At 41.3% G+C, this 101,255-nt stretch overlaps 2 protein-coding genes and 1 long non-coding RNA gene across 4 annotated transcripts in view; 2 read left to right on the forward strand and 1 right to left on the reverse strand.

Annotated features, from left to right (window-relative positions):
• Window positions 1-1,793, forward strand: part of LOC137676682 (uncharacterized) — a 5,836-nt gene extending 4,043 nt beyond the window's left edge. Inside the window, exon 3 of the long non-coding RNA XR_011050117.1 lies at window positions 619-1,793. This is a non-coding gene — a long non-coding RNA (uncharacterized lncRNA). The remainder of the gene's footprint in view (window positions 1-618) is intronic.
• A 23,903-nt stretch (window positions 1,794-25,696) lies between these two features.
• Window positions 25,697-100,670, forward strand: LOC137675944 (acyl-coenzyme A synthetase ACSM4, mitochondrial-like). Of its 2 annotated transcripts, XM_068422294.1 has the most exons (17): window positions 25,697-25,765; window positions 46,794-46,863; window positions 59,500-59,536; window positions 61,166-61,239; window positions 89,597-89,861; window positions 90,113-90,323; window positions 91,641-91,848; window positions 92,715-92,858; window positions 93,735-93,891; window positions 94,779-94,858; window positions 95,836-95,959; window positions 96,746-96,826; window positions 96,976-97,077; window positions 98,570-98,697; window positions 98,806-98,905; window positions 99,517-99,636; window positions 100,258-100,670. In XM_068422294.1, the coding sequence occupies exons 5-17, from the start codon at window positions 89,661-89,663 to the stop codon at window positions 100,342-100,344; spliced, it is 1,743 nt and encodes a 580-aa protein (XP_068278395.1). In that variant the 5' UTR covers window positions 25,697-25,765; window positions 46,794-46,863; window positions 59,500-59,536; window positions 61,166-61,239; window positions 89,597-89,660; the 3' UTR covers window positions 100,345-100,670. The 2 variants fall into 2 exon arrangements, with proteins under 2 accessions (XP_068278395.1, XP_068278397.1); XM_068422296.1 differs by lacking the exons at window positions 46,794-46,863; window positions 59,500-59,536 and having other exon boundaries at window positions 25,714-25,765.
• Window positions 60,738-86,274, reverse strand: PDILT (protein disulfide isomerase like, testis expressed). The gene is made up of 10 exons (XM_068422973.1): window positions 86,076-86,274; window positions 77,955-78,161; window positions 74,861-74,994; window positions 72,453-72,590; window positions 70,506-70,631; window positions 69,312-69,509; window positions 67,874-67,994; window positions 66,313-66,494; window positions 62,485-62,571; window positions 60,738-60,809 (listed from the first exon to the last, which is right to left on the reverse strand). The coding sequence occupies exons 1-10, from the start codon at window positions 86,272-86,274 to the stop codon at window positions 60,738-60,740; spliced, it is 1,464 nt and encodes a 487-aa protein (XP_068279074.1).
• Window positions 100,671-101,255: the final 585 nt, after the last annotated feature.

The raw sequence follows: 101,255 nt of genomic DNA on the forward strand, positions 1-101,255 counted from the left end.
GAGAGAATCAGCAAGTCCCTGGTTCAGTAGTGAAAGGAGTTTTGTTCCTCTGCAAGGGTTAGCTCTGACTAATATGTGTTTTGTTGTTGAGCTCACACCTGCAAATGGGAGAGCTTAGGTGAGGGGAAAAAGGGAACAACAAGTATCTAAGAAACTGCTGCAGTAGAGGATGAGACAAAAATTCATCCAGAAGCTACTGGGAAGCAGACTGAAACCTAGTCACCAGTGTGTAGGTGGTTGGATGGCTGCTGGGAAGACAGGCATTCGCTTAGGCTGGCTACAGCAGTCATGATCTTTTGTTCTATGTTGTTTCCACTATTGCATTTAAACTAGGTTGTTGTTCTTTTTAATTCTGTTTTGAGTCCTCTAAAATGTCAAATGTCATGGTTCCAAATGGGAAAATGCTAGGGAGGACAAACCCAACCTGACATATCTGTGTAGCTGAGACCAGGGTAGCAAGAGTCACGGGTAAAGGGTAATGGAGAGATTGGAGAAGGGAAGGGTATTGCTATCCTCGAAATGTAGACTATGAGTGTCTTTTTTAGAGAGTATTTTAGGACTTGTTCTAGTTGAGGGTTCTGTTCTTTGATATCTGTGTATGTTACCATCTCTTCGTAGAGCTGTATGCCCGATGATCCCTTCATCAACATCAAGGCATGCCCTACAGTAGATTTGTGATCCCAGTGAAATGAGTGGAAGGCAACCTAACCTACTCACCTCTCTCCTTGTGGATCATTTTAAGTTAAATTCTGATAAGCCCCCTTCTCAATGCTACCTGATGGCTCTGAAATCTGAACTCTTTGGTCAGATTCAATGTAGGTGTAGAAGTCTACATCTTCTCACTGCTTCTTTTATGTTTCTCTGCAATTAGCTTCTCCCCAGCATCCCTATAGGGCAGACAGGTCTTAGTTTACCTTGATCAGGAATATTTTATGTTCTCAATTAAGCCTTTGGTGCGGTGAAAAGTTTGTATCCTGTTTTGGAGTATAGTGGATAGACTGTGCAGTAGTCTATTGAAGGAAGAGGAATTTGTGTCTTTCATTAACTTCACCACTGGAGTGTTACCTTCACTACTTAATGTCTGAAGCCAGATACAGCACAGTTCCCTGTCTCCTGAACTCAGCTGCCTTCTATCTAGCCTGTTGCTGTATCACTTGCTTTTACCCCAGTAGACAGCATTGAGTAACAGTTAGTGTGCACAGGCACGCGGATCGCTGACTGTGCTAGGCTGGTGTAGGAGGGATTAGTGGGCTGTGTTTACGCTGTTGCACTTGCTGGGTTTTGGATGGCTGTGAACCTCCAGCATGTGGGGAGCATCACTTCAGCACTGCAAGCTGTCCCCAGGAGGCTGTGCGATATCACAGCTATCTCCTGGCCCCACGGGAGGGGACTATGTACTGCTCTGTATCTTTGACCCAAAGGATTGCTTCGATATGTATTCTGGGAGTATGAACGAGATTCAAATCCACAAAGTAAGTCTTAATACGTACTGAAGGAGTCCCTCTCCCCTGAGAAAAGCCCTAGTGATGAGCAGAAGGAAGAAGTAACTTCACCATCAGCCTTCTGGAGAGGAGCATTTTGTACTTCTCGGATATCAGTCTAATACATATGACAAGCACGAGGAGACTGTGCTGCTGAGACTAGAGAATCTTTTAACTCTGGGCTTCCTGATCAAGGACAGAAGAAATACAGATCAATACTAAGATGTGAAGTACAAGATTTGAATGAGTACCACTAACACGGAAATGAAACCTAATGAAGCAGGGAGCAATATATACCTTCAAATAAATAAAAGACAGTGCGTTTCAACAAAAAGTGTCATTCTGATATCTGATTGTATTTATTTTTTCAAATCATGTTTAAAGAATGCAAACAAACCCGAGACAGAATAGCTGAAGGATTCTCAAATGGAATAAGGAGTGCTGCAGATGTGTCTTGTAGTTGCTGTTATGTATTCAGCTTGGGTTTCCATGCATTGAGACATATGTATAAAGATCTGAAAGGGCTGCAGTAACATCTGGATGGTGTTTTGGAGGCATAATGTGCTGGAAAATAATGTTATTGAAAATGAGGAATGATGCTCTGCATATTTTTTCCCTGTGATTTTACTCTAGCAGTTGTTTTCAGACAGTGTTAAAACGAAGATGCCTGATTAATGATCCATCCAGGCACTTGTATCAGATTTGCAGTGGGGTTCTCAAGGGCAAAATTCATTAATAACTGATACTTGTTGTATAAAGTTTCTTAAACTAAAGTCTGACTGACCTGGTGGAATCCTAAATCCTGAGCAAGAGTAGTGCTATTCTTCAAAGAGATTTTATAGCCTTGATGATATATTGCTAGCTGTAAGGGAGACTTTCAAAACTAGAAAAATCTGAGAAGCACAAAAAAGTGGAAGCACCCACTTTATGTAAAGCTGTCCAGTACTAATGAGAAGATGACAAGATCAGTCATCACTAGCCCAGTGTTTGGAAATATAAGCTGGGGATTCCAATGAGCACCTATCCTGACTTCTATAGCCAGTGTTCCAGTGGTAGAAACCAGTACTTTCCACTGCAGCCAGTGGAGTTGTACCAGTTTACAGTAGGTGAGAGCTGGGTCCTGTACTTCAGCAGACTGTAAATGTCAGATCTTACTTGCAGAAACAGAAAATACAGAGCACTGTTGTGATGTGCTGCATGATCTTTAGCCCATAATCTACTTCATCAAGCAGAAATAATAGAAACGGGCTAATTCTGACACCTTCACTGTTCCTTTCTTGGGGAAAGTGTTGACTTTCTCAGAGATCCCTGTACTAATGAATTTTTAGCAATATGACTAAAGAGGAAAAAGCAAATGACAGCAACTTTGTTATTTGCACACGTTTTCCCATCACATAACATGAAGCTAATCCCAGCTATTCGTATAAAGGTACAATCTTGTCTCCAAATACTTCACCGCATCATTTTATTAGCATTCTGCTGAGACATGTTTCCTATGTAATCCAGGGCTACTTTATACTTACTGACAGTGGAAGGGCTTTAAAAAAAACCAACCAAACAAACAAACAAAAAAAAAACACCAAACAAAAAAACCCCACAACTAGATACAAGAACAATACCATAATCTATTTAGAAAGCAGTGAGTTAAATCAAGTCTTGAATAAAATAAAGGAAGCTCCACAGGCTCAGGTTAATTTCTTCTGTATGTATTTTCTTCTATTCATTATACTGCTGCAATACAAAGGCCAAAATTCCTCTCTCTTATAGATAAGATAGACCTTGACTCTGACATAATTATTTTTCTGCACTAGCTCAAACTCCAGCCAAGAGCCAAACACCACAGCTGAGATCCTCCAGACAGAGCTTTGAAGAGATTTTTTTTTTTTTCTTAATTTTTATTTACTCTCCTTGAAGACACTGACATTGAGGCAAAGGGAAGAGCTGCTCTTTCAGATACTGCAAAGTGTGGGCGTAGCCGGTGCAGTGAACATGCAAAACTTTTCATGACACGTCTTTGGTCTATGGAGGGAGCTGTGCCAGCAGTATTCGCAGGGAGCTTTGGTTAAGACAAACCTACAAAAATCACCTTAACTGATGGTGCTGTGACTGAGCTTTTAAAGGGGAAGAAGGGGGTGGAGAGCTTCCCAGGATGAAGGAACAGGCTGGTGCTTTAGGAGGAACATCCCTAGTTTTCTTGTGACCCAAACAGTCCCCCAAGAAACTCGTATTTTTAAGAAGTGGTATATATTCCATCCTAGAGGTCCTATCGAAGTGTTTCTAAATATGGGTGTTGAGGTTGCATATTCTGATTCGAATGCAGAAGCAGATACAATCAGTGGAAAGTCGGGGTGTACGTCATTAGAGAGACAATCAGGGAGATTTTATGCAAACACAATTAGGGCTTGCATGACTCAGTCGCTGGTGCTCTTGCTCTCTCCTTCCCACGTTTATTCAGAACCCCCTTTTAGCGCAGCTGAGCACATACCAGATACTGAGGCATGCAAACATTGACTTTGTTTGTATAAAGTCACTTTTTGGCAAATTGGCTTCATAAGCTGTGATCATGCATTGATAGTGTTGATGTGTGCAGTCAAGCTAATCCCAAAATATAGAGACAATCCATTTTGCATTAAAAGATTGCTGAGAGAGCTGACATTGTTACGGGTAAGCACAGGGACATTTCATTAAGAAGGCTTAGATTTTGTTGAAGTTATAAAATGCTGATGTAGCTGCTCCGAAACTGATAGTAATGAATGATTTCTAATATTAGTTTCAGGACTACAGCACGTTACGGAGAGAGAAACATTTTTGGCATGTACCCAGGCAGCATTTAAGAGTGGAGACTTTCTGGAAAGGCAAATGGCTAAAGAGAAAGATCAAGAATGGCTCTAATTTGGTAACAAATTGCTGTGCTTAATGGTTTCTTAAAGTGTATTGTTGATCCATGGTACATTTCTGCTCCAATGGCACTGCTGCCATGCCGTAGCTCGGGAGAAGCAGCAGTGCCGTGTCTGTGTGACTTGGCAATATCCCTTCCCACCTTCATTGCATCTCCAGGTGCAAGTGGCACACATAGCCCTTTTGCAGCAGTAGAAGTTTAGTTTAGGTGTTGCCCTGCTGCATGGACATCCATGTCCTTCCTGTACCACAGGGGATGCCTTCTGGAGACCTTGCCTCTCATCTCTGTTCCCTGTTGCTGTGCTGTTTGCTGCCCTGGTGCATGTATGGATGTCAGGAGAAGAGCTGGGGGAGCCTCCATGCTCCTGGTGCTCCTCGGCTGTGTTACTCAGGAGCTCGGCTGGCTTTGTGGGCAGGGAGGAACTTCTGCTCAGAGCATGGTGTAGCCAGGATTATCATATTAATCCTGTGCAAAATGAAGCCTTAAGTTCCTTCAGGAAGCATCGATGTAGATGAGCAAGTCTTTACGGTTTCAATATATATCATTCATGATTCTTCCAGATACTTATCTTCCTTGTAGATAAATAGGTTTTGTCTTGAGCTGTTTTTATTGCCTGGTGGGTGTTTGGGTTGCTGTGTATTGACTCTGTGAACCAGGAGACTGGAAAATCCTTATAATTCTGAAGAGGAGGACAGGACAAGAGAAAACATTGATCTTTCTGATTCTCCTGCTAAAATCCTACAGTCCTGGAAAAAGGTTATCAGCCTGAGCTCAGCAGGAGCACTTCAGTTGTTTTTGGTACTTCTAGGGGGTCAGAGTTGCACCAGTATTTCATTCCAGAGAGCAAACTGGATTTGAGAGTGTTTGTAACGTACTAATGGCAACAACAGAGGAAGCAGTGTTAGTGGGGTGTTATGGCAGGTCTTGACAGCTCTGGTTTCAGGTGCCAGATCTGCTCCTGACTCATTGTGGAGTTCTAGGCAAATTATTTACTCTCTGGGGACTTTGGGTGTGTCTTGGGAACAGTGGCTAAAATTATGTTTGCTGCTTCACATGGAGGGGTTTTCAGAAAAAAAGTGATTTTAAAGTTGTCTTCAGATAAGTTAAACATGTCACAGGAATTTGTGTCCATTGAAGTGTTAAAAACCAGCAAGTTCTGGCTCAGGTGACCTGGCCAGAGGTGTGAGAGTTTGGATGAGCGTGAGAATTTGAGTGCTTGGAAAAACACCAAAGGTACATGGGAGAGTGAGGCGAAGCAAGGGGAGCAGTGGCAAGGATGAGATAGTCTATTGGGATTCTCCTGTCGTTGTGACCTTTGGAGAACGTTAAGTGGGGAGTGGGTGTGCAAGCAGACGCCGGCGTGCCAAGCCCAACAGCTTGTGCGCTTTCTGTTCCCAGTTTGCCTTTACATCTGGGCTTAGGAAGAGCTAAGACTGGGATGTAGCATACACATCTTTGTCTGTGCCTCCTCCTAGATTACAATAGTGAGCCTACACAGAGACACCAGAGGTGATCAGACTGATCCCTCCAGAGAGCTCATGCCCAGTTTGTGTCTCGGTGCATGCTAGTATGTAAAGTGTGGCTGGTAAGTGACTCTAGGTTTGAGAGCAGGCTTAGGCTTGAGCTAAATGGCAGTGAAGTCATCTTATAGATGCTAGCAAAGGATTGGGGTACAGCTAGACGTCCATTCCTTCCTTCAGGATGTCTATATAATGTCTATAACAATATTGGATATCCAGGAGCATTTTGGAGCAAGAATCACAGCAGACTCAGCAAGGTTTCTTTGGGTTAACACGGCCCTTGTCAAATTATAAAAATGTGCTTAAAACTGAAGATGATGCTGGAGGAGGCAATGGATCAGAAAGCAGGATTTGCGTATTCTTGTGAAGTATTTTGCAAACTATTTTGCAGGGCATAGGTGGGACTGCAGAAAGCCTGGCGTAACCTCCCGTCAGGCTGGGCTCCTGGGTAACCAGGGCACTTTTGCTGTTCTGAGCATTGCAGTCTTAAATCTTCAAGTGGGAACTTTCGGTGAGGGATTATGTAAAGAGACTGCACTAGATAAAAATCAGGTTTTAAGAATATAAAATATTCTAACTTTATGTAACTACTGTTTTGAAATATGGTATTCCCTGTAAAGGAAGACTCTTAAATTGCATGTACCTAGTGGGCACACATTGAAACTCAGTTAACTTTTGCATTTTTTTTCCCAGAGTATCATTGGTATAGTGTGATATTATTTATAGAAAGTGTGCTTGAACTTAGTGTTTTTCCATTTCCAAACTCCTGGTTTTATATTCAGTAGCAGGGAAACTGCATCAAATGTATTTACAGCTCGTACAATATGAGTCTTAAAATTGTAATGCTTCAAGAAGCGAAGAGATAAGTGACATAATATGTGATGAATGAATGAATGCAGCTAGAATGGTTAAACAGCTCCATAGCAATAGGTCTTCACAGAGAGGCACAGGAACCATGTCTGAGGCAAAGCATTCATTTTTGCTGGCATTTAGATGGCAAGACTGAGACAAGACGATCAGATCATGAAATGGACTTTTTAACAGTCTGTTTCTCTAACCCTAGTTTAAGGTCAAAGAGACCTTACGTGTCTTGGCACTGACAGTGGCTGATGACGCCAGCTGAAATATCTTTTAACACTGGCAAAGTTGGTGCTGGCAGTGGCAGCTAAGGAATGGAGTAAAGTGAGGGATGAATGATAAACACTGGGGTCCTTTCCAAAGGAGGCATGAGGATATGTCCCAGGCGTTAGCATCTGTGTCTCACAAGGTGGACATAGTGTCAGAGACTACAGGGACTTCTGCGACAAACTGCAGACTTGGCAGTTGGAGACAATAAACTTGAGTACCTCGGTCAATTGTAAAATAATGGCGAGCTGCCAAAGTGTCCAGTCTAAAAAGAGCTGACGTGATTCTCAATTGCATCAATTAATATATTCTTGGTGATGGTGGGGAAATGTTTATATTATAGTATAAAAGGTTGGCACGTTCTCACTTAGCATAATCATAAATACAAGACACACTATAAATTAGCTCAAGTTTAAAAGCATCAATGTCTTAAATAAACTAAGTGTCAAGTTTTTTAGGCTCTTCAAGGACAAGGTCCATTCGCAGTCAGTGGGGTTCTGTCCAAAAACCCACAGTTCTCATTTATTACAGGACACTTCTCAGGTCCAGTGAATTAGCCTCTAATTAGAGGTCAAGCTTTTATAAACTAAACATACTTGGCAAAATTAAAAATAAAGCAACATACAGTAAGTCATCTTGAAAGACAAACTTGGAGGAAAAAATAAATGTTTCCCTATGTACAGAAAATATTACAACAATTTATCTTTTTATGTCATGGTGAACCTCTAGGAAGGATGTAAAGCAAGGAAAAATAATGGTGATGCCAGATATTAAGTTTAGAATTGTAGCTCTTCATTTATTAGACAGCAGAAATCAAAATGTTCCAAAATGTCTATTTTGTCTGGAGGCAAATGCCTTAAAACAATCCCTGTAATGGTTTATTGCACTGGTAAACATTTTGGGAAGCTCTGTATGGAGAATTTAATAAGGAAATTAGTTAAATTTTGTGTAAAGAAGTCATCATTTAATGACTCTTTAGAGACCCTACACACTGGAATTTTAATAAATACGAAAAATAGATTGTTTTAAATTTCGGCTTAACACTCAGGACCTGATTATTACCTTGCTACTAAGGAAAAGCTATGAAAACGGGAGACCTGCCTTTTCAGGTAAACAGAATAGGCCACAGAGTCCACTTTTCCTTGGCATATATTACCAGGGAGTAACACAGGATGACTGAACCCATACAGCATGTCCCAAATCTCTTACTGTTTATGTAAAACCTTTGCATGTACTGTTCATGCCTGTCAGTTTAGGATTGTTTACAACTGTATACATCTTTGAAAGTAAAAGCGAGCACAAAGCTGTATTGTCAAATTCTGCATTTGCTTGCATACAGAAACATGCCTGCATGGGAAATTCCCAGTTTTGCATATGTGTATGTGAATGCTCCTGGGTGTGAATGTCAAGTATATTAAGTAAAATATATAGACTCTTCATCTATCAGGTCAAGATGAACCAATAGTTACATGATATCACATCCAGTATGACACAGGCTGTAAAACCTCATTTACTGGGGAGGGAAATAGTTTTCTGTGCCACTTAAAAGCGCGCAGTTCGCATGCAACTAAGAACGTATTTTTGCATTCATGTTAGTACAGTTGCACTTACAAAGATCAGCTTGATGGGCTCGACTTGCGTATCTCCAGTTCTTTGCGCATCAGAACCATTACCAGTGTCAAGTCAGGAAAGTGTACTAGAGAAAATTTCCTATTCTCAGGCCCAATCATCAACTGGAGCAGATGCAACAAAAATACCGTTAAAAAGTCATTTTACATCAAGAGCTGTAAAAGAAATCTATTTACATGCAATTGCATGAATACTTCCAATCAAAAGATGAGGAGAAAGAAGAAGCCAACCAAAACTATTGTAATGGTATAATATCCCATTACCACAGTTCATGGAAATGGCATCATACACAGTATTGAAACAGAGTAAGGGCACGAGCCATTAAGCTGTATTCAGAGCTATAATTGCAACCTCCGAGTTTAAAACATATTGGGCCTTATCTCCTGCAGGTGTAAATCAGTCTTTCTGTACCGTTGTCAATGGAGCTGTACCCACTTACAGCCGCCAAGGATCTGTCTCATTAGGTTCATCTGACACGCCGTGCTGGAAACCGTGTCTTTTGCAAGCTCTACAGTTATTGCTGCCAAAAACTTTTCAACCTTGAGAGAGTGGAAGAAATGTGTGACAAAACAATTGCACTTTGGGGATAAAGCATCTCCTAAAAAAAATCTGTTTTTCTCTGTCCCGTTGCCAAATGCTTCCTCCCACATAAGCAATTGAAAAGTCTCATTTGAGCAACTTCTCATGAATAGTATAACTGTTGCAAAAAATGTATGGTCTGAAAGCCCATCATAAGTATTTAACCAATCTTTTCTCAGACCCAAGGGGAATAGCTGCCGACCTTCTCTCACAAGCAAGTTCTGGCCGAATGTAAGGTTGCTGGTAAGGCAGGCAGACACTTGGAAGATGAATTTTTGTCCTTTCTCTTCCTGCAAACACCAAGCACACCTGAGCTGTCAGACCACCTATGAGGCTGATCACCTGCCCATTCCCTTTCTGTGGTCAGTCACGGGATATTCCCAACAATCCAGATTCTTTCTCTAGGACACCAGCAGTATTTCATAAATAACAAAATACGCGTATAATTCAGACTGGTACAAAAAAGTGCCTGAGAAGTAGTGCTATCCTCATTTAGTGATCTGAGACAAGGAGACATTTAAAGCTACCAGGCCAAAAATCTCCAGGAAACATGGGGTAAGGTCAGAGTAGCAGCCGTGCCTGCTGCTCCCTAGGAAATCATGCTCTTCTATTACCTCTAGCCTAACTCAGCCAGACATCACGACGATAAAATAATCAGAGAGAAATGCAGGAGCACAACTTGATCAAGCAAGGAGCTATGCTAGGAACTTGCTGGAATCACTGAAAAACAAGAAAGGAAAAACCAAGAAGGGAACAAGTGTGATATGGGTCCAGGAGTAGCAAAGATGTTGTTGAAGGACAATGTCTCATGCACCCTGGAGGGAAAAAGTAAATAAGGACATATCATCCCAACAGTGGCATCTAATTTAGCAAAAAGGCACAGAACAGAGTTATCCCATTGCTAAACCACAGCGGTGAACAACGCTGGGTGAGAAACTCTATCAGGAGGGCTGAGTCCTGGGCACTAACATCTTCCACCCTCTTCAGAGGCGTCTGTATGTGCTGGATGTGTCTCTGGAGTTTGGGCTAATGGCTTATAGGTGGGTGGAAAGCGTTTGGAGGTGGTCACAGGTTATAAAGTTTGTCAGACCAGTGTTTCTCCGTGCTCCTGGGACAAGAGTGTCTCCCCCAAGAAGGAGCTGCACAGTCCTATGTCGGTACGGCAGAGGCTGAGTGCAATCATGTGAGGATGATGAGCATCGATAGGACTCTTGGTACTAGAGAAAAATACTATCTCTGGAAAAAGAATATGCTCTACTGTTCAAAATTTAGAGCAGCAGATAATTGATGTTTTATATTTCCTTTTAAAATTGAAGTAAAAAGTAAATTTAAACTGTTTTTGTCATCTGATGTACAGGATTTTTATGTGTTAAAGGCTCTGTTATTGTAACATTTATATAGCTGGAGAAGTCCTAATTTATCCCTATTGATTTTAACTTTGTCTTACTTTTACACTGTGGGCAAGCTTCTTCAAAAATCAATATTTTTACGTTTTGACAAATCTGCTGCAAATGCATTGTTTTACCTATCAATCCTTGACTTTTCAGTAGCAATAAAATATACACACACACACAAAGGAAAGCTAGTCAGCATAAAACCTTCCCTGTCTTACTCAACATTGCTCACAGTAAGCCTCATTGAGCATACGTGGTATATGCTGTCTGCTAAGTGATCAGGGTTTGAATTTAAGGTCTTACTCGAAGTTACAGCATTGTGGGATGTCTTATACCTCAAATTGGGTAATTCAACAACAATGCTAGGGAGAAACTTTCCAAGTGTATTAAACTTTAAAAGCACATTAGAAGTGCAGATGACCACTAGCATTCTCACTTTGCAGGCAGAGGAAAAAAAGTCTGTCAAGGTGATAGGAAGGCCATGTAGGGATTTTCTCCAAGTGAATGTGCAGCTTCTGCCTTGGGCACTGCTTGGTGGAGCACATTTGACTGTATAGGACCAAAATGCCTCCCAGTGTAAGTCCCCAAAACTGCAGTGTTGCACAGGGCGCTTGTAGACAGTCTCTAAAAGTTCTGCTTCGTTGCTTCACTGAAAGCCATTGGGTTTTGCCAGTGACTTCAACAGCTGCAAAGACAGTTCCAAAATATTTTTATACTGTATTTTTTTAAATGGGCTGCTTCCATTAAAACTTCCCTTAAGCAACATTAACTTTTGTGACCGGCAGTTAGCAGGTCATTTTGGGTCCCACTGACATTGGCAGGATTAAGCCAGGTCTTAATTTTAATAATGAGAAGCTGTCAAACAAATAATTTCTACTGCTGTTTATTCACAAATGTAAATTCCTTTAACAGTCATTGAGGTCTCTGAAGGACACCTGCTGTTGTTTAATTTCTTCCAGCAGATGCATTTATTATGATTATGTGGCTCTCAGAGTCAGCAGCACCTCCCTGTCTTTTACAGGGAGCTGAGGAGGAAGGACGATGGGCACCTCAAGTCCAGTTAAATCTGCCCAGGGGGCAAATATCCGAGAGTGCTGCACGCGATTTCTCCTTGGGATGGGTTCGCTGGCCATTTTAGGGACGGGTAGAGACCAGGAGCCACTATGGCAGCTCTCACTGATTTCAGCTGAAAAATGGCCTTTAGCTCACAGCTTTCCTCGGACACAGAAGCCCACTCCTGCATCCCACCTGGGTGAGGAGAAGGTTGAGAAAAGCCCCTGCTGCAGGCCCCGAAGGTGCTTTTGACTGGCCCTGCTCCCCTCCACACTGCAATACGCAGTGGCTGCAGCCCAGGTGCTGCTACATCCCAGCTGAGCAGGAGTGCCTCTTACCTTCAAAGCAAGGGAGAGGGTGTCCCCCTTCCTATGTTTAGCAGGAAACTGTTCTCCTAACGAAGTGTAAATGTCAGGTGAAGTCTCCCATGCCTTCCTCCCGTAGCCTGGCTGGCAGCCTTCTTGCAGGAGTGCACACAAGGAGCACGCAAAGGCAGAAACTGCCTTTCAAACAGAATGAATGCTGATGGCACATAGTGCTTATTGCTAAATCCATGCTGTGTCTGATAGCATCACACTAGATAGTTACGCTTAGTTGTCCATTATTCCTCATCCTTAACCAGCAGGAAGAAGAGTGTTCAAGAACGTCATACAGGGTAGCACAAGGTAAGGTACAGGCTTGTTATAAGGAGAGAGTGAATCAAGAGCACAAAATGAGAGGTCTGGAGCCCTGCAAAATGAGGCTCTGAAATACATATTGCTATTATTTAATGATATTATTAATCCAGCCAGACAGTTTATTGCTTCCTGCTCTTACCCCACCCTGTAAGCCATCATCCGTCTACTGCACAGAGTTGGTTGCTTTGGAAAAGTTTCTCCATCCAACAGAGAAAACAGGAAAAACAGCTAGATACTACTCTGCAGTTCCCGAAATGCCTTGCAGTGTCAGTCACTCCACTGATCTGTCCCTGGGAACTCAGGGTCTTACTCCAACTGCAGAGAATGCAGCCATGGAGCCCTTCCTCCTGGTACCTCTGGGGATAGCGCTGGCTCTGAAGTCACTGGGCTGCTAAAATACATGTATTTCCCTTTTGGTTTTGAGATGCTTTCAATGGTATAGTGACTTTCTAATAAAGATCCTGTTTTTCTTTTGAGATTACAGGCCAATGGCTCGATTTCTTGCTTGAGAAGGGGTCCCAGGGTGCCCCCAGCCCAGTTTCCAATGCTGTAATCACAGAGGTCTTGCTTTGACAAGTAAGAATGGGGAGAGCTTCCCCAATTTCTAGAGGCCAAGGACACCCCCAAGCATGAATTATGCATGAAAATCCTGCTTTGTTGTTCCTTGTTGTCATTTCTCCTAATCAGTAGCCTCCACGAGCTGGGTATCAACTGCCTCTCTGATTTAGGGGATGGGGATCAATTGTCTAACAGTGTAGTATTACCCTTTTGATAGTTACTAGTATTAGCTATATATAAAATAATAACAAGACAGTGATTAGACTGCCTTAGTGTGAGCTATTGATATCTTATTGCTTGTATCCAATCTCATTGCCCTTGTGTAGGATTTTCTGGACCCTCTTGAAAGCTGTGAACAATCCTACAGTCGCACATGAAGCTGTGAAGTGCTATACTGCTGAGACTATGCTATATATCAGATGACAAATCAAAAATGCTCGGGGCACGAGAACTTCAGTGCTGAACTATGGCATCAGGAGTTAAAATCTGGAGATAGTTAAGAAAGGCATAACTGCACTTTTGGGTTTATTTCCCACTCCAAGGACAGGATGCCATTCACACTCTTGCCCTTTTTGTTTTTAGATGCAAGCCTGAATCAAGCCAAAGAGACCTTGTTTTGCTGAGATGTTAAGCAACTTCTTTTATTTTTTAAATAAAAGGACTCAGCTAAGTAATTCTGACCATTTAATTGGAAAATACTCTGTACTGTTCTTGCTGACCCCTCTGAACAAGGCAACATTATCACCAGTAAGCAGAAAAGTCCCTGACAGAAAGCACACATTCAGAGTATCTTTAATACAGTACAAAAAAGGGGGTGGGACTGAACTTTGGGGTGCTCTTGCAGTCATGCCATCCCTTCCTCTGAAAGTGCATGGCCTCTGCCTGCTTCCAGGGAAACACCAAATTGCATTATCAGCTGCTCTGAATGCACAGAACTGGTGCAGAGACTAGAGCATTTGACAGCATCAACTGTTTGTTCTGCATTCAAGAATATCATTCTTCACAGATGTCCCTTATCTGTAATATTGTATATTTGGTCAGTACATTCAAGTAATGCACAGCAGTAGAATACCTGGGGTGGAATCCAAACCGTGAAGAACTTGGCACAGACTGAATCACAACAGAGCTATAAACAGCCCTTTTCAGCAATGCTGGACAGTAAAGCCAGAAAGAATACAATTAGCGTGATCTAAAATTCACCAGTTTCTGCTCAGTGGTTGGAGACTTACTGTATGCTTTCTTTGCGTTTGCTTGCTAACACTTTCCCCAGGACCAAAAGCTGTTTTCCTCTCCATTTAGGTCAAATGACTGTCAGTACCCGCAGCCAGCTGGGGAGGGAGAGCAGTGGTGGCACTTTGCTGGTGCCACCTGGACCTATGGCATATGGGCACCCCTCTCCCTCAGCCCTCACTGCCGCTACAGTGCTCCAGCCAGGCCAAGACCACATCAGCCAACATCCTCAATGCAAACATCGCCATTGCTTTAAAAAATGGTGCAGTACTGAAATATGCATTCCCACAGAAAAAGGTCTTGGCTTTTTTTGTCAAAATACTGATTATTGCTTTTAGGTTAACATCTTTCATGAAAAGGGTTTTAATTCCAGAATGTAGAAAACACCTTGAAGGTTGGTAGCTTTGCTTTTTGTTATTAATGTCGTACCTGATTGTTAATGCTATAGGCTCTTGCTCTTCTGTCCCCACTGGGGTACGAGGCATCACTTTGGTCGTAAATAGGAAACAACGCAGTCATTTTCTATGCATAGGGGAAGCACATTGTTCTCAGAGAGAGATGAATTATGTAGTCTAAACAGGTGACACATAGTAGATGTTGCTTTCCATAACCTGAGATGTAACCCAGCTGTGCCCTTTGCTTTTGCAGATGTCAGCTGTACCATCTGCCGATGAAAAAAGAAAAAAAAAATACATGCATCGCTGTGGAAACACTGAGCAGTTCTGTGGTCTTTTCTGCACTCTGCTCAGGCTGTGCATTTTTAAATAGCATGACCTTTATTGATTCTTACAAAAATGAACTGTGCAAGATGGAAAACCTGAAAAGTATACTGTCAGAGTTTCCTTTTAGGACAAAGAATACAATTATATTACAGAAGTGTTAAGACTAGAAGAGATGAAATCAGTTAATTTCCTCTGAAAACGTTTGGAAGAGCTTCAGAAAAATAGAATGGACAACAAGAGGAAACAGAGATCTGATCGGAGAGACAGTGGAATGGGAAAAATACTTGCTCTATTGAAGTCAGAGGTAGTTTTGGCATTGCCTTCAATGGAATGAGGATTTCATCAACTCTAATGTTTAATACACCACAGTGTTACAGCCTTGTGCCTAAGGAGGATGCTGTGTCCTGAAATCCGTCTCTTTGCCGTAGGTGTTAGCTGGCTCCTGGTAGCTAGCTGCTGTCAGGTGCTGGCTGGGAAGTGGTGCAAACAGCCAGGGACGGGGAAACCTGCATAGCAGCGTGAGCCTTACTGCCTTGCATTCCTCCTGTTTTCTGCATCCAGGCCAGCTGTTTTCTTCCTCCTCTCATGAAAGCTACAGAGATATTTTCTTTCTATACATGAGGTCCTCCACTCCGGTTTCTCCAAGCATCCCTAGGACAGCTTCTCTCAGCTGGCCCTCCTGAGGGCTAATTCCCAGACCTGCCAAATCAGCTTTTCTTCCCCTCTTTGCTCCACGTCACTGTCCCCATGCTCTTCTAACAGTGAGAACAGGCCAGAAGACATGAGCCCTTTTGCAGTCTGCATCCTTGTTCATACCTACTCCTTGCCCCAGCTGGATAGCATAAGGTCTTCAGTTGTAGTCTTTATCACTAGGCTCCAGTGAGAGACAACCCTAAGTAAAACACTGAAGCAATTGCTTTGTACTGTAAAGGACTTATCAATGGTTTTGTTTCCTCTTCTTCAATTGATCAAATTCTAGATGGCTCTAGAAGGAACACAAGTGTCGTGGTTTAGCAGATAACCAAATAGTTACAGTGTGCTGGAGAGCATGGCAAGTATTTTAACTCCGCAGTCTTGTGCTGTTCTTAGCTACTGCCAGCGTGCAGTACCAAAAAAGGTGTGTAAGTATGCAAATGAAATCACTCAAACATAACTGGAAAATGTAATTGTCCTTCCTGGGTTTCAGATTTTCTATGTCTACATTATTCTGGGTCTAATGGCAGGAAACTTTGTTTCTGCTCTTGCATAGCTTTTAGGTGCAGACTCCATTTGACTAAGTACCCAAAACTCTAGTCTTAACAAAGCAGCTTTCCTAATTCAAAGGGGATGGAAGACAAATTTAAGAAGCACCATGCTGCTTTTTGTCACTGCGAAACAGCATGTATTCTTTAAACAGCCACAAACAATGTCAGATGGCCCATGCTCCCTGAAGAAAGACAAAAACGGGAAGATTCTACTAAAAATAGGAAAACAGGGACTTGTGCTATTAGAGCATTAGTCTGGCTTGTCTGAGAGGGGCTGTCTAGCAGAGGGGCTGGCTGCTGTTATCATCAGCTTTTCCTGCAGCCTGCACATTCCTTATGGCTGACAAAGAACCGGGACAATTTCCTACGTCTGCTTAGGTGAAGGCTGTTCGTGGAAGTTATGACACTTAAATTTGTGAAGGATATTTCTGAGACTGTTTCTGGGAGATTATTTACCATAATAGTAGGTGAAACTGCAGACTTCTCCAGAAAAGAACATTTGATGTCTAACACAGACAGCTGCTGATGTAAATGTTTATGAAGAGTTTGTTAAGTATTGCCTGTATGGTAATGCAGAAATTATACTGCTAGTGAAAGATATGTTATGATATAAAAATCAGTGGATGAGGAATGGATGAGAATGGTGCCAAAACAGGACCACTGCTATGACAAATGTAGTGCCAAGCAAGTGCAGCAAGAAGAAAAATCTGTTAACTACGTATATTCACTGTTAGTAGCATATCTTGAATTTGTCATTTTAAGATGCTATTAAAATTAATGCTGTCCTGAGAGGTACTCTTGAAACTATGTATAAAATTGCCTAATTAGTTTTAAAAAAAAATTCCAATGAGATGTTAGATTTTGGGAGAGAAACAGTGAGCAGTTAAGTACGCCACCAGGCACTCATAAAATGGACTCTCCTTTGAGAAGAATGCTTTGTCTCTGATTTCTGAGAACTGCCTTGCAGCAGGAACTGAAGTAGGAATTGAAGATCACATCTGCAAATGTTTCAATTTTGAAAGGTATTCTTTTACTTATTAAAAGGGCATTTTACTGAATGGATTCATACCTCAAATCAGTGGGTTTAATTAAGCGAAATAAATTACTCTCTTGTTGAAACTCTCTTTCATTTACAGATGCAGACCCTGAAATTACTGATCACTACTTTCCATGTCCATGATTTAATCCGACAGTGAAACAGAGGGAATCCCTGATATTCACCTCTGGCAAACATTTTTCAGGTCTCTTTCTCTTTTTCCCATCCAGTCCACTGTAGGACCCAGAAACATATTTAATGACCTGGCTGTGTGTTGTGGGATCTGTAAAACAATCAGAATAGCTAAACCTTTGGTCCTACTGGTCTAACAGCTGATAGGAGAGACCAACACATTTTAGAAGGCAGAATGGTATCAGAAATGAAGGAAAAAAGCACAGGCAGGTGCAGGAGCTGGCACTGAGCATTCTGCGTGCTTAGGGAGGGAAGCGTTAGAAATGCCAGAAGACATAGGCAGAGGGATGCACGGGAGCAAACGGGGACCTCCCCAGGTCCGAGCTGTGATAACGAGGCCTTTTTCAGGTGGGGTTGTTCTCTGAGCAGCAGCAGTTAGGAGTGCTGAGAGTGGTTAGTGGTGGGGAGGGACTGAGCTGAGCATTTCTGCAACCCCCCCGGAGCCTCTGGTGTCCCTGCACCACGGTGCTCTGCACATGGATGTATATCCTCCCCACCATCAGTGGTTGTGGGTGTTCATATTTTCTGGCAGTAAGCACCACAGCAAGCCCTATAGGTATAATCTTCTCTAGCATGGCAGTACCCAAGGCAGTAAGTGAAATCACAGCCTTGTATTGATTTTATGTTCTGCTGATAATGAATTTGGGAATCCTCTGGGACTGGGTAAACAAGCTGACACAGAGCTATGGGGTAGGCTCCTGTGTTCCTTTTTCACAGCAGCTAGCCACTATTGACACACACATTTTTGTTACAATGATGTATTAAAATTCAATAAGTATGTCTCAAGTCTTACTTAAAACAAGGAGGGGGGGCGTGGGGAGGAGGGATGGGATTGGCCTGCTAATCTTAATAAAAGCAAAGCCATTTAAATGAGTAATTTTATAAAATACTGAACACTTGTGTTGAATAAGAAGTGAAGCCTGCTGCTATTAGCTTTGGCAATAACAGGCTGATTTGATTATTAAAGACACCGTGAGGGAATACCTAGCAGCAGATGCTGCCAGTGAACCACATAGACTTTGAGCAGGAGATCCTTTCAATATGTAAGTGCAGGGAAACATTTCCTTTAATTAAAAAAAAAAAAAGAAGAAGAAAACCAAATTCCCACTACTTTCAAAGCAAAACTGCTCTGCAAAAAAAAAATAATGGTACTTACCCCTGCTCTAACTATATAAATGATCTTTTTTCTGTGCTAGGAGGTATACATTGCATGGTATGAACACACCATTGCACCATCCACTGCTGGATAATGCTTAAATACATGCAGCAGAGACAGAGATACAAAGGGAGAGGGACATGCACCCAGAAACCTGGAGGCAGCTCCCAGAGTGTCAGACCCTGCCTCAAGCAGACACCATTATAGCCCTCTCCCTGGGAGTACAGGGAGACACAGAACAGGAACCCCACATGAACAGCTACAGTAATATTAGAAACCATTTGAGAACCAACTTTAATAGTTAAAATTTAATTTGGGTACTTCGGTGATTCATATATTAGTATTTCCTGATGCTTGCTTATCGAAGGCAGCGCTTGTAACATTTACAAAGCTCCCACAATCCTCAGAATTTGCTTAGACAGTGATTTTGAAGCCATGTGGTGCTAATCAATCTGTTAATGATTTTTTCTGTGCTGTAATCCATCATTTTATCACAGCACACAATTTAGCAATTTGCTTATGCTAATTACTACAACAGCCTGAGCACAGCTCCAGGCTATGGCTAGAGAAATGTTTGCCATGTTATTTACATTTCCCCTGCTTACCATGGGGAAGGCCCAGAATCCAAAAAACACCAGGAAAAATTTACTTAGATACCAAAGATACATATCGTGCAATGAGCAAGTTTCCCTTGGTGATCACTGCAAAGGAGGCTTACGAAAAGATACTCTCAACTCCAGAAGCCCACTGCGCTCCCGGGTGCAGATGTGAACATGAGACAGCCAAAAATTAGGGGTAAAAGGGGCCTCTTGCACAGCTACTTGTGCTACAGCAAATGTCTTCAGGGATCAGGGCTGTTAATCGCAAGAGCAAAGCAGTCTGAGAGACAGCAGTTTGGCAGATAGAACACCAGGTGGGCATCACATTCAGGCTTTATTTTCTGGCTTTTGTTGTATTGCCTGTTTTCAGGCTGCTTTGACTTTTCTGAGGGCAGGAAGCATTGCCAGGGTATCCTGCTCACGTGAGTGTGTTCCTGACTGAAGGTATTTTGCCAGTGCAGTCAGCAGCACATGTGTGTGTGCCCCTGCTGTGTTCTGTCCACACGTGGCTGTTCATTGGGGTAAAAAGAGCTCCTCTCCTTCCTATCTGTGCTGTAGAAATTTTATGCACCTCTTAAGCAGAAGACGGGGATTCTTAATATCTAGCCACTAGTGGCTAGATTTTGTTTAGCAAGGATTGATGGTCTGGTGTTTGTCAACATTTGAGCTGCCAGGCAGGATATGGGCACTGAGACACTTTTCTCCCTGCCATCCCTGGGGGAACCCAGCAAATATCCTCGTCGGCTTGGGAAGTGTCAGATGCTCTCCTGGATGGAGCTCTGCATCTCAAGTGAGCACTGGGCGAGTGTTTCAGAGGGCAGATGTGTCTGGAGGGCATTTGAACCTACTGCCATGCCCCTGGCCTTGATGAGAACCTGAAGGCAATGTTGAAATTGCAGCCTGTCACAGAACAATAGTTTTCAACCTCCATCATAATTGCCCTGTTAAAAGTAGCACAGAAGACTTTCCTGACAAGGCCATTACTGTTGAAAGGACAAAGGGAAAGTAGTTAGTCGGCTGTGTTCAGAACTGGGTTATCAAATTAGCTTCAGCCACTTTCAATTACAGAATCTCATGGTTTTGAAATGAGCTCTAAATGAGGGGCTATAATTCTTTGTCGGCAGTGAGCAAAAGAACATAATCATCATTATTTAACAGGGGCCTACAGTCTAGCTAGCTCCAGGATAAGTTCGTCCAAGAGAAGAAAGGATTCAATTGGCATGAGCAAGGCAAAAGTTTATCAGCTGGCCAGGCTTCAGTGCATTTCTCAGTCCTGCAGCTATGGAAGTGACCTTGGGACTCATCCAGGAGGGATTTACTCCCAAAGCCATTCTGAACCACTAGCTAATGAAACATAAATACCAGAAAAATTAGAGCAGTAGGGGTTGTCCCAGGCATGCATCATTCCACCTTGGGGCTTTGTTCTGCTGACTTCCACTCTGCCTGAAGACTGTTGTTATTACAATGGCAGTGTTAAATCACACCTGTCTGGTGGCTGTTGGGTGTTACTGCTGCTTTGTATCACAGTAAGGAGGAGAGAGAAGAGCTAGGCACATGGCAATAAAAAGAAGGTTCATTTGCAGGATCAGGCAGCCTTCTGGAACAAGCCTGTGCCTGTCCTACGCCATCTCTTCCCTGATGCAGCAGAGACAGAGTAACCTTTTGCTATGCTGTGCTGCTACAGCCACTCTGCCCCAGTCAGCCAGAGGGTCTGGGCGCAGCAGACAAGCTTGGCCGGGGACCGTTGGAACACCAGCAGTGGGTGCAAAACATCTAGAAATGCACGGGCACGATATAGGATCTGTGGGGAGCTGATGCCATGCCATTACCATCTTCACGGGACACTTCAGGAACCCATAGCTGGGTTCAAGAGAATGGCTGTCCCTTTTCAGCCTCACAGCCTCCTACCCCCGTCAGTCTGTGGTTAGGTTGCTTGGCATGGTCAATTCCTTAGAGTCAAGGCAGTGACTGAGAGCTCTGAAGCCATCTTCCAAACATGGCCCTTTAATAATATGCACAGGCAACATCAATGAAATTGTCCAGGCTTCTTGGTCTCTGAGGGAGCTGCTGATGACATCCGGATTGTTTTTCAGTGCATGGTCAAGAGCAGCTACAGTGACATAAATTGCAAGGACACCATTGTCATGCAGGCATTGGTAGGCCACCAAGGGAGATCAACAGATATATTGGCAGGCTTCATTGCACACTTCATGACATCTATGTTCTCTGTAACTCAGGCTCTGAAACCAGTTTAAACACATTAAAGAGGTTGAATTATGGTCTCTCTTCTTCTCAGTGCCTCCATCTGGGAATGAGAGACAGTGGTTCTTCTCTATATCTCAGGATGGCAGCTGCAAGGGTAAGTGTGAGAAGATGAGAAACTTCAGGGATGGAGTCACAGTAACCAGCACAGGCTTGTCTCCAGATGGAAGTCAGTAGGCAGTACCTGGTGCCATGGATGTATACACCACATGAGCTAGTCTGCACCGATTCCCTCACTGCCCATTCCTAACACAAAGTACGCATCAGGTCATCTGTCACATCTTGAAAGTAAATTCTGATCTGGCCTATCTCACATGAAGCTATGTAATTACCTAACTCTAGACTGGCACATCTACTTAAGCAGCTTACACTACCTCTGAGGTAGTGGAGAAAGAGGTGTCACTGGATTATGATGAGCTAGGGGCAGGAAAGCAAGTTTTGAGCATTGTCTGATACATTTTCAGGAAAACTTTACAGAACAGATGGAAAATCCAAAGACCATTTTTCTCCTCCTATTCATTGGATTTCAAAGGTCAAATTTACTACTGTCTAGCTGTTGATAAGTTTGGCCCAAATATATGGGGCAAAATTGTGTCTCTGCTGAAGTCAAGGGAGTTTTGCCATTTATTTCAACAGGTCATTGATTCTTTAATTTTTGTTCTGCATTTCTGAATCAACATTGCCCTCAGGCTTGGGAATGTATTTAGATTTACACACAGTCATGAATACACACATAAATGAAAGTGACAGAGAAAAGAAACCATTTCTTTTCAAGTCCCACACCTTTTATTAATTTGTTCAGTCCTTGTTCTGTACATTAATTTTGTTTTCAACAAGATTCCTATTCTATACAAGTTACAAAATGGATATCTGGGGAAAACTCATGCCGTTTCACACTAAATTGTTGTTACTGATGCTGTCAGGAATTTAGACATTGACTTTCTTGTTTTCCTTGACAATTTTGTGGGGTTTATTCTTCACCATAAATGGAGTTTCACTGACAATGCCTAATAGCTGCTGAAATTGCTTTTAAGGTTTACTTAGGAAACATCATAATATTGTATATGAAAATTAAATGGTTGTAAACAGTGGGAATATGGAGGTCAGTCAGTTGCATAGTATAAGATTGTATCATGAAAAGTTGCAAAATGTCTCCTTAATGGATGCATTGCTTGACTAAGGGTTATAGCATTTACTCTCAACTTGCTGGTCAGCATGGCAAAGAACTCTAATTTTAAAAAACTAAGGTTGACAGAAAATTAATGTTCCGATTAGTGGAAGGATCTCTTTTCTCATCAGAGAGATGGACATTGAGAAGAAGAGCATGTAGTCTGGGCACACTGTGGTAAGACTCTGTGAGGACCATCAGAAAAGGAGTTCCATTCGGGTGTTGAATGAAAAAGCAAGGCTCGGGTTCACTCCTGGGTTTGTCACCAGGGTCACGTGCTGCTTCCATGCCTTGGTTTCACTTCCATGAAATGGAGCTTGATCTTTTGCCTTCCTTGTGGGTTTTTTTCTGTGTTGGCACTTAGGTTTTAGACACTTTACAGGAAACAGAGAGTCTTGGGACTTTGATTTTGTCAGGGCCACTTAGTCCTGCTATGAATCAAAGTGTTATTAATTATAGACAGTTCTGTATACATCTGTCATGTCCCAAAGTGCTATTTGGCTCTTGGAGAACCTGTTGTCAAGACTGGTAGTGCAAGGAAGATAGTTCCAATTTTGAACTCTAAACACACTGGAGACCATTAGCAAGTCAAAACCTTCTCTCAAGAGACCTGTGAAATTCCCTGCAGTTTCTCTTTGGCTTTCAGCAAAAAGAAATCCCACTAACTCCCCTTGCCTCCACGACCACTGTACATACACGCCCTCATGCATGGAGTGAAGTACATGTGCACTCACAGTCTGTAAGAGGAATTAGCACTTCAGTGTGCAAAACAAAGAGGCAGCTGGTGTGGCTATGTTGTGTTTACACACCTCATTCACCCAAACCTGTGTTAAATGGTCTAATGAAAAAAGGTACTCTGAGGGAAAAGCCCATTTAACAGAATAACAAATCGCATTAAGCTCAGTGGAGCTGGAAATCTACTGCATAATAAATTAACTTTGAATTTGTGGCTTTGAACATAAATTTCCAGGTCTAGACTGATACATTTTTAAGCTTGCATGCAACTTGGCTAATAAGCTCAGCATTGGTTTTCTTTCAGATACATTTTGCTGATAGTTTTTCTCTCTTTCAGTTTCTGTAAGAGCAGCAGTTTTATTGCTCTGTCCTCCTGCTACAGAAGGACGAGCTGTCGTTACTCAAACTGCAGGAGCACTGGTGCATTCGCCTTCACGAGCAACGCCACAAGATGGAAGGTACCACCCAGCCTGTAAGCAAAGGACTGTCCCTGTTCCAAAGGCCTGGCAAATCTAAGGCACTCTGATACAGTCCACGTATCCGTAGATCAGAGAGGAGAACTGCTGTCTCCGAGTGACACAGTCAACTGCACACAAGCCATTTTAGCATGGGAAACAGTATGGCTACATATGTCTTGGTACAGGGCCCACAGTAATAAGCCAGGAGACATTACTGATCTGGATGTAATTCAGCACAAATGTGGCTATGCAACTTCCATGCCAGATCTCGTGTGCCCACTGCACTGTGGGAACCTACTTGTGGCCTGTCCAGTATCTCAGCTTTGGGCTCTGTCAGGCAGTTTAAGTGTATGTCATCTCCACTGTAGCATGCATCAACCCTTGTCTTGAAACAGTCTTGCTGGCATGCTACTCAAGAGATACAGAATAGTCAACACAGTAAAATCCTGGTAGAATTAATTTGAGCAACCTCCCTTTCAGTTATTGCTTCTGACTGATCACAGCAGCTACGTGGATTAAACAGTGAAGTTACCAAATCAAACTACTTGAATAAAAGCTGAATTTCCATCTTGTGAAGCCAGAATGCATCCTGCAAAGCTCTTCACTGACAAGGCAGCTCAGCCAGGTTATATAATTGGCATGCTCACAAGCTTTTCATCTTTGTCTGAGTGGTACTCGAAAGGAGTGAAGTTGTCTCCTGCCCTTGAAAATATCGATGAAACTCGAAGAGAGTGCTTACTGCTGAATGTCCCACTGATCACAAGAAGCCAAGGGCACACTGCCTCACCGCCAACAAGAAAAGAGCTTCTGGAAAGTCAACCTCCCTCCTCTTTGGAGGAAAAAAAAAAATCAGTGATTCTCGGGAGCATTTCCACCAAAATTATTTAGATCCTTTGTGTCACTAATTTCTACTGTATGTGACAGAAGAGCTCCAGATCTAATCCAGAGGCTATTTCTTTATAGTCATATTCAGGAATAGCTGAAATGCACTCTCTGCCTTTCTGTGGCAGGCTGGAGGCTTTGCCTCGCCTGTCTGGACATGCCATGCTGGTGTATCGAGCTCCTTAACATGGTATTTACAATCTCCCAAGACACAAGGTGAATTTGGGCATGTGGGCCTGCTCTGCCTGACTGTGGGAGCACATGTTGGGGCTTGTGTTTGAGCAAGCAATGAATCTGTCCTTGTGGGCTGACTGTGCACACTCTTTTGAAGGGCAACAAGGGTGCAGACAGTGAGCTAAAGTCTAACTTACAGGGGTGAATCAATTCTGATGTAACTGCATGCATGTCAGTAAAATTACACTTGGTCCACGATCTGTACATGCTGAGTACGTCACTGACTTTCTTGCTGTCTCCTAGAGAGCAACCGAGATGTTTCTGTGAGGACAACTGTCAAGGCAGAACGCCAGCATCCCCCCAGGTACATCGGAAAGGTTGGCTGGGTGGTGTTGTTAAATCCCTGCTAATATTCGGGGTCAGCAAACGCTCTGCAGAGTGCAAGTCCATAAGTAGCAGTAAGTAGGCGGAGGTGACCTCTCTGAGAGGAGCTGTAGTTGCTGGGATCTTCTCATCCTTTTGAGAAAATGACAAGTGCATCGGGGCCTGGAGTTTAGATCAGTATATACCTGTTCCTGCACCCTTTTTGGTCTGGTTTGGGGGCTAGGGCTATGCATTCAATGACAGGTAAGGGTTGGGGCTGCCTGCCGCAGCTGGGCAGCACCGGTCAGCAGTGGTGCTTAGGGACAGGTTAAAGTCAGGAACACAGAAATGAGGAAAGTGGCCAGAACTCTGGGAGTTCAGAGGATAATCGCTATTTATCAGTTTATTTTGTGGGATGGGGTTTTTTTTAACCTTTAGGACAGGCTTTTTGTTTACTTGCTCTTTTTCTCAATTCCCTTCAGCTTGTTGCTTTTTCTGGGCTTCTTGAAACCCAAAAGGTGTCAACGGGGTGAAGGAAATATCATTAAGAGGAGGATAACAGAGCCCATTAAAGGCTGAAACGGGGATGTAAAGAAAACGCCGGGAGGAGAGAAGATCTGCAATCGCTGGTAATCGCCGACGGCGACCGCTCCCAGCCGCCTGCCTCGGCGGCGGGCCGGCACCGGCCGTCGCCTCAGCGGCCGGCCCGCGGCCCGCCTCACCCCTCCTGGCCGGCGGCCGGCCGCTGAGGCGCCACGCGCGGGCTGAGGGGCGGCGGGCGGGCCGAGGCGTCACGCCGGCAGCGGTGCATGCCGGGAAGGGCCCGGCCGTAAAGGCGCTGCCCACGCTGAGGGGGGGCGGTTTGGCGGGGTGGGTCGGGGCCCCGCTGTGGGCTTCTGCCGGGTGAGGAGCAGGTGCGAGGCCTCGTGTGGAGGTGGCAGCCTGCTCCGGCTGCCGAACTGAGGGCTCGTCGGCGTGGTGGAGGTAAGGTGGTCTCACTCACATCTGTGGGCATTGGTGGTGCTGTCGTGTACCTGGCACTGCTTTACAAAAGGCAAGCGCTGTACGTGAGCACCTGCACCCTGAAACTGGCATTCAGCGCAAGTTGTTTTCCTTTTTGGCTGTTTATCTCACATGAGAGGAAAAGCCAAGTGCAATTTGCTCAACAAACTAACAAGCTTCCACTGTCACGTGCTCCCTGGAGGATTTCTGCTAGTGGTGAGATCCATATCATAATGTCCACACAATGTTTGCTGGGGACAGCCCCGTCATCATGGCTCTCCCCAGTGTGCTGGCAGCCAGGGTGCCGGTGGGGTGAGCCACATGCTGTTGTTGCACAGAGCTTGACTGTGACTGGTGGTGTGTGTCCACTTCCATCGCCCAGGCCTTCTTCGGAAGAGGTGTCTTCTTTCTTCGGAAAGGTGTCTGAAACTTCTCCCTGTTCTAATGTACATTTTCAGTGTGTTAGTGTTTGAGGGTAATGTTCAGCTCATGATTTATTTCCTGGACTTAGCTGGACTAAACCAAGAAGCTAGAGTTAGAGCAGCTTGTGGAGGAGGGGGGTGTTGCTGGTGGAGCATTTTTGCAGGTCTATATGGCAGAAAAAAGGAATTAATTATTAAATACTGTGGGGGAAAAAAAAAAAATCCATGAACAATATTTCTGCTGTGATGCAATTCAGCTTGGCCAAATAAGCTACTGAAGAGGAGAAACATGCCAAGTGATACTTTAGAGAAAGAGTGTCCCTGGGCCTGTGCCTTAGTTCATGTTGCAGATCCCAATACCACATTAGGTGAGTTGCGGTCAGAGGTGGGAAGCAGAGGAGAGTGGGACTCCAGAAGTCTGTTTTGTGAATTTTAAATGGTCATTAAATACGGAGAGTTTATCTTCTACTAGTGCTTTAGGTTTGGGATGATTCCTGAATATCAGAGCTGAGCATGAGCAGCTTCTGTACTGGAGTCACATAAACAGCTAAGACGAACTTGGGTTAACCTTCTGTATTGTCATCTTTAGCAAGAGCTAGTTCATTGTCCCAGCTAGCTTCAAAGTCACAGCAGAGCACTGATGCTTGTGAAATTTATTATTCCTAAAAATGACAGTTGCCATCACCCATAAAATTCACTGCACCCTGTTGTCTAGTGTCTCTGCACTTCTGCCACTTGGCAATTTCCACAATGCCATTTTAAATAGTAACTATTATCAATCTCCAAAGTAATTAAGATGCATTTTATTGCTTATTGAAGAAATGGAAGATTCATGGAGACTATTTCCTCTTGTGTGTGAGAGATTCACAGACTTTGATGATGGGTATTAAAATTGGAATTGAACTCATCTCTATTCTGAATGTGTAAAGCAAAGATGAGCTCTCATGGGTTGTACTTACAGCTTTAAAGTAAGAGACTCAGCAGCTCTTCATAAGTTTCATAGGAACATCAGTTGATGTTGGGTTTCTAGAAGTATAAAAGCATTGAAATGTGTGGGCATGCTTTAAGAGTTGTCGGCTCTCTGACTTTTTTTTTTATAAATAGCACACAGCATTTTTTCTGTTAAGGCAAAGTTCAAATAGAGAAAAACATCTTGCTTTCTTCAGTGTGTATTTTTGTATAGTAGCTTCTCAAAGGACAACTCCTAAAATAAAACTGTTTACAATAATCTCCTCAGATAAAAACATTTCACTTCTCAGATTGAGCATAAAATTTTCACATCTTGCACTTCAGCTCTGATGTGCCTTGCTCTCATATTTTGCCCAGAGGCTTGATTATTGTTCCATTACTAATACAAATGGAAGAGCTTTTGTTTCAATTCAAGCTCTTCAAGTGGACTGTCTTCATGTCATGAAGGTCTAGCCACTGTACTCTTTTAATCTCTAGCTATAACTTTCTTGCTTTTTCCACTTACTGTTTAAAATCTGTTTTCTGTTCAGCTTTTTATAACTTGAATGTAATGGGTATTTTTCTCTTTTCATCGTTGTTCTTTCTTGCCACCTTTCTTGCTTTGCCATACCCTTATGATGGTGTATATTGCTTGAATTCTCTGCAGTCCAGCTTGAACCCTGGAGACTGCCCAAGAGTGTTTGAAGAAAGATGTAAGAGAATAGCAGTTCCCAATACCCAAGAGGACAGCGTTATTTATAATACTGGTTAGATTTACTGCTAGGTACTACAAACTAGTGTATGCATTGAATGAGTCCAGTTCCTTCCCTGTCAACTTTGTAATTAATGTAAGCAACTGTTATCGTGGTTCATCTGCTTGTTCAGTGTTTCAGTACTGCAAGTTCATTGTGCCACAAGTTGCCCTAGTGTTCTCCTAAATAAAATGAAGAAACGTCTGTTTCCTTGCAGTGGATGCAAATGAAGAAAATGCTGCTTCTGACAGAAATTTCATAACAGTAGCAAAAATGAAATAGTGTTGTATCTCCTTTACAGTAAACTTAGACTTTCTCCTTGACATTTCTGTACAATTTTGCTGTAGCATAAAAGTACAAATTACAGCTCTGATGAACAATCATCAAGGGCATTCAGAACTCAGTGCTGTTGCAGTATCTTGTTGTTTTTACTTTGAATATAAGAGTCAGATTAACTACATTGGTATATGTCTGAGTCTACAGAAGTGAAAGTGTCATTTTCCTAATAGAGTTTTGTTCTATGACTGCATTGCTAATGGCCTGTTCACCCTGCTTCCTAGGAACGGCCTAATTAAAGGTTTGACATTGAAAAAGTGATTAAAATTTGCATGAAGATGTACTGAAGGAATTACATCTTTTTTCTGGTGAGTAATAACATGCATTTTGGTAAATATTAGAGCTCTGATCCAGCAGACTTGCTGGGCAGAAGCATCTATTCAAAGGGTGGCATTTAGTTCTCACTAATTTCTTTGAGACTTAAGCATGTGTTTAAAGTTAAGCAGATATTACAAACGATACATCCTGAATAGGGAGTGAAACAGTATTTGGCAGGATCATATCTGTAACTCTGCTTATGTATTTACTTTTGAATATACCTTTGGCAGTTTAAAGGATGGCCCTTCACAAAATTTAATGGGTGAATAACTAACATGGGGTTAGGTTCTGGGTAGCCTTACTTGTACAGAGCAGTACACGCTTCATACAGTAGCCCCACTGAAGTAATAGACTATCAAAAACATATCAGTAATGCTCTTGGAATCTGTCCCGTTAGTGGTAACTGGCTAAGAATATACATATTCCTCATGCCTAATCTGAATTCACCAAAATGTATATATAAAAGGCATTTGTTTTTGCAACAAGCAGGGAATAGGCCTTTGTATAGACACAATGGCATAATTCTTCCTCCCAATGCAACTGTATTGGCCTAAGTGAAGTTATAGTAGTCCAAATTAGTCATTGATGTATGGAATAGAAGCTGCAGAACTACTGGAGGGAACTTTCTTGCTGCCGCTACATTGTCAGAGAACGGTTTCATCTGCCTCCCCTGCCATGATATACAATGTTTTCAAAAGGATTCAAACCTGCAGGCAACTTCTGTGCTCATCTCTAGTGCTTAAAATGCAACATGTAAATCAACTAAGGGCAATTATAAGGATTGCCAGGAGCGCTGCAAGCACGTGACTGAATGCTTGTAGGCAAGAACATACTGTGTGTTGAATGTCCATGGAGTTCAATAGTGCAAGTACATCTTTCCTGCTTTAAAGCCATGTGTGTACATGTGCAAATTTCTGTATTATCTCTGCTCAGTGAGGAGGGAAGACTCGCTGGACATCACAAGCTCTGTATCAGGGCCCCTCAGGAGCAAAATAAAATAGGAAGTATCTCAGTGGGTCATACAATTCTGTGTGAATTGCTTTTTGTGTCTGTTCTTTTGAGGTACACCTGCAACACGTGGTTCTAAGTATCTGTAACAAGAGTTAATGCTCTAGCATATCAGGCTTAAGTAGAGAAGGTTCTTGTTGCTGTCTCACAAATACATTTCATGTTCTGGGGAGATGGCATATTTTGAAGACTTAAGTACCAAGTTTCTAGGAATACAAAATTCAAATGTTTGAGGAGCCACTAGCTGGATGAGGCAAGCTGCCAAAAGAAGGGCAAGGGCTCCTGTTGTTAGAGAATCAGCAAGGGAAAATCTGAGTGTACCAGAATTCTGTTGAGGATCTAAACTTCTGCTGAGTAATTCCTTGTAGAAACATAAAACCTTCTGTATGAAGATCTGACCCACTTCAAGCAGTGAAACCTTATATCAGTTTCACAAAAGGCAAGTAACCAGACTGTTAACAAGAGTCATTTGGGAATTGGGTAATTTAAGTCTCATAAACTCAGTGGGGAGAAAGCTCTCCTGAGGGAGCCAAGGGGATCTCTTGCAATTCCCTGCATTTCCTGGAAACTGTCTGTCCAGCTACTGGCCATCTTACAGTCTGGCCTCTCTATTGTCCAGTTTTACCCATAACTAACCTAAATATGCTGATCTGAACAAAAGAGAGGGCCCTGCATCAAATTAAGCACAGATCTGTACTAATTTATTCTTGTACCTGTGGCCCCAGAGGTCATTACTTCAGTTGCAGATAGCCAGAGCCATGAGAATGTTGTGTGGGTCCCTAAGCATGGTTTTTTTGTGGGTATGTGGCAGAACAGCCACGAAGTACATTTTTCACTGTAGCTATGAAGCTGCCTGTTTTATGGAGTTGATTATCCTAGGTTGCTTCTCTGCATCCATGCTGCAAAGAAATGGCCCTTAGTGGTGTTCTTCCTCCTGCAGCAGGGACCTTGCATGCCAGTGTATCTGAGCAGAAAACTGAACCTATGCATTCCTACTGGGAAGCTGTTGTACCACATGTTTATAAGCTACTCAAACAGCCTGCCCTCCTGCCTTCTACTCCCCCTTTTATGTGCTTTAAAGAAAAAAGCAAATGTGGTTTTGTTTGTTTGTTTTTTTCCCTAGGCTTTCTTTTTCTGTGGACTGGCATCAGGTTTTTTTATTTGTGCATGCAAAGTACATGGAGCAAAGTAATTCCTGAACCTAATAAGCTTTTTTCCCCAAACAAAAGATAAAAAACCAGTAAAAACTTCCCTGTGAGATTAGATTATGAGCTCACTGACTGGAGATACTCTTCTTGAACTGTTTGGATACAAAGGCATTGCCTGGTCAATGACAGGGCTTTTAGGACTGCGACAATGCAAATGAATGATGCCACAAACTTTTTTTTCCCTGTGCCCAAATAGAGGTAGCAGTATATGTGCATAGGCAGTGTGCTAGAGTGAATTAATTCAACCCTTGAAAAATCAAACAAACAAACAAAAAACCCAAACCCAAATGAAACAACAAAAAACAAACCCTGACTTCATTACACCCAGATGCAACTGAACAGGAATGCTAATTTTTTCTCAGAGGCTTATTAAACTTTGCAAAAGCATAGTATACAATAGAAGGAGGATGTGCTGTGCATATGTAATTATTGGCCTTAAATGCTCTCTCTGGGCATAGCTGAGGAAAAGGAAGAAACCTGCACAGCAGAACTACAGTGAGGTAGAAATACATAAAACAGCAACGCCTGTCCCAAAGACTCTCACAAAACTGAATATTGTGGAAAGCGTGGAGCCTTCGCAGGTTTTGGGATAAGCAGTAGTTGCAACAATCGAAGACTTGGCAAACAGGCCTTTTAGCCTGGGATGTAAATTTGTTTTAGTGGTGTATAGGCTTATGTTCTACTTGCCTGTATTCAGTAGCCATCTTTGCCTGAAAATAATGACAACTTGAAATTCGAGATGAGCTGCTTGGCTTTGGTACCTCTCTTGCATGTCACAGCACTGTTTCCCCCAGCCTGCTCCTCAGTGCTGCCGTACATCCAGTCCTCTGTGAGATGCAAGTCTAACACATGCTTTGGGTTGATGTTTGCTGGCTTAACAGTCTCCCCCGTGCTCATAGTAAATGAGCAGACATGGGACTTAGTGACAAAAGGCAACTCATCTGAAATGAATAATGGTAAATGTGTAAATAATTCACAGCCTTTATGCAGCTCTCTGCATGTCCCATACTATATATGTGTGAAACATACCATCTCCAGTAATTTCAAACATGAATATGGGGGTCAGCCTTGTTCAGTGTTATTCTATTGGGCAAATATTGTACATATTTTACCAAAAAATGGTGGTTTTAATGATGCTGCTGAGAATCCATCTCATTGCTTGTCAGGGCCCCATGTGCTATGGACTGTACAAGAGCAAACAGCTTTGCCTGGAAGAGCTTCCAGTCAAACTGTGGGTGCCAAATGGATATAGGCAATGAGAAGAAATGCTGTGGTAATAGTTACACTGGGTGCCTCAGCAGCCTACCTATTAAATGTGACTTGTAGATGTCCCAGGAAAAGAGGGATCTGAAGAAGAGCAAAGCTGATGTTTGCACATGCAAAGTCTCTTTTTGCACAGTTACTGTTATGTAGAAATGCCTGTGCAGGAGGAGGAAATGTCTCTGCTTCTCACTGATACGATATTCTCTCTGTATACCTATATATGTGTGTGTAGTTTTTTTTATTATATATACATGTTAGTGGTAGTAATTATACCGTGCAAAAGAAGAATTGTAAATAATGAAGGAAGAATGAGCTCTAGGCGACCTAATTAAAAACCTGCTCTCTTTATTAGTTAGCAAGGTAATCTAAGTCAACCTCTGGCTCTAAAGATTTTCACTGTACTGCAAAGGAAATTAATCATCTGTTAAAGAGTATTTTCTTTAACGCTTCACCTTGGCAAAAGAGTATTGGCTCGAAGTGGATTTTGGAAGAAAATGAATAGGTGCAGCTGGGATTGTTTCTTTTATTTATGTTTTTTTTAATTTGGTGGTACATTCTTTGTTAGAAAGAAACACCCTCCATATTGCTTCCTGTAGGGGTACCTGCTGGTGTGGAGCACTTCATGCTGAATAACATGCATCCGGGGCAAACTTCACATGTATGCTTTCCCTCTTGAGTCCAGTGCTTCTGATAAAACCTGCTCTCAATTTTATCTTCTCTTAACTGATGAATTGTTTTTCTGTCAGTCTAAGATACTATTACAGGTTTTAAATAGTTAATTTATACTTGTGTTTTGATAATAGCCCTGACTGGGAAATATGGGGGAAGAAGAGAGCAGTAATTTTCTAGAAATATTCATGCTTTTAAACATTCCACTGCTGAATGTAGTGGATCTTCATTAAAAGTTACTGCATGCCAACACACATGAACCAAATGGTACAGATATTGCCGTATTTGAAGTATCTGCTGCAGTGTAGCTGATGACTTGGATTTAGTAAGATCTGTCTGTTTGGGTCCTGTTTCTGTGATGAGAGGACATACAAGAAAATAAATCTTCCTTTATGACTAAGCTGACTCCTTGTGAAAACAGGCATTACTCTTTTAAAGTCTGTAGGATGTTAGTCAAGTATGCATCAGCTGTAAATTTGTCCCAGGGTGTTTTCTGTGTGTTGAAAGGGAGTCACCATTGTGATGTTTTTTTCCTTAATGTATTTACATTTTACGAAGTTTCCAGAATAATTTTTATTGGGGGAGGGGAGATTTGGAAGAGAAGGAGAAAGATAATTAGCCTTTATGTAGCAATCAGGCATGCCAGGTTCTCTTGAATTATTAAACTTAATTAGTTTCATTTATTATTCCTGCAGGCTACAAATATCTGTATTAAATGCCAATCTAAAGTGTGGTAGGTTTGATCTGGTGGGAACATGGATTTGGTAATATACTGCAATGCCACTAAACTTCTGAATAAACCCATGATTCTACTGTGTTCTCATTTTATGAATAGTGTATGTATTTTCATACAATGCTGGTAGACAATAAGAGCATCTTAAAATGTACTCAGCATTGTGTGATACATCAGTAGTCCAGTGGATGTTTCAGACTGTATTTCTGAAGTTATTTAGATCCAGATTTCACAAAAGCTTATATGTGTGCAGAACTTTATTCACTGATTGCAGATACCTGTGCAAAACCTTGCTATAGATGGCTGGCAAAACCTGGCTTCTGAAAAATGATGTTTTTCTTTGGTTTATCTTTAGTAACTTCTCAGGGTGTTGGTTATGTCTTGGTAAATAATGTAGCTATGGCCTCATGTTGAGAAAATACTTCCTCTAATTTTTATTGTACAGATGATGATTATGCCCTTCCCCATGTAATTATGCTCCTCAATCAGACTTTTTTAGCTCTGGTGGGCAAGGGATAGCCTGTACAGAGAGCAAAAGACTTGTCAGTCAATGAAATGAAGAACTTTTACCTATAAGAAGCTGGTCTTGACAAGTGGGGAGATGTCAGGTAGCAATGGAAATCAAAACCTGGCTACAGTGCATCCAGTTGTTGCCATGCTATTGATTGCCAGCTACAGATTCCTTGTACAAAGATGATCATGGGCACCAGGTCTAACATATCATCACCAGCTTGTTAGTCTGCAACTCATATGTAAGTTCAAGAGCATCCTGCCTGCTCTTGAGAGCTACTGACTCTCTGAAATGAAAGCTTTCATTTAGGCAGGATAGAACAAGGTATGGAAATAATTTGGTGTACAGTAGGAGTAGATTTGTTGTGTAGGATTTTTTTTACATACTCACTTTTTCAGAGGAGACCTTCCAGAATTCCAGGTACTTTTTGCAAGCACTGACTTCCCAGATAGCTATTTCCAGAAGACCATGAAACACCTCCAAAGTAGGAGGAGGAACAGCTAAGTACAGGAGTGCAGACTAGAAAGGCAGAACTGTATTGAAGTAGGCTGAACCTAGTGGCTTGAAAATTCATTGAAGCCTATGGTTATTTAATTTTGCAAAGAACAGAATCTCCCAGTTCAGCTGACATTTCAGTACTTTATCTTCGTTTTCTGGCTCAGGTGAGATTTTTCTAACCTTCACAATACAGTGACTTGATTCAACTTCTTACTTCTGCCCAAATCCAGATTAAAATAATCTACCTTTGTAGAGCTCTTTGGTCCATTTTACATATTAATCGATCATCATGGTTGATTAAGAAGGGAAGGATAATAAAAATTACTCTAAATTGTGGGCACGTCCCTGGCCATTTCAACTGATAATCATCTTTACTGTTAACGTCTCTTTTTGGCAAGATGACATGTACTGTATCTTTGTTGTATTCTAGTTGCAAATTAATCGGTTGCAAAATAATTAATTAGACTTTTGCATTATTAAAAGCAGTAAAGAAGCAAGAAGGCAATTCTCATACCAAAGAGTTAGTGCTAGCTAGAAGAGAATAGTCCATTTAGATGGAAAAGGATGTGGATTTTGCCAGAAATTGATGGAAAATCCAGTTGGGAAGAGGGAGAGATGCAAGGGGAAAGAAGATAATGAAATGAATGATGGAGTTTTGACACTCTCCAGTTTTTCAGCACAATTCATACCTGCAGCCCCACTCACTGAGTGATGATTTACAGTCATATCATCTGGCTTTTAAATTCTTCTCACATTCCAGGGATTTCAGTATTCCCATACGATTGCACTGCATTAGTGCTGTAATAATGTTGCAGTTTGCTGTTAATTACCCTCCTGTACTGTTTCAGTCATGATAGATTTAGTTTTAGACTGTAACTGGTCATCCTTTTTAATTATCCATTGGTGATGGTGTACATTTCCCTATTGGTTTTGTTTTCTGATCCCATATTGGAAAATGACAAAAGGTTATCAACAGGCTGCTTAGGGAGAGATTTTGTCTTTTAAGAAAACAGAGAGAGTGAAAGGATAAATGGGCAACAGCAGCATCCTAAAGCAGTAAGAGCTCTTTCTCTCCTGAGACATGGGTTTCTCTCTCCTGAGACATGGGTTCCATGTTAGAAGAAAAGGCTGTCCGACCAGGACAGAGTTTTGAAGACCAGGGCTTTGGAGAAATAATTATTTTCCAAGCTCTGCACACAAACCAAGATCTGCCCTGCCAGTATATCGTAAGTAGAGCCGATTATCCTATTGAATGTGTCTTAAATAGTTGCTGGCATTTTTAGGTCAACAAGAACCTAGTTAGCAATAATGACACTTTAAATTATCAGTCACTTACTTAGGTATTGGTACTGTGCTAACAGCACAGTTAGCATGGTGCTTTGATCTGGAGCACCAGCCTGTCTGCAGGCTCACCTATGCATTACAAAGTTGCTCATCCTTAAAGATTATATCTGTTCCTTCCTGCTCTTAAGAAATAACGACCCTCTGAAATTAAAGCTTTCATATTTATACCTTTTGGATAACTGTGTAGTCTTTGGGAACCTGGTCTTCACAAACAGTGGTTCTTGCGTGGACTATTGTAGGTCCCATATGTATAAAATATATATTGTCATGAAGGTCTGTTTAGCAATGAAAAACTATTTCCTTAAATGATCTTCTAAGCCCCATTCATACATGGATTTGTTCTGCCATCTGTTATAAGGCATGCCAGGATACTTCTGTGGCGATAAGAGAGGGGAAGAGAAGAATACGTGCAGTGTCAGAGTCCCCTTAATGACTTGAGTGGCCCAGGTGGGAGGGAGTCCTTAATACACAGCATAAAGCACGAAGATGATTTTGCAAGGGAATTGTTGATACAAGCTGTGGAGAGGAGAGATGACAGGAAAGTCTCAAGCAACAGGGAAAATTTCACAGTCAACATAGAAGGATTTGAGGAAAGTGACTTCTAATGAATCACTGAGAATTGTACTAAAAACTTATCCCAAGAACTTAGTTTGCGTCTTGACGCAACAGTAAATTCTGTTATGAAAACAGCTGCATTTAATAGTAATTATCATACTTTGATCTATTTGTGGTATGGGATACTGTAAAATACCCAGAGTCCTTCCTCAAAACTGGGCATGATACAAGTTACTGCTAACAGGCAGCTCCTGCTTTCTCTGAAGTAGTGCCAAACTCCTTAGTGCTAATGTTAGACTGATGTTAAGACTCGTGTGAAAAAGCTGCTTACAGCAGTTAACTGTGAACATCTTTAGTATTATCTTTATGTTAAAGTTAGATCACAAATGCCTGGTCCTGAATAGTTCTGAGTGCCTGTAATACAAATTGATTTAATTTAGGGTTTGATTTTTATTTCTTTATTTCCCAGTGGAAACTGGATCTGTGTGCTCAGCAGATGCTCAGCTTCTGTCAGGAACTGAACCCTAATTAATTCGTATTCCCTTTTTTGTATGTGTTCTCTGAATGTTTTTCCAGTGTGGATGAAGCTCTTGAATTTAAAAACATTTGTAAAATCGAAACATCTGAAAATGTGCTTTTTAAAATTCAGTTACTATGTGAATCAGCACTAATCTCAGAAAATAAAATTAGATTTTTCGAGAAAAATGGGTCTGCAATCATTTGCCAGATTTATGTTCCTTCACAAATCCAGACAGAAGGTCAGACATTGGTAGATTGGGTATAACACTACCCAAATCTAGTAAGGAGTATATGCAGTAAAAACACAAACTGTTGGAAGAAAATATGTTAATCTTCTGTTTTGACCTCAGATTAAAAAAATGGCTCAATTGTTTCAAACCATCAGCCAAATTTATTGGAGAAAACTAATACAGGAGACATCCTGGAATATCTCACTGTACTCTTGGGGCCAGATTCTGTCATTGAGCATAGCTGTGTCCTAGCTGTTACTCCTCTGAGATCAGTTTAGTATAAATGACTGTAAAGAGTTTTGACTGGGGGCCCAGATGCCCTTACTTAATTTGAAGTCCAAACAGAACAAACAGGCTATCCAAGCCCCCAAAGCACTCTGCAGTCAAAGTGCTCAGTGCCACATTAGTGTAGTTTTGAGGTCTTCTGTTCCTATTTTCTTAAGACACCATTCAAAAGAGTGAGGTTCTGTTTTGGATTGATCAGTGTGTCCTGGCTAGGTGAAATCCAGACTTTATAAAATATTTAGCCACAGAAAATGTAATACTTGGCACCTATTCCTAACTAAATGACACATAAAGTCAGATAAAATGCAGTTGGAAGGAGCTTGTGCTATACTTGTGAATAAAAGCATGAGTGTAGTGGGAATGAACTGAACTTGTGAAAGTAGACCCTCTTAAAAATAGTCATCGAAGTGTCAAAAAAAAAAAAAAAATCTAAGGGCTGCTGTTTTTTTGTGGACTTGATGTGCTATCCTTTACTGGGGGAAAAACAACCAAAGAGGACAGGCTGTGGGGAAAACAGGTTGGCAAAGAGGGTGATGAATCTGCTCACTGTGGTCTATTAAGGTCGTTCCTGTCTTGTTAAAGGTAATGAGCTTCTATGAGAAATGAGCAACTTCCAGAGAAGGTTTTTGGCAGGGGATAAAGAGGAGAGTCCCCAGCCTGCCCTCCTGCTGCAGAGGAGGGGGAAGTACTGAATGCTACCTACGTACTGAATTCAGAAGTCACCATTTCTTATTTGACAAAGCACATTAATACACTGCTTCATTTCAGATGATGCAAAAGGAATAATAAATGGTGGTTTCAGTCAACTGACTTGCTGGTGTGAGAGAGGAGAGTGGCTGTATTGTTCTCTAGTGCCATGCAATGATTTTCTGTGTCCCTGTAAAACAAGTACCCTATATAATCCCCCACTAGTAATTAATTTATCTTTTTCTTCATTTTAAAAGCAGTTTGAAATAGCAAGAGAAGTGTATGTTCTGGACAATATGTGATTTTAAAAAAAGTCAGACAAGAGCTTTTAACTCTGCTGTATTGGCAGTCATGTTTTGAAGAAATGCTGCTGTTTGCTGTGGATCTGTTCTTTTTTTACAGGACTTAGCAGTCAACAAATGAATTCACCTTTCTGTGGCTGGCAGTTGTGAGGCCTCTAGAAGTGAGTCTGACAGGTAGCTGCCTGCAGCTGGTACTGTTTAGGACGGGGAGGGGGAATGCCATTAGGAAAATGGCAACAAAGGGGGAGCAAAATTCCCACCTAACTTCACTCCGTGTATTCCAATCTTTGCTAAATATATTAGGTACCAGTCCTGCACTTGTGGAGGGGTTAGACTTTGCAAACAATGAGCAGATAAGTTCCTTTGACTCACAAATCCAAAGTCAAAATAAACTGTGAGCAACATTTGCAGTAGTGGTAAATATTAAATAAGATATGGGAGCATTACAATATTTAAGCTTCATGTAGACCTTCAAACTGACCTGTTAGCTTAGAAAGCTTACTTACAGCACACTTTTTGTACTGAAATAATGAAAGCAGGAAATCTTTAGTATTTCATAGGAAGCACACCTGTTTACTTACAGAGAAGGTGATTCACTCTAATGACTTCTTAGAGAAGAGGCTCTTAACAATATTTCAGTAAACTTAGTTTATTCACAACAGGCTAAGGACCTAACCTGTTTCTGATGCAAAATTAAAAGCCTGAGCTCACCCAGCAAAGAAAGATTTGATCAGTCAGTTGGAAAGATGTTCTTAAAGTTCATAATTCAATACAGTATAAGCAGGGTTGGGGACAGGGAAGCCACTTACCAAAATGTCATTGACTGCCCTAAGGATTAAAATCAGAAGAGAGGGTTTAAAGGAGTGCAGACATCAATGGACCACTGAAGAGCAGGCGTGATCCAGAGCACATCCCAATTTGTTGGTGTGGTCTGATCAGTACCAGATACTGCAGTAGTGCAGGCAATGATTTCCTCTTCCCCTTAGTTCAATGTTGGCTGACGACCTGCAGTATGGCAGTTAGTATCCAGGTGTTATCAGCAAGGTTTGCATTAATGTAGATGTTAATTTACAGGAAAAAAACAAACAGTATTTAAACTGTCCCCAATTTCCCTGAAATCAGTGGAAGTATATCCCTTAAACTAAAGGCTTAGACTAAATCCATAAAGGTACAAACAAGACAAAAATAACGCCCTCTCCCCTTACCCCTCTCCTTTCCATTTCTCCCAATGGTGTCTGAAAAGATGCTGTATGTAGCAAACATGTCTGGAAGAGGGTTCATGCTTTCTGTGTCCAGAAAACATGGAGGTGCTGGCACGTGAGGAAGATGGTGCCACAGAGCTTGCAGTGCTAGAGGTGAGGTGAGCATCCTCTGTGCCCGGGCAGGACCATGTGATGTTTTATCCATTGACAAAGTCTCAGATTCACTACAGTGACCTGTGGCTTGTGTATTGTTTTCCCAGAGCAATTCTGGGTGTGATACAAAACTTGCTGTGGACTTGGCAGTGTGGCAAAACAGCTGTCACCTGCAAGAACCTGTCAGTCCTAAATACTAGCAGTATCTTTTGAAATTGCTTTTGTAATTGCCCTGTTGTTGCATTGAACAGATGTGCAGATTAGAACTACTGAAAAGTCTCTTAAATAAGGTCAATAAATGTACAACGAAAGAAATAGGTTTAAAACCACTGGGACAATCTTTAAAAACATGACAAAATTAGTTTAGAGCCTAATTCTTCACTGGTGTAGAGCAGCAGCGTTCTACTGATTTCAATGGACCTGACCCAGTTTTTGCTCATACAAAACCAGAACTTAGTGTTTTAACGTAGCTTTGCTCTGAAGCACTCAGTAGCACATCTGTGTGAGCAGTTGCAGCGAGTGATGCAACGGAGCCGTGCTGGGGGACCATAGTTACACTGGCAGTCCAGGCTCTGCGCATTCAGGCAGGATCAGGTCTGTCTGTGTGTCTTCATGGGAGAGTTGCCTATCTGAGAATTTGGGGTGGAATTTCTGTTGCTCTGAAAAGAAATCTCTTACTTTTGAAGTAGGGAAGGAGGTGGTTAGTGAAGCACTTCTAGAAGTGAGTAAGGTTGGTTATTAGGACGATGTTCTGCCTCCACCCTGCGTGGAAATACAGTCCAGGGTAGTGGCGGTGGGAGTGAGTCAGCCGTGTTGCATCAGATCATCCAGCTGCTCGGGGAGAGTCAAAACACGTGAAAAGATTTTATATCTTGAGTTTCAGTATATGCTTGCAGCATTGCACATTTTATAGTGTTCTCCTTCCTCTAAACATATTCTCTAAAGATATTTATCTTCTACATGGGAAAATTACCACACAATCTGTTATAAGACTATACATCTTCAAAGTGTCATAGTGCAATATCTTGGGGTGTAACGTCTTTTTCGTTGGAACACCCTTTGCTATCCAAAATAGATAAGTTAGCAGCCTGACAAAGAGAAGCTTTGGGTTTTCAGTTTTATGAACTCACTGCCTGACACCTCACATGAAGCTGTTAATTTCTTTGGTCATAAAGCAAAGACTGAGGTGCAAAATGGCTTATGGGCAGATGTTGCATATGATGAAATCTTAGTTTAGGGATTCAATTCTTGGCTCAGTATTCAAGGCTTGAGTCTGATTCCTCAGATGTGGAAAATGTTCAGTGTTCTTCTCAAGACCAGTGAAAGGGAACTTTCACACTACAGAGGATGTGTTTGCTGTCTGCTTGCCCCATTCACAGTTTTGTTCTTTTGTGAACGCGTTCTTTTTTCTAATTCCTGTTCCCCTGAAATCTATAGCATGAAAATACATGACCAATTGTTTTTGATGCCTACTGTGCTCTGTAAACAGTGGTGGGAGGCAGAGTAGTTGTGACCTTTTCAGGCTGCTAAGTAACTCTGTATGTTGCAGTATCCTGGAAACTTTAAAATGCTACTTAATGTGAAGATCACAGCTCATTCACATCTCTAATGAGAGTGGGAGGTTTTCTGTCTTATTGTAATTGTTTTGGTCCTCAGCCTGCAAGTTGGGTTTACAGCATGTAGCTGAAACACAAAGGAACAGCCAGTGAAAATAAGCAGTGATCAGTGGTTCTCCTGGTAGATCTTGGCCTGTTATGAAACCACTGGACCAAAGCTCCTTCAAGTCATGCCACACTGTATTTGTGTTTTCTTGGGCTTCCCTTAGTTTGAGTGGGCTACAGCACTGCCTTTCCTTGGAGCCTCCAGCATGTTTCTGAGCCCAATGTCAATCTGTTAGCTTTTCCATGTGGAAGTGGCTCCTAGGATGAATGCCTCTTAGCCTGTAGATGTTCCTTCTCACAGCACCCATTTTCCAATCCCATTGGGTTTACAGTTCACCTCTCAAAGAGCAGAAGATGCTCAAATCATGCAGGGTTTTTAAGGTGTTATCCTAAACTCCTCTACGTGAGCAAACAAGTGGCACCCTTTGCTGTCAGTGCCTCAGCTGCAGTCTTGTCTTCTCATGAGACTTTTCTCTATGTGGAGACCAAAGGGGACATCAGACAACCAAACTCCATATTGTGTCAAAGTGCAAATTCTGTATTCGGTCCCCACTGTTCACAGGCTACATGGGCAGATCCACAGTTGGAAATCTGCCAAAAATGTACACTCAAGGTGCCCTTTGGTCTTTCAGGGGTCTGGAATTTGCTGTGCATGCAGCACCATAAATAGGGGGCTTTGGAAGGAAAAGAGGTAAAATGAAGGTGCTTTCAGAGACCCATTGCTAGGATCTGCTGTGGGCCTGGCTCAGGCATCAAACACTACTTGTACTTCTACTGACCAGGAGCTATTTGAGCACAGAAGTTGGTGATGTCTTGAGTTCAGAACCAGTTTCCCTTCCCTGCCCAGTCCTCCTTATCACTTTAAGTCTTGCATAAATGCAGTGTGCTATCAGTGTCCCAGACCAAGCAAAACCTCTGTGGGGAACTTTTGATCAGCAAGAGTGGTAGTCCCATGTCTATGGAGACATATGAATTTCTGGTTACCTTCCAGTGCATTTCTGCAAATGGCTGATACTCAGCTTCAGAGCACATAAAAAATTCAAAGAATCACTAAACGCTAAGTAAAAAAAATACAATGGAGTTCTCTGCACTCAGTGAAATTATTGAAGCAATAAAGAATAATGCTTTTGCAGATGAGGCTCCAAACCAAGCAGTGCAGAGCAAATCAATAATGTCATACTTCTTGCCAGAATCAAAATACTTGTGGAAATAGCTGTGGAGTGAAAGGGGAAGAGGTTTGTTTCAATCATTCTTGTTGTATAATGCAATATCACAGACCAAACTAACTTGCTTGCTAGGGACTTTAAGAGCTTGAAAAGCATTTAATCAGAAATGTTGTCCTGAAGGCTCGTTACAAAGGGAGTATGTGGTGGATACAGAGGCAGGCTGAACCAGCAAGGTTGCATCAGGTGCTGGACACTTTTTCTTGCACGTCCGCATGCAAAAAGCAGGTTCCTCAAGCTGCGAGCGTGACTTTTTGTTCAGAGTATCTCACTGCATGTTCAGCCTGTGACTGCCAGTGAAACAGTGGGAGAAATACCCTGTTGGGGTGCACTGGCTGGGAGGAGCTTGCTTGGTATCTTAATGTTTGTAATGCAATGTTGCACTGAAGTCCAGCTGCAACTCGTTCTCCACTCTCTGCCAGCTGTTACAGGTAAACAGTATTAGCTGGTCCTGCTCTTGGGTAATTTACAGTTTAAGCAGTTAGTGTATGCTTAGAGTAGGTGAAAGCTCTAATGAAATTAAATGACCTGCTCAGGAAACTTGTAGTGGAATTGAGACTTGAAAATAGATATCATGAATCCTAGTCCCTACCTTTATAGCCAAGCTGTCCTTTATAGACAGGACCAAGCTCATGCAGGCAAACAAACTTTGGATTAGAATTGCTCCCTGAACCTTCCTGTGATTGAGAGCACCTCAGGTTAATGTGTCCAGGGTCAGAAAAACTGTTAAAAAGTGATAATTCATGGTATAATAAACGGAGAGAAATACCGTGGCCATCCCAATAGTATTGCCCAGGGTATGGTTCAGTAGAGACCTTGCAGCTGCACAGGAGCTCTTCAGATGTAGAGCGTCAGACAATGCTCTGAATTTAAGGCTGGTTTGTTCAAATGACACCTATTTTGAATGTGTCCACGGAACCTCAATTCACCAGTTGTGAGGTAAAACTATCCTTTGTAGTTTTCCTGTTTGTTTAAAAAATTTATTTTTTTTTTTTAAAAAAAGAACATCATCATCTTTGGCTTCTACTGTGCAGAATGGTGCAACAGAAATGATTGTTTCTGTACTACATGCACTCTCTGAAGCAACCTGTATTGATCAAGAGGATGTGACAATTTCCCTATTTTTTGATGTCAATATTTTGCTGATGAAAGGGCAGCAATTCCAATTTCAGCAGCTTTCCAGGTTTTGAAATGCATGTTAATTCTGCTGTGGAGCAATATGAACCCTTTTTTAATGTGAATGTGGAATTGCCATAACTTACATTTTCAGGATGAAAGTCCAGTTTTGTTGGGACACCAAAATGTATGTGCTTTCTCGCTCGCCCTCTAACTCGCACACAAAGGTTCATGTGCGTAGGTCATTGTTCATCCCAGATATCCCTGACTTGGTCAGAACAGGGAACTGAACTGATGTCTCCTTTCATCCTACGATACAGCCATCTCTTTCTCTATACTTTTTTTTAAAAAAATTCAAACTAATTCATAGCCACAAAGTGTTTGATAAAATAGCACACTTCTACAAGATCCAATTGAACCAGAAAAGTTTTGATGACTATATTCAGACTATCTTGCAGTTCTCTTGAAGGTCATCTAAAGGCTTGAAGCACTTGGGTTTTGGAACGAAAGCTGTCGTCTTCGTTCATTTTGAGTAATAGTGGAAGGAACTAGACTTATAAATTGAGATTCAGTTCTTCCTCCTTCAGCTACTGAATCAAAAAAAGTTGTATAAAATAAGATCCATCTTCTGATTACTCAGAACAGGATTTTCAGCCTCTCATAAGGCAGGTCAAACAATGCCCAGAAAGTTTCCTCTCCTTTCCTTAGGCCATTAGAAAATTAAATTGATTGCATCATTTTCAGCATCATTTCACAACAGTCAATAGTCCATCTTCCAAATTGTATTAGTGCCTCATGCCATAATACCCATCTGGAAAAAGGAGCAGCTGCCCCTTCCTGATACACAAGGCATTTAAAATTCTCCTACAGAAAATTATTAAAACAAAACAGTAAAATGGCAGCTATTTACTGTCTCTTTTCTCCTGCAAATAGATTCTTCTGTAAGAATAAAATTATTTGCTGTTGTTCTTTTTTCTTCCCCCATCAAGTAGCCTAAATTCACCATTATGTGGAGAAGTTTAGATCAAAAGAGAATACACATAGTAACTGTGCTGTAATAGTCATAGGCACTAACTGAATAAAGCAAAGTCAAGAAGTGAGCTTGAACGCTGGGAGGAATCAATTCTGACAGCGTGCTGCTCCGTTGCACCATTGTGTCTCATTACTCGGGGGCTTATTTAAAGGTGGAAGGGGGAAGGACTGCCAGCCTGGCTGGTGTGTGCCTTGGGAATGAAGCAGGAAAGGCAGTGGGAACTGGAATATAGTTTCACGCTTCTGGAGGGTTTTTTCCCTCCCAAGCTACGGTGCATTTTTCATAACTGCTTCATGAAAAATACTCTGTCCCTGGCTGACTCCTTTACAGATGATCATCCTCCTTAACTTAGTGGTGTAAAAAAGAACTGCTTGCAGCCTCCTCAAGATTACCCTGTAAATGTATTCTGCATCAGTAATAGGGTGCAGCTGTGGTCCAGAGCAAATATTAACTTTAACCTTCCTGTCCTTGATTCCCAGGTGTGAACCAAAACAACTTCTGTGTATGTTTTTGTTGTTGGATCAGCCCGTGAGGAGAAGGCATGTCAATAGGCTTGCACCAAATGTCATCCCAGTCTCCCTTTCAGCTCACACTCAAGTGTTTTCCCAGTCTCCTGTTGTCAGCCACTGCCTGTGGCTGTAGGAGGCTGCTGCTGCTGCCACTGCCTAGGTTAAAAGGGAGAGAAAGCATGTTGTTACAGGCAGCAACAGCTCATGAGTTAATGGCTCAGTACCACTGCCCATGGGCCAGCAAAGATTGGACATCACACTCTTAAATTGAATAACTTCTGCTTTTTTCCTGAGGCCTAGAGTTCCCAGAATATTAGAGTGGGTTGAAGGCCATGAGACAGAAAGCACATCTCTCTGCTGGCCTGACCTTTGTGTTAACTGAACAGGCTGGAATCTGGACGATGGGGTGTTTCAGTTGCTCGGCCCAAACTTCTGTTCTGCATCCCTGAGAGCGTTGCTGCGGCATGTGGTGCAAACAGCTCAGAGTGAGCCCCTTTGCTGAGGCTTTTCTGCTTGGTTAAAATCAGCTGCAATCAGCAGGGCTTAATGATGTCAGGCCCAGCACCATGCTAATGCTGTTATTTTGCTTCTGATTTTGGCCCTTGGGTTGTGGCTACTTGTACAGACATCACTGCAGTGTACTTGGTTGGGGTGTAGACGTAGGTTACACAGCTCTAAGTGTAATAGAGCTGGAGATAAACTGATGCTAATACTGCTGCTGGCCCAACACTAATTTATAGTGTTTTGTTTTGGTTTGTTCTTAATCTCAGCCAATGCATCCTACCCGAAATGCATACATTTAGACAGCACAGTAACATTCCCTCCTGTGATTGCAATGTGTAAGTGAAGTCCTCGCTCCGCAGAAACTGCTGGGTATGCTGATTGAAATCCTCCTGCCAGACCATCTGGCTGCAGTCACCACGTTATTTTGATCCAGACCACTGTTAACAGGCTGGTAACAGAAAAGCCCCTTTGGGACTGAGATTTGAATAAGGAAAAGTGAAATCTTGATTTAGAAAGGTCTAGTAGTATATTAACCTGCCAGTTTAGGAGGTACCCACCCCACTGTGAATATAAACATGCTCTTGATGAGAGTGCAGGAACTGTCAGGGACCATTTTATAAGTGAAAACAGCTGCTTCTGCAAGTGCTATCATCTGTTAAATTGCAGGATTACCATTTGAGGTGATACAGGAAGAGGAGAGGAGTCTTCTGCTTGTCTAAGAAAGTCATCAGATCAGGTATGATTGGAATTATTTCTGATAAGGTTGCTTGTAACAGTTCAATCCACGTAATTTCAGGCTTTCTGGGATTAATACAGAGCCAGAAAACAGCTCTCTGGGGTCTAAGTGGGAGATGCAAAGCTAGTGATCATATCTGTTTGCCTACAGCTGCTCCACTTGTGCCCTCTCGTTTTCCCAGAGGCACATCTATGCTCATGTAGAAGCAGTGTCTCCATATTGTCTGAGACAAATCTGTCATTCCAGATTTTCCCCCACCTTAGATCAGTGGATGATGTTGCGTCCTCTCAGGAAACATCAGACTGCTTTTTCCTGCATATTTGACTAAGCGGACAGGGGCCATTCCCCTGGCTGTTTTGCACACCTACCAGCAAGTGGACTATATCAAAGGGCAGATATGGGAAATGAGAGGTTAAACATAAATCTCTTCTCCCAGAGCCTGCAGTATTCTGGTGTATAAGGTGCCTGAAAGGTACTGCGTGCCTCTGATAACAGAGCTTCTCTTGAGTACATAATGTTAATAGGGCACTTGCATCTATAGAGTTTGCTCCAAAGTTTGCAGAGACTCTGTCACAGGCTTTGCACAGTGGAGAGCAGCTGAGGGGGCAAACAAAACAGGTGGGGGGGCGTTTGCTGTACTTGTTTAAGGGACGGCTTGGAGGGGGCATCCTTTGCTCCTGGAAAACCTGGAGATCACAGCTGTGTTCACTGTCAGTGGGTGAAGCAATCAATTCAGTCCTTTAATGCTCCCCATCCCACAAGTGCAAAGTACTATATGGCTACATGTTTGGAGTGATTTGGTTTTTCCTGCCCTAGGTGAGTTGTGGGCCAGAGGCAGGCCCTGTTTGGATTGGAATAGCATAACTGTATCTGTAGGCTTCTGTCTGATGTGACCAGCAGCCTGTATGCCTCACTAGGCACTACTGATAGTGGGTTAACACCATGAGCCTCCTGCTCCTAGGCCGTTGTTTTGTATTTTAAAAGTGATCTGGGCTGTATTCTGTGTGCTGCTGAGGTGTGGTTGCGGAGGGAGTCAGGAACAAATTGGGAAGTGCAAATGACTGCAGCTGTGATGTGATGTTCTGCAAAAACTGCTGTGACCTCAACAAGGGTCTTCATGGCACACCAGGTGAATTTATCTGCTCCTCCAAAAAATAATGTGAGATTATATGTCATGCTCAGCTTCCCTAGGAAGCAGGGGGAGGGTTTATATCATATATCACTGTCAGCTGTATCGTGCTTCTCAGAAGGTGAAAGATTTGCATCTTCTTGCTGTTATTATCAGCCTTTACTTTGACATTAGAACTACATTATTTCCTCCAAAATGTATTTGTATTGACCAGCAGAGACATCTGCCATCAGCAGACCTACATATTCAAATATAATTTCTTGCATTTTGTTCCTTTACTCCAAATGACACTTCCCTCTAATAGCACTCCCACAGTCTCTTTCAGGAATTGTAACTGCTGTAGACTGCATGCCCCAGGAGGTGATCTCTGTAAATTGGCAGCTTTGCCTCTCTGTAAATCTTCTGCCAACTCGCAGAGTTCATGTGGTTCATCCTTTAGGCTAACAGCTTCTTTATATTTAAGCACACACATACACTCACCCTCGCAGTGAGTTTTTCATCTTAACACAGAAAAGCATTGCAGCCTTTTTGCTATTTCATTGTACATTTAAATAAAAATTGGTGCTCCCCTTTATCGTATAGCCACATTAGCTGGTCAGCTACTACATTTGATTTTTTGGTAACTTTAGTGGGGGAAATGGGGTTCTAATTTTGGCCATCTCTGTGCTTATGCTGGGCTCTTTAGGAACAACAGTTAATGTAAATGATAGCTGGTGTGAGTTACATATATAATCATTATTATGTTGTTAAAGATAGAGAATATGTTGTACTCAAACTACACTGTGCCATAATCGCATGTTGTGTGTAGCGTGTCTGCACATGCCACACCCTATACTGTTCTGAAAAACCTACACCAACTGAAAGAGGCAAAGCTATTACTGTTAAAGGACCATCAAAAGATGCTCTTAATTAGTCACAGACCTGTTGTATTCCTTGCTTTTAATGCAATCCTTCCGTGGCTATAAGTAATGTATTGCTCTTGCTCCTTGGAGTCAGTTTTGGCAAGAAAATACTTTACCATACAGTGCCTCCATGACATATATATGGCAAATATAGCCAGTGCTTGGGAATGTGATATTAAACATTTTGTTTCAGAAAAGAACAGGAATGTGATTTTTATAAGTTCTTCTGAAACATAATGGATTTATGGTTTCACTGCAAAACTGAGTAGTATGACTTTATACCGGAGACGTTGACCTGAACACCAATTTGAATTTCTTTGTTATTTGCTTGGCTGCTCTTTATCCTTTACCCTTTACCATAGTGTAACAGCTCCCTGGGGCCAAATGCTGTTTTAACTCTTGCCCCCCACCCCAAAGTCACAAGGGCTGCTCAGAGCTCAGGGTAGAACCAAATCTGGTCATTTTGAGTGTGATGAAAAATTCGCTTGCTTTCCCAAACCTGGAAAGCTCTCTGTCCCCCTGTTACCATGGTAACACCTCCCATCCACATTCCTGCATCACTGCTCACTATTACCTTGCTCTGCCACTGTCCTGAAGCAATCATTGTCTTTTCCTATCGCTGTGCAGAAGCAAGGAGAGAAATTATGTAGAAACTGAAGGACCAGCCGTAAGGACACAAGGGCAGGTTCATTCTGAGTATAAAACCCCCAAAGTGGTTAGCTCTGAGGACAGGCTAGTCGGAGAATGAAGAACAAATTTTTGATTGGGAAGTGCAGCTCTGGTTCTCATCAAGTAATTCATTGCATAACTTTTATATTGACAGTCACACAGATTGCTCCCTGGCATAGCTGCTTTCACTCGTGCCCCTGAAATTTGGGATTGTTGAGGAAAGTCATTGCCTGGGATTTCTCTGCCTGGGTTACGGTTGGCCACATGGCCAAGCTAAAGGTCATCTGGCAAAGGGTTTGTCACAGAAAGTGGCCTGGCTCAAGACCGTAGAAAGTATTGTGAAGGGGGTTAAGATCAAATGCCTGCACTGCCAGTTCCCAGAGGCTCTATTCCTCAAAGTGATGCCAAATAAATTTGTTGAAATAGGCTTGACCCATCTGGTTGAAGCTTCAGTTATGTAGCTGGTGATCTTTGTGAAGTCTCTACATCTTTCTACTAGAAAATGCTTGATAGCAACCAGCCTGGCAAGCTCTCCTTGTAGATACTACTTATGTCACCCAAATTAATGTATGTGTGCTAGTTCCCTGAGTGAAATAAGTTTTACAAGGGGTATGATCCTCTTCAGATAGGTCTGTACATCTGCTTTTCATGTAGCTGGCTGAAGGTGGAATGTTTTTGGTATGCTCTGAACTACATGGCCATGCAACACAAATGAGGAAGTGTGGGCCACATCTTATTTTGATGCAAAGGTTATCTCATGTAATTACAAAGTCCTATATGGTTACCTATCTTTAATTAGAAACACTGATAATTATCTATTGCAAAGTGGATAATTACAGTACTTCTAACTAAAACTCACTCGTTGATGTCTTCTAGAATGTGAATGAGGGCTGTTCTCCCACTCCTGAAACGAGCATTTTACCTGTCATGGCTTGAGACGAGGCAAGTGCTGTCATGGGATGTCCTAATCTCTCAGCTGTACTTGGTCTTTTTCCTGACAACATGGTAACTGATGTACTTGGAAAAATAACCCAGCACAGCCTGGTGTAACATATCCACAGTTCATACTGCACAATTTTAATGTAAACATCATGATCAGAAAAATTTCAGGGAACTGGTTCTATATCATATCGACAGTTTTCACTTCAGCTGGAATGTTCTCCACTGTCTGGCACTCTTCTGGGGTTCAATAAAACTGCACTGAAACTGTTCCCCCAAAGTAGAGGCTTTGTAAATCAAACGCAAATAATTCCATTGTGGAATCCAAAGACTCTTCTCAGAAATGGGATGCGGTGGCTTGCACTGATAGTTGGTCTTCTGTGTATGAGGTGTCTTAGGATATGGCTGTGTATTTAGGACTGGATGAAGGAGCAGTCAGCAGCAGAGCTTCTCCCGTCTTATAAAACTAGCTGTTTCTTTTCTTCTTCAGTTCTTCATGCTTATATATGTATCTCCTCTCATGATCTTTTCTTGGCCTGTCCTACTTGGCATTTTTAAGTTTTCTTCCTTTGGGAGTCTCATATTTAGTCAGTGGCTTGCTCTCCCACCGCTCCCACGGTATCTCTTCATTTCACAGATCTCCCTCACCTTTCTTGCACCCTGCCCTTCCCTCTGTATTTTTTTGGGAGACCAGAAGAACAGGAGAGGGAAGGAGGGATACAACACGATGAAGATAAGAGATTGTGTGATTTGTTATCTGCTTGAGTATGGTGTAGTGTATGTAGAAAAGTACTATCTGCAGAAGGAATAACATGCACAGAACACAAGTCTTTTGTGTTATCCTCTAAAAGATCCCTGCTGAGAGCCCATAAGAATGAAAGGATGGCAGAAATTTTAGTCAAATTCATTCTCATCTCTCTATAAGCAAATGGATTGATAGCATTAAGCTTTGAGAAACACCAGATTCTCTTGAACAACATGTTCATTGTGTCTTGCTCCGAAGCCGTATCCTACTCCTAATGTTACATTGAGTCTGCTAAATATAGATAATTTTTCTGATATTCAGACATGAAGAGAAGGTAATTAGTGGTGTTTGTGTACAGAAAAAGCTGATATGTACAGGGAAAACACAAACTCTGCCTCGTTTCCATGACAGAGAGTGTAAAACTGTAACATACCCTTTTTCCTTCTTGCCTCCTCAGAGAGAGGGGAAAGGAGAAGAAAACCAGCTTCTTTAGTCAAAAATATACTCAGAGAAATTGGAAGAGTTGATCCAACACAGCAACTTGAGCAACTTTTAATTGAGTACGTTTAGTAGCCGGTCATGTTCATGAGCAAATGAAAAATAGAATTAGAACAATATCAGTCAAATTAACTTTAAATAATGGTTTGATCTTCAATGTGTATCAGTCAGCTTAGCTCCATTAGTTGAAGAGCATGTGTCTGACCCTGTTGCTGTTGTCATCAAAGCTCTTCTACAATGGGAACATTAAAATCAACAAATCAATAAGATGTTAAAGAACTGGCAGCAGGAACCTGCTGCTCCTGAAAGCTCCAAAAAGTCTGGGGAAGTTTCCCATAGACAGAGAAAACCACAACTCTCACACAAACTGAACCTCAGCTTTTTGCATCTGCCTATTTATCTTGGTAAGCTAACCCTGCCCCAGCACTTCCTGATGCTCAGTGGTGCTAGATGAGTATTCTGACTATTAAAGTGAGGAGAGGTTGGCACGGAGTTGCGTATACTGGTCTGGGACCATAAATATCCTGCTCCTCTGTAGTATGTGTAAAATTTTCCCAGGAAGGAGCAGTTCGAGATTCTTATGCAGTAGCGCATCCGTATTTGTATAACAGAGGTAGCTCTGAAATGAGTAAACGAATGATCCAGTAATGTATAGACAGCTCACAAGTCAGTGGATGAAGATACATAAAGCTACCACGTACATATAAAAACGTCTTTCGGTGTGAGGGGAATCCGTGTCAGGTCTGTTGACCTGTGATAGGCAACAGGCCTCTGTTGACTGAAGACACTCTTCCATGCTTTTTCCTTGCAATTCTTTAGCTGTGGTGCAGCAGCTGTGGTGGCCAGAAAGCGAAGTGCATGAGAAAGTGTCATAGTGCAAGCCAAGGAAAATACGAACAGTGAATGTACAACAGGCTTAATAGTGTTACGTAAACGTATAAAGGTTTTATTTTTAATCAGTTCAAGCAAGCGTTAATTCAAACCCTTGTTGAGTTATGCTGATGGTAGAATGGCTGTGCGTCAGCATCCTTGACAAATGTGGAAATGCATTTGAGTGTGACGTTAAAATGACAGCGGTGGCAATGGGAAGTCCCCAACCTGATATTGAATGCAGATGGTGTTTCAACACTGTCAGTCAAACAGTTAATCAATGGGGAACAAATTCTTACTTTTTTGACCTAGCTTTGAAAAGTGCAGAGAGATCAAAATCAGCTGTTAATTTGCTTTCTGGACTTGATTTTTCTCCACCTACAAAGAGTTCATTTTGTACAGCAGTTATCTTTTGGTCACCTGTAACATACTCTGTGCTTGTGCCGGTGCATCACTGTCTCTGAAGATCACCTTTCTGTACGTGCTAGTGCATAGTCCTTCAGAGACAACAGTTCTAGCTCCAGAAAGAAAGGAGAGGATTAAGTCTTGAGTGACCCGTATGAATAGAGAGAACTGAAGGAACTAGAGCCAGGATGCTAAAGAAGTATTAGAGAAATAATGGTAATGAAGATACGGTAAAGGACTTGGCAGGTCTTGGAAGTCATCCAAAACAGGAACATCTTGGAGGAATAAGCCAGTAGGATATTAAAAAGAGCTAAAATCAAGACCATGCATACTGGCTGGTTTAGTAGGATCAGGAAGCTATCTTGGGATATTACCCTTACTGTGAATTTGTTTTGTCAGGACTGTGGTTCAGTATAGATGGCTGAACTCTAGCTTTTCTGTAAACATCACTAACCCACTTGTTGTATTTTCAGGGAGACGTTCTTTAAATTCCAGTCTGGTCTCATGATAGACATAGCAATGCTGTGTTTGCAGCTTCTCAATGCATGTTAATGTGGTAGCTCTGTTGTAGTCATGTGTTTTCACGGGAGGAGTTCAATTCAACCAATGTTAGAATCAGTTAGCATGTCCCATATAACACATTTTGATGCATTCAGTTTCAGTCAGTTGTTTCACATTTATAGAACTGGGCAAAATATTTTGATACCCTTGAAAAAGATATTGCTGTGATTTTATGCATTGACATACAGTGATATCTTTGACATAGTAAGGCTTTGGACAGAGGTCGAGATATTTTCATTTTAACTTTTTAGGTTGAACGTTTTCCTTGGTTTCAGAAATTTTCTACTTTTTTTTTCCTTGATGTTTTGTTTTGCAAAAAAATGTCTGATCTATCAGGCCAATTCGAACAGGCCAAAGTTACTCGTGTTCTGAATAGCTTGATGTCAGTGTTAATTAACTGGAAGTCCCTGGTTAATTGCATTTATTCAAAAATGCACTGGCACTTAGCTGATCTTTCTACCAGCCCTAGAGCTTGGTGAACGTGTTACATACAGGTATGAAGGATCTTCATTCAACTGTTCTCTTTCATGAGGATACGTGGGTGGGTCTGTGATCCTTAGGGTCCCCACAGGCATTGCCCATGAGGTCTTTTCTCTTCTAAATATGATGTTCTTTGGCCCTGTGGTGTTCCGTGTTCTGTCCCCGAGGTCTGCAAGTCCCCCAAGGAGCCAACACAGAGAATAAGATCTTTCAGTTTGCCAGCAGGTGGCATTAACGGAGCAGACAGAGATGTGCTGGGGACATTGCTAATGAAGAAATTGGCAGTACTGGCTTCCTGGGAAGTTTGGCTTATTCTTGTTACCTTTTTACTTGCCAGCTCATCCCCTTAGACTGTGCCTGGGCAGCTTTTCTGACACTTTTAAATCTTGTGCAGAATGATTGCCTTAAGTTCCTGTTGTTTACTATTCAGTGTGATTTTCTTAAGTCATATGGCCTTATTTCTCATCTCTGACCGTGTGATTGAAACATGTTGTCATAATAGGCTTGGATAAATTACTAGGAACAAGGTTGTAGAAGAATAAACATATTTGGAAAAGTATTTTGCATGCTCCCAATATGAGTGAGAATTTGTTCACTTCAAAACTACAGTGGCTGTCAGTTGGAAGAGAAGATGTCAGGAGGCAAAATGAAAGCATACATTTATGCAAATGGATGTTCTTTTCATGTATCACAAATTATGGTTCACTTTCACCAATGACTGTTCAAGAGAAGGCAATCTTCCTTGTCCTGTATGAAGTCCTCTGGTTGGTGAGGGAACACATCCTTCACATTTCCACATCAATGTACTCTCTGAGGAAATTGTCCAAAGAATTCTTATGCCAACCAGCATCTTAGTGCAAGGGTTTCAACTGGGAAAATACACAGATGAATTTACAGCAAAGATTGTCAATCAAGTGCATGCTAAAAAGTCTCCAGTCTCTTCTTTCAATGAGTGTTAATAAAGGATTACATGAGTAATTATTAAGGACTAGAACAAAAATAGTATAGGTTGTTAAATCCCACACTTAGCTCTTATAAAGGCTGTAATTGCCACCCATAAACCAAGTATTCCCAGAGGTACCTGATGCCATACAGCTAGTGTCAAACAGTGATACAGGTTTTTGCAACGCTCTCGGAGTCTTCCAAGCAAATGTGATTTCTGGGCAAACACCTTGGTCCATTGAAGTTACTAGACTTTGGCAAATTGATATTTGAACAAAGGATAGGGTAGAAGAGGGTGGATTTTTTTCCTGTCTCAGCAAATAGCAGTGCATTGGAGGAAAAGAGAGTGAGGCAGGCAGAGACCCATCAGTGTCAAACTAGGTAAAGGGAAACAATAGTTAACCAATACTTAGGAACCCTTTCATTCATTGCTCATCTTAAAGAACTGTTTTTCTGACAATGATAGATGATGTGACCTGGGATGTAGAGGCTGGAGGGAATGCTTTCCCAGGGTGCTGGTTTATCTCAGGAGCAATGTCTGAGTCTGTTAGCGTGCAGTGTGTGTGCTAAGAAATAACCAGCACCTGCTCAAAAATGACAAGGCCAGAGAAGGGAAATTTAGGCAGAATTCCCAAGTTATTTCAGTCTGTTAAATACATGCTTTGAAAAGCTCAAGCTTCAGCAGTGATGTTTACACATGTATGGTCCTTAGCCCCTGCTGACTAATTATGATTCTACCTATGTTGTATTTGGCAAGCAGACAGCATTTGTTCAAGGGTGCTCTTGCCAGCTGTGCTGGTGAAAGTGCTTTTCAATAAGATTCCAATTAAACACTTTATTAATATTTATTATTCACTGGTTGCAGTTGTTGGTAACATGCATTTGCCCAGGAGAGCTTGAATGAAATGCAGCAAGTTGTTACTTGCCTGGGGAGGGGGAGAAAATGATTCTTTAGTTGTGTTCACTGCATGGTGTGTAAGTGCTGATACAGATCCAGCATGTGAATGGCGAGGGTCCCTGTTCAGTAAATTCCCCACCCAGGACCCGATGTAGCGTGGCTGGCACACTCTGGTGAAAAGGCAGCCACTGCATGTTTGTTCAGCAGTGAGAGGGGTGGGTGTAGCAGGGCTGGCACAGCTTTAGTTCTGTCAATGTTTTACATAAAGCAAATATTTCCAAAGGTGATTCTCAGAAACTGGAAACCAAGGGCACGTTGGGCAATGCGTGTTCTTCTCGGTCCAGTACTGCACCATGAGAAACAGCGGCCTCCTCCGAGACTAATGAAAAAGCTGAATTTGGCTTGGCCTTTCAGTCACGGTAGTTCCCAAATGCAGTGCACCAAGTATGAAACATAAGCACTGAAATCCACCTGGAAGCCCTCTGAATTGGACGTAAACTTGAGTGAATGACTGTCAGCCTGTGTGGGACTGTTGATGCACAGACGCAATAGCGTGGCCACAAGCCCAGGTGACAGATGGCTTTAAAGTATTTCCCAAATCAGAGTTTTAAATGAACACAACCTCCTTCCTCCTGTCACAGCTGATTATACCAAGCATGGTTTTCAAACATCTGAGCTGAGTAATTTCCATCAGCTACATACACAATAGTATGTTTTTATTAAAGTGTGAATTGTTCCTTTTCATTATTATTTCTGTATAAAATCATTCTGGCCTTGGAGTGAACTCTCCTCTCTTTGCTGTCAGGAGTGAGTGTGAGAGAAGGGCAACACAGAGTTAAAGGCTTCTTAATATTTGAAGTTTGACAATTCAAGTCTTTGAATTAAATGTCTGAAATGCTGGATTTAGATACCTCTCTGGCCATGCCATCAGTCTTCAAGCATACAGCATCTGTGTTGCTTTTGATTTATACCAGTTGTGCCACTTCCGCACATCAGGGTCTTTTGAACAGCCAATGCATTTGTAGTGCATTTGTATTAATCTCTTTTAATGTGTTGTGGTTCTGTTTCCATAATTATGCTGATGCCAGCTGAGAGGAATTCCAGGGGCGTTAAGGTAGGATGAAGCTGTTGTAAAGATGAAAAGAATTATTGCATTTCTCTTTAGGATTGATTATTTTTCCTGTGCATCTGAACGTTTATGAATGTCAATTCTGAACCATGTTTTTCTTCCCCAGGATTTAAGAAAAGAGCTTAATGAGATGAATTGCTATCTGCAAGGTGTTCAAAGCTTGTGTCTGAAGGCAGAATAGACTGCCATTTATTAAAAAGTCAGCATTTCTTGGGGATGGTTCAAGTTTACCCCCATTTTTGTGTTAAACTTTGCTATGTTTCACATTTTGTTTGTGAGTTCTTTTATAAATAAGATTCCTTGCTGGGAGTGTTACTTCCACTGCTCCATATTGATAACCAAACCACCTTGACACTGCAGATTAAACCAGCTCCACAGTTGGTGCACATTGATATCTCTTTATTTAGTCCTGTCATTCTTAATTGATATGGCTTATTTATGTCCATGGGGAGATTTTTCATATGATTAAAACCCAGTGATATTGGTCCATTCAAAATACTGGTATTCATTTACTGGAACAAATTTGACTAATAAACATTGGGGTTTTTTTTTTTGCGTGGATTTAAATAACTTTTAGAATGTCTGAGCACAGTTATAATGACATACTCTTCAAAATTAAATGGATGCACTTCATGTTTAGACTAAAATAAAAAAAGTAGTGTTTGACTTAGCAAAGCTTGAGGAAGTGATTCCATTTCAGACATTTAGGGCTCAATTCTGCTTGTGACAGTTGAGGAGCCACTACAGAGAGTGTTACAAGTTTTGTTTATTAAACTGACAGAAGTTGGCACGATAGGGGAAGGAGTTGGTGGTGGGTTATCTGAAACTGGTTAAAACACACTTAAATTTTTGTTCCAGGAAAATATTCTGGAACTGACTTGACTCAGAGGGAAAATGAGACAATGTGCAAGGCCACTTGCCTGGCACATAGGGCATGTCCTGCCATGGTCGAGGGTTGGAGGAACCCAACCCAACCCAGACAGTAACGAGGCAGACTTTTGACCACAGGAAGACTTGCCTTTCAGGCAAGCTTTTACCAAATGCTTTATAAAGGAGATTTGCAACTCTTGTCATGCATCAGGGCATGGCATGTGAGTCTGCACTTGGCCCCTTGTCTTGACACAACATCTGAGAGTGGCTGGAATAGAAATGAGAACATCATTTGCCGAGATGGCACATGTTTTCATTAATATGTAATCTTGCACGTTATAATAGGAGAGATAGCAGTTTCAGGATTGAGTCTCGTATACAGTGGGTAGGCGCAGGGAAAATTAATTTTTTTTCATTATCTTGAATGGTAAACCCATCTGCCAGATACAGAGTGGTGCTGAACATAGCTTGCTCCATTTTTCTGTGAGGAAACTAATTAAAAGATTATAGCTTCTGTGTTTAATAGTTGTTCAAAATATATTGGTGGCACTGCTTGCCATTCAAATTTCATCATGTTGCAAGCAGCAAAGGGAAAGTGTGCTGACACTTCTCTCTCTTTGGGATTCAGTTCATCTCATTTGCTTTCTAATCTGATCTCCCAGGATATCAAATGAGGGCTTCTGTTTGTTAATGAATGCCCAATGTTAAATGAAAGTTAAATGAAACCCAATATCCAGCAGTGATCAGGTTTACTTTGTGCAAGGCCCTTCAGTGTCCCAGGGAGCTCGTGTTTTGATGTCCAAAGGAGAAATGACTTGTTCAGTTGTGTGTAAGCGAAACAGTTTTGGCATACTTCAGTGGCTGAATTGACAAGTCATTGTTTCTGTGTGATATATGTAAATAAAGTCCTTTTAACAAGAGCGCCGAGAAACAGTTAACTGTATCCCACGCTGTCCAGCTGCAGCGGGAGTTTCCACCCACAGCAAACTTAGGCTGATCTCTTTAAAACCAGCACCCTGTTATCTGGGATCCCATGTTTTCCTCTTACTGCTAAGACTTTGATTTGTTTTGAACTGTATTGCAGTTCTGTCAGAAATTTGCTCTGTTGTAAAAACATGAGAATTAAACTTCACTTGGCATCTTCAAAGAAGAATTTTGCTTTAAATAATGATAGCTCAGCCATGGTTCACAATTACAAGTGAAGGAGTGGGCTGCATCTCTCAGATCTACCGTCCTGACTTTTAAGCTACAGTTTCCCTATGTAGCTTTAAGCACCTTTTCCCCTTGTAGGTGATATGGCGGGGACAGGGAAGGGAGCTGCAGCTGGCAGAAACCTGAATGTGTGGAGCCCATCTGATCAGCGATCTTCACCAATTTCAGATAGTCTAAATAAACTGCTCAAGAAACTAGGTCCAAGACCTACAAAACCCAGGCAGACCACATTAGGAATGGTGATCTAGCCCTGACCATGCTTCCACAAGAATCCTCTTCCATTAAGAAGATTTAATTGCATTGCCAATGAATGTTAGCCCCAGCAGAGATTAAACTGCCTGTGAAGTACCAACATAAACTGTTTTACTTTCTGTGTCCTCTTGTTAGCTCCTCATCGATGAAGGCTGACTGATGGCCTCATGAGGTGAGTGTGTTGCATGTTGACTGCTATTTATTTGCAAGAACTGTGAAGTAGAGAAGTTAATATTTCATCTTAAATCTCTAAGTATGGGTATTTAATTACACATTGCAGCCTGGATAGCAAACAAGCCATCTGTCATGAACTGCACTTTTTAGCAAATAATTGTAAAATGTAAGAGCTCCAATACTTCAAGGTTGTCCATCTCTTGTTGACTTGCCTGACAAGTGAGAGTTAGGAGGCCTCCACTGTTCTTTCAGTGCTGTATTCTTCACTGCAGTGATTAATCCTCCTTCCATTCAAATGGGTGTTCCTTCATTTTTTAAATTTTCACCTTTTTTCCTCTGCTTACATAGGAAAGTAACTTATTAGCATTAACAAGTTGGGAGCAAAGACTTCAGAAGTCTGCTTTTGAAATGAAATATTAATAAATTATCTTCCTTCTCTAATTGTGTAAGAAAAGGTTTCAGATTTTCAGAATTATTTCTGCTTTATCTGACCCTTGCAGGAAGAAATTACTATTGTCTAGCCGTTTCACCAGCTGTACTTCCATAACATATGGGGTGGTTAGAGGACCTAATGTAACTAAACTGTGACTCATACCTGTGACTTTGTGTATTAGGTATGATATTTTTCTTACTGGAATTAAATTATATCTTGATTTCTGCATTTTCTACTGCTTGATAATAAAAAAATCACGAACTGCCCCTTAGAGCCCCTTTGGGCATAGCCCCTAACTTCAATTACTTCTTTTGAAGATCACTATAGAAATGTTCTTTGCAATGTTAGTCCCATCCTTCTGGGAGCAATTAATCTCGCTTGAAAACAATAGGGCTGTCTTAGGGTAAACTGGAGAGCAACTGGTTGCAAACGTGTTGCAGATTTTGTTCAGAAAGAATAGTTTTATATCTTGGTCAGTTTGCCATGGCACATATACCTTTCTAAACAAGAGCAGTTTTAGTGATAGAGGCATTATTTAAGCAAAATTGACAATATTTTAAGAACCCGTGACAACTGATCCCAGTAAAACTAGGAGTTAAATTGGATACAGAAGAGAGGTCACACACAATGAGCCATTGATACTGAGTTCTTTACTTTTGTTTGTTGATCCAGCTCTGTGTTCACTTGAGATGATTCATTCTTCCAGTGAGTTCCTTCCAGGAAGGATTCCCCACAATCCTCAGAATTTTGCTCTTTCTCTGTACTATTAAAGTTCTTCTTTCTCTGTTACTACAGTCTCTTTTTGGCTGAGATCCTCTTTGATTCCTCCTGAAGGATCCTTTTAAAAAGGAAATGCAAGAGCAAAGCTGCTTATTACTGATGTTCACAAAGAGAATTGCTCTAGTAATTCTTCAAAAAAATTTTTACAGTTATATGAAATGCAGATTTTCCTCTTTTCAACCAAGGAACTTGAGGGCTTGTTAATGAGGTCAGAAGTAGTGCAGCTGTTGCTAAACATGTTTTGTTTTCAAACCTGTACACTGGTTTGTGGCAAAGCTTAGATGAGGCTTTGTGTGAAGGTTTAATAAGAGCTTGGAAAACCGTGTTTGGTAAGCTGATGGGCATGACAGTCTTTCCTAGGCAATCTCAAAAGAAACTACCTTCTTATTTATCTTGTTTGTGTGTCTCCAACAGGGGACTTCACGTCAAGCACTGTACTGCAAATGGTCTAATACTGCAGCCTTCTGGGAAAATTTGGTGGGTGTCAGGTAAGGACAGTTAATGTGAACAGATGAGCAAATGCCAATTACTTACCCCTTTTGCTACACAGAGCATGTTTTTGAAAGCATGAAGAAGAGATGGCACAATATATACACAGCTCTAACATTGCATGTAAAAGACTGTGTGTAGGACTCAACTGATCTGCTTCGAACACATCACTAAAGAACATGCAACAGAGGCAGACACCAAACATAAGCTTTGGCTACTGGAAAACAGAATTGTGCAATGACTGGGCAGAACTGGATGTCTGATCCTTCATTGCAGACTTCTGTGTCCCAATATTTAGTCATCTCTCTCCATCTGTAACCACCTATTTGAGCAGTGGATTTCAAAGCCTGTGGTGGAAATATGTCTGAAAACTCAAAACTGTTTCTCCACCCACAGACAGTTTCCCTACTAGTTGAAAGGAGCATTAATGATAACTATTGCTACCCTGTGGATCTACTTCACTTCCAGGCAGAATGGGCCTGTGATTCTTATACTGTGGGGACAGTGTCTCCATCTATATGTCAGGTTTTTTCTGTTGCTTGGAGCTGTCGGTGTGGAGCTTGATCACATTGTTCACTTACAGTGTGTCTTTTTGCAGTGATGTATCTCGGATTAAATAACAAGCTGATTTGGGGCAGCTAATGCTTATCTGGTCTGATTTGCAGTGCAGGAGAAAGGGTTGAGGAATCAGACAATAATCGTAACAAGATTGCCAAGAGAGGGGACAACATCTGCTCTCAGTTGTGCCTTTACTTTGTGAAGAAGAGAAGCCTCACTAAGTGTAGAAGGATGAGATGGGCAATGGATATTTGAACCACTTCAGCTATAGATGAAACTAACTAAGCTGGGGCTTCTTTTTTTCCAGCTAAAATCCTGACAAAGTTTTGCTTACGCCTCTAAAGGTATAGGTTCCTTTCTGCCATGCAGTGCTTGCTACCAGAGTGTTAATGTAGTGACTCAGTGATAACATGAGCAGGGGGAGAAGAGGATTTTTGTGTGATGGAAACAAGGATGTGAGTGGGTATGTGCCTGCCAGGTATATGACTGCAGCTAGTGTGGTCATGCCAAGCTAGTTAGCTTGAAACCAGCTAAGAGCCAGTAAGAACGACCCAAGTGTTGACATGAGCAGTCACTGAAGCCCGTATGTGTGGCTATGCTATAGCCCGTTCAAGTATGCCTGTACAAGGTGTGAACATACCTTGGATTACATGGCAGATCAGTCAGTGTCTGGATCAAATGCCTACCTTCTCTCCTGGTTCTGCTTTTGTCTTGCTTTGTTCTTCTAAGAATTCAGAAAATGCCTCCAAGGTATGCTCCCCGGCATAGGCTACCTCCTGAAAAGAGTTTTAAGGTTAAATATTTAACTCTGTACACAAAATACTGGAAATAACAGCATAATCAGCTGGAGGATTTCAGTTCTTTAGACTGACCAAACTCTAGACTTTTAGAAGTTTAGAAAGCAAGGGCAGAGGCACAGCAGGTTCCAACGTCATCTGAAACTCAAGCGTAAAGAAGAAATAGATGTCTATAAGAAGAAAAGGATTTGTATAACAAACATAACCATTATTGTATAATACATCTGGGATCCTGCCAGCTACTGACATCAGTATCTTTATTCTGTGTTTAACAATAAACATCTGCAAGATATTTTTGAAGAACAGAGTCTTTTAAGTGTCCAGCCATGATGTTCAAAGCTGTCTGCAGATTTTGATGGAAATTCAAATTCTGAAAAAGTTTTGAAATACACAGTCCAGAAGTACCAGGTGTTCCACAGTTTCAAAGAACAGGAGGAAGATGAGCAGTGACATTATTTCTTGTACTTCACCTGAAGTTGGGGGTTTACTGAGGATTTTCTTCTGAGAAAGTTGAATGGAAGAAGCACTTTCAGTTTAGAGCTTTAAAATTCTCTGAGTAGGTCTAGGCACTGTACTGTATTTTAAACAGTAATTCCCCCCACCCCCCCAAATTTGCTCTCTGGAAGTATAAAAGGATCTTGCACAAGTTTTTTAACAAAAAGTTGTAGAAGCTCGTGTGCATGACATTGGGAATTGTCTGCTGTTACCTGAGTATATTTAGAAATAGGCAGATGCCTATTCTCACTTGGGTTAAGCTCATTCCCACTGAGACCAATAATGCTGTGTTACTTTACACTAGTTACTTTTATACCTGATCTGAATTCAAAGGACTATAAAGAAAACACCTCCATTCTCTGGTTAGTTCACTAAAAGTATACACAGGTTTGATATTTCCATTCAGTAAGGTATTGTCTTATAATAAAAAGTGTGGCAGCCTTGAAGTTATTTTTTTGTTTGCAAGCTTAAGTTTCTTGAGAAAGATGATTTGATTCCTCCAGAGGCGATCAATATTCTCAAATGAGTCTTGATTTTTATCAACCCTGATGATGGCTGGAACAGCAGTTTCTCAGAGCCTGAAGACCTGTAAAGCCAGTGAAGCAGCTGATACCTGCACTCGTTACTGAGGATCTGCGTCAACACTTCTCGTTAGAGTAATCAGTGCATAAGAGTATGTAAATGTTATTTTTCTTGCTTAATCCATAGAAACAAATAGAATCATCTTAAATCTGTCTGAAAGACTGCATGTTTTTCTCTTAAATTTGGAGTGGATGATGCAGTGGATGAGTTGTTCATCAGCTTCACAGATGGAGCGCAGATGATGCCTGGTCACTCCCTCCTCCATGTAATTAATCAGATTCACTCTTGTTCCTTCAGCTCTGGCTGTAACTGTTCCCTAGAACAGAAACACTCGGTGCTTTGGAAAACTGGGCACATGCTTAAACACCCAGCTATAGATCTAGGTTTCTTAGCTCATCCAACTCCACTTAACTCCAGTTAACTTGAAGTGGCTCATGATTTAAAAATGTTGTCATGCATCTGGTTTTGCATCCACTGAAAGTAAGAAGGTGACTTGTCATTAACTTCAGGAAAAGCTGAACCTGTTCTTAAACAGGTTAGAGTGACAGTCCACTGGAAAGAAGACAGTTCATAGCCTGGAGACCTAGCAGATACTTCTATTCAGGGGAGGGTAGTGTCTAAGATGATCTCATCAGGTGAGAGTGCTTGGAGGGGACTGCATGGTAATGTGTTCTGTCCATGGCTTTGCCTTTAAGGAGGTGTAAGGGTGTCTGTGGTGGCCACAGAACATGATAACCCAGTTCTAGAAAACAGCTTTGGGCCATGTTGTGTTAGACACATTTCCCTTGGTATATCAGGAGCAGGTTCAGATGACATTATGTGCATTTTGATGTGCTTTCTAGAGTCTTCTGATAGATATTTCCTCTTTAGAGTTCCTACTGCGTCTGTGCTAGCGTTCAGTTCGTCCTTAGTCCTTAAACAATGCGAATGATCGGTAGAGGTAATTGGAAAGCTCATGTGTTTGTTTCTAACACTAGAAAAATACTGAAGGCTGGAAAAGATGTCTGTGTGAAATGAAGGTTGCATCAGGTGTTGTTGGACTGTATATATTTCCTGTTCCTCTTTTTCTTCATTCTGAACGTGCTAGTTTCTCTTCGGCTCCAAGCCCCTTCTATTGCTCTTTTCATGGCCAGAATAAGGGAGTAGGGATCGTAATTTTGAGGCGATGCCTATACAGTGAAAAACATAGCAGATACTCTGAGCCTTGGCGTGTTGTGTTATTACATTTGTATCCTGTGCTCTGACTTTTGTTAACTTCTAGAAAAGGACAAGTATACATGGGATCAGATAACTGCTGGCTGGGTGGGAAAAGACTGAGCTGTTGCAGTGACTGTGTATTAACGGCTTGAGTGTGTTTCGGATCATTTATGATTGTCTGTAGTGAGTAAAGTTGTCTGTGGCCAACTGTTCATATAGTGCCCTAAGAAGGAAGGCCAGGACACTTGGGTCTGCAAGACTGCAGGCATCTACAGGACACTTGCACTGGTAGTCAAGTGCAAGTTAAAATCTCTGAAGTAAAGGGAACTAGTATAAAAACATGGTGCACAAGGAAGAACTTGAGATTTCAGATACTCTTTCATTTCAGGGTAAGTATGAAACAATCCCTTAGTAGTTAATGAAAGTTGTTACTGATATTTTTTGACAAACTGACATTTACTATGAGCATTTAATGGGTTTCTGCTTTTCTGCATAAAGACTAAACACAGTTCGAGTGCGCAGGACTGCAGTTCAATTCATTAGAAGCTGTACATGCACATCTGAGAGGAAAATCTCTCCCTCAAAGATTAAATGAGGACATGGGCAAATGTCTTAGAATTTAATTTAAGTTTAGCACTAAGAAGAAAAATGAAAAGCTTAGTAATGTCTTAATTACAACAGTATCTTAGAATTTAATTTTTTTTTGCTTCAGAGATATTTTCTTTTTAATTAGATTATCTACATAGATGGAGGAATGTAACTAATATTTTTCTTTGCCTCCTCTTTCAACAGCATTTTCTGATTATTTTGTAACATAGCTGATGCATTAGGTAGCATATTGTAAAGATCATTGGTCTTGACAATAAATGTTTATTCCCAATTGAAGCTGTGATACTGGTATGAAGTAAAATTACTGGCATAAGTGTACAGAAGAAAGTTTTGGGATTTGTGAAAATGCAGAGTATGTAACAAGAGTAGTACCAGCATTTTAGAGGCTATAGTCATACATGCTCCAGAAACAACTGTCACAGGGTAGTTCTGTGACAGTACATCTCTTGTCATGGTTTGAAGTAAAAAGGCACTGCAATGATTAAGAGGGATCTGTAAGTTCACTCTGAGTTGAGACTGTTGCTAGAACCCAACAGGCAGATTGGAGGTTGTTAAACAGCAGAATGTAAGGCTGTAATGACTTGTTAGGTCCAAGTCAGTAAATGATACATGGGCTCTTGCCACAGCCTGGCACATAGGAGAAGATGATAGAAGGGTTTCTCCTCTAATTCAGGTTCTTGACAGCAATGAATCCAATGTTGAGTAGATAAGGACCAAAGCTTTCTTGCTTAAAGGACTCCTTTCTCACCATGATACGTGCACGTGTGCAAACACACACACATCCCCCCTTGGTGTGCAGTTGTGTCTTCACATTCTTCCCCACCACCTTCTCACCTGGTAGTCTGGTCCAGCAGGAAAGAGTCTGAAGAATGGATAGCGATCTAATCCAACGGACGAGATATCATTTGCTGTGACATCTATCTTCGCAATGATTATGTCTTTGCGACTTTCATATTGCTCTCCTAGCTTATCCCAGATTGGCAGGAGTTTTCTGCAGTCATAGGACCAAGGGGCATCTGCAAGTTTAAAAATAAAAGTAGAAGGATACAGTCTGGCAGAAGAGCATGTGCTGGTGCAATCACTGGGACCCGTTTAGCCATTAAAGTTAACAGGGTTTTGGATTTCAGTTGTGGTCAGTTTCTACTTGAAACCATTCATCCTTCATGAATTTAATGAGTTTTCATGTAGTGATAACTAGCTATTCACTAATGCATTTCTGATAGCAGTGCTGTTTTAGCTTTGTTTAGCCTTTTATGACTATAACAAACACACAACACTTGTCATATGACTTTGCTGGAGAGGCGTGCCAGATAACCAATGCAACCCAAGTACGTCTTGCATCATTCCCATGGTGAAATACTTGCGAGGACAAAATGCTTTCTGCATACTAAAATTAACTGTGTTCATAAACTATGCTATATTTACACTAAAAGGAGGAGTTTGAGATATGCTGGGGTTTTGACTCTGAGCACTGCACTCATGCAGGTTAGCAAAAAGGCAAACTGCTGAGAACCCAGTATCCCCTTAAATAGCATACAACACGGTCATAATCCTTCAGTCATGAGAACAATGCTCATGCTCAGTTTGGATGGAATTAAAATTTCTGGAGCACTTTCCTAAATACACATGTCATTTACCAGCCTTTCACTTCCAAAGGATTTGGTTCAAGTCCTGCTTAGATCAGTTTGTTCGTGATACTGAAATGTAAAAATGACTTGTGTGAATGGAATGGATGCAGTCAACAAGGAGGACTGCAGAATGTGCTACGTTTAAGAATTTCTGGAATTCAGGGCAGTACAGCTAGTTGTGTATGTTAATGCTGCATGTCTGCTCTGCTGAAGTGACTAAGGCACAAACTAATCCCTGCTGGCTGGTACAGGGATAGGGCAGTGGTTTCTTCCTGAGTCAAGCAGGAAAGCCACTTCCCTGCAGACAGAGGAAGAAAAAAGGAGTTATGATTTGCTAAACCACAACTCCTTTCTGGGATTTAATCCTAGAGCATTATAACCAGACAACCTCACTTAACTCTCCCTCTGTCTTTGGAAGACAGCCTGATTCATACTGTACAGCATACTGTAATGTTCCATTGTAAACCACGAAGTTCTAGTGTAATTTTGTCTTTCAACACTGAGATTTGATACAGCCCTGACAAATATTTACTTCAGGGATCCAGTGTTATTCAGTGCAACCCTAAGTCAGCAAAGGTATCACAGTGTTTCCATAGATATGACACAAATTTTTCTTCAATGCTTTCAGTGGACAACAAAAATTCATTAAGGTCGGCTTCTGTAAAGTGCAAAGATTAGTTTGGTATATAAGCACGAGCTTTCATTTTTCACTTCCAGTTGATCATGTTAAATTCACCTTAAAATCTGAATACAACAATAACACTTACAAAACATAACAAACACAGTCATGGTCTTATTGAAGACAATCCTGTTGAAATTCTTCCCAACAAGCACTTTGACAGGCATCTTGTCCCAGTCCTCTGGAATTTCTTCACTAGAGAGATGTAGCTAAGCAGAAACAGAAACGCTGCTGTGAAAGTGCAGGGAGCATTGAGAAACTGTACTGCAGCTCAAGTTACTGTCAGACCGATGGGATGTTTCTCTACCTAATGTGCACCGCTAATGTATGTTATTTTTTTGTATCTTTACATCCTAGCCAGCCTTCACGTGCTACCACCTTCTCTCCCTTCAGCAGGGAGGGGGGGTCTTGCACCCCTGCATAGTTGGTAGTTGGAATTACTTGTTTCTCTCTTCAATACAGAGTCCATAGTAGATTGTCTGAAAATGAACCTTTGGGACATGTTTGCATTCATTGTCCTGAATTCTTGTTGCCCAGTGTTCAGAAGCTAGACTACTGAAAAGCTTAGCTATTGTGGGCTTTCCAAATGATGTAAACCACACAAGATAGTGCGCGTTGCTGATTAAATCTCTGCCTTCCCCACCAATCACAGTCCACACACGACTCCTACAATTTACGGTATATTAGCTGACAATTTCTTTTCTTTTACACCACAGCGCAGTAGTAGAATGTCACACATTCCCCATGGAAGCTGTTGTCTGGTGGGAGTGTGCCACTCAAGCAGACCTTAGTGGCAAAGAGGAGACATCCCCACCTCTTCTGTCCTTCTGCCCACCTCCAACATTGAAATTAGGATCTACTATTAAATTCTGCCTGCTGTCAGACTGTCTGCTTCATCTTTTCTCCTTGTGCTGGAAACAAAAGTAAATCACCCTGAAGAGCACTGAATAAGCAAAACATTTTGATGTATTTTTCACGTGAGTGTTGAGGATGATTCCTCATTATGACAACAAATACTATATTTACCATTGGGAATGATCCTCACTGTGAAAATTTACTCTGCTAATCTTGCTTACAACAAATACCAAATCTTACTCCACTCTAAAACTGTCAGTTTTCTATTTACTGGACTTCTCTGTAGCCTCAAAATCAATTGCAATCATTGTCTGCATCTCTCCCAACTAAGGGAGTGAAATATCTCCATTATAGTATTGGAAAGATTGAGACCTAGGGAGCTTTTAAACCACCAAAATATATCAGCTGAAATCAACTAAAATATTGGGCCATAAATGATTTATCCAGTTTTCACATGGAAGACTGGAGAACTTTGTAGTCCACCTCAGCTGTTAAATACAAAGGAATGCTCTGTCAACAACTGTAAATGAATGCATCAGAGCAAGAGTAAATTAATTAATAAACTGATGATCGGAACAGCACACTGTTCTAATTAAAAAAGGGATGTTTTGCAAATTTGTTAGTGTTTTAGCTGATGTAGTACAGGGACATCTCATTAGTAACGGACATACCTTTGCTCTTCCATTTAGGTAGCTCTGGCAAAATTCTTTTAGGTTCTCCGCAGTCACCTCGTCTGCAGGCATTTTGTACTTTGCATCACTTGTCAGATTTAGGATTCTCACGGCGGGAACATCAACCTCCCTGATGCGAAAATACTCAAAAACTCGTCCGTTCCTTGGTTCATTAGTATCCACCAAGACAAACATTATCTGATAATAGAGAGAGTCATGCATCTGGTTGAATCTTCCAGCTTTGGTTTAGCCATTTTAGGAAATGGACCATGGAGCTTGGCAGTGGGTTAGGATCTAACCTTTAATGCAAGGAATTGCATAGAACCATTTTTTGGTCTCAGTCCAACAACCATCAGTTCTGTGGACTGTATTGTACCTTGATCCTAGTTAATAACAAGTGCTGAAGCAGCCAAAAGGAATGGAGCTTTTCCTTCTGTCCTTTCACAGTGGTTTGCTACCACCTATTTTAGTAACACTTCTAAATTACCCCTCAAAGCTCTTATTGCTTTTCCTAATAAATCTTAACAGGACAAAAGAGCTGAAACACCTGTAATCCGTATGTCTTTACCAATACTAATGTGTGATATTTTATTGCAAGATGACTTACTATTCTTCAGTGTCTGACGTACTTGGAGCAGGAGTAGCACCGCAGTGACTGACAATGGAAAACTGAAACAATTGTGTGTAGGACTGCCCATACCTGTTTATATACTAGCAAACATGTGTGCTGCAAGCAAGACTATGCAGATACCTTGCAGTATTTCTCAGGTTTTGTAGCTCTTGGTTCAGAGAGTACCCTGAGATCCTCATGGCATTTCCTGGTGGTGGCAGAAATTGTCAGAACCTTGTTAAAACTATCTTTGGTTGGAAGCTGCTCCTAGAAAGTCATATTTGTAAAATCAGAAACAGGTTTATTGGGAGCAGGTGGAATTAGTGTTGGTTTGTGTGATCTTTGTGTTTTAAAGTTGGTTTGTGTGATCTTTGTGTTTTAAAGAATCATTTTCAAGCGAAGTTTATTTTTCAGCTTATATCCTTAAGAAATTCAAAGAATAGTTACTGAAACTGTTTTTAAATGGTTTGGTAGACTAAGAAGATGGACTGCCAGCAGTGTACTTTTACCAGTAACATTGGTGAGTGTTTTTCTATTGATCTTTTGGCATTCATATTTGCAAAGCAGGATTCAGCATTACAAACCTTTCCTCTAAATTCCACAGCAACAGACTTGTAGTTTTCATAAATCACATTGAATGTCTCCGAGTTTGTTGAGGTGAACAGCAGGATGTGATTTTCAACAGGGACATCAAAAATCTTCACAGATGTCTGGGAAACAAAAGACTCAACATCTGTTCTACTCTTCGTAAGCAGAACAGTGAATCAGAGGCTCAGAGTATCAGTATCATTCAGTTCTGCTATTGCAAACTTTACTTTTAAGACTCAGTTCCCAATCATTTCCATAACGATTGGATTTTTTTCATTGTTTTAAAGATAGTGAGAAGAATCAGCAGCTGCTGTTTTCTTTGTTCCAGGAAAAGCCTCATTGTTATTCATAGACTTTTACAGTCAGAAGGGACTGTTGTGATCTTCTAGTCTGACCTCCTGTATAACACATACTGAAGAATTAATGCTAAAGATGTGCTGAAAGTAAAAGGCAGTGTTGCCCAAGGAGGCCCAACTGCAGCATCTAGACCTGGTTGGGGTACTGCCTTCGCTCTGGGTGGCATCAGCAGCTTACTTCTCCTTCCCTGCACAGGGCTGCCCTTTTTCTCATGCCACTCCATGATTAGAGGCAATGGTGTGTCCCCCAGGCAAGCAGGTATTTCCATGCTTTTCCCTTTCTGCTTGCACTACCAGCAGTTATTGCTGGTTTCTTTCTTCCTTGTCTTGGCCCAGAGGACCTGGTTGCTGCGTGGGAGGGTTGGAGCCAGGATAGGGACTGACCTTCCAGGCTCCCACCCCACCTAGTTTGCTGCAGAAGCAGCCCAGGCCTTTGTGTTAGCTCCACAGGAGGGAGATGTTTGCATGTTCAGGCAAATTCACTGTTTGGCCAGCCATTCCTGTCTCCTCTGGGAAACTACATCTTGCCAGAGGGAAGCATCCTTTGGCCTGGATTAGGCCAAGAGCTGCCTGTTGGGTTCTGCTGGTATTTCGAGATGTGTTTAGGGCTGGCCTAGTCAAACAAGCAAAAAAAATTCTCAAATACTAAGGAGCAGAATATCTCCCTAGGTCTCTTTCTGCCTGGATTCCTGTCTTTCCTCTGTGGCTTTCGTTAATACAGTGAAATACACATACCTCAAGATTATATTCAGTCACCAAATCCAAGGTAAAAGTTTTGATTAGCCTTGTTAGATCCAGTTTGTTCTGTCTGCCATCTTCAAGCACTTCATTATGCACAGGTTTTCCCTTGGACAAATAGTGAAGTTTGTGAGGTTGTTGGCCTTATCAACTATAGGAGCAAAGAGACTGTGTTTACTCTAAAATGTTGTTCTCAGCTTTGCTATTTTATGATCCTCAGTAACTGAAATTCCGTAACTTGTAAAATAAATGTCACAGCTAGATTACAATACAAGATTACAGCTAAAATTCAAGGTACAGCTGACAGTTTTAATTTGCTCAGTAATCTTAACACACTGAAAGATCTTTTCTATATCTACACACACTGTCTGTGACATATGCTCACTCAGGATGTCCTTGGTCTGACTACTTCATAGCCTAAGTGTTGGTGCTACTTCTGTGTAGTTTTGTTTTTGTTGTTGGCCACTTCTGTTGTGGATCAAAAGAAAAGAAGATTCCTGGCCAAAAGCAACACCAAGGAAAAAAGGTGAACCCCTGTGAAACTCACTGAACCTGGCAGCACATGTTGATTAGAACATGGGTTGGAAAATAAAGCCATTTTATCCAGATCCTTAACTATAAATTAGGAGCCTGAATGTAGGCAGCCAGATTGAAAATATCAGTTGTCCAAAGGTTACTGTTTGCCTCCTGCTTTTCTCTCTTGTCTGTAAATGCAATAATTCTTGTGTTAAACTGTTTGAATTTCAACTAGGAAAATACTTAACCCGAAAAATTCCCAAACTGCCTTTCTGTAGCCCAAAGCTGCCATGACAGCTCACTGCACCTTGCCTGCTAGGCTTGCATTCCTACCTTCTTAAACACAACAATAGTGTTCTTTTGGATGCCGAAGTTAGCACAGACGTCCTCACTGGCTGTCGTCCCGAAAGGCATCTCTGGCACATCTCTTGCTGTCTCACTGAAAACTTGCACACTGTCATTGTGAAGTTCCTAGTCCCAGAAAGAGTATTTATTAAGACTGTGTCCTGCATCGTAGTAGCATATGTAGGAGTGAGAGTTACAGGTGAGGCAGGCCCCTAAAGACTTGTGAGGTAGAGAAGAGAGTGTAATTGTCAAATGGGTATAGCTTGCCATGATTACCTCCAAGGGGAGATCTTCACAATAGGGGACATCCTAGGAGTGCTGTGACACCACTAGTGCATTCACCTTTCCAGCTAGCGTCAGCTGGGCTGGGTCAATATGGATGGTGTATGGTCCCCTATGTCCTTCCTGCACTCATCTTACCTGCCGTGCACTCCCCTGGCATTTCCACACTCTGCAAAAACTTCTGCAGATGGGGAAGGATCATGCCAACAGATGCTCCCCTGCCACAGCTCATCTGCACAGCCATCAGGATGTGATGGATTAGAGGAGGGCTCTCTGCTTGCAAGAGGTCCTGAGTGTTGCATTTGGTGCTTTGACTGAGTGCTCTTCAAAGCAGGGACCTTGACTTCTACACCTGTCAAATAGTCACTGTGCTGTCCACCCTCAAACTAATAGTAAATAAGCATAATGAAAGGCAACAGCACTTCCAGATCTGATTTAATCAGACAATTATTACATGCTATATGAATAGCAATTTATATGCTGAGACCTCCCAACACATCCTGGCACTCACATTTGTGAGCAATCTGTGACTAATAGAAGGCCAGATACAGCTCTTTGTTTACTTGGACACTATTTTGTTGGCTTCCACCCATTAAATTTCTGACATGCCCTAGCTCATGCTCATCTGTTGTCATTTCAGCCCCTGAGTGAAATCACAGAGTCCAGTCAAAACATGTGCAGGCAGTATCTGCTGTCAGCATGGTTCAGAGAACTCTCCAGCATCACTGTGATAGCAAGGGCTTCTCAATCTGTCTGGAAAACTGCCTTCCTTCATAAACAACTGCAAGCAGATTGCTGCAAAGCAAAATTCTGGGCACTCTGAGCATTTTCACAGTTTGTCCTGTTATGCTGTATGTGTTCAACAGCTCTGTTACTGTGAGGCATTTTGGTAATGAATCCTGTTTTCCACATCCATAAAACTTGGACTATCCACTGTAGCCAGCACATTTGGGACCTTATCAGTTCAGGTGTGAGTCCAGACACTGTGCTTTTAACTGGGCAGAGAGACACCAGAATAAAAGTCTCTTTAGTTAGAGAAAATCCTTGATTGAGTGTTTCAGATATTGAAGATTTCAAGGACACATTGAAAAAGCAGGAAAAAACTATTCCTGTTTTACTGACTTCTGACTGCATGCCTTGACACCTGGAATTTATTTTGCACTATTTGACTATTGTTCTGTATCATTCTGCCCCAGATCCTAAGAACCTTATTCAGCTCTGGAAACTAGTAGGAATTTGCTTGAGAAAGGACTACATGAATTGGATGATAGACATTGTAGTATTTTATGGCTTCCTATCCATGCAGATTTGTTAGCTGGCAGGAGCTAAAAACCACAGTTAGTGTGATATTCATGGAGCTGTGCTCTGCCCCGCTGAGTTTCACTGAAGTTGTTTAAATCATCAAGTGGAAAGACGAAGAAAAGGCACTCCAGTATTTTAGACAATATTTACTGGGTTTTTGTGGACTTAAGCAAGAAGGGAACATTCCTTCACCAGGACAGCCTCCAACTATTCATGTCTATGATTTTACACTGAGTCTGAATAGAAATGCAGTGATGAGGTAACCCTAGATTTTTAGATCATATACAACTCTGAGCAGGGATTACAACTTTTTGCATTTGGAGGCTCCAGCAGCAGTATAACCCACACCAGCAATGGGTTAAGTGGCTCCAAAGAAAAGGATGGAGTTAAGGAAGGATAGGTACGTCAATAGTTCTGCCTTCTTCCCACCAGCCACCAAATTTGGGATGGTTTGGCAGAAGCCCTTTCTCTGAGGATACAGGAAAGTCTGCTGTGACCAGGCCTGTGCAAACACCGCTGTAGCATCCTGCTTTCAGAAGCTGCTCTCAGAGTGGTAGGTCTCTGTGCCTGGATACCTCTTCAGGAAAAGTGCTGTGGTGTGAGATGTTCTTATCTCTGCCTGGGCTGCTTATCTTAAAGAGTGAAAATGTAGATAGAAACAATTAAATCCTAAAAAATACAGAAAAAACTGAGGGCCTGGGTTTTTCAGGCGGGTTCTAGGTCTCTTGAATGTGTGGGATTTGGCGGCGATAACAAACAGTATATCCCAAAGTCAGAACAGAAACAGCCTTTTGAGTTTTCCAGTGAATTACCTTAAAAAAGCCAATCACTGCCAAATCATCAGCATGTATGATGGCTTCAGCCTGATCGGTAGAGTTGATTAAAACAGTGCTTGGTCCTGTTCTTCTTTTCACCCATGTAATAAAGGCTGAGGCCTGTCTGACTCCTGTGGAAGGAAGAGAGAGTTAAAATGACCAAAATGAATGACACAAATTTCTGTGCAATCAAGATAGAGGTAGTGGAGGTACAGAAGGATGCTGAATACAAATGGACTTGGACTCCTTAGGGCTGAGGTCAAAGCTGCTCCAAAGTGGGCTTGGGGCATCCAAATTCAACCTCAGGGTCTAGTCACCATTTAAACTGTTGCTGACTCTAGAAGATCAACAATGTATCGGTACTGTGTTTTCTGGGACCTCTGCAAATGGCTGTATGTCCTGTTAACTGCTTAATCACAGGTGGAGAATAGAGATGAGGAAATTCAGACAGGTAGAAAACGTGTTCTGCAAGATTTCATGTGTCCCAAAATCACAGTAAGCTATAAAGAGCTATCGACCTGAGGTTTAATCCAAAATGACTTCAAACCAATTGCAGATTTTATTGAACTGTCTATTCAATTAAATTAGGTGTCAAAATTGTTCCTTCGGTGCTGCAGAAGGGATCTGATAGGCACAGAGACGTGTTAAAATTCCTCTGTGGTGCTGCAGCTTCACTTTTCAGTTTAGACATAAGAAACAAAGCTGAAGTGTCAAAGTTGTCCTTTAATTCTGGATTGTTCCATCTTTTGGGTTCCAAATTTCTGCTACTAGTTTTACTGAGATTGCAGTCAGTCTGTTTATGTGGTAAATTCTCTTCAAGTTTTCAGGAGTCTTAGGAATTTTGAGTGTCTTTAAAAAAATACATGTTCTAGCTATCATATTTTCAGAGGAACTGGAGCCACAAATTGAGGCTCAGGAGATGCAAATCTCAGCTGTAAAGTAGCCCTTTCATCTCTGTGAGTATGACATCCTTGTTGGACCAGAGCATGAGTCCAGCAAAGGGTTGATGAAAATTATGTATGAAAAATAAAGAGTCTGTATGCTGTGAAGTGCTAGAGTCAAGATGTACAGTACAAGTGGGTTATCAAAGATGCAAGTCCTGGTACTGTGCATTTTAGCAATATGACAAGATCAAAATTGAGTCAGACCATTTTACTGCCATCAAGTCATTTTGCAGCAGGCTGCACTGCAACTAGCTTAAAATACTATTTTTTTAAGGTGAAGCAGGTAGGCATCTGCTCTGGAGTGTATAGCCTGCAGAGCAAAGCACAGAGCAGTATCTAGTGGCCACATAGTGCTTGACTTCTGCTGTCTAAATGCAGAATTGAGCTCTTGCAGCTTATGTCAGCTATATAACCCCTCAGCATATTTTTCATGTGGTTAATCTTTCTGTGGGGTTGCTTTAAACAGCCTGTGTAGCTTGTTTCTACTGGCTAAATTCTGACCTTGAAGTTGTAAATAATGATTTTACAAAGCCTAGGATTTGGCTTTCATGCTGTGTCCATTGCCAGGACAACCATTCAAAAATTCCCTCTTCCATAAAATATTTGGTTAATTTCCTGATTTAAGCGAGGTCTGCAGTTTCTTTTGTGGCATGAAGTATACCAAGTTCTGTATGAGCAGTCATTGAGTGGTTGCTGCACATTTTCAGTTGCCAGTTCTCAATGATTTAAAAGTTGTACACGATAAGTGAGATTTTACTAGTCATTGTACATAAGCATTTACCAGTCAACAAAATGTAATTTAAGCCATTATTGGTGGTACATGTGCTCTGAACAGTTGATGCTATCCTGTACAAATCACAGAGCAGAAGCTGGTTTCCTAACTTCTTGTGTATTGCTAGTAAGCATCTCTTAAACAGAAGCTCTCTGCTGGAGTGACTATGTGCGTGTTGTGTTACGATACGCGGTATTCACCCGTTCTCACAAGCAGACCTGTCAAATAAGTTTGCCAGTTTAAAAGAGATTTTCTTGTCAATGTTATAGATTTAACCAGAGATTGAAGGAAGGTGCTTTCACTCTCATGTGTCAGCACCTCTAATAAAAATTCAGTATGGCAAATCACGCTTTCAGTGGCATTTCTGCAGCAGCTGCTGTTTGCACAAGTCTAGATGATGGGAACTTGGTAAGAGGTTCAATAGCAAGGAAGAGCAAGTTACTAAAAATACTGAAGATCAGTTTTCAGCAGCCACAGGGGGCTCAGCAGTTAAAGAAGTCAGAGCACTCGGTTGTGTACAGGCTCAGGAGGCAAAGTTTACGTTCCTTTTTTTTATTGGTTGTATTAAACTTGTGACTCAACTGTATCTGCTTAGAGTACATTACCAGGCGCTTGGCCAAGTTGTACAATTTTTGTCAACTCTGAAAAAGTTCATTGTTTTAGGCAAAAAAAAATTTAAATACCTTTCTTGTATGTATGTTCAGTGAAAGAAAAACTAATAAGGCCAGGTTTTCCCAGGATTGCTCAAGTCAGTCCTATTCCAATATTGTTGTCTTTGCTTAATAACTTTTCATCAGAGATTTCAAATTACTCCATGTTTTTTCTGAGCCGCGTATGAGCTCCCTCTGATGGCTAAATTGCAAAATTCTTTTCCTTGGTTTAGGAAGTATACTTGTATACTGAGTGTGAGCTTAGTGAATTCATAATTCATTGCTAGATGCAGAGAGTATTGCTCCAGCCTGCTTCTCTAGGTGTGCTACAAGTGGGAATTGCAGTGAACTAGAGGAAGTGCAAAGAGAGCAGGTTTGGAACCAAATGCTTGTTTGGCGTAACTCATTTATTTATGTTTATTGTAGTAAGTGGGAGTAGGTCGTCTTGTTGGGGTGATTGTCTGTACTTGGTGGAATTACACCAGCAATGAATTTGGCTGTATGAACTAAACATGCAGTTCAGTCATACACCTGGAAGATGATTAATTCAAATCCAAGGTCTTGTATTGATACAGAGGTAATTGTATGTTTAAAACCATGGGCGAAACCACTTTGCTACCTTGCATATTCTTTATCTGAGTATCTATATTTTTCTTCTCAGCAGCATAATAGATTGGTGCATCCTGTCATTACATATCATTATCTTAGTGCATAAGACAGTTTACCTTTGCAGTCTATGGGATCTTCCCTGCTGCCATCCACAAAAAATTTCACAGTAGGAAACTCTCGAATATTAAATTCTTTTCTCAAATCATGTTGGTGTGTGACATCAATTTTGCCAAATTGGATTCTTGGGGCTTCTTTTTTAAGCTGTCGTGCAGCCTCAGCAAATTCTTCAGACAAATTCTGAGATGATTGAGATAAAGAAACATCTGGAAAGGGTCAACCAAAAGAAAATGGGTTACACAGGCCACAGCATGAAGCTTTCTAGTGGAGGTTGTTGTGTCAAATAGTAGCTGGAGAGATTGAATAAGGTTTTTTATTTCTCAGAAATAAATGAGAAATTATCTTTACTTTTTACTTCTTTGTGTTGATGCTGATTGTTCACCACTTCATATGTCCTTGGAGCAGTCACAGTGAAAAACTAGTAGGATTGCAATAGTCTTCTGTTGGGAAGAAATGACGTGGAATTAAAAAGTAATTTGACTGACTGACTATGCTGGGTATGAGTTAAAGGGAGGTCAAGGGTAGAGTTAGATATTACTCACATTAGGACTCTTCGATAAGATACCATTTTTGTCAGCACTTCACTGAGGCAAACCTTTGTAATGCAGAAACTACTTTTCCAGATAAGATATGGAGGAAGGAAGGAGAGCAAGAGAGTGTGGTCTTCTAGAGAGCGGTGGCGTATTTTTGCATGCTGTGCTGTGTGCCAGCCCTTCTCTAGCTCAAATAGCAGTTGTGTGTTTGGAGGAAGGAGAAGGGCCATCCTAATCTGGGCCCTGGAGTTATAAATTATATTAACATGAAAAAAGGACAAGAGAAAGAAACTAGTCACATATTGCTGCTCTGCATTCAAAGACAAATAAGAGGTAAAGGCTTGGATTTTTAGTTTTGCAACTTGGGTTGAAAAGACAATGAGTTTTACTTTCTTTGGATAAAATTGAGATACCCTCTCTTGTTGGATTTGTTTTATTGCAGAGCAAAACTTTTTTCTTTAGATTCTGCACAGAAAATTTTTAGTTTCATCAATATTCTTTTCAAATAGGAACAGATGAAAAACATCTTGGTTAAAACAGTTAATCTTGGTTTCATACATTTATGTGTGGGTTTGTGTGTATATATATGTGCGTGTATATCCACACGTTCAGATCTATGCTTACACAAGCACACACACATATGGGCCAAAGCATAAATCTAACAACGTAACTGTCTTTTGATCTTTCACAAAATTACAAATGCACTTCTCTACAGCCTACCTGGTGAAAACATTGCCCAACATAGTTATAACCAAAAAGTGACTGAACATTTCTCTCTGAGTTCTAATAAATGAAAGGTAAAACCACTAATCTCAGTGCTGAGTTACATTTCTTTCATTATTCATCATTATCCTTGCTCTGAATCCCAGCCATCAATCATTTTCTTCCACCTAACTGCTACAGCGAGGAGTGTGAAGAGTAGCCTTAAATAATGTTACTTTCTCAAAATATTAACCTCATAGGCCCCTCCAAATTCTTCCACATATAAACCTATCTTGGCTTAGGCTCACAGAAACCGTGGCACTGGAACAGCTGCTTCAGCTCCTAACGTGCCAAAGGGGGCTCTTGTTAGTAGAACAAAACTTAGTGACTGTTCAGGGGGCACTCAGATACCATGGTGATGAATAGAAGGTACTTCTCTAAATAAAGTAAATGAGCCTTAAGGCATCAGTCCAAAGCAAATTGTGTTCTAATTGCCTGTAAAATTAATGTTTAATCAAATAAATTTATTTTGATTTCACAAAGACATTTGATCCTAACTTCAATTTCCTTTTTCCTTATTATAAAAATGGTCTTACGAACCTTTTCCCCAACAAGTCTGTAATATGTTACCTCCCAGCACAAAAAAAAAATATTGGAGTAGTATCTCCAATTTTGTCTCAATATGCTCTAGACATAACTGCAGAAAACCATGATATCTATTAGAAGTTCTGTGCTGTCAACATAAGGAATAGCATATCTACCCTATAAAAATACTGCTGCTTCTAGGGACAGTGTGTGTTGAGCCTTTATGAAATATCTTTGCTTAAAATGATTGCAAAGACATGTGGATTTTTAAATAAAATGTAGGGTACCTGCTATGCAAGTTAAGAGTGCTGATACACAAGTCCTGCATGTGGCAGGGTTAGTCCAGACCAGTTGAACCGAGCTATTGGGCTTTCCAAGAGGAAGGGCATATTGCTCTGGACAGAGTGCTGTTGGAATAAGAAGCAGGAATCCACATAACAGTTCGGGATCCAGCACCTTCTAGCTAGTTCCAAAGCAATGTTTTACACCAGAGGCAATTTCAATATAATGGCTTTTTCCTAATAACTTAAGGTTGCACAGCTGTTTTACTACAACTGGGAATTTGGAAGATCACTGTGCTTATTGCACAGTGAAACAGGACTCTCTTGGGAAGGGGCAGAAGAAATTGTTGGTGAAGTCCAGACACAGAAGCTGAAGCCACTTAGAGGCTTCCCAAATATATCGGGAATAATAATCTTTATGGACATTAGGCATGTATGCAGATTGTCTGGGTGGGTTTAGGATCCATTTTTCTCTGAAATGTTTCAATTCCAAACAGATATTTTAAGAATGATCTCTTACCACTAAATGACCTGAATAGGCAGCGCTGCAGGTAACTAGTAATGTAACTGGCATGCTTAGATCATGAGAATTGGTAGAGTTGTCAGCTCCTGGATGGAACTGGGAAAAGTGCATGACTCCATATTGTAAAAAGTAACCACTGCACTCAAAGACCAGGAGAAATCCGAGTACCATTAACGTGATAACTGCGAGACAGAAGTTCAGGGAGTGAACAGCCTTCTTTGTCAGACAGATAAAAAACTGTTTCCTTGACTACCCAGAAGCCATGTGGAAACATCCATCACGCACCTTTCCCCTGCTTTCCTGAGTGATTAGACTGCTCTTCAGCTTTCCATCAATTCCTTTTCATTCCACTCATTCTCTGTTTGCCTCCCAGGTGCTTTATTTTTCAAGTCACTTGAGTGTTACAGGAAATCATCACTCCTTTATTTGGAGCCTTTTCTTGAGTTTTGTTTTGCTTCCTCTGTTTTAGATTTTTATTGACACCAATCGCTTCAGGCATTGGGGTGAGGAAGCAGCTGCTGAGGATAACACAGCATCACAGGCTCCAGACTGGAGAGCTGAGTGCCAGCAGAGTGCGAGGGCAGACACAGATGAGAGGTAACAGAGTTGGTTGCAAGGTCACCAGGGAAGACGTGTGGGTGATGGGATGCCCGTGTAAACCAGTGTGCTGTGCCACAGCTGCCAGAAGCGAGAGGCCCTTCAAAGGCTGCCAGCTTAGGAACAGCGTTGTATTAACAGTGGGAGAATGTCTTCATTATCAATAGTTTTAGTTGTGTTGTAAATAAAAAGAAAGTCGTGCTAAATACTGATTTCCTTGCTTTTAGCTTCTGGCATGGTCAGGAAATCATTTTAGCAGTCCCACTTTTCATCTTCTGTGCAGGCTGCTTTTACAGTTTCACCACAGATACATCGATTTCTCTGTAGCAGACTCTTGAGATGGAGGATATATTCATGTTTAACATATCAGAGTGGAAGCATGTTAATCTTGCTGCAGTTGCAAACTTTCTTGTGTGACCTTGAATTTTCCCATTCTCTTCTACAGTGAGATACAGCCCATAATCTCCTGTGCTGACCTCTGTACTTTTAAACTGAGCTAATAATAATCCCCATGTTTATCTAGGAATGGAAAACATCACTGGTAAGGACAGGAGCAGGCATTCTCGGAGATCTGGGGAGTTGAACATTCCCTGAGATCTGGGCCTTTTCCTGGGTTGTTCTGATAGGTGGGAGAAAGTGGTGTTAGCATGTGGTCTGCACCCATTTTGTGTTTCCCAAAATAAGCCACTAGCCAAGTTAAAGGATTACAGAACTAGAGCTGAAAGGGAACTTGTAGAGGTCATTGGTGTGACCTAAGCTGTATTAAACCATATCTGAACCCATCTTGACAGCTATTTGACTAATCTGGCTTTACATATTGCCATGAATGGAGATACCAGAGCTACCCTAGGCATGTTCCTCCAGTGCATCATTAGCCTTCCAGCTAAATGGTGGTCTTTATCCCTGACTGTAATGTGTCTGCTGTATTTAAACCCATTATATTGCCAGTGAAAACAAAGAACAGTTTAATATCTGCTTCTTTGCAGAAACAGTATACTTGGGTACATTTAACATGTCTCAGTTGCAAGATGGTCAGTTGCTGATGTGGGCTGATGCACTATATTTTACCACTGGGCTGGAGCACGTTGTGGGGTATTTCTGCCTCTCTGGCCTGGGAAAGCCTTAAATGTGAAGTGTATTCACCGTACTGTTTGGGGGATCTGAGGACTATTCTTGCACAGAGAAATATGAGACAAGTTGCGAAGTCCCGTGAAAACCATTCTGATGACAGCTGGAAAGATTTATGAAAGACTTTTGAGGAGAAATTGAATAGGAGATGCATTTTACTGTGCTCAGGCGGTTTACTGTGTTGAGACAGTTGCTGTCCCTGGGACAACTAGAGTAAGCTAACACATGACTTCAGCTGGTTACAGTTCGCAGTGGTGTGCAGCAGTGCTTGTAGTGTTTGTGCTTGTAAGCGTACAAAGTTCATCCTCCATGTGGTGAGGATTTTTGCCAGAGTGCTTGGGATTTTTTGGTTTTGTTTTTTTTCAAAGCAACAATGTTCTGCAATGAAAGTCAACACGGGGACTTATAGTCAGCTAACATATAGTGTAAACAGTAGAACTCTTCCATGTAGGCAACACTGGTGTAAGATCTACCTTCCGCTGGTGGCAAGTGCTCTACGTACCCTGTGCTCATAGGCGTTTGAGCGATATTTAGATCAGTTTGACGTGGATGGGAAGCTGCCACAGACCGCAGCGGAAGAGCCCTTTCACGTGAGCTTTGAGATCAGGTGCTCCTAGGGCATACAAAGCACGTAATTCAGCTGGGCGGGCAGCCGGGCTTGTGTCCACAAGAGAGTAGGCACATTGCTGTGTGCTGCTCAACAATGTTTTCAGGCATTGTTCTCAGTGCCTTTCCCAAAAAAAAACAGAGAGAAGCTGGAACCCCTGTTCGTGTGTCCTTCCTCACTCTCATTATGTGGCCCCTTCAGTTACTTCCTTGTTGCACAGCACAGTCCCACCAAGGCAGAAGAGTGCAGGATTTCTGGGTCATTACTTTGTTTCCATGCTGGGTGCTTGCCCTGTGTACTTTGCTCAGCTTGCAAGGGTAGCCTGATACTCCTTGGCAGAAAGTCAGCATATGTTTTTAGAGCAAACCTTGCCTGAAAGAAGGCAGACCTGGGACACGGTGAGGGTGGAACTGAAGGACGTTAGGAGGACTTGGGAGTCGCTGGACAGAAGACGTCAAAGCAGGCCTCTCCTGATAAATATTGTGGAACTGGTAAGTAGAAAATGGTATGCCACAGGGAAAGTGTTGTGGTTTTCTCATCATAGGTAGGCCTAAGGCAGATCCTAGAGCACTGAATTGAAGTTTGGAGCTCAAACTTTTCCCCATGTTGCTACAGCAACAGAACAAATCCCACTTTCTGGGAAGCATGGGATTCCTCCCCATTCCTTGACTGTCTCTGTGGTTGAGAATGGGTCAAGAAGAGAAAGGTCTCAGGTCTTGCATTCATTCTGGATTTCTGAAGCTAATTCCTGGCAGCCCCACAGATTCCCTGTGTGATCTAGGGAATATTGCTTTGTCTCTCGTTATCTAAGTTCCCTTAATTGTTCCATGTTCACATAGATTGTTTATTTAGATAACTTGTTTTAAGGAGTAGGACATAAAATATTAGGGCTTTATGGCCTCTCCGTGCAGGCGCATGTGCATGTCCCATCTTTAGCCTCTTTGTGCTGTGGCAATGCAAATGATTACAGCAAATGAACCAGCTGGTTCACCATTGTGGACTCAGGTTTCCTACGTCCCAGGGCATAGCCTCTCTGCAGGATAGTTTTTCACTGCCCCAGAGGCTGTTTAGTGGCATGTCTCAAAGGGAGGTATTGAGATTGAGGACAGTGATTTCCAGATAACGTATCTGGGCTGTGGAGCTCATCACTCTCATGAGTGATTTCATAATTCTCTGCAGGAACTGTAGATGCCTTTATGGTTTGTAGGGGGAAAGGCAATCCATGAGTTTTCACCATGCCTTTCAGGTAGACATGATGACCTTGAATGCAAACCAGAAGGCGGTCAGGATCACTGGAGCAAGGTGTGGTTGGGGAGCAGTGTTTCATCTCTAACTCTTTTGGAAGCTGTGGTGTGGAATCCTTTCCTTCTGAAGAATGCCAGTTGTGAGGGTGGTGGGATATCAGAGAGAGAGGTCCAAGACTCAGCTCTGAAGTAGGGGGAAGAAATCCTGATTTAGATCTCCCACATCATTTGAGTGCCCAAGTCCCGGGGCTACTGCATTCTGAACAATTCTTTCTTCATCTCTTGTTTCTTTATGAAACTTTTCACATGTCTTCTTTCCATTCAGTATTAGGTTAAGAGCGTGTTGCAATATCTCATTGTTGATCAGCTCTGCCAGTACTAAGGAGGTTTGGCTGTGAACTCTTCTCTGACCTGGACATTGATCTTCTGTGCTTTGACTCAGCTCTTACAAAGCTGAGAGTAGAGCTTGACTAAGGTTTTTCTGATAAATTATTTTTTCACCAAAATAATGCATCTTCAGAGAGATCAAAACAGTTCACAACCATAGACTGAATTTGGCAAATAGCTTTAGACCCTCTACAATTAAAAAATAAAATCTTGTTAAATTTCAGCACTTTTAAAAGTGTTTAAAAGTCTTAAGCATTAAGTTTTAAATAAGTTTTCAATGTGATTGTTCTGAAAGTTTTAAAAATATTTAAAGTTTCATAACATTGTTTCAGGATTAATGAAATATTTGGTATGATCCAAACATAGTTTTGGTTTCATTAATCTGTTAGTGTATTTTAGTTTTTGTTGTTGGAAAAATACAAGTCTTTTAATTTCAGATTGACCTACACTACTACTACTTATTATTACTATCATCATCATCTTCCAGGTTTGGTAGTGAGGCAAAAGAACAAATTACATACACTTCTGCAAAGTTAGGATATTATCTTAATTTCAAATATCCCTTCCAAGTATGGAATAGATCGGGATTTTCAGCTTGTGCCTGTCTCTTATGCCTGCCTCCAAAGGAGGGCTAGTTTGCAAGGCGTTTGTATAATTTAAGGCTAAGTGGATGTGTGCGCTGGGCTCAGTGAGTATGGCACTGTGAAGCAAGGTCGAGCCCAAGCAACGGAGACAAAGCTTTTACTGTCTTAGGCAGATTGAAGAGTTTCTGCTACCAGCAAGCTGCTAGGAAATACAGCTCCATGTTTGTGGAGTGGGAAATTATGCAGCATCTGAACTTTTAGATGGGTAACATCATGAGAATATACCATTTGGCTTTTGCTTTTGTGATTTACTTTCTGTAAGGCTTAGATGGCCAGAGCTTCTAACAAAGTTAGTTACTCAAAAAGTCCCACTCGTTTCCTCCCCATGAGGAATGAACATGAACCTAATAGAAAAACCACAAACCAGTCTCCACCTAACCAAGTGCCAATTTCAGGGAAAGAGTCTTGGAGTCCTATATAACGCAATTACAGACACCAATGTGTTGTAAAAAGCCATTCCCTGAAGCCCAAATGCTCACGGAGGAGAGATGCCATTCATCAAAAACCTCATACAAAGCACTGATGAAAATGTAAGATAGAGAAAAGCCCTCTCTGATTCTTTTTTTAATACCTAGAGTTTCACCCATCACTGCTGTGAAACACGTGTTTGCAAAATTAGGCAGTGGAAGCAGAGAATGCCAGAGCACTGTGCGTGTGAGGACCCGTCTTACTATCAGTATCTGTCTTAGGTAGCAAACTGGTATTTAACCACAGCAAAAAGGAGTAAATTACAGTAGTCATGGTCAGAAATAGATACATGGAGAAAAACAAAACAAACAAGGGCTACTGGAGGACAAAGCAACAGTAAAACAGGCGTACCTGAGTGCCCCAGCATCAGTCATGCTCTGCAGAGCCATCAGGGTAAGAGACAGTGGAAATTGATACTCACAGAACTCCACCAGCAGGTACTTAGTTTCCTTCAATGCTCTGTCAAAGTTGCTCTTTTTCAGCAAGAGTACATTGTTCTCCTTTTTTATTTTGGGGAGTTTGGCTTTCTTTGCCTTTGTTTCATTTGGGCTTATGATGTCTGCTGCCAGGAAGCTTGTGAGAAACAATAATGGCAGAAAGAAAAACTGGGATGTCTTCATCTTGCCCTGTCTTTATCCAGTTGCTGAGAAAGAAAGAAGCAAAGGAGCACTAAGCAGCAGGGTTTGCTGCCTAAGTGGCTGCTGTTGTATATCAGCCAAACTAAAAGGCTGATAAAGTTGATAACGGAGTCTACCACCAGTGGAGCCAACTGCATCTTTCCGGGGGAAGATTAATGTAGTTAATTACTTCCCCATATTTAGGAGTGTTTAGGAAAAAAGTACCTGTAGGGAAGGTGAGTTTACTGTTTCTGTAAATAATCAGAACCCTGGGGAGAGGGTGAGAGAGCACAGGAGGAAACACTTGCCTGCGGAAGTACCAGTCGATTCATAGTGCACTTCTCTAATTAGACAACCTGCTCTTGTCACCGTTACCCAACACAGAGCTGCACAAAACTGTAAGTGAGGTACCTGGGAAGGTATTTGAGGGCTGCTCCTCTGCTTAATATTTGGTTGTCTGTTGCACGTACAGAGCTTCTTATTATGTATCTGATTCAGAGCGTGCTGAAGTCAGGGAAAAAAACTCTTACTGCTTTGCATATGTAATTTTAATGTCTGTATTTCTTCATTGCCTTGTCTGTGAGGCTCCCATCTCTGCTTAAGTGCCAAGTTGTAGCTCAAGTAAGATACTACTTTGTGGGTTAAACCAGAATATTTTGCTATTGATTTTCAGTGGTAGCACAATTTCATGTAGCTAAGACCTGTACTGTAAACTGAAGGTACCAAATGTACTACTTCATCCTTAGGATAGCTATCAACTGTGAAGTATGAGGCCTCCTTAGCTAGTCTTTTCAGAATATGTTCTGAAATACCTTACAAAAAGATTAAGAAGGCGCCATTTACTAAGAAATGGTTATTTCTGTAAATATCTGCCAGTCTGTAGTTGTAGCAGAAACGTCTTTGACCCTTAAACTGTGCTGAAATTTGTGAACTGTACACTCAAAGCTTTTGGCCTCTCTAGAGGGGACCAGGTGTTCTGGTGGTTGTTTCATTGGCACAGGCAAGGACAGAGTTGACTTGAGGACAGATGGGTTCAAATTAGTAGATCCAAACTGAATAGTTAAAGAAATTGCCTCCAATAATGACTCTTTCTTCCTCTTGAGGAGCAGTAAGTGCTACCTCCCTCCTTCATGCCCTTAGACTAAAGGATGAAAAATCTGGTATCAGGAGGGTACTGCTAAAAGGAAGGAGTGTTCGTGATGGTGGTTGATGTGGTAGCCTCCGTTTTCATGGGGGTGAAGGATCTTGGGTGGCAGATTGCTTCAATTTAGGTTGTTTTCATGCCTGGTGTGAGTGTCAAGTGAACTCTTTCCTATCAATCTCAAAGGCTTTGGGTTGTAATGCACCTTGAGACATGTTCTATTACCACTTGTACAGGGCGCCTAATGAAATCAGAGGGAGCTGTGTATTCAGGCTGCTTGCAAGATAAGATCACATGTAAATACAGATGCAGCAAATCGGTACTAAAGAAAAAAAAAAGGCAGAAAGATAAGAGTCTCCTGTTTGACTTTGTGGTCTTTTTCTCTTCATAACAGGCTCTTTTCCAAAGATGTCTTTCAAGTAACATCCTAGGAGGGTTAAAAAGCATCTTTCCAAAGAACAGGGAAAAACTAACAAGGCCTGTTTGATCTGAACAGGCTGTGTTGTGAGCTCAGAACACAGCCTAAGGCTCCCAGAGCACAGGTAGGATGACAAAACCATTTGCTTACAGAGCTGTTTTTCCCCTGTCTGCCACTGAAACAAATAGCAGTCAGCTCAGATCCCTCCTGGAAACCTCCTGCCAGGGAATAGGCACCATTTTGTAACAGGCTTCTAACCTCTGTGTCCTGGAAAGAAACTGCAGTAAGAAGAGGATCATACAGCAGTCAGTCCTGACAGGACAGATTTGCAATGAGGAATGGAGTGGGATTTAGTGGAACTGAACAGAAAAGAGAAACTGATGGAGTACTATGTTTTCTCTTAGACATGCAGAAGATTAGGTCACATTTCTGCACATTTCTTCATCAGTGCTAACTAGTTCTGGCTCTTTCATTTTGTGCTTTGCAGTTTGAGAGCTATGGAAAATCTGCCTTCTGCAGAAGTCACAGGCCAGTCAGCAGGAAACGTTGGATGCAGGATAAATACTATTCTTGGGCATTCTGCTTTATTACTACTCAACACCCTGGAAATTGTTGTGTGGTCGAGAGCCATTGACACATGCCTCATATGTGAGCACCTTCTGTTTGCATTTCTCTGCTTTGCCTCACAAATACAGTGATTTTAGCGTGATATCAGTTGCTGTTATTTATTGACACTGAACACTTTAAGCTGTCGCTACATCTACACTTGCAATACATAACGCAAAGGTGAAAGTAACTGTGTAGTATCCCTGTGAGTTAGGTACGTACTGTTGGCTATTAAAGAAGGAGAAGGTTGTGGCACAGAAAGATTTGAAAGCAAAGCTGGCTCCACTGAACTGAGGGAAAAATTCTCTTAGATTTAATGTGGTGGGTAGATTCTTAAGGACTTGATTACACTCAAAACAAGTTTATCACATTCTGCATCTATGAGTAAAAATCCAGTTTTCTTGACTTCCGAGGCTGGGCATTAAATAACTGCAGCATCATCCATTCTGTCTCTTCCGCATCTACCTGTATGTTGTGTAGGAAAGACTAGGAGAAACTGGAAGTGCTGGAATTTTCTTTGCAAGTTTATTTTACAACATCTATCTTTTTTCAAAGTTGCACACTTCAGCTGAAGTGCAAAGCAGATGGAAGTCTTTGAATTTCACTTTTGCTTGCCTAGTGTTTATTTTGTGTTTATTCCATGCCCCTAGTGAAAACAGAACTCAGAAGGAAATAAATCAGAGATTCATCAGTTTTATTGGTACGTAAATTCAATGTGTATCGCCATCTAGTGTATATTTAAGGCATAGCATAATTACAGAGATTGTTTTAAATCAAGGGGATAAATAAAGTGTCTTCAAAACACTTTCTAATTAGTGACATTTTATTTCTATAAGCAGGCAAAGTGAAATATAAAATTTACAGGAAACAAGAGATAAATATTTAGAAAAGGACTGGCAAGTAGAAGTTTAGAGAGAAGATATGAGATTCATTTAATAGCTGACAAAGTAGAGGACAAAGATTATAATGAAAAAACAGTGCACAATCTCTTTGCCAGAAAAGGAGAAAAACTTACTTTAAATATCACATAAAATAATGGGGAAAAACAGGCACACAAACAACCTATTTATTCAAGCTAGTTTGCATTAATTTATCCAATATCACAAACTAGACAGCATCTAATACATGTCTGTTTTCAAATGTATTTTCTTTCATTTCAGATGACTGATTCCTGTACGTGTGCATCTGATTTTTTCCCCACTGTCTGATAAAACATCATTTATCATGAGAGCATTTATTAAATCATGGATTCCTCAGTGTTTGCAGATTCTCAGGTCACCTTGCAGATTATTCCATGGATGCAACGGGCTTCTTACATCTCAGATTATTTCGTATTATGACTCTATAAACCAGTGTAAAAAGGAACTGCCAGAATATTTCAACTTTGCAAGTGATGTCTTAGATGAGTGGTCACGGCTGGAAAAGGTAGTATTTTTCTTTTACTTCATAGACATTGGAACAAATCTCAGATGATACAAATCAATTTTCCTGATGAATACTGGGTAATACTAGCTGCAGAGTAGAATGCACTGTTTTATTTTCTTTGTCAGAAATATAAGTATCACTTTAAGAGACTAGTTGCCAGGGATTATTTGCTTAGTCTGGAGTTATTTTAGATTTAAATTAAACCTTTTAAGGATTGTCTTCTTATTTTAATATCTTCTGTTGCGTTTTAGGATGGAAGTCGACCAGCAAATCCAGCTTTTTGGTGGATAAATGATGAGGGAGAGGAGGTGAAGTGGAGCTTTGAAGAGCTGGGATTTCTGTCTAGGAAAGCAGCTAATATACTTTCTGAGGCATGTGGTTTGCAGAGAGGAGACAGAGTTATAGCAGTTCTGCCTCGTATTCCTGAATGGTGGCTACTGAATGTAGCCTGTATGCGAACAGGTGAGTAACCTTACTGATCTCTTGGATGCAGAAAGAAAATAAATAGAAGATATGAAAAATATGCTAAATTAATTTGAAAAAAAATGTAAACAGGAATATGCTGCTGTGCCCTGTATAAATCAGCTTTTACATAGAAGAACTGGCAGCCCCCACACAGGAACCAAAGCGACATTGTGCTAGGTGCTGAACAGACATGGTCCAGTTAAACGGCATCCTCAGTTCATGCCAGTGAAGGTTCAATGGTTACAATATAAGGCCAGATTTGACCAGAAACATTATCAATGTGGACAGTTTGAATGCAGGAGTTATGTGACTAGACTGGTTAATAATTCAATACCATATTTTTTTGCTCTGCTGTTAGAGTTTTGCAAATTCTTAGGAAGAATTTAACCCATTGCATTTCAGACTGCTAAACATCCATGACAGAACAATTCAGCGTCAACAGGGACATGATCAAGTATTTTTGTCCCACTTTGAAGCTCTGTGATTCTTGCAGGTTGTAAATGGGGCTAAGACTCAGGGAATCCAATTCTATCATATCCAGGATTTTCTGGACTATGACATTGGAATATCATTCAGTATCTCAGTGCTTCAGTTTCCCAATTGTAAAATTTGGTAGACACCTCTGAAGGTGCAAGAAGATGGAAATCGATCTGTAGGTCAAGTCTATTGAAATCCTTTGGAAAAGGAAGTATAGAAATGCACTAAATTGATTCCCCTTCCCCCCCACCCCACCCCAAAACTGTGATTTCAGTCACACTGTACTCAGTATCCAAACTTACGTTTGTTCACAGTACAAAATTAATCCAGGCTTGAGGGATATGTTGAATGAGCAACGTATGTAAGCTACCTGACTTCAATCTATTTATCCCATATCAGAGGTATTAATTCCTTATTGAAATGAATAATGGCGTTATCCTAGATGTAAATATAATCCAAGTGCTGGCCTTATTCATATACTCAAGGGGATGAGAATCTCAACACTTCCTTCCTGAGTTACGAATCATGAAGGAAGTGCTCAAAGCCACTTTACATCTAGATCTTACTCATGATCTAGATACCTTTAATGTGGATGACACAAAATTCAACATCAGTGTTGTAGGGTTTAGAGGTCTTTCAGAGCCAGATGATCCCAGGTCATTTCTAAGCCACAAATTCACCCAAGCCCTGCCTTCAAACATGAGTTATACTTGACTGCTGTTTCTCAAAAAACAAGTTTTGGCAAGTAGCTCAGCTTTTCTATGGCTGGGGTCATGTCCTGTGCACATAATAAAGAGAAATGGTCGATTTTCTAAATTGCTTGTTGCTTTTTTCCAGGAATTGTCTTCATTCCAGGAACATCCCAATTAACAGCCAAAGACATATTTTATCGACTCCAGGCTTCGAAGGCCAAGTGCATCATTACCAATGATACACTGGCACCTGCAGTGGAATCTGTCATGCCTGACTGCCAGTTTCTGAAAAGCAAACTAATTGTAGCCAAAGGGAGCAGAGATGGGTGGCTGAACCTCAAAGAACTCTTTGCGTGAGCATGCAGCTGTTTTACCATCATCCCTGTGAGGTGAAGGAAGCTGTATCAGTCAGGTGACATTGATAAGTTTGGGGATTAATATCCAAAATACAAATGAGTTACATTTTTGCATCCCTTTGACAACTTGCTGTAATCACTGCATTAAGTAAAAATCCCTCCAGCATGCTTTTTGGGAGCTGTATTCAGGTCTTTCAGTTTCTCCTTACTCAGCAGCCTGCTAGCTTTTAAAAGCTCTCTGTGCTTCTGCTTTGATTGCAAGACAAGCACACAGAGGTACTAATCTTGCAGTTGCTTCGTGCTTGTCTTCTAGAACCTAGGCTAATGCCTCTTAAATTCAATGAGAAGATACCCATTTCCAGCTCTTGGTGCTCAGCCTACATGGTATGAGTTATTTATTCCCTTGACTATCTTGGTAGCACGGACTATCTGAATTGTTCATCAATCTCTTGAACATAAATGGTATAATATGTGTCTAAGACCACCTTACCTGGCATAATAGCCTGAATATGGCCCCCATTGACTTCAGATTGAGAGACAGTGTGTTGAAGCGGAAGTTGGTTTTGCATCTACCTGCTGTTCCGTAACAAGCACCTTGAGTGCCCTTGCCGAATAGTTGTAGACACAGTCACTGGAATATACTGTAGGTGCTCACATCTTGAAAGTTATGGCATACAGAGCACACTTGTGACTAGCAAAACATGCTTTCTAACTCTTACCTGTGGTATCTGATACAACTATTTATTTAGTGAGGTCATACAGTTTTGGGCCATTTTTCCTGTTTATCACCTAAACCTTAAAAAGTACTGCTTCCTTTGTGAGAAGCTACACATAGTAACTGTCATATACTATTTCTTCTGAAGGGTGACATCTGCTGACCATAAATGCATCAAGACGAGGAGTCAAGACCCAATGCTGATCTATTTTACTAGTGGAAGTACAGGCTCTCCAAAAATGGTGGTGCACTCCCACAGCAGTTATGGCATTGGATTTGCAACCAGTGGCAGGTATACCTTGCAGTTGCTCCCAGTGTCCTGATTAAGTGACATGATCACAATTAAATTGAAAATGTGACCGTAAAAACTCCAGTAAATGTAGGCATTTCATGAGTGTAGGAACTTGCTTTTTCCTCACCTTCCCCCTCTCACGGTGAAACCCTCGTTATTCAAAGCTTCTTGAAGACTCGGCTGAGATCATCAAACACAGTGTTCTGTCACTCAGAGGGCTGACTGCGGAGTAGCAGTAAGGATAGCGTCCTCACAGCAAAACCAGATAAAGTTGAGTGCTTTAATATTATGTAAACCTTCCTTGAGAACCAAAGCAACCTTGGACCATCACATTATACCTTAAAAGTTACAGTTCAGTTTGAATCTGTGGCTTGATACAGATTTGCTTTCATTGAACATGTTTTATTTACGCTTCCCAAGGAGTGAGAAATTTAATGAAAATCAAAGGACACATTTCCCAAGGCACTCTGAGTTGGAAGTTGGTGGTATAGAGTCCACAGAAGTAATTTGGTTAGTTTCCTAGGGAAATAAGATGTGATTTAGCTGATGTCTCTAATGCACAAGGTGGGGAAAGCCTGCTCCGAATGATCTGTTTGGTTTTTGATCTAGATCCAGATTCTGCAACTCAAGCCAAGGATGTTTTGTACTGCTCAGGAGAAAAGCAAATGCTGGAAGTGTTGAACAGGAAGAAATGAAGGGAAACGAGAGAGTGTTTAAGATTCTCTTCAACTCTTACAAACTTTCTAAAGAGCCCCACTTGCTGACACCGCATATTCTAATGGAAGCCTCCTGCCCTTTCCTTTAGTTATGCTGTGACCTATGCCTGAGTCTCTCACACTCTATAAGGCATTTTCTTCATCTCTGTTTTATCATCAGGAACTGGATGAGGTTGACTCCTTCAGATATAATGTGGAATACCTCTGATACTGGCTGGGTAAAATCAGCTTGGAGCAGTGTTTTTGCACCATGGATCTGTGGATCATGTGTCTTTGTACACAATATGCCACAGTTTAAACCAGCAGTTATTGCAGAGGTAAGTGCAATGTTTTATACTGTGAGTTTTATTTCCATTTTGCATAAATGAAGCAAACAAGCTGGGCACCAGTGCATGGGTACCCACTGCTCTGTAGCAGCAGGCATACTACTTCCCACATCCCAAGCAATCATCCCTCCCTTTGGTGCCCAGTAGGCCAGAGGAACAAGTGTTTTCCCTCCTGGTTAGGCCATGTGACATGGCTACAGTGTAGGGAAGATGTGGTGAAAGATGCAGGATAAAAAGAACTCAAGATCACTGCTGTCTTGTCCCATGCTTAGCCTAAAGCTCAATTTAGGTATGGACTTCCAGCTACTTTGGGCTCAGGGTGAGCATGGGCCAGTAATCAGAGTATGGCATAGACATGAATCAGGGCCCTATTACGCTGAATTTTCACTGAGCTGCCTGAGTGCCTATTCCTCCTCTCTGCCATTTCACATAACCAGTCAGCTGGCCTGTTCTCCTCAACACTGGCCTCTTCTGTGGAGAGGAGACCCAGACTTTCCAAGAATAAAATTGGAAAAGCTTTGGTCTAATTCACTATTGTCACTTAGTCTTGAGCCTGGGACACAGTCACCTTGGGAAGCTGAAAACAATCTTAATTGGAACTACTCCTCTCAGTGGTCATTCATTTACATGAGTGATTTTGGTTGGACAGAAAGTACTATATTTTCTACTGCAGTGGGACTGACTGGTACAGCCACTCTGCAGTCAAGATTCATAGTCACTAATCCATAGTTGTTCTCTGTGATGACTGTATGTTGCATTTTTATGGTTTTCATTTTGCAGACATTTGAACACATAAGTGTGTTAATCACCTGCATATTTACAAGGTCAGACCCACCATTACATTTTCTTTTCAACGAAATAACTTTCTATTTTTCTAGACTCTCTCAAGATACCCCATCACTGCCTTTTGCACTGCTCCCACTGCCTACTGCATGCTGGTTCAACATGATTTGAGCAGGTACTGCACATCTGTCTGTTGCAGGGTAGCAGAGAGAGGCTGGGATGTAATGCTGTGACAGCTCTGGCTGTTTAGTTCCTTATGTTGCTTAAATTTTTTCAATTAAGGGAAAACTAATTAGCAAAATTTGCTCTCAGAAAAGAAAGCTATGTTCTGAAATATGAGAGTAACTAGTCACACCTTAGGCCATTCAGGCTTCAGGAATGGGTCTTTGAAAAGACAGCACAGAGGAAACAAGAGTTTTTTAAGTTGCCACTTCCTCTGAACTTACAGTTCACAGTTAAATTTAAGTCAAGGTTTCAGGCAGCACTGAATCAGGTAATGACTGGAGTGCAGTGGAGTTGTTCCCATATACTTGAGAATGAAGTGAGCAGTTAGAGGACTTTCACATGCTGAGAGTTACTTGGCAGCTGTTCCCACCAGTTTGTTACATTGTAAAATACTCAGTTTATGAGTAGTCAGTGTGATTTGTAAGGGGTTTTCACACATTTGATGAGGTACTTATTCTTCTCACATAGGTCCTTCATCCTGACAAAAGCCAACCCTGGTTTAGCAGAGAGCTCATGCTCTGTGTTCCTATTCAGCCTTCCTTTTGCTCTACAAAACTCTCAATGTCTTATTTGATCTTGGGTGTCTGCACATAGCTCAGCTTTCCACGAACAGCTGATGTGCTTGTTCAGACTTCTCCTTTCTTTTCAGCTTTTCCAAGAAAATACCTTTGCTCACTCTTTTTCCAGAAAAAAATAAAATCTACTTCCAGTGACACAGAGATAAACCACATTATCCTCAATGGTAACTCGAGCAATCTAGGAGTCCAAGCCAGGACTGTGTAACAGGATGACTATTGTCATTTCCAAAGTAGCTTGTGAAGTTTTAGGTGTACTTACTTTGAAAGTTGAGGGAGGCTGCTCAGTTAAGACCATTCACTGCTGTTTTCAGAAGTTAAGAAAATCATTTCATTTGCTATTCCTCTCAAGCTACAAGTTCACAAGTCTGAAACACTGTTTATCTGGTGGGGAACCTCTCAATCCTGAAGTGATGGCGAAGTGGAAAATCCAGACAGGGCTGGATATCTATGAAGGTTATGGCCAGACTGAAACAGTACGTTTGCATTAATTCTTGCAGTGTGCCATTTCAGAGGTAATAATACTAGAGGCACAGTGTGCTTGATAAATCAATGGAAAAGGTGAGAATTATTTAAATGAACTTTTTTAAAAAGAGACTATATATAATTATGATCATATAGTTCCAAAATCAACTAGCTGTATATTTTAATGTTTATAGGAAATACCATGACTACAGAGTTCAACTCCCCCACAAAAACCATGCCAGATATTACCTCAGATCAAATAACTTGTAGTAGATCCATTCATCATCTTTACTTAAAAGGCAAAAATAAAAAAAAAAATAATTTGCTCTGGGTATCAATTTTGCCTGTCCAAGATTTTAATAAAAAATATTAAATCAGTTCACATCCCAGACTTCCCTGTAAGTGAATGTTAATGAAGCCATTAAGAGTCAGATTTCAGGCATTCTCTCCTCTTACCCTTGATATGGTCCCAAATTAATTGCCCATTATTGAAATAAGATCTGTAATAATTTCACATCTGCTGTCTTGCAACTTCAAGTGTTTGCAGAAGAACTCACTGACTCAGTGAGTTCTTCTGCACAGAAGCTCACAAACTGAGCACAAGCAACCTCATTCCACAGGGCTGACTTTAAATGCCTCTCAACCCCTCTTTGATGTGCTGGAGAACCACAGTGCTTTAGTCCTGATTCAGCCCTTGTCACGACAAAGTCATGAAGAGGTGTCATGCCTAATGCAAACAATAATAAAGTCTGCAAGATGTTGCAGAAATTTAAAAAAATTAAAAATCTATTATGCAGGTGACAATATGTGCCAATATGAAAGGAATGGAAATTAAACCTGGCTCTCTGGGAAAAGCTGTTCCCCCTTACGATGTGCAGGTATGTTAATCTGCCACATTTGAGCTCAACTGCAGTTGTGGGTACAAGAGGAAGGGAATACTGTCTGTGTTCCTTCTCTGTCCTGCACTGTGCTATAACAGATATTTCACTGAGCTAATCAAAGCAATAGCGGTATGTCCTTTCTGCAGGTCATAGATGACCATGGGGCTATTCTGCCTGCAGGAGAAGAAGGCAACATTGCTGTCCGAGTTCAACCGACGCGACCATTCTGTCTGTTCTCTGAGTACGTGGTAAGTCTGAGTTGGTCTGTCTGTTCCTGCTGAGAAGCTCAAGAGAGACCCAGGGCAAAGTTCTGTTGGCAACTCAGGTAGCAGAATTTCATCCAGGATCTTCACAAGGTCTCACTAGGTTGCTTGCGGGCTTTGAGCCTGATCAGTACATTGTTCTGCTATTCCAGGAACAGACTAACTGGCAGAGTATAATTTCAAGATGCAACATGAACCAGGGGATGCCTGGTTCCAGACCTGTATCTGGCAGTTGTCATCAGCTTCATGTTCAGTGCATCACTTCTTTCCCTTCCATTCCACTCCTATCCTTGGTTACGGATTAATGAAGGAAGCCCATAAAGGCTACTTTAATATGTTGGAAGCTCAGGGAGACTTTTCAAAGAGCACAAGTATCTTACTCCCTCATACCACTGTCAGAGGTACCCACAGGTTGATCTTCTAAATCTTTAAAAGTTACGCATTCCAGTATGGATGTGTCTCTGGTGTCAGAGAAAGCCTTTGTATAGTTGCCTGTCACACAGACAATGTGCATAAGATCAACAGCACATAGATAAGCTACAGCACAAAACCGTCAAGTGTAGATGATAATATGGCTTTGTGGTAGTGGCATACGTACTCTAACATTACTATTTGAATAGGAATGCTCTACCCACTGAAAGCAGAACAGGCTTAAAAAGAGGTGTCAGAAGAATGGCCATTTTCGTTCAGGTCAAAGGTCCATCTAAGCTACTATTCAGTCTGTGGTGGTGCTGAGTTGTAGTACATACTTGAGAAAACAGTAGAATCAGGCAAACATATTTCCCGCTGCATTTGAACTGTCATGTTGGATAAGCTTTGTGGAACCTATCTATGTGTTTAATCCTCTTCTGAACCCCTAAATATTTGGATATTTGTAGCATCCTCAAACAACAACTTGCACAAAGTAATTGCTCACTATGTGATAAAAAACTTTTGGTTCAGTACTATTACTTCAATTTTTCATTATGTCTTCTGTTGTCAAGGTGTTTTTCCTGTGTAATCTAGACCCAACAGATCAATGTAGATAATGGAGCTTTTCCTATAGGTCACCTCATTTGTGTTTTGGTCTTGAATGTTAGGGGTAAAAAGTTTCCACTGACAGGAGGTTATTGTGGCAACCCCCTGCAATGTCGTTTCTCTGAAGAGAGTGAGTTATGCATTTTAGTAATTTGCTGTGATGGATGGGCGTTTTAATAGAGCACGGCCTTTTTTCCCCTAGAACATGAATCTGTATATACACAAATGGTCTTTTACACCTCTCACATATTTCCACCACAAATCTGCTAATAAATGTAGCTCTGTTTTTTTAATTGAAGACATAAAATAGTATTAAACATACTCATTTTGAGAACAACTTGAAAATTGTCTTGATCATTTTTAGCACCACTGCAAAATAAATGCAATTTACATTTACATTAGTGAAATTACGTTTCGCTAACAATCGGATACATTTTTTGAAATGTTTGATTGTTGTCAGGATAATCCAGAGAAAACTGCTGCCTCTGTGTGTGGAAATTTTTATGTCACTGGAGACAGAGGGATTATGGACAAACAAGGATATGTCTGGTTTGTTGGAAGAGCTGACGATATAATTAATTCTTCTGGGTAAGTCAGTTGCTTTTAGATTTGCTCATTTGCCTGTTAAAATTCAATCTGGAAAGACCAATTGAATGGCTAGCTTTCTATGGCTGTAACATCTGCATTTTCTCCTAGGTATCGTATTGGCCCATTTGAAGTCGAAAGTGCATTAATACAACACCCTGCAGTCTCAGAGTCAGCTGTTGTCAGCAGTCCTGATCCAATTCGAGGGGAGGTAAAAATAAAAAGAAAAAAGATCTAGGAAGAAATGCACTTTATTCTAAGCATCAAGTTGCCTATATGTATTAGGCTTCCTTGGAATTACATATGTTGCAGATTTTTGAAATTAAAATGGGTTAAAAAAAATTTACAACCATACCTTGACAGATCTTAAAATTTCAGAATTATTGCCTGTTTGCAAGGTTTGATGTGGAAAAAAAGTTTGGCTCTTCAGACTTATTGTGGCATCTCTTTGTCTAAGAAATAGAATTCAGATTATTTCTCTTTTTGTCACTAAGCACATAGTGGCAATGATATCCAGAGTGTTTAATTTTTTCTTTTTATATTTTTCAGCTGTCTTTTTTTCTGTTCTACACTTTTTGAAAGTTTAGTAGTGTATGAAGTTAAGAAGAAAAAAAAAAGGAAAAACAGCAAAAAAAAATACTATGCTGCAGAATATGTCCTTCATAATATTGCATTCTGTAATAAACAGCCAATGGAAAGGGAAATTAAAGAAAAAACTCAAATTTTGGCATTCTGAATTTTGATACTCAGTTTTGGCAACAAATATATCCCTGTGTTCCCACGTCTGGAAGTTAATGGAGTCCCTTAACTTTTGTGGCACAGGTGGTCAAAGCCTTCATTGTTTTAGCTCCTGCTTTTGTGTCACATGATCCAGAAAAATTAACTTATGAGCTTCAGCAACATGTGAAGAAGGTGACGGCACCTTACAAGTATCCGAGGAAGGTAAGTACACCACAAAAAGAGAGGTCTTCTAATTGTATCAAAAATTTAACAGTTTTTGTCTTGCCTTGGCTTCTTTCAACTGCATTCTGACGAACACTCCCAACCATTGTTAAATAAAGTAAAAGTAAATTACAAGGTCTGTTGCAGCTCTAGCCTTGGGTTCACTGTATGTGCTAGAAAGGACCCAAAGGGAGGAAATGGTAATGTAACTTACCTTTATCAGGGTCCAGTCTTCCTTTCATGGAATGCTAGGGTTTTCACAGCATCTCAAATGGGCAAGGCATTCAGCTCTTACCAGTTCCTCCCTTGAGCTTTGTTCAGACTGTCAGCCAAAGCAAAGGGGAAATTGCTGCTGGCATCAGAGGGGTTGAGAACCATCCCTTACAACCAGGAAAGACACCAGCAACTCCCTGTCCTGTCAGCTGAAACACTCATCTCTTCAGGATTGTGGTATTTGCCTCTGCAAGTACTGCCTGTGCAGTAAGGAATTTCACTGTCCCGGCCCCAAGCTGTGCAGCTTCCCATCTTTTTACCCCAGCCATAACAAAAGTATGTCTTTCCTCACACCTAGGAGATTAATCAGAATGCATTTGGCTAAAAGTGAGCATTTTTGCCTTTCAGGTGGAGTTTGTTCAGGATCTGCCAAAGACGGCAACTGGGAAAATCCAGAGAAGGGCTCTAAGGAACAAAGAGTGGGGAAAAGTATAACATGATCTGGAAACTGAGGAGAGAAAATTTCCATCATCTGTACCAGCCATAGCACATCACACTTGGCATGTGGTCATGATGACCACAGCACTAGGAGAACATATGGAAAAACAAGCTACGGAAAAAAAGGAGATAACACTCATACGGCTTGAGGATGTGTGGTATTAGAACCACTTTTGCCATCGACCTACAAATTTTCAGAAGGGAGAAGGTGCAAGTAATTAAGAATGAGAAATGGGAGAGAAAAGGGACAGATCCGGGAGCTTACAAAGGTTTAACTTTTTTACTGGAATTAGTGTAAACAGCTTCCTTTAAAAAAATAAAGTGTAACTACAACATTTCGATAATTACAAATAAATGAGAAATTAATAAAAATAATCTTTGTCCTGTAGTGGGTATCAGCAGTTATGTGATATTCTCTCTTCAAAAACTATCACTGTAACATTCCCAAATTCTTTCTGAGTGGAAGGAGAAAGACATATTCTGTAACTACTTCTCGTCATCTTGATGAATTTATGATCTACTTAAATGGTTAAAGTTGGGGAAAAGAGAAGATAACAAAGTGCTTTAGGTTAAGGTGCAAATTTTGCACAGTTAACAACGGTGTAAATGATTACAAGAAAAAGGTTACTCCAGAGGAAGAATTGTGCTGCCTGGTCTGTTTTGTACTATGTTCTGTTCTCATTACTTCAAAAGAAGCAAATGATAAAGTAGAAAGGGCTTCACTCCAAATCCTTTTTGACAGAGTGTCCAGGTTTCACGTCTCCAGATAAAGGCTAATCTTTACAGAGCCTCGTTTGGGAAACACATGTTCTGAAAGCCGAATGAACTGAATGAAGAGGATCTACCCCAGCCAGCTCTCAATCTATACTGTCCACAGCAAACAGGTCAGGAAAATGTTGTTTGTCTGA

Source organism: Nyctibius grandis, chromosome Z (genome assembly GCF_013368605.1).
Source record: "Nyctibius grandis isolate bNycGra1 chromosome Z, bNycGra1.pri, whole genome shotgun sequence".
NCBI lineage: Eukaryota > Metazoa > Chordata > Aves > Nyctibiiformes > Nyctibiidae > Nyctibius > Nyctibius grandis.

Coding starts and splice junctions, on each gene's coding strand:
- LOC137675944 (XM_068422294.1), top strand. CDS start 89,661: ATGAGAGCATTTATTAAATCATGGATTCCTCAGTGTTTGCAGATTCTC. Junction 97,078..98,569: donor GTCTGTTCTCTGAGTACGTG/GTAAGTCTGAGT, acceptor GATTGTTGTCAG/GATAATCCAGAGAAAACTGC. Junction 98,698..98,805: donor GATATAATTAATTCTTCTGG/GTAAGTCAGTTG, acceptor ATTTTCTCCTAG/GTATCGTATTGGCCCATTTG.
- PDILT (XM_068422973.1), bottom strand. CDS start 86,274: ATGAAGACATCCCAGTTTTTCTTTCTGCCATTATTGTTTCTCACAAGC. Junction 70,632..72,452: donor CTATTGTTGTGTTTAAGAAG/GTAGGAATGCAA, acceptor TTTGTTTCCCAG/ACATCTGTGAAGATTTTTGA. Junction 67,995..69,311: donor ACCTAAATGGAAGAGCAAAG/GTATGTCCGTTA, acceptor GTTTCTGCTTAG/CTACATCTCTCTAGTGAAGA.